At 41.4% G+C, this 144,179-nt stretch overlaps 1 protein-coding gene across 1 annotated transcript; it reads right to left on the bottom strand.

Moving 5' to 3' along the window:
* Positions 1-44,030: 44,030 nt before the first annotated feature.
* Positions 44,031-131,412, bottom strand: LOC124777948 (succinate--CoA ligase [ADP-forming] subunit beta, mitochondrial). Its single transcript, XM_047253498.1, has 9 exons — positions 131,276-131,412; positions 130,773-131,035; positions 130,516-130,678; positions 130,338-130,440; positions 118,211-118,372; positions 90,014-90,157; positions 70,835-70,995; positions 54,319-54,438; positions 44,031-45,242 (listed from the first exon to the last, which is right to left on the bottom strand). The coding sequence occupies exons 1-9, from the start codon at positions 131,339-131,341 to the stop codon at positions 45,078-45,080; spliced, it is 1,347 nt and encodes a 448-aa protein (XP_047109454.1). The 5' UTR covers positions 131,342-131,412; the 3' UTR covers positions 44,031-45,077.
* Positions 131,413-144,179: the final 12,767 nt, after the last annotated feature.

The raw sequence follows: 144,179 nt of genomic DNA, 5'->3' as shown, positions 1-144,179 counted from the left end.
ATGCATATACTTCATGCTCAAGGTCCCAAAAAGCTATTAACACATCAACTGCAGTATTGTCGCTAAAAGCCACACACCTAATGCCATATGCCCGGTGACAAAACATCCATCACCAAGCATGTTGTAACCAACATGTTAAATATAGAAAATTATACCAACAAAGTCAGCAAAATAAATCCTCGGGGACTGTTTTAATATAAAAAATAATAACTGGAACTGAATAAACAATTTTCAGCTTGTCCAAGCAAATTTTGCTTTTTGACTTCATTCAGTTGTCAACTGGAAAATATTTGTACTGGGGAATTCTAGTGAATACCCATACTTTACCTGTGAAAAATAGCAAAACCATTTGAAATTACTATGTACATAGTTCAATTAATGTTATAGTTTAGTAGATATTTCAGTTACATTTTGTTAACTATATGCAATAGGATAAATGATTCAAAAGAAACACACAAACAGTGACATTTTCTTTATTAAGAACACTCGGATTTCCACATCACCATGGGGTACCGAGTATGACGAGTTACTAATTTTTTTACATGGCGAGTTTCCCCAGTAGGCCTATAAACCATGATACACAAACATGCACACTCAACTGTAGGACAGATAAATTTAATTCTTAGAGTATGTGTGATTAAAGCGAACATGTACACTCAACACTTCACTGTCAGGTTGCACCAGAGCACTTGCAACATTTGACTTTTCAGCCAGGGTTGGTTTACCAAAGACACTTTTTGGACTGAAGTTCTGTTTCTTAGATGTGACAAGTGACAGCAATTTCTTCCCACAGCTTCAGAATTTGCTCACTATCTCCCGGTATGTCTAAATTGTTCCTTTTGCTAAGAGAAATCTGTTACACATGAAACTGGATTCCAATCTGGGTTCCATGCCTTGAGCGAACGAAAAAAAAGTTTCTACACAATTTATGGACAGTAAAAATAAAGTTTATTAATTACCCATTGTGGATTACAACGATTGTGACTTTAATGTCTTCTAAGACTAGGCCGTTAATACAAATAATCCTTTCATATGAACTGAAAGAAACTTTGCAGTACAACATTGCATCAGATTACTGAATGCACAAAGAACTAAATTCTATAGTTTTACCAAAAACATTCCTACTATTGAGTAGTAAAAACTAATTATTATACGGTGTTTCTTACCGTCCGTTGACTGGAATACAATCTTTGTATCCACAGTTCGAACCATGTGCTTTTTCTCCACATGTGCTCTCAAATTACCCAATGTATTGAAGGAATAGCTGCAGTCGACTTAATCTTACCTTCTGTATTTGGCCCTACATCACGCATTTTCCTGATGTGCGCGTATAAAGTTTTTCGAAGCTGAAATGCTTTATCGCACACAAAACACATGTTGGAATCTGCCATTATAGACATAGGCCTAGAACACACAACAGTGAAGTGTTGTGGCGTAGCAAGACAGCCACGCCACGGAAGTAGCCGAAAGGCACGCGCTAAGCTCACGCAGATGGGCGTGAGGTCTGAAACAGGATATGTAATGAATGCTATAAAGAAAAGTACGTAGCTTCTGGAATACTTAACTTTAATCCATTCTTGTGGTACATCGCTCTTGACAATACAAGTGAGACTCTGTAGATGCATGCAATGTTACTAATGGCGCCTTGCTAGGTCATAGCCATTGACTTAGCTGAAGGCTATTCTAACTATCTGCTCTGCAAATGAGCGAGGCTTCGACAGTGTGCATGGCTAGCTACGTCGTCCATACAACTGGGTCGAGTGCTATTCCGTATCTCGAGACCTGCCTTGTGGTGGCGCTCAGTCTGCGATCACACAGTGGCGACACGAGGGTCCGACATGTACTAATGGACCGCGGCCGATTTAAAACTACCACCTAGCAAATGTGGTGTCTGGCGGTGACACCACATGAAGTACTATAACGAGTTACCCACACAACGCAGCAACGGTCTGGATTGGCTGGTGTGGGAGACGACGTCATGGCACCATGTGGCCAATCAGCAAACCCAATTCCTTGGCGTCACCTAGACGCAAGTCTCGATACGCGCCGGTGGTGCCATTTCTCGAGCTTTGCACGGACTTTTCAAACGCCTCTCGTATTTCATTAAGACCACTGATGTTATTTTATTTCAATAATGCGAAACACATTTGGTAATAAAAATACACATTTCGTTGGACTCGCAAGGCACATTTAAAATACCTTCACTGATTTCACAAATAACCCCAGATGGCAGAAAGAGTAAGTCTCTTGAAAGAAGTGTATAAAGTGGAGAACAGTTGTGTAAACCAACACTATAGGTAACCACCAATAAAATGTTAGTTCTACTATGTTCGTTATTGTCGATTATTACCCACTGTGTTGCTTTTATTATTTTACAGGTATTACGTTATTTTCCATCCCAGAAATCAGAAATATATAAGTACATAGTGTACACACAACCAGCAACTGCATCAATTTTCCTTTTCTTATCGTCAATACTAATATATAAACTACTTTCAAACTGCCACAATGTATGTTGTTGTTCTTGTCTTCAGTCCTGAGACTGGTTTGATGCAGCTCTCCATGATACTCTATCCTGTGCCAGAAATGTAGGTTTGCCTTTCCTTAATCTAGCTTCTAAGATAAGTCGTTGGGTCAGTTTTGCCTCACGTGTTCCAACATTTCTGTGGAATCCAAACTGATCTCCGCCGAGGTCGGCTTCTACCAGTTTTTCCATTCGTCTGTAAAGAATTCGCGTTAGTATTTTGCAGCTGTGACTTATTAAACTGATAGTTCGGTAAATTTCACATCTGTCAACACCTGCTTTCTTTGGGATTGGAAGTATTATATTCTTCTTGAAGTCTGAGGGTATTTCGCCTGTCTCATAAATCTTGCTGACCAGATGGTAGAGTTTTGTCAGGACTGGGTCTCCCAAGGCCGTCAGTAGTTCTAATGGAATGTTGTCTACTCGCGGGGCCTTGTTTCGACTTAGGTCTTTCAGTGCTCTGTCAAACTCTTCACGCAGTATCATATCTCCCATTTCATCTTCATCTGCATCCTCTTCCATTTCCATAATATTGTCCTCAAGTACATCGCCCTTGTATAGACCCTCTATATACTCCTTCCACCTTTCTGCTTTCCCATCTTTGCTTAGAACTGGGTATCCATCTTAGCTCTTGATATTCATACAAGTGGTTCTCTTTTCTCCAAAGGTCTCTTTAATTTTCCTGTAGGCAGTATCTATCTTACCCATAATGAGATAAGCCTCCACATCCTTACATTTGTCCTCTAGCCATCCCTGTTTAGCCATTTTACACTTCCTGTCAATCTCATTTTTGAGACGTTTGTGTTCCTTTTTGCCTGCTTCATTTACTGCGTTTTTATATTTTCTCCTTTCATCAATTAAATTCAATATTTCTTCTGTTACCCAAGGATTTCTACTAGCCCTCATCTTTTTACCTACTTGATCCTCTGATGCCTTCACTACTTCATCCCTCAAAGCTACCCATTCTTCTTCTACTGTATTTCTTCCCCCTATTCCTGTCAATTGTTCGCTTATGCTCTCCCTGAAACTCTGTACAACCTCTGGTTCTTTCAGTTTATCCAGGTCCCATCTCCTTAAATTCCCACCTTTTTGCAGTTTCTTCAGTTTTAATCTACAGTTCATAACCAATAGATTGTGGTCAAAGTCCACATCTGCCCCTGGAAATGTCTTACAATTTAAAACCTGGTTCCTAAATCTCTGTCTTACCATTACATAATCTATCTGATACCTTCTAGTATCTCCAGGCTTCTTCCATGTATACAACCTTCTTTTATGATTCTTGAACCAAGTGTTAGCTACGATTAAGTTATGCTCTGTGCAAAATTCTACCAGACAGCTTCCTCTTTCATTTCTCTCCCCCAATCCATATTCACCCACTATGTTTCCTTCTCTCCCTTTTCCTACTCTGGAATTCCAGTCACCCATGACTATTAAATTTTCATCTCCCTTCACTATCTGAATAATTTCTTTTATCTCATCATATATTTCATCAGTCTATTCATCATCTGTGGAGCTAGCTGGTGTACAAACTTGTACTACTGTAGTAGTCGTGGGCTTCGTATCTATCTTGGCCACAATAAATGCGTTCACTATGCTGTTTATAGTAGCTTACTTGCCTTCCTATGTTCTATTCATTATTAAACCTACTCCCGCATTACCCCTATTTTATTTTGTGTTTATATCTAACTTTAACCTATCCATTTCCCTTTTAAATTTTCTAACCTACCTGCCTGATTAAGGGATCTGACATTCCATGCTCCGACCCGTGGAACGCCAGTTGTCTTTCTTCTGATAACAGTATCCTCCTGAGTAGTCCCCACCCAGAGATCTGAATGGGGGACTATTTTACCTCCGGAATATTTTACCCAAGAGGACGCCATCATCATTTCACCATACAGTAAAGCTGCATGCCCTCGGGAAAAAGTACGACTGTAGTTTCCCCTTGCTTTCAGCTGTTCGCTGTACCAGCACAGTAAGGCCGTTTTGGTTAGTGTTACAAGGCCAGATCAGTCAATCCTCCAGACTGCTGCCCCTGCAACTACTGAAAAGGCTGCTGCCCCTCTTCAGGAATCACACGTTTGTCTGGCCTCTCAACAGATACCCCTCCGTTGTGGTTGCACCTATGGTACAGCTATCTGCATCGTTGAGTCACGCAAGCCTCCCCAACAACGGCAAGGTCCATGGTTCATGGGGGTAGGAAAATGTAGGCACTACAATAAATAAAATAAGGAAAATGTAGGTACTGGAATAAATAAAACATCTATTACACGCCGCACTGTGCAACGTACTTGCGGTGAGACAGTCACAATTCCTGAATTACCTGGTCAAATGAAAGAGAGAATGTCCAAAACTTTCTCACCCACCTAAATTGCTTACATCCTAAAATCAAGTTAATTATGGAGATCAAGGTAAATGGAAGACTACTATTGCTGGAATTTATGGTCAAGCGAAGAGCAGATAGCACACATCACTACAGTGTTTATCGGAAGGAAACACACACTGCCCTGTATAGCAGAATGGGATGCTCAAAGAGCTCTTATAAATATGCACGCCATATCAAATACAGAGGGTCTCCCTGTGGGAAATGGAACACCTCAGGGCAGTATTCTAGGGGGAAAATGTCGCTGATAGTGGCAGATTAGATGTATTCGTTGCCCCACCACACGGATCAACTTGTAGAGATGGACGAAATTTCAAAGAGGCAGCCATGACCTTTATGCTGCATACCTTTGTGGTAGTAGGAAAAACTTACGATTTTCTCAAAAAATACTAACTAAAAACTCTCTTCTGTCTGTCCCAAAAACCACGAACATTACTGAGGAGTGTCAAGGATGACCTCGGTTTGCAAAAGGCTGGGGTATACCAGATTCTGTGCCAATGTGGCAGGATGTGTATTGAACAAACAGTGCACACTATTGAAGACTAGTTCTGAGAACAGCAGCAGACTTCTCAACTAATGTATTCCAACAGGAGCACTGTTTATCTGAGCTTCATGCAATGGAGCACAAACATCAGGATTTGGATCATAACAGACTTATCAACTGGACCTTTGGCTATAGTCTCATCAAGGGTTTGGTTTCCTTAAGGTTTCTGATATAGAGAAGGCGATTTACACGAACAGTGAGAATGTACTTACTTTATTAGATGACAAATTAGATGCTACTGGCATTTTCTGTGACCTATCAAAAGCCTTTGGCTGTGTGAATCACAGAATTCTCTTAAGTAATTTATTATGTTTTTGTATCACTGGCAGTGCTGCAAAATGGTTCAAGTTTTGACTAACATGTGGTCTTCCTTAGGGTTCTACCTTGGATCTGCAGCTTTTTTTGTGTACGTTAATGACCTCTTGTTTGTTACACTGGCAGATGCTAAGCTTGTTTTATTTGCAGATGACACAAAGATTGCAATAAACAGCAAGCCAAGTTCAGATTTAGAAATGGCTGGTAATCAAATTTTCACTGACATTAATAATTGGTTTAAAGCTAATTCACTGTAATTGAACTTTGAAAAGATCCACTGTATGCAGTTCAGAGCCTGAAAGAGATTTCCTTCCAGCATGTGTATAACATATGAAGACACAGGCAGAAGAGATTGCCAGTGTTAAATTTCTGGGACTACAACTCGATAATAAATTCAGTTGGGAAGGGCATACCATAGATTTTCTGAACCACCTAAACAACTGTGCATCTGCAATGTGAATGAGGTCATATTCAAGAAATATAAATATATAAAAAATGGCATATTTTGCTTACTTTCAGTCTATTACAACACATGGGATCATATTCTGTGGTGACTCATCAAACTGAACAAAAGTTTTTAGAGTGCAAAAGCGTGTAGTAAGACTCATTTATGGAGTAAATTGAACATAATATAGAAACCTTTTCAAGGAACCGGGTAGTCGAATCATTGCTTCTCAGTACATTTATTCCTTAATGAAATTTGTTGCAAGCAATATGTCTCTATTTCCAACCAGTAGCTCAATACTTAGCATTAATACTAGGAATAAGAACAATCTACATAGACCTAAAATCACCTTACTCCAAAAAGGGCCCAATATTCAGGAACATGTATTTTCAATAAACTGCCAGCAACCATTAAAAACTTGGTTTCAGATAATGCACAATTTAAACAGTTTGAAAGACATTCTGGTAGGTATTTCCTTCTGATCTATAGATGAATATGTTAACAGGGATTGTTAGACCAGCTTAAGTAAAGATGTCTGTTAAATTTCAGTTTTGACAGCACTTGATCTCAATAGTTAAGATTAGGTATTTTGTGTATGATAAATTTACAGATGTGTGGCGGCATTGCGTGTGCAAATGACTAGTGTTCCTGCGAAAAACGAAAATGACGACGGTAATAGTGAAGTGTGTGCAAATTATAGGACGGAAACCGTGAAATTAAGTGAGCTTATTTCTAGCCTTCAGTTAATCATTAGTGCACTTATTAGTGATATGTGAATACTACGTATTGTGGTGAAACCACAAGTGCAGGAGCGAAGATGAAGAACACAAGAGAAGAAAAGGCGGTAAAATAACATCGGCCAATGGTGCGCTGATTTGGACCACACCATGATAGGAGCGGCCTCTACAAGAAGAGAATATAAGCGCCATCCCTGCCAGCCTTGGCCACTCAGTATTTACGAGGATTAGGACAGTAGTCGCTCAGTTGTAGACCAGCGCTCGGAGAACAGTTAATAGTGATCCATATCCATTGCTTATTTGGACTTTGTCTGTAGCTAAGAACATTACTGTTTGCATGTTGCTCATCGCTTGCGACACTTGTTCTAAATACAAGTTAACTATTGTCAATCTTCAATATTTTAATAAAAACTATTGTGATTTTGCTTTAATTGTTGTATAGCATTCCGAGAATGCAGCATCCTTTAGGCACACTATACGAGACGAGTGGGCAGAACCCCACACTACGAAAAGAAATGAGTGAGTCTTTACACAAACAAAGGTCCCCCTTCTTTTCTGCCTAAAAAATCAAACGAATGGAGTAAAATATAATACAAAAACAAAATTCTTAACACAAAAAAGCCGTCAGAAGGTGAAAACATAAAACAATTGGTGGTTAAAAACAAATTTCAAGCTCTTTCGTGGGTGAAGACACTAAACCTATGCCGGTAAGTGGAAATGAACACTCAAATCAATCACCTGGATAGAATGGTGAAACAATGTTGAAAATCAGCATTAGCAAAAACAGTAGCAGTGAGAAGCTGTACATACCATCCACTGCACGTAATAATGAAACGAATGTGAAAGAAAGTGGTATCAAAAACGTACATCAGAAATATGACAGTAGTAGGTATATTATTTTTAACGGCTGTCCATGGCTGAAACGTGACAAAAGACTTTTCAAAGAACACAGGAGACGTTGCACAACATTACTGTGAAGCCAGGAGCAACAACGAGAAATATTATTGGTGTCAAACAGCATGAAAAATGTTAACAAAACAAAGATTGTTGTGTATATAGCAGGTGCAAAGGATGTTGCAAAAACGAAGCAGATAACTGCCTAGCAGAAATAAAGAAGTTTCTAGAATATAACAATAATAATAATACAGTCGTTGCAACATTACCACACAGATTTGACTAAATAAATCACTTGTGTGTGAACAAAGAAATACGAAAACTAACATTCATATAAAACAGATGTGTTCTTTGTTTGGAAATTGCAGCCTCATCAACATAAGAGAATAGGACAGGTGCCTGCATGTACTCCAGCTGAATTACAAAGGAAAGAACTTTATATGTAAAATGTCATATTTGTTGTCACCGTTTTTATTCTATAAATGAATACTTAGAACAGTAATCTTGCTATTTATGTTAAATTGAAAACATTGAGCAATGGAGTGAAGTAAACTTAACCAATCTTTGCAATATAATACATTATGATACCGTACTATATGTTAATATATGTAAACAATGTTAACTGATTTTTTCTGACATCTGTAACACACTGTGTACCATCAGATCACATGGAATAAATAAATAATTAAATAAATAAATGATAAATGAAATCATTGCAAGCAGAGAGAAGGGAAACACCGTAATTCCATGGTGTGGGACCGACGCCAACATTGGTAGAAACAGCACAAGAAGCAGCAACAGAATCTAATAAACCAAACAGAACACCTCCTTCATGGACACCTTCCTATGCAGAAGTGGTTTCTGTGCAGAAATCTGGTGACAAAAGAGGCACCATCAAGGGGAGCAACAGAAAGCATGCTGCAAAACAAACCAGGAAGGACAGCAAAAGCCAAATTTCCTACAATTACTGCAACAACAGTAATGACTCCAACAGCACCATCACCAATAAAGGTACCAACAACAGCAATGCCACCCAGAGCGTCTTCCCCAGTAAGTGCTAGCTGAGAGCCTCAGCGTGGCCAACAGCAAAGGAGGAGGATTTTTGCTACATCCCCTAAAAAAAGATCAGACTTAAAAACCTCAGTTGAAGTTCAGACATTGATTTAATAATCCATTTTCATCTACAGTTGCACAATGTGCAACAGATATTTGGTTTTTTATGTTAATGTTAACAATTTTATATTTAATTGTACCATTGTTCATTATAGCACACATTAATATATCAATTAATGATGAATACTTAAATAAATGTTGTTACGCTATATACAGGGAGATAATATGTGAATGTTCTTCTGTATGAGACTACATTGGGTTAACATAGAAAAATTTATTTTTGTAGATATCCATGTAATGTGTAAAAGCAGTGATCAGCCAAGTACAACTTCAATTTAGATTTGAAGTGACCAATGTTCTGTACATGTTTAATAGTATCTGGTAAGGCATTGTATAGTTTGATTCTACAATGGATAAGACTATTTTGAAATAACTTTGAGCATGTACATCCAATTTTTGTCTTGTATCATAGCTGTGTATTGTTTGATTTTTGAATGATGAGTGGTCTTTTTGTGTGCAAATTCGGTTCTAAATAAGAACATTATATTTTTAAGTAAGGAAGAGGCAGGATCATCCTTTTTTGAAACAATGGTCTACGTGATTTGTGATTATCTACCCTTCCAACAAAGATGGCGGCGAATAGTAATGGTTAAGTTATTAGCTTACGTAAAAACTCGTGTTTTGACGCGACAAAGTGTAAAAAATGCGGAAAAGTACTGAAAACCGGAATCACGTGCAAGGAATGTAATAACTCGTATCATTTTCGATGTGCAAAAGTGGACTCATCTGTGAAAGAGAATAATGAATTTATAACATGCTGGAACTGTAGTCAGTGCTGCGTTCAGAACTCAGATAATTATCATAAAGCAAAAATTTGTGACTGTAGGTGTGAATTATCTGTTCTAGTCGGCGATATGGTAAGTGAAATCCAGAGCCTAAAGGCTGAAGTTACTCTCTTAAATAAGAAGGTGAGTGAATTTGAACAACAGCGCCTGATGAACAACTGCAGGCCAAAACTAAAAACCAAGGAAAGCTTTCCTGCCGGCAATACTCAAAACAGGTTTCAAATTCTCGAAGAAATAGTGGAACAAGAACAAGTTCAGTCCGCGCAAACTAGAAGTAATCCTTCAAGCAGCAAAAAAACTGTCAGTGGTAAGTTAAGAAAACACGAAGTCCCAAACTCGTGTGCAAAACGTGAAACTGAACGTAAACAAACCGCCCAAGGAAGTGGAATCTGTGAAATTACATGCAAGAAATCGTCCCTAGAGAAAAACAGAAGAAACGACGACAATCAGAAACACAAGCAGGGCCGGATTCTATTATATGGAGACAGCCATTGACGTGAAATAGCGCAAACATGCAAGACAACTTTGCAGCTGTAGGCCACATCCAGCCTGGAGCCCCTGTTTCTGCTGTGGTGAAGCCGTGCATGCAGGAGTGTGACTCCTTCTCATCCAATGATTGTGTCGTTATTATGGGAGGTTCATTTGATGTAGCAAGAAATCAAGCAAATGATGCAATTAGACATATGAAAATGGTACTGGGTAAGTTAAATCACAATAAAACAGTTGTTGTCAACATTCCACAGAGGTATGATCTTATGAAACAGTCTATTGTGAACTGGGAAGTTCATAAAACAAATGACAGGATTAAAGATGTATGTAGTAAATTTCAGAATGTGTCTCTAGTAGATGTCACCTATCTAGAAAGGGAGCTGCACACATCTCATGGTCTGCACATGAACAAAAGAGGCAAAAAGATCATTAGTAGCAAAATTATTGAGGAAGTCAGGCGACATTGTTCACAAAGTGATGAAAAGAAGTCCATTGCCATGGGGTGGTACAACCCATCTCAACAAAATCTGCCACAACACCAGCCACTGCTGGCAAGCCAGGGAAACTTGTGAAGCCTGCTGGCCTCATTGCTAGTCCAAAATTATCCTCTAAGGTCCAGCAGGTAAAACTCAGCCTTAAAATCATACACCAGAATCTTGGTAGTCTTAGAAATAAGCATAATGATCTAGATGTAATTTCACGGATTGACAAACCTGATGAATTAGTTGTAAGTGAACATTGGTGCAATGAAGCTCTGATTAGCATTAGTTAACCACTGTGTATGAAATTCTGCACAGCCTTCAGTAGAAAAGACAAGACTGGGGGAGGTGTAGCAATTTTCACTGTAAATGAAAGTAATTTTAATGTTATTGATGTGAGTGCCTTCTGCTTGGAAGGAGTCTCAGAATTTGCTGCAATAAACCTGAAATGGGGTAGAGATAACATAACAGTTATCGGTGTTTACAGGCCACCTGCAGCAAATACAGATACCTTTTTTGTAAATCTTTCTGACTTGCTTATATATGTAGACACAACATTTTCTGGGCCAAATGGACATGTAAATATTATAGTTACAGGGGATATAAATATAGATTTATTAACAAATGATGTCAGCACCAAAAAGTTACATTGTCTGTGTGATGAATTTAACCTGACCCCACTCATTCGGGAACCCACTAGAGAAATTGGCAATAGTAAAACATGTCTTGACAACATAATAACAAACATGACCCACCTATCCCACAGTGCATCGGTTTTAAAACTAGCCATCTCAGATCACCATGCAGTACAGTTTAAATTGGAACGCCATGAGGCCCCCACTGTCACCACAAAGCAACAGTTTGTAACTAAAAGACTAGTGTATAATGACAACATAAATAGACTAAACTGGATGCTAGCACAAATAAAATGGTTTGAAAATAATAGCTTCTCATATGATAACTTTGCTGCTGACTTCTATTACTGCTTTGATACCACATGCCCAGTTGTAATCACAAAAATGAAACAAACAAAAAATATAAACAAAAATATTTGGGTAAATAGTAATGTCACTGAAGCGAGGGAAAAATTAAAACTACTCCACAGTGCAATGCTGAATAATAGAGAGATTCCTGAGCTAAAGGAAGCCTTCAAAATATATCAAGCACACTATAAGGACTTACTTACACAGACCAGGAGCAACTATGTTGCAAATAAGCTTCAAAACTCACACAACATAACTACTGACATCTGGGCAGTCATAAACAGTTTTAGAACCGGCAATGACAAATCCTGTATGGACTTTACTATTAACCACAATGGCATGCTCATAAAAGACCAACTGGAAATTGCAAATATTTTTAATGAATATTTTTCTTCCGTAGGGGAAGCCATAAATGACAAACATAAAAACGTGCACTACAGTTTTAAAGGTAATACATGTGACCATAGTATACATCTACCCCCCACAAACTGTGCAGAAGTAATGGGCATCATTAGCTCTCTAAAATCCTCTAATTCAGCTGGGCATTATGGCCTAAATACTAATGTTTTAAAAGCCTGTAGCCAAAATGTCTCTCTACCTCTGTCTGCAGCAGTCAGCAATATAATAGAATCAGGCACCTCTCCAGACAGACTCAAAATAGCACAGGTAACACCCATTTTTAAGAAAGGTGACAACAACAAAATAGAAAACTATAGACCAGTCTCAATCCTTCCTGTCTTTTCCAAAATAGTTGAGAAAGTTATATACAACAGGATTATAAACTTTCTTAACAAACACAACCTGATGTTCGAAAATCAAAATGTGATTCGTAAAAGGTAAATCAACTAGCACTGCAGCTGCTCAACTAATTGAAGGGGTGTTAGGGGGTACCGAAAGCAAGGAACATGTGGCAGGTGTATACCTAGACCTGGAAAAAGCCTTTGATTGTGTGAACGTTGACATCCTATTAGACAAGCTATGGAACATGGGCATTAGAGGTGCTGCTTATGACCTAATAAAAGTGTTATATGAGCAATAGAAAGCAGTTTGTTGTACTTAAAACGGAAAGTGGTGTCTACAAATCAGAGATCACTTGCGTAAAATATGGGGTGCCCCAGGGCTCGGTATTGGGCCCCCTTCTGTTCTTGATCTATGTAAATGATATTAAATACTGTACTATAAATTCCGAAATTGTTCTGTATGCCGATGACACATCCGTTGTATGTAAAAAGGAATCATGTAATGAACTAGAGGCCGAGTGTAATAATGTGACAAAAGAAATTGTTCAGTTTTTTAATGAAAGCCACTTAAATGTAAGCACATGTTTGATGGAGTTTAACAAAAGTAGTTTGAATAATGAAATTAAATTATACATGGGCAACGAATGGGTAAAGAAAGAGTCTAGTGTAAAATTCCTTGGCGTAACAATCTAAAGCAACCTGAAATGGTACACACATATTGACTCTCTAGCAACTAAGTTGCCAAAAAATATATTTGCAATCAGTACTATTAGCAAGTTCTGTAGACACACCGTAGTCCTAAAGACTGCATACCATGCTCTTTTCTCCTCTCACTTGAACTATGGTATTGAAATTTGGGGGGCAACAACCAAAGCTAATCTAGATAAGCTACTCATTCTTCAAAAAAGGGGTGTGAGAATAATCTGTGGAGCAAAATATAGGGAATCTTGTCGCAAGTTGTTTCCAAAAACAGAGGTGTTAACTGTCAGCTAGTAGCATAATGGTAAGTGTCGTGCACCATAGATAAGATGTCGCGAGTTCGAATACATTTACTGCTAAATTTTCGAAGCTGCGTTGGTAAAGTACCGGAACTTCAAGTGCTGATAGAAAGCACCGAAGCAGAAATCGTTATAGGTACAGAAAGCTGGTTGAAGCCAGAGATAAATTCTGCCGAAATTTTTACAAAGGTACAGACGGTGTTTAGAAAGGATAGATTGCATGCAACCGGTGGTGGAGTGTTCGTCGCTGTTAGTAGTAGTTTATCCTGTAGTGAAATAGAAGTGGGTAGTTCCTGTGAATTATTATGGGTGGAGGTTACACTCAACAACCGAGCTAGGTTAATAATTGGCTCCTTTTACTGACCTCCCGACTCAGCAGCATTAGTGGCAGAACAACTGAGAGAAAATTTGGAATACATCTCACATAAATTTTCTCAGCATGTTATAGTCTTAGGTGGAGATTTCAATTTACCAGATATAGACTGGGACACTCAGATGTTTAGGACGGGTGGTAGGGACAGAGCATCGAGTGACATTATACTGAGTGCACTATTCGAAAATTACCTCGAGCAATTAAACAGAGAACCGACTCGTGGAGATAACATCTTGGACCTACTGATAACAAACAGACCCGAACTTTTTGACTCTGTATGTATAGAACAGGGAATCAGTGATCATAAGGCCGTTGCAGCATCCCTGAATATAGAAGTTAATAGGAATATAAAAAAAGGGAGGAAGGTTTATCTGTTTAGCAAGAGTAACAGAAGGCAGATTTCAGACTACCTCACAGATCAAAGCGAAAATTTCTGTTCCGACACTGACAATGTTGAGTGTTTATGGAAAAAGTTCAAGGCAATTGTAAAATGCGTTTTAGACAGGTACGTGCCGAGTAAAACTGTGAGGGACGGGAAAAACCCACCGTGGTACAACAACAAAGTTAGGAAACTACTGCGAAAGCAAAGAGAGCTTCACTCCAAGTTTAAACGCAGCCGAAACCTCTCAGACAAACAGAAGCGAAACGATGTCAAAGTTAGCGTAAGGAGGGCTATGCGTGAAGCGTTCAGTGAATTCGAAAGTAAAATTCTACGCACCGACTTGACAGAAAATCCTAGGAAGTTCTGGTCTTACGTTAAATCAGTAAGTGGCTCGAAACAGCATATCCAGACACTCCGGGATGATGATGGCATTGAAACAGAGGATGACACGCATAAAGCTGAAATACTAAACACCTTTTTCCAAAGCTGTTTCACAGAGGAAGACCGCACTGCAGTTCCTTCTCTAAATCCTCGCACAAACGAAAAAATGGCTGACATCAAAATAAGTGTCCAAGGAATAGAAAAGCAACTGGAATCACTCAACAGAGGAAAGTCCACTGGACCTGATGGGATACCAATTCGATTCTACACAGAGTACGCGAAAGAACTTGCCCCTCTTCTAACAGCCGTGTACCGCAAGTCTCTAGAGGAACGGAAGGTTCCAAATGATTGGAAAAGAGCACAGGTAGTCCCAGTCTTCAAGAAGGGTCGTCGAGCAGATGCGCAAAACTATAGACCTATATCTCTGACGTCGATCTGTTGCAGAATTTTAGAACATGTTTTTTGCTCGAGTATCATGTCGTTTTTGAAAACCCAGAATCTACTATGTAGGAATCAACATGGATTCCGGAAACAGCGATTGTGTGAGACCCAACTCGCTTTATTTGTTCATGAGACCCAGAAAATATCAGATACAGGCTCCCAGGTAGATGCTATTTTTCTTGACTTCCGGAAGGCGTTCGATACAGTTCCGCACTGTCGCCTGATACACAAAGTAAGAGCCTACGGAATATCAGACCAGCTGTGTGGCTGGATTGAAGAGTTTTTAGCAAACAGAACACAGCATGTTGTTATCAATGGAGAGACATCTACAGACGTTAAAGTAACCTCTGGCGTGCCACAGGGGAGTGTTATGGGACCATTGCTTTTCACTATATATATAAATGACCTAGTAGATAGTGTCGGAAGTCCCATGCGGCTTTTCGTGGATGATGCTGTAGTATACAGAGAAGTTGCAGCATTAGAAAATTGTAGCGAAATGCAGGAAGATCTGCAGCGGATAGGCACTTGGTGCAGGGAGTGGCAATTGACCCTTAACATAGACAAATGTAATGTATTGCGAATACATAGAAAGAAGGATCCTTTATTGTATGATTATATGATAGCGGAACAAACACTGGTAGCAGTTACTTCTGTCAAATGCGTACGGAACAATTTGAAGTGGAATGATCATATAAAATTAATTGTTGGTAAGGCGGGTACCAGGTTGAGATTCATTGGGAGAGTCCTTAGAAAATGTAGTCCATCAACAAAGGAGGTGGCTTACAAAACACTCGTTCGACCTATACTTGAGTATTGCTCATCAGTGTGGGATCCGTACCAGATCGGGTTGACGGAGGAGATAGAGAAGATCCAAAGAAGAGCGGCGCGTTTCGTCACAGGGTTATTTGGTAACCGTGATAGCGTTATGGAGATGTTTAACAAACTCGAGTGGCAGACTCTGCAAGAGAGGCGCTCTGCATCGTGGTGTAGCTTGCTCGCCAGGTTTCGAGAGGGTGCGTTTCTGGATGAGGTATCGAATATATTGCCTCCCCCTACTTATACCTCCTGAGGAGATCACGAATGTAAAATTAGAGAGATTAGAGCGCGCACAGAGGCTTTCAGACAGTCGTTCTTCCCGTGAACCATAGGCGACTGAAACAGGAAAGGGAGGTAATGACAGTGGCACATAAAGTGCCCTCCGCCACACACCGTTGGGTGGCTTGCGGAGTATAAATGTAGATGTAGATATAAACACATACGTTCTAAAAGCCATATTGATAATGAAAAGACTGCACCCAAACACTTATTCAGATTTTCACCAGTACAATACTAGAAATAAAGAAAGATTTTACATTGGCAGCCACAGAACAGCACTTTACGAAAAGGGGCCTCAGTATGCAGGTATAAAATTAGCTAATTCACTGCCTAGAGCAGTCATGGCTCGTCCTACAATTAAACTGAAACATCAGCTTAAGAAATTTTTAGTAAAACACCCTTTCTACACATTAGAAGAGTACCATACTTATATGAAGAACAACAAATGCTTTGTGAAATTATGTGAACAGAAATAAGTAAACACCTTATTGTAATTTTGTTGTACATTAATGACGTATTCAGAAGAGTGTGTCTTGTGTATTGTACAAATAACTTTAATCATTACTGTTTCTTTGTACATGTGCAGAGTACCATTCGATGTTGAATAAAGCTATTATTATTATCCATTATTCTTATACAGTAGTGTTATAAATAAATCCAAACATCAGTTCTAATTAATGAAACAGTTCCAGAATTTTCTCATAGAAATGCATTGATTGGTGTGAAACATGACTCAGTTCCAAAAATCCATAATGTACAGGGATTTAAGAGTAAGCTGAATGAGCTAGAACTTTTAATGAGTACCAACAGCGAACTGTCGAATGCCCAAATATGGTGTATGACTGAACACTACCTGAAGTCTCTCGAAATAGAATCAATTGCATTACCACAATTCAAATGAGTGCATCATTTCTCAAGGAAAGTCTTTAGAGGTCAAGGAAGCTGCATATTTGTAAAAGACAGTGTTGCAGCTTCACCACTAGACATATGGAACTCTCACTCTATAGAGAAGGACATAGAATCGTCAGGTGTTGAAATCAAAGATATCAGCATGTGTGTAATATCAGTTTATAGCTCTCCTTAGGGCAGCTTGTGCTCCTTTTATAGGAATTTGACACAAGTATTAGAGAAAGTAGTAAAAAGGAAACTTTTAACGATCATAATCTATGGTGACTTTTAATATCAGTTTCCTTACAGAAGGTGGTGATCAGTGTAATTTTATCATTTCATGGACTATTACAACCTTCATATGAAGTGTACATCCCCACCTAGGGTAAGCAACCAAAGTGTAAGTGCTGTTGACCAAGTAGTTAGTGCATGGATTGTTCCATTAGGTATGTAAATCTAGGATTTTCTGACCATAATGCACTGATTATACAGCCAATCTTTCTGGGAAGTAAACCTCAATCCAGAAAAATTACAATACAAAGCAGAAATCTTTGTCAAAGCAATGTCCGTAATTGTTTGTACCATATGCAGAGAGAAAAAGGAGACTGTATATGACTCTCAAACAGTAGATGAAAAATCTGAAACCTTTTTAAACATTTTCTGTTACTATTTCAATTGACATTTCCCTTTAAAAACAAAAATATATGTAACAATAGAGTCTCCTCCAACTGTAAAACAACAGATATTATAACCTCAGCAAAGAGGAAGAGAGAGCTTCTCTCCTTCAATAAGATTAAGCTTGGCAAAAATGAACAATTTAAGAAGTATTTCACTGCATACAAAAGAACGGAAATGTGGTGAATGCTGAAAAAAATGATACCCTTCTGAAGTCTTCATATAATAAAAGCAAATGCATGTGACAAATAATTAATGCAAAAACAGATAAGATAGTGTTAGTAACATTAAACTTAAAGTAAATGCAATGCAAAAGGAAGTAGCTCAGGAACTTAACCCATACTTTGTTGAAACTGTAGGAAAACTAACAGAACATTTAAAAAGTAATTGCCCCCTCAACCAGTTCTTAATACCTTCATCAACACAATGTTTTTATCACCAAAATTGGGAACAGATATAGAAAAGTTAATTCATAGTAAAATAAAGCAAAAAAAGACCATCAGCAGGAGAAGACATGATCCCTTGCTCCCTTCTCCACCGTTGCAGCAAACTTACTAGTAAGCCACTGTCTCATGTAATAAATGCTTCATTTTCAGATGCAGTATTCCTAGGAAAACTTAAAATAGCAAAAGCCATGCCCATATATAAAAAGGGATCTAAAGAAGATCCTAGCAACTACCATGCAGTTGCAGTGCTGTCTTTATTTAGCAAAATACACTCCTGGAAATTGAAATAAGAACACCGTGAATTCATTATCCCAGGAAGGGGAAACTTTATTGACACATTCCTGGGGTCAGATACATCACATGATCACACTGACAGAACCACAGGCACATAGACACAGGCAACAGAGCATGCACAATGTCGGCACTAGTACAGTGTATATCCACCTTTCGCAGCAATGCAGGCTGCTATTCTCCCATGGAGACAATCGTAGAGATGCTGGATGTAGTCCTGTGGAACGGCTTGCCATGCCATTTCCACCTGGCGCCTCAGTTGGACCAGCGTTCGTGCTGGACGTGCAGACCGCGTGAGACGACGCTTCATCCAGTCCCAAACATGCTCAATGGGGGACAGATCCGGAGATCTTGCTGGCCAGGGTAGTTGACTTACACCTTCTAGAGCATGTTGGGTGGCACGGGATACATGCGGACGTGCATTGTCCTGTTGGAACAGCAAGTTCCCTTGCCGGTCTAGGAATGGTAGAACGATGGGTTCGATGACGGTTTGGATGTACCATGCACTATTCAGTGTCCCCTCGACGATCACCAGTGGGTACGGCCAGTGTAGGAGATCGCTCCCCACACCATGATGCCGGGTGTTGGCCCTGTGTGCCTCGGTCGTATGCAGTCCTGATTGTGGCGCTCACCTGCACAGCGCCAAACACGCATACGACCATCATTGGCACCAAGGCAGAAGCGACTCTCATCGCTGAAGACGACACGTCTCCATTCGTCCCTCCATTCACGCCTGTCGCGACACCACTGGAGGCGGGCTGCACGATGTTGGGGCGTGAGCGGAAGACGGCCTAACGGAGTGCGGGACCGTAGCCCAGCTTCATGGAGACTGTTGCGAATGGTCCTCGCCGATACCCCAGGAGCAACAGTGTCCCTAATTTGCTGGGAAGTGGCGGTGCGGTCCCCTACGGCACTGCGTAGGATCCTACGGTCTTGGCGTGCATCCGTGCGTCGCTGCGGTCCGGTCCCAGGTCGACGGGCACGTGCACCTTCCGCCGACCACTGACGACAACAACGATGTACTGTGGAGACCTCACGCCCCATGTGTTGAGCAATTCGGCGGTACGTCCACCCGGCCTCCCGCATGCCCACTATACGCCCTCGCTCAAAGTCCGTCAACTGCACATACGGTTCACGTCCACGCTGTCGCGGCATGCTACCAGTGTTAAAGACTGCGATGGAGCTCCATATGCCATATGGGATAAGGGGAACTACCCATGGCTGGCTCAGCAGCTATATCAAAGACCAAGCACAGTAAATCGATATAAATAAAGTCAATCAATCAGGGATCCTAAATGGGGTGCACTCATCTGCACAAGTCATAAAACATGGTGTGACACAGGGCTCTGCCCTAGGTCCCGCATTATTTATACTTTATATAAATGACCTCTCTCCCACCCTACCCATTAGCAAGACATTTCTCTTTGCCGATGGTATTAACATCCTTATATCAAATACAGACGAATCTCTTCAGTCAGCAGTTAATAGAAATACAACCCAGCTAGACCCATGGCTTGCATCAAATAGACTACTCCTAAATGCAAAAAAGCCAGTATGCCTAACTTTCCACACCATTCAGAACAGAACTTCCCATATTACAACAGTAACACTAAGTGGTAGCAATGTCGAATTTGTCAATGAATCAAAATTCTTAGATACTTCATCACTGATACATTCACATGGAAAAACCACTTTGACATGATTAGTTCCACACTAAGCAAAGTTTGTTTTATGCTGCACTCAGTGAGGGATGAGCTAAATGCCAGCAATTTGACATGCATGTATTATTCTGCTCTCCATTCAGTACTATGTTATGGAATTATTTTTTTGGGGTCATAGTGCCGAATTAAGGAAATTATTTATACCGCAAAAAAAGTAATTAGAATAATCCCGTACAAAAAGTAAAGAGAAACATGTACCACTCTTTAAAAATTAAACATACTGCCTCCCTCTATCAAATATATATTTAAACTTATCCAATTTAGTTAACCAAATATCAATAGATCACATGGGCAACTGGACAGTAACCATCATGACACAAGGTCAAAAAAAATTTTAAGACTAGCTCACCATTCTACTGAATTGTATAGCAGTAGTGTTAAATACTTTCCTAAAAATCTCCCAATAAACCAAAGTCAACCACTTGCCTTCCCTACCACTGTCCTAACGTGCTCGTTCCATATCCTATTGCTGTGCAACATCACACCTGGATATTTAATCGATGTGACTCTTGAACCAGCACAACACTAAAACTGCTATTCAAACATTACTGGATTGCTTTTCCTACTTATCTGCATTACCTTCCTTTTTCACACTTAGAACAAGCTGCCAATCATCGCACCTACTAGAAATTTTGTCTAAGTCATCTAGTATTCTCCAACAGTCAGTCAATGACGACAACCTCCTTAACATCCCAGCACCATTAGCAAACAATTGCAGATTGCTGCTCAGCTTTTCCACCAAATCATTTATTTATACAGAGAATAAGAGCAGTCCTATCACACTTCCCTGGGGCACTCCTGACAATACCCTTGTCTCTGAAGAACATTCACCATCAAGGACAACATATGGGTTATATTACTGAAGAAGTCTTTGGGACACTCTCATATCTGGGAACCTGTTCCACATGATTGTACTTTTGTTCACAGTCTGCAGTCAGGCACCATGTCAAATGCTTTCCAGAAACTGGGAATATAGAATCTGCCTGTTCACAGGATGTCAAGTGAGAAAAGCAAACTGTGAGTTTTGCACAAGTGCTGCTTTCTATATCCATGCAGATTTATTGACAAAATCTTCCTCATCTCAAGGATGTTTCTTGTATTCAAACTGAAAATATATTCAATAATTCTGCAGTAAACCAATTTTTATCTTGTGGGTCCCTTGTGTTAATCTTACATACTGGAATCACCTGCATTTTTCAAGTCCCTTGGGACTTCGCACTGGGTGAAGAGATTCACAATAAATGCAAGCCAAGGGCCCAGTGCTGCAGAGTACTCTTTGTGAAACCAAACTGGGTTTTCATCTGGACCTGACAACTTCTTTGTTTGCAACTCTTCCATATGCTTCTTCTACTGCAGGAAAGTCTATCACTACTCCCTCCACACGGGAGTCTGTGCAATGGTTGAATGACGGTATCCTGGCAATGAACATGTGCCATAACAAATTCAACCACAGTTAAGTTTTCAAATTATATAGTATTAGCGAGAGAAAAATTTGAAATTCAAACTGTTTCAGAGTTAAGTTTCATTATACTGTTGAATTTATTGGATAACACCAGCTAACTGTTCCTAACAAAGTCACATACATTCATTTTAGAAATCAAAATTCTGTGTTTTTTTGTGGTTAAATCCACTTTCAGTTACATGAGATTGTTAGCTCTCTCAATGGAGGGGTATACAACTAAAAGAAAGGGAAAACTACAGCCATTATTTTTCCCAAGGGCATACAGCTTTACCATATGGTTAACAATGATGGCATCCTCTTGCGTAAAGTATTATGGAGGTAAAATAGTCCTCATTCCAATCCTCAGTGATCAAAAGCATATGTGCTCAGTGATCAAAAGCATATGTGATGTTTTCTCAGGAGAAAATTGATATGCATCATTCAGGCTCCAGTTATGTACCAGGTGATCAAAAAGCCAGCATAAATTTGAAAACTTAATAAACCACAGAATAATGTAGATAGAGAGGTAAAAATTGACACACATGCTTGGAATGACATGGGGTTTTATTAGAACAAAAAAAAAAAAAAAAAAAAACACCCCATATTGCTAGACACGTGAAAGATCTCTTGCGTGCGTCGTTTGGTGATGATCGTGTGCTCAGCCGCCGCTTTCGTCATGCTTGGCCTCCTAGGTCCCCAGAACTCAGTCCGTGCGATTGTTGGCTTTGGGGTTACCTGAAGTCGCAAGTGTATCATGATCGACCGACATCTCTAGGGATGCTGAAAGACAACATCCGACGCCAATGCCTCATCATAACTCCGGACATGCTTGACAGTGCTGTTCACAACATTATTCCACGACTGCAGCTATTGTTGAGGAATGATGGTGGACATATTGAGCATTTCATGTGAAGAACATCATCTTTGCTTAGTCTTACTTTGTTATGCTAATTATTGCTATTCTGATCAGATGAAGTGCCATCTGTCGAACATTTTTTGAACTTCTGTATTTTTTTGATTCTAATAAAACCCCATGTCATTCCAAGCATGTGTGTGAATTTGTACCTCTCTATCTACATTATTCCATGATTTATTCAGTTCTCAAATTTATACTGACTTTTTGATCACCCGGTACTTTCTTTAAAGCACCCTGAAATTGGCACTCAGCCATGCACCACTGTAGAACACAGTAATACAGGCACTGGTCATCCACATATAGTGTGGAGGTGACCGTGGGTCCCACAGCAGTCACAATACTAATGATTGCACTGCCAGAGAGAGTTGCATTGGGAACTGATTCCTGAGGGACCTCAGTTTCCTGAAGATATTTGTTGCTGTAGGTCAGACCTATCAAGACTCAGAATCATTCGAAGGATAGGAAATTCTGTATAAAAATGGGTAAAATAGCCCCTGTAAGTCCCATTAACACAGTATAGGCAGGATGTGATTTTGCAAGGCAGCTGGTAGTGTAGGTATATCTTGTGCAGGTCGAAGAACACAGCAATTAGGTGTTGGAAATGCAGAAAAGCAATGCATACTGTGGAGGGGAATGCCCAAAAGTCACTATAAAACTTCATATGTGCTTTCTAGCTCCCAGGAACCAAGACAGAGACACTTGACCATTCTTTCAAATAAGAGGCACAGCCCATTCATTAGAGAAGTTGTCTGATAACCAGTCAGAATTTTAGGGCCTTTTCCCAGTTTCAGGGGATGAATGATAATATCCTTCCACCACTGGGAGGGGAAACTCACCTTCCCACCAAATATTATTGGAAATCCAAGGATCTGTTTTATGCTGAGTTTGCTAAGGTGTTTAAGCATTTGATTACAGATTTTGTCAGGTCCAGGGGGTGTGTCTAGATAGTTGCTAAAGTATTGTGAAACTACTATTCATTAAATGGAACACTGTATGATTCAAAATGTGAAAGAAAGGATGTGGAGTTCCACTGTGCCAGGTATTTCTTAGTCAAAAAATTAGGATGGTAGTTACAGCACGTGGACACTTCGTCAAAGTGTGCTGCAAAACACTCAACAATGAATATGAGATCTCTAGACATTTTGCCAGAGGGAGATAGCAGGAACTACTGTGGATGCTGGGTGGTTACAAATGAGGTGGAGTTTAGTCCATACTTGAGACGATGGGGTGGCCAGTCTGGAAGTGATTTGTATGGATTTTCCCCACATCCTGCTTGGTGAATACCAGGCTGATACTCAAATCCTACCTGTTATACAGTTCACAAACATTTAGCAAACTTTTGCTCACTTTCACATAAATAACACTGCTCAAGACAGTGGAGGTATGCAAATTCTATCCTGAGGGAAAGGTGGGGGAGTAACGGGGTGGTAGCAGGATGTGCATCCAGGTGGTCCAACAGCTCAGTGAAAGAAATTTTTATTCCATACTGTCAAAAAATTGAAGAATGTAATTTCAAGGAGTTGATTCTGATTAATAGAAAAATAATTTTAAATGAAATCTATAATAGTTCATTGAAAGGTACTGATACTCAGATAATATACCTGGTGGTGATGTGAATTTCCACCCTATTCAAATAAAAATAGAAAAACTCTCCAGCATTAGTGTCAATCAGTGCACTTAAAAGTTGTTAGAAGACAAGCTAGGCAGCAGTTAAAAGAAACAGCTTGTGGAGAGTTAATGAATTATAATCTGACATCAAAACTTTTACTCTTTTTCAGTGAGTGACAAAATTTATTTATCCCCCCCCCCCCCCCCAAATCTCATTAATACATTTATCTCATGTCTGACATTTCCAAAACAACAGAAGCAGACCTGTCACCAAAGTTGTGTGGATATCATATTTGATGTTTCATAATCCTGTGTGCAGCGTTATTTTATTACGAGATGTAAACTATTTTCTTCTACAGAAGTAAAATTACGACATGGCTAGGATGTACTACAGCACCTCAGCAAAACTGTGTTTTGTACATAAAAAAGGCATTGCAGGTGAAGCCAACAAGAGATTTTTGTTGGTCTTTTTACATTTAATTTGCTTTCTGAAGGCATCATCAGAGTTGTTTATCACTTTCTCTACACACTGCTTGCTTGAATTCACTGATTTAACTGCAAATATATTGTAAGCATGGTTCTGTAATGTAAGCACAAAATTACTAAACATCTGTGTAGTGAGGAGAATTACTACTTTCCAAAGATGGCACACAATCAGGAAATCATTTAAAATTATCGCGTTCCCTATACGCAAGGCATTTTAAATCGACAAAAATGATTGCCTTTACTTTTCTAACTAGAACATTTCAAAATGACATCATCATTTCACCAACTGAAAATTGGATATTTTTATTTTCTTCCTGACATCACAAATGTTAAGGCATTCACTGGTCAGGTAGCAGAACCAGTAAACTGAACTGAATTTGAAGATGTTTTCCTCAGAGGTAGGCACGATTCGTGGATAGTGTCTCTTGCAGATTATCAAATAAGATATCTGAATACAGTGTGCCCCAAACCTTTATGGCCAAATTATAGGGACAGTAAAAAAGACGGTAAATGGAATATTTTAAGGTGGGAGCAACAGATGGAAACTAATATTTTGGGTGGTCAAAAGCCTTTAATAAGCAAAACATGTGAGCCACATGTTAATAAACTGTGTATGTTTTGATGCAAATTGCTGCCTGTCACACTGAAATTGGTGGTGCTACTTTGAAAAATTATGCAGAGTCAACTGCACTGTGTCTACTGCCGCATTTACTGCTGTTTGCAGTTCATGACTGGTTGACAAAATTGAAGCATTATTCACTGTAGGAACTAATATACACATTTAATGTATGACACAGCAGCATACAGTGCTCAGAAAGCTGAACAAACATACAGAATAAAGCTTCACAATAGGTGCTATAGTAATTGAGAGAAACTTATGAGAAACTGGGCAATTCGCTTTCTATGAAAGTTGGCTAAGGTTCTTGACAAAGAATTATTCACACAGTGCAACAGTTTTGATTTTGTAGCATAAGAATCAACAGTAAATGCTATTTCCTCTTTTAATGCAAGTTTTGAAGAATATTATGTGGACAGTACTAGTGGAAGAGCAACTGTACCCCTGTTTGTAACAAAATGTGCGCACAATGGGGCCAAATTATTTTGAATCCAGAATTGTGTTGTGTCACTGAATTAAACAGTACAGAAATGTCATGTTGAACTTCTTGTGGTTTGTATTGCTCACAGATGGGGCCCCAAATGAGATGTATTATAATTACCACAACAGCTATCCCTGATGTACAAAAACTCCTAACACTACACTCACCTCAGATCACCAGCAATTATTCCCTATCAACTTGTGTGGTGTAATGATACAAGATCAACTAGTAATACTTTATTTGATGCCCCCTGTTCAGTGAGGTACATTGCCTGGAGTGTTCATTACAGGTGTACAGCAGTTCGTGGAGACTGTATTTCTTCATGTCCACAGAACGCTGTAGTTTCCAAACAATGGTTTTTCATCTCACTTCAATATTAAAAGTGATTACAGGTGAGGAAATTTACTAATACTATAAGTTAAAGTAATTTAAAGTGTAGTTAATAATCTTGAGTGTGTGTAAGATAATTAAAAGTAATTGTGCAACATGGCGAAAAATGTGAGCGGAACATAAGTGTATATGATACATCATATAATCTCTGATATTCATTTATTCTTTGCCTTTCATTAGTATTCTGTTGTTCATATTCAGCCGCTGGGACTTAAAAATGTAAAGTTGCAGTCATGGTGTTTACTGTTGTGCATAAAGAAAATCTGTTTAAGCCCGCAACATTTTTGGCGACCCAACACAACGCCAGACATTAGCTGATGCCTTGTACTGTACCACATCATGCATTAAATATGGAACATCTGCGTCAACCACACTACGCATCTTCCATGTATTTCACCACCATAACTTCGTGAACCAAGACCTGTTGTCAACTGCTGACCTGCCTGCAAGTACAGTTATCAACTGCATCATGGCTAAGCCACCGCCATTCTGGCAACAAAACAAAGTTTCATTGTATGCAAAACTGGAGCATCAGTTTGTGTTTGCTCACTGATGACGAAACACCATACAGCTACACTGTACTGCATTAAATCAGCACATTGTAATACCAACGAGCACCAATCGTTGCGCAAACATCAAGAACGCCTTGATCAGCAGCCTATTGCAGTCTGAGACAAAGTAGCAGGAGAGGTTACTCCATACTGAGGAACTAAGCGATCACTCTCTTCTGCAGTTACTGCGCAGCCTGTGGACTCTAGTAATGTCAGTAACGAGGACATATTGACGAATATCTGGTTGCCACACCTTCCACCCGATGTGCACAAGATACTGGCAATATGCATTGGCAATCTCGATGCACTTGCAGAAACTACAGATCACATTGCAGAAATGTACCCATCCACGTATATCAAAGTGTTTCTTCACAGCCTCGAGCAAATAATACTCTTGCTGCATTGCAAAGCAGACATTACCAAATTTACTGTACAAGTCACTGCCTGGCAAACAGCATTACAGTCACCAGTCACATCACCACCACTCACCAAGGAAGTGCAATCACTCATCTTCCACTGCAAGTTTATTGGTACCACAGATGGTTCAGTTCAGAGCTGCAGAAATGCATTCCCCCATGTGAGGTGGGAAATGAATCCAGAAGTCAGTAATGATGACAGCTTGCTCCCCAGATGGCAGCCATAGTCTGTTCGTCATGGAACATTATACAAAGCTTCAATTCTTAGTGGACTCTGGTGTTGATGTGTCAGAATATCCATCTACCTGGCTACCCCACCACAACAGCAATGGCTGCTTCCTTTTTGCCACTAACACTCCACCCTTCTGATGTATGGTTGTGTCACACTGATACTGAATCTAGGTCCCCATCACAAGTTCAAGCTGACATTTACCAAAGTGAAGACTTCCATTGCAGAATATTCTGTTAGTGCAAGCAGTTCTGCATGAGCCTTTTACTTGAATGGTTGATGCAACTATCACTGGAATTGGTACCTTACTGCACCAATGAATAGACAAACACCGTCAACCCATGGCATTTTTTAGCCACAAGTTATTGCCATCACAACACACCTGGGCAACCTACAATTATGAATTGTATGTAGCGAACGCCGCTATGAAGAAATTCCAGCACGTTTGTTTGTGACGTATGCTTTCTGTAAGTAACAAAAGCGCCACCACACCAACTGTGCCACCTTCATTACATAGGATAGTTCTATACTTGCATTATCCACATTGAGGGAGAACTGAATGTAACAGCAGATGCACTCTCTCTCTCTCTCTCTCTAGAATACAATTAATCACAGACACAATATATTTTGCAGCATTCGCTTTGGCACAGCTATCCAACACCGACCTGCAGCTCCATCCCATCCAAGTACCGTCGTTGAGCACACTGTTATACTGTGATATAGCTACAGCAAAACATGAGTGTTTGTGACTGGTGACTTTTGTCAACAGCTTACCATATGGCAGCAACTAAGTGAGAATAACACAAGCAATGACAATTAAAAGTATCCCTTCAGTATCATGACTAACAATGGTGGACGAAATTGCTATAATTCATACTCCTGGGTCCTCTGTGTGTGTGTGTGTGTGTGTGTGTGTGTGTGTGTCAAGGAAGACAAAAGCCACGACTGCAGAGCTCTTCTATGGCCAACCAATCTGGCTGCCCAGTGAGTTCCTTAGCAACATGCCGATCAACCTCATCAAGGCATCAGACTTCGTCCACAAACTGTTTTTTCAAAAAGGCAGCTATGTCCCGCTGCCCCAAGGGATCAACATGTGCCCGTCCCTTCATTTTTAATGACCTGTGGAAGTTTAATGAAGTCTCTGAATGGCACAATGCAGTAGGCAAGTCACTCTAGCCACCATAAGATAGGCGGTATCCAGTTATCGAGGAGCGTAAGTTTTGTGGGGTTGATATATGGGAACAGCAAACACCCATCTCTGTTGATGGACTCAGACCCACGTAAAGAACCTCGTACATTGGCACAAACACATCACCAGATAGAATTTTCTCACACTGGACTGACTCATCTGCCATCTGGCACAGACCAACCACAATGGGCATCGGATGCACACACTGGTGACTCAACAACAGCTTGCACAGTGCCTGTTGTTACACCATCCCGACACCATGCCCATTTTAACAAAAGATGCTGTTAGCACTAAGGGGGCATTGGTGAAGTGATCATGCAAAATAATGACAAATGTGAGCAAAGCAGAAAGTCTGTACTCTGCATCATACGATCCTGACATACATATATTCTTTGCTTTTCATTAGTATTCTTTTGTTGTTCATATCTGGTTGCTTGGAATGAAAAATGTCAAGTCACTGTTAGGGTGTTTAATTTTGCGAATAAAGTAAATTTATTTAAACCCACAACATACTAAATAACGTTCTTTGTTACCTTTTCGTGTTGAGAGCATCAACCTTGCAAAGATATGACAACAGTATCTTCATACCAGCAGCTGACCCAGTCATCGCAACGTCTTACATGAAGGCCAGCAATCCCAAGATCCTGTTGGTCAGTGTTGCAGCATTTTGACTTTATTGCATTCATGAAAGGCTAATATATGATCATGTTGTATGTTATGTTCAAGTGATTCACTACCCTTTGAATCTTAATTGAGACCAGACACATTGAATTGATTTGAAATTAGTAAATGATGTTGCATTAAGAATATTTGCATATGAATGGCTTTACATCATATTTGAAGATTTATACTGATTTTCATTGAAGAAACAAATTACTAATACTAACCACATTACAGACTGGAGGTAGCGGTACTGAAGTTATCACTGTAATTATTTACTTTCCTTGTATTTGTGTGTTGTACGCTAAATAACTGTAACTAGAAAAAAAAAATTAATGTGGGAAAGACAGTATTAACGAAATTTATGGTAAATAAAATTTTATTTGAAAGTAATGCAAGAACGACAAAATACAGGGTGTACATAAATTCCGGGAACACTTGAAATTATTTATTGCACAAGAACTAAACACTGTACAGATGTCACACATATTGCATTTTGAAGAGAAATGCTGAAAGTTTTTTTTTTTTTTACAAACATTCAATATGCGAACCATGAGTGATGCGGCAGACATCAATACGATAATCGAATTCTTGCCATACCCGTCCCAGCATTGCATCGTCGACTGTGGCAGTCACTTCCCGTATTCTCTCCTCGAGCTCTGTTACGTCACATGGTAGAGGCGGTACATAAACCAGATCTTTAACATGTCTCCACAGAAAAAAGTCACAAGGAGTGAGATCTGGTGATGGGGAGGTCATTTCATGAAACAGCTATCCCCTTCTGTAGCAAGGCCGATCCATCAATGCAGCAGCTCTGTGTTCAGGTACCCACGAGCTTCACAATGAAAATGGGGTGAAGCCCCATCCTGCTGAAAGATGAACGGTGAGTCCTACTGCATTTGAGGGATCAGCCATTGTTGCAACATGTCCAAGTAAGAATATCCAGTGACAGTGCTCTCGGTGAGGAAGAATGGCCTGTACAGTTTTCGACGTGACAAGGCACAAAAAACATTTACCTTTGGGGAATCATGCTCAAATTCAATGCATTCATGTGGATGCTTTGTACCCCAGATTCGACAATTATGCCTGTTCACTTTCCCCATTAGTGCCGCTAAAAATTAAGCGATCAACAATGCCATCCCCATCCTCATTTTGTTGTTGCAACTGCGAACAAAACTCTAAATGCTTGTCTTTGTCGTCGCCATCAAGCTTCTGCACTATCTCCAATTCGAATGGTTTCATAGACAGCTTCTGTTGCACGACTTTCCACCCTGTCATTGGAGGGGATGCCCGACGCACCTATTTCTCTGGACTCCTTATGAACCTCTTCGTATGTGCTCCACATTCACTTGACTCACATTGGGATGTCTGCTTCTCTGTGCAGGGCACAAGCAACCCGTCTTGGCCTTCCTTGCTGGTGGCTTATTACCATTCTTGGTTCTGAAATTCTGTTGCACAGCTGTAGCACACTTGTTTTTGTCGAACTCCAACACACACAAAGCTTGCTCTGCACCTGATGATTGACTGAATAATTGAGAGAGTATGGGACCAAATGGTGAGCTCATCAGTCCTGCAATTCCAAAGTGGGTTACATAAGAAAGAGGGTCTGCTAAAAGTGGACAGATTCAGTCAGAGGAGTCAAATTATAAAAGAATGAACATTAAACACACACAGTAAAAGCATGAAAGGTTAGACCAAATCTAAAAACTGGAAAAAAATGGGGGGGGGGGGGGGGGCTGTCATGGGGTCAGACACCATGAAGACTGCAAAAGGAGTCCCAACCCGCCCCTGCTCCAAGACTAAAGGAGAATCTTATATCTGGAAACAAAAACCACTTTCACGGAGGAAACCAAGGACCAGGTCAACCATCCATGGATCGTCTGCTAACACTAAATTTAAGGAAGCAGGAAGACTATATTTAGCATGAAGGGTCGAAAGAAGAGGACATGCCACCAATATGTGAGATATTGTCAGTCTGGCACCACAATCACATTGTGGGGGCGGGTCATTACATAAGAGAAAACAATGGGTGAGCCGGGTATGGCCAATGCATACACAGCATAAAACAGTGGACTCCTTCCCAGAGGGGCAGAAAGAAGTGCCGCAAACCTGCAGTAGACTCCTTGATTGTGCGGAGTTTATTACTGTGAGCAGTAGTGCTCCAGATGGCATTCCACTGTTGGGCAAAGAGAGATCTGATGTAGATCTGCATATCCACAGGTGGAATATTGAAAGAAAAAGGGGTAAGTATTTGCTTCTCTAGCCAAATGGTTGGCCAATTCATTTCCTGGGATTCCCACATGACTTGGGACTCAGAGAAAGACAAGTGAACAGGCGGCACGCTCAAGAGCAGAGTGAAGGTCATGGATGGCAGAGGCAAAGGGGTGATGAGAGTAGCATTGATCGATAGCCTGCAGGCTGCTCATGAAGTCTGAACAAATTAAAACACTATGGAGGGAGGCCTGAGAAACAAAAAGGAGGGCCCTGTGAATGGCTAGAAACTCTGCTGTAAGTACACTACATGATCCTGGCAACAAACGGTGGTCAAAGCTGGTAGGAGATGTGAAAGCATATCTCACCTCATCAGTAGTCTTCGAACCATCAGTGTAAAAGATGGTGGCACCCTGGAACTCAGCAAGAAAGACACTACAAGATGGCAGTAAACAATAGGAGCAACAGAGACCTTAGGACCCTAGAAGAGATCGGTCCTAATCCGTGGTCTAGGTGCTGTCCAACAGGGGGTATGGGAGGAAAGACACAGGGTGCAGTCCAGTGAGTGCAGATGGAGATCCTGGCAGAGGGTAGTGAGACGCATGCCAACCAAAAATCCCACCTGTGGGCGTATGTTAGGAGGGAGACATCCCTCATTGGTGAAGAGCACAGGGTACACAAGATGGTCATGGAATTGGCGAATGGCGACTGCGTAAGAAACAAGGAGTTGACTCCATCAGATGTGTAGAGGGGGAATTCCTGCTTCTGTGAGGAGACTATCAACCGGACTAGTGCGAAAGGCACCAATAGCCAGACGAACCCCACAATGATTGACAGGGTCAAGGAGTTTCAAAGAGGAAAGAGCTGCTGAGCCATAAACCTAATTACCAAAACTGAGTCTGGACAAGACCAGAGCACGGTAAAGATGGAGAAGAGTGGAATGGTCTGCACCCCAAGATGTGTGGGCCAGGAGGTGGAGAGCATTAAGCTTCTGCATGTATGTAGTCTTTAGGTGACGAATGTGAGGCAACCATGTCAGCTTATTATCAAAAATAATGCCCAAGAAACGGGACTTTGCTACTACATCAAGGAACTAGTTGCCTAAATAAAGTTCTGTATCAGGGTGTACTGTGGCTCGATGACAAAAATGCATAACCCGCATTTTGTAGGAGGAAAACTGGAAGCCATGGGCGGTGGTCCACGCAGAGGCCCGTTGCATGACGCCTTGGAGCTGGCGCTCAGCAGACGTCATCGAACGGGAGCTGCACCAGATGCAAAAAACATCAACGTACAATGCCGGGGTAACCAGAGGCCCAACAGAGGTCACAAGCCCATTTATGGCAATGAGGAAGAGTGTGACACTTAGCACAGAACCCTGTGAGATACCATTCTCCTGAATCTGGGGGATGCTGAGTGAAGTGTCAACTCGAACCCGGAAGAGCTGCTAAGATAAAAACTCGCAGATAAAAATCTGAAGGGGACCACGGAAGCCCAAATCATGGAGGATAACTAAAATGTGATGGCCCCAAGCCATGTCATACGCCTTATGTAGGTCAAAGAAAACTGCAACAAGGTGACGGCGGTGTGTAAAAGCCTGTCGGATGGTGAATTCCAATTGGAGTAAATGGTCAGTTGGAGATCGCCCTGTCCGGAAGCCACACTGATCCGGTGACAAAAGGCCCCGAGATTTGAGTACCCAACCTAATCTGGAGTTGACCATCCTTTCGAGCAGTTTACAAAGCACATTTGTAAGGCTAATGGGGCAGTAGCTGTGTAGTGCCCTTTTTTTTTTTTTTTTTTTTTTTTCAGGCTTAAGGACAAGGATAACTATACCGTCTCACCATTGTAAAGGGAAAGCACCCATGAGGCAGATGTGATTGAAGACCCTGAGAAGCTGTTGCCTCTGGGAATGTCCAAGTGTTGAACCATCTGATTGTGATTGGAGTCTGGCCCTGTGGCTGTGTCTCGTGAAGAGCTAAGAGCCTGCACCAATTCCCATTCAGCGAAAGGTGCATTATAGGGCTCAATGTGGTGCGGGATGAAATGAAGGGGCGGTCTGGTCAAGGGTGGCATTTCTACTGGAGAAAGGTAGGAGGGTAGGATGCGGATGACAATGTCATCACAAAGTGTATCGCAAGGTGCTCCGCAAGGACCAATGGATCAGTGCACAGAGCTCCTTATAGGTTCAGACCCTGGACAGTTGGCTGTTGCTGGTGGCCCAGAACGCTACGGAGCTTTGACCAAACCTGTGAGAAAGAGGCATGCATCCCCTGGGAGGAAGCATAGCACTCCCAGCATTCCTTTTTACTCCGCTTAATAAGGTAATGCGCCTTAGCTCAGAGATGCTTAAAAGTGAGGAGGTTGGTCTGGGAGGGGTGTCACTTAAATCGCTGCAGCGCACGTTGGCAGTCCTGGACAGCGACTGCAACGTCCTTGGTCCACCACGGCAACGGCCAATGACGAGGGCGCCCTGTGGATAGGGGGACAGCAGTGCCAGCAGCATGCAGAAGAGCGGCAGAGATGCCTTGCACAACTGCATCAATGTAATTCGAGAAGGAGGTGTCAAAGCGGACAGCAGACATGGATAATGGCCAACTGGCTCTGTGGAACGCCCAATGTGGGGGCCTGTCTGTCTGGTGGTGGCAGGGGAACGCAAGTGTCATTGGAAAATGGTCACTGTCACAAAGGTCATCATGGGATGGCCAACATAGGGAAGCCACGAGGGCAGGGGAGGAGATCATGAGATCGATAGCAGAGAAGGTGCCATGAGCGGCACTGAAGTGAGTAGGGGAACCATCATTGAGGAGAGACAAATCGAAGTCTGTGATAAGTTGATTGATTAAGATACCCCCACCCGTTGAAATGACACTCCCCCACAGTGGATGGTGGGCACTGAAACCTCGAGGAGAAGCGGGGGCGGGAGTTGCTGTATTAAGGTAGATAGTGCAACGTAAGCAAGTGGCCAACCTGGACGGAGGTAAACATTGCAAAGGGCGATTGCCAGAGTCATTTGCACTAACTGCTATCACTTCCAAAGTGGTACGTAGGGGTACCAATCACTAAGGACATCGGAGCAAACCAAAGTGCAGACCTCACCAGATGCTATCCCAGGGCCAGGACGGTTCCGACAGAATGCCCGATAACAACGGAAAGTTGGAGAGTGGTCATCACGGAAAGGAGTTTGTTGGAGAACAAGACAGATTGCAGAATAAGAGGAGACAAGACATTGCAGTTCCAGTAGGTGACGATAGTATCCGCTGCAGTTACACTGGATGATCGTGTGGTGTGAGTCCAAGGTAGACATGGAGGATGTTAGGTCACTTTGTCAGTAGCTGTCACTGACAAGGATGGAGTGACATCCATGAATAAGATGTCAGACTCAGGCTGCGAGAGGGGAGTTGGCACCTCCGGGGGCGCCTTGTCGTGAGATTTATGTTTCTTCCTCTTCTCTTTCTGAGGTGGAGGAGGGCAGGACACGGGCAGTACAGGCGTCTAAGATCAGGGACCGAGAGTGGACGTCCTTGAGGTGCACAGATGGTGCGCCTCGTGGTGGTGAGAGTCTTCTGGCCTGAGAGACGCCGGGGAGTTGGTTCCTAGGAGGAAGCCCGATGCCTGGCAGATGCCGAAGAAGGAGGAGGGGGGGAGGGAGGGAGGGGGGGGGGGGGGCAACTCCCTGACAGGAGTCTATCGGCAAATTACCAAACCATGGTGTGGCGGTATACATGGAGAGAGAGAGAGAGAGAGAGAGAGAGAGAGAGAGAGAGAGAGAGAGAGAGAGGAGGAGGAGGAGGAGGGGGAAAAGAAAGCCTTTCAGGGTTTCTTTTCAAAATGACAAATATGATGTCTGTACAATGTTTGGTCTTCTTTTGTGTAAAATTATGCCAACACTTATATTTCTATACTTTTGACATGATAAATAAATAAATGTATGTTTGGTTCTTGTGCAATAAATAATTGGAAGTGTCCCCGAACTTCATGTACATCCTGCATCTAAATTATTTTAATAACAAATTATCACACAGTAAAAGTAGACTGTTGGCTCCACATATACGATAGAGAAACAAATCATTATTCCGTATTTTGATCATAAAGTTGGGGCAGGACCAGCAACTTTGATAAATTCTGTATCATTTCATTAAACAGTTTCGAACTATCAAGTTCATTTTCAAGCCAGGCTTATTGAAGCTACACTAACAGTGCTTGGTTAGGCAGCAGCTCACACACAGGTAACATACACAACAAGCAGTCAAATGGAAGCCAGACCAATTTCACAATATAGGCATATTCATGAAGTGCAATTCAACTAGATTGTGACAGGATTACAATAAATAATTCTTCATTATTATTAAGATTTACAACAAACTTGCAAAACAATCTATGAAGTTGTTATTCAAACCAAATATTAAAACACGTTGCTATTGAGAATATAAGTTGAAAAAATATTATAGCTTAGATTCTGAAGGAAGCTAATACTCTGAGTATGGTCATAGCAAAATAAAAATACATCTTCAGAGAACAAGATGACGTGCTGCTTCTGACAATGTAATACCCCTGGATTGAAAAAGACAGTTAAATTAAGGGGGTCTACCTGAGCTCAGCGACAGAGGGTCCTGAGATATATTTTATGCTGGTGTATTTCCTTTGGACATACTTCAGAGCAGGGTTTGTCCAACCATGTCAAAGTAAGTAGCTGGAGATTATGACAAACCCCAGCCAGATGCAACACAACTTTATAGCAGCAGCCCTGGTTGCAGCTGTTGTCTGGTCCTGGTTCTATGCCACATTTTCTGACACAGAGTTAATCATAATGGATAAATGTTACCAGGAAGATGCGTACTTAAGTTTTAAGTTTAAAAAACATGCCTAAAACTTTTGTGCAATCCGTAAAAGACAACAATAAAAATTTACAAAAATCCTTAGGAGACAATAATAAAATTTTACATCAAAAAGTGGAGTGTTCACACTGACACAGTAATAAGAATTTGCAACTGAACAATCCAAATGTGCGGCCCACCAATATGAATTCTCTTTAGAGCTTTATATTTTTTGGAACAGTGACAAAGCCTAAATGAAAAGGGACATACAGACAATTAGAAAGCAGGTAGGAACTCTTAAGATTCATATGCATGATTTTTTTTTGTTTTTTTTTTTTTTGTTTTTTTTTTTGTTTGTGGTTTTAGGGCGCAAAACTTCTATGGTCATTAGCGCCCAGCCCGTGACGTAGGAAACAGGAAAAAAACGAAATTTAAAATCAGCAGCAAGGGGAACAAAGTCATAAAATTTGAGAAACTAAAGGCAGAAGGAATGCTTAAAAATCCACTATAGAAAGGGGTTGGTTGTCCCCCCCAAAAAAAAAAAGACTGACGTCATTTCACTGTCACTAATAAACTGTAGAACGCGGTCAGCTGAGCGCGTGTCATCTGCTAAAATCAACGATAGATCAGGCGATAGCTGTAGACGGGAGCGTAACGGATTAAAATAGGGGCATTCGATTAAAAGGTGTCTGACCGTCCACAGCTGAGAGCAGTGGGGACAGAGTGGGGGAGGATCACCGCTTAAAAGATGTCGATGGCTAAAAAGACAGTGCCCTATCCGGAGTCTAGCTAAAATTACCTCCTCCCGACGACGCGTTCGGGAGGAAGAGGTCCAAGCGCAAGTAAGGGCTTTCACTTCCCGCAATTTATTATGGGGAAGTGTTGACCAATGCGCATGCCATAAATGAGCAACTTGGCGACATAAACCGCTCCGTAGATCGGTAAACGGAAGAGACTGAATAGCTGGCCGAGGAAGAGAGACTGCAGCCTTGGCCGCTGTATCGGCCGCCTCATTCCTACAAATACTAGCGTGTCCCGGGAGCCAGAGGAACGCCACTGAGACGCCCCCCAGGTGGAGCAAGCGCAGACAGTCCTGAATCCGGTGGACCAGAGGGTGCACAGGGTAAAGAGCTTGGAGACTTAGGAGAGAGCTGAGAGAATCTGAGCAGATTACGTACTGTATCCGCTGATGGTGGCGGATGTAGTGGACAGCCTGGAGAACAGCGTAAAGCTCCGCAGTATAAACCGAACACTGGTCGGGAAGCCGAAAGTGATTTGGGGTGTCGCCAACAATATAGGCACTCCCTACACCTAACGATGTTTTCGAGCCGTCGGTGTAAATAAATGTGGCTTCCGTCATTTGTGCACATAGAGCAGCAAATGCCCGACAGTAGACAAGTGTAGGGGTACCATCCTTGGGAAATTGACATAGGTCTCTGAGCAAGTCGATCCGGGGACGGAGCCAAGGCGGTGCTGTACCCCAAGTTGTCAAGAAGGTTTTAGGAAAGCGGAAGGAGAGAGAATGGAGCAGTTGACGGAAGCGGACTCCCGGGGGTAGTAGGGAGGAGGAGCGGCCTGCATACCCGACATCAAAGGAGGTGTCGAAAAAAAGGTCATGGGCTGGATTAGCAGGCATGGAAGACAGATGGCTAGCATAACGACTCAGAAGGACTGCCCGCCGATTGGACAGCGGAGGTTCAGCAGTCTCAGCATAAAGGCTTTCCACAGGGCTGGTGTAAAAAGCTCCAGACACTAAACGTAATCCACGGTGGTGGATAGAGTCGAGACGCCGAAGAATAGACGGCCGAGCAGAGGAGTAGACTATGCTTCCATAATCCAATTTTGAGCGCACTAAGGCGCGATAGAGGCAGAGAAGGACCACTCGGTCCGCTCCCCAGGAGGTACCATTCAGGACACGGAGGGTGTTAAGGGAACGCAGACAGCGAGCCAAAAGATAGGAAACGTGGGAGGACCAGCACAGTTTTCTGTCAAACGTAAGACCCAAGAATTTAGCGACGTCGGAAAACGGAAGGTTGACAGGACCTAGATGTAAGGAGGGCGGAAGAAACTCCTTACGTCGCCAAAAATTAACACAAACGGTCTTACTGGGTGAGAAACGGAAGCCGGTTTCGATGCTCCACGAGTGGAGGCGATCGAGACATCCTTGAAGACGTCTTCCAAGCAGGCTGGTCCGTTGAGAGCTGTAGTAGATCGCAAAATCGTCCACAAAGAGGGAGCCCGAGACATCAGGAAGGAGACAATCCATAATTGGATTAATGGCGATGGCAAACAGTACAACACTCAGCACGGAGCCCTGGGGTACCCCGTTTTCTTGGGAGAAAGTACGGAAGAGAGTAGTGTTCACCCGCACCCTAAATGTGCGCTCTGCCATAAATTCGCGAAGAAAAAGGGGCAGCCGGCCTCGAAAGCCCCAAGAGAACAGTGTGCGGAGGATGCCTGTCCTCCAACAGGTATCGTATGCTCTCTCCAGATCAAAAAATATTGCTACCGTTTGGCGTTTCCAGAGAAAATTGTTCATGATATAAGTGGAGAGAGCAACAAGATGGTCAACGGCAGAACGATGCTTTCGGAATCCGCATTGGGCTGGTGTTAAAAGGCATATGCATGATGAAATTCCTCAGAGTAATTACATAATTCAAAAAGAGATATGACCAAAATGAACTAGTAAACCAGGACTTTATGAAATCAATTTAAAAAAAAAAAGTACTGTCATATGCAATCTGAAAAACAGCAAAATTAATAATCAAAATATTTAATGGTGTACTTTTGGGTGTACAAACAAGTTGTGGATTCCATTATAAGAACATTTTGTCAAGTGACCTAATCACCTCCTTCATGCACAGCAAGCTGAATTTACTTGCTGCCTGCACTTCAACCACATTGTATTAGTGTTGCTCTGTTATTTATAGTACAGAATGACTATCAACACCAACTACACTTTGATGCTCAACTATTTCTCAGAATCCACACTATTATTCTGTGAAATGCACATATTTTCAGTATTTTCCAGCTGTGGAGGATGAGAGGGCAGATGGGATCTTAGTAACTGAATGCTGGATCCAAGCATTGTTTTAAGCTGAATTTCTGTCACGGTTTACTATGTTTTACCGACATCTTTATTTTGACAGATACTTTAATTACACTATTGCAAATACTTTGTATTTGCACCACATTACTGCTCTCATCACATTTTATTTCATGATTATATTCCAAGTCGGGCTTAATAATAGCTAATTTGTTTGGTTGTTTCAATAGGGTGTGTTGATGTTTCTTGCGTATCTACTAAACTGTCGCAATAGTCTGCCCCACACAACATGCCACATTTTGTGTGTAGTGCAGTACACATCCAGCTTTCAAAAACCTAGATCAACAGACAATTACAAAGGAGAAATTTTACCTTTTTTCAATGAGAGCAAAATAGCCAGGATAGTGTCTTTCTGTATGAATCACCTGGTATTTCAGGTGACACGGCCTACATAAAGCGGATAAGTGATTCACTACTTCCTTTTATCTGTCTCTGTCTCAAGATTATCTTCATTAGTTGTCGATTCTGACTAAAAGATCCGCTCAATTTATTAGCCCAAATACTCCCATTCCTTCATAACATTCTCCATAAGTGTAATTCTTCTGTCACATGTCACAGTTTGGTTGTCCCTTGGCAAGCTTAATCTCTGAATCTCACTCTGTGAATTTTCCGGAGGGTGTTCCAAGAAATCAGTGAATGAAAACCTATTAGGGATTGAAAAGGAACTAGTTGTTAGGGTCCCAGTTGCCTTTGTTATTGTTAGAAAAACAATGTATATTTGTGAGACGACAAAAAAATTTTTATGCACTGTGAAGTGTTCCGCAAGTCTGGCTAATGTCACCTTCAATGGTTATCATGAGCTTAAGTTGTTGCTACAGGTTGTGTCAAAATTCTAAATACCCATTTCTGATTGTTAATTCCAAATCTCAAGTATCTAGTTTGCTGTCAACTGCGACCCGTGTAATCTTGTCCGTAAGGATTTGGGACTCCCAATACTGAATTCAACCAAACACACAATTTTCAACAATTTTGGTGTGCCTACTTCTTCTCCTCTTTTTTTTACACGTCATGCTTCTTCCACAGCTACCTAATTTATTAGATACAATATGCTATGTTAGTATTAGAAGTCACACCTGGTATTAATGTAGAGAGAACATTGCTGCATACAAAACGAAATTCAGCTCCTATGATGGATTTCAGTATCATGAGAACAATATGTACCAACTATAGTTAAGTCTCCAAACTGATGAAAGTTAAGGCAAGTCTCCACTCCATCAACTGAACTATGTCAGAAGGAGCAACTAAAGTCTTTCTTTAACATTATACCAACTTTTCCCCAGAGTTTCTTATGAATCACAAAGGAATGTAGCACACACTCGCATGGAGAATGTTTCTTTTGCAATAAATATATGTTAATATTATACAGAATACAGAAGTTATTAACTAACACACACACACACACACACACACACACACACACACACACACACACACAAAGAATCTAAGGATACCACAGCACACTGCACTGTACTGTACTGTACCACTAAAAGGAAAATTGTTTTTCAGTCACCCTGAATGGCAGTTTTAACATTCCTCTGGAAAAGACCCTTTTCTCCACCACAAATTTGCTTGCCCTTAAATTCAGAGACAGATCGTATACACATAAATAGGTAATGCAATCTGTACTATTTATAGCCAAGTGTGGAGTCATCTACTACATCACAATGTTTTAATACCAAAAAAATAACTCTTTTAAACAGTAACAAAATGGTTGTCTTTTATTTAACATTTACATGGGAAAATTTTCATTTTTTAACATATGTTAATGGCATCAAACAATAATATTCATTCACACAACAGTCATAATAATTACACAGATTTAACAAATTATGGTCTTCACAAAGGAAATATTTCAAGGAAGGAAAAAGGATAAAATTGATCACAGTCTCTTTCACAACAATATTGAATGAATGAATTCGTGAATTAAACTGTCTTCTTAACCAATTTTTCATTTGTCACAATACGGTAGCCCATTGCTGCAAGAAGTCAAGAAAATAATGACACAAAACAATTATTAAATTCTTGAAAATAATATTAGTGCTACACAGCTGATACTACTTACAGGGGAATGTCTTACACAATATTATCTGTGTTGTTACTTCCATCAAGTTAACTAAGGGTGGTTCACCACTATATGTTAGCAAACATCAATCATGGTGCAAAATATGAGAAAGGGAAAAATACAAACAAATAATAAAAATGAAATATAACTAAGAAAACTTATAGTTACTAAGCACTGCTCATCATAATCAGATCTATAACGTGGGCACCATGAGAAGAGTTATGTACTGTTATTAGAGCTGTAAGAAATGTTGCTAGACCAGAGATTCCCAAAATTTTCCTCTGACTGGACACTTTGAGAATCCTAGTACTTTGATGGAACATCCAGTTCCTCCCCCCCCCCCCCCCCCCCCCCCAAATGTTGGGAAAAATGTCATATTATTAATAGTTTTCCCATGGCACACTGTTTGGGAAACCCTGTGCTAGACTAAGATGTATTCTTTGCGCGGTTATAGTCTAATAATAAAACATTGCTCTTCTCATGGGAGTCTCAGTAACCAACTACACATTTATGTTATAAAAATGAACAGTCCTTTTGAAGACAAACAACATGATGATAAGAAAACAAAGAACAGCTTACCAAAGTGTAAAACAGAATTGCACATACACCACAAAAACCTGTGACCACTTGTTATCAAAATCCTGAACTACATATAATCATCTGTAAGACAACACTGGCAGTACAGAAAAGATGTTTGGGATGCACAGTATACTATAAAAAATGTGAAAATTTGATTATAAAACTCTCATGCTCCGTTAAGTTCTTTCACAATACAGATGGACTACCTTTTGTGTAGTGAGAGAGAGTCTCCCTCACTCCTGCAGCTTACACAACGGATTTTCAGATAATGCAACTACTGATGTATGGGGTATGAAGACACTAAAAGTAACACTGTATATAAAGCTATTTATACAATATAATGCAAAAAAATTTGAAAGCTTTTTTCTTTGGTATGAGGATCCATAATAACAAGCAACCTGCCACATGGCAATATTTCTGGGGAGGGAGGGAGTGAGGAAGAGAGTAATCTGGGAGCACGAACATCAAAAACCAAGTGTTACAACAGACAACAAACTTTTATGGTGATTTATAATCAGGCTGATTTGGCGAATGAGGTTCATTTTAGCCAGCCATTAATACTGCAGAATCAGTAAGAAACATTGGATTTGGCAGCTAATGACTAAGTCCATATCATGTCACAATCATTGTAGAATACACTTTATCAGGCAAGGAAAGTTTTCTTGAATCAACTCAGTATTCACCTGAAGCAATTAGTAAACAAACACAACTTAAACAAAATATCCTGACAGTGAACTGAGCGCCTCTTCCTGAAGCTGTAGTGCTATACCCACTGTGTCAGTGCCACCCACTTCCATTATGTCAACCTCACATATCTGGAGACATAAGTAAAATACTTCTATCACCAACATAAAGAGAAGCTTGTACACAAACTTGCTTACAACTTTTACAGATATCAAAGGATATATGAGAAATCATTAGCATTTCCAGAATCTACAATATAAACCAATCATGCTTCTGAAATGTAATTAAAAAACATTTCTATTAAGTTTTAAGTTTCCACCCGTGAATACTCTCTCCTTTTTATACAAACTCCTCCCTCTTAAACAAGACAATCAATACATTTCAGAGAAGAAAAAAGGAGAATGAACAAAAATTTTAAACTTGCATGATTATGAATAGCCACTTACAGAAACTTAAAGATTATTTAACTTCAGTGATAGCCTGATGGCAACATCATTTTGCCAAATTTCCATTGTTACAATGGTGAACGAAACTAATCAAAATTATATTTTGGAAATTATTTAAAATGTCTTTTTTTTTATTTTTTTTTTTTTTACCAGTCAGGGCATGTATTATTTATAAAGAAATCATCAAACATTTAATAAACTCAAATCCATTTCATCAAACATGAACATTTAAGGTGTTACCAGAAAATTGTTACATTTATTAAAACACAAGGGTATAAATTTCATACAGTTCATTTTTCAAATTTAATTGGCCTAGTAAAATGTTGCAACTGAAAAAGATATAATATCAAATAACAATCTTTCCGTAAGTTATTTTTGTTAACTGCAGGGAGCTCTCACTTTTGTAGCTGTCATGAAACACATTTAGAAGCATTACTGCTTTCTTAGGAAGTTTAGAATCCTGTCCCTGAAGAGCATGTGATTAACACAGTTTCTAAACTTAAAGCATTCATTCACTGACTTCTCAGTAACTGATCGGATGACTTATAATAAGCATTACCCGAACCATAGGAACTATGTTTGACCATAAAATCTTTCCTGTTATACATCTGTGCCACTAATTCACAAAAACTCCTTGAAAATATGTTCATGTTTCAGGCTCTTCTGAAAGTAAGATTCATCAACTGTTTATGTTAGTAAGTGTATCTGACATCTAGTACACAATACTAAACCACTCAAGAAGTCTTTAGATGTAGTCACTGTAATTCCAGTGAGACGCAGAAAAGTGTATTCTGTGAGTGGATGGTGGTAATTTCTTTTGAAGTGCAAACTTGGCTTATTCGGGACCTAATACATTTGCCACTTATTGCATATATGCCCATTTTCATATTATGCACCAGCTAAAATTTATCTCTGTTCTGTTTTACCATAAATTATTGTTGTAATTAAACAGCTCAAAGTGTCTTGTAAGTCACAATTTTTGAATTGTCACTATCACTGCATATAAATATAGCAAACACTAAACACAGTTTTTTTTTTTTTCAGCCATTTATGCTGCAATGGTCTCTCCACTGAAGAACAAACCAAATAAAAGCACAGCATCTAGCACATTTCTGCTGAAATTATTCTCTGCTAAAAGATTTCAAGCTCAAAACTTTGGTATATAATTGTCATTCAAATAAGTAAAAATTAAGTAAAATTAATTAATCATAAAAACTAAATACCTCTGATACGGCAAAATCAGATATAGCAAACGTGTCAATGAGTGTCTGTAATGTTCAATATCTCAACACTATTTACATTAAATAAATAAATATTTGCAAACAAATAAATTAAAAGCACAACATTATCAAAATAAAGGATACACTAACTTACGAAGCAAACAAAGTTCCGACCAAAAGCATTTCATATACAATTTATTGTGTTAAACCCTCCATGGCAAAAGTGTACTGTCCACGACATCAACTAAGGGAAAATGTGATTTACTAGTAGTTGAATGTTACAATTATCATGTTTTCTCATACTTTTCTGAAAATGGAACCTTAATTCTGAATATCAGAGTTGAGATTCCATTTTGGTGTGCCATCAGTCAAAACAATAGACAAATAAAAATCTCTGCACTAAAAACTGCACCAGCTTCCCTAGTTCTTGCCTGCTGTGAATGACATATTATCCTGGGTACATCAGTTTATAAGCAATTCAAATAGTATTTCAAGACACACAGCTGCTTATTTCTTAAAAGTCCAGTCATAATCTGAAGCGAAGCAAAGCAAAGCTTAAACCAAGCATGCAGAGTATTTACTATGATCTGTAAGCTCAGATAAAATACTTTTAAATAAGTAACAAAGTACAATACATAAAATAACAAATCAATTCTACAAATGTTACTACAGCCTTCTATCAGCTATAAAAGCCACACTGCATATATTAAGAGCTACCTAAATTAAATGTGGTCTACATTTGTTCATAAAGTAAAAACAAAATAAAAAAGAAAAACTTAAGTAGCTAAACTTATTACAGGGGAATCTCAAAATTGACATCTAGTTTTGCCGATCTCGCAAGGCTGACAATGTTGGACAGTTTCACAGCAAGTCTTGCAGCTTCCTCTAAATTATCACAAGCCAAGATCTTCAATCCCGATGCTGCTATCAGAACTTTTGCATCATCCACATTTGTACCCTGAAAAAATTACGCAGCATAAAATACCGATACTGGAATACTAACAAATATAAGAACATATTATTAAGTTAACTGCTACCATTTATGGACTCGGCCAAAATTATCTTCAATGGTTAGAGTACTTTTACTCTTGCAGTGATACTAACAACTTAATCAGAACATTGCTACACAGCAAACAAATATTAAGAAGGCTGTGACGAAAATATTGATATTATTAACTGGATGCTAGTTTTTTTAAAAATTCTTGACAATGCCAAGACACCACACAGATGTATGCATTATTGCACTCCAAACTGGCTTTTATCTTCTCGAGTTGAAAGTGTTCCTGCTATTTTGTTTATGTTTAATGTGTTACAAAATCCACTTTGTCTTGTAATAGAGAAACAGTTTCTTGTTATGTTCCCAGAGGATTCCACCTGCTGAGTATATCTCTCCAATAGTGATTTAGAGCTGCAAAGAGCAAGTCCACTGTAGTTCACATGCAAGCACGTACAAAAATAAGTATGATTTGCAGCGCGTTGGCAAAGTTAAAGATAAATGATAGTTTATATGCAGATGATCAAAAACAGAAGAAAATATGACTGATAAGTGAGGTGTGTGCTGTATTCAGATGTCTGTCAAGCTAGTACACTCATGTTTATAAATTAAGGATAATGCTGATACATGGCGAAACAAGTGAAACAATGCTCTGGTGGGTGGTTTGCGGGTTTAAATCACCTTGGGGTATGACCATGCAGTGCATTTCACCTGCGGTCGTCACACGGTGGCTCTGGCAGCAGTCCACATACACAGAGGTGTGTCGGTGCATGTCAGAGTACGGTGCAGTGAGTAAATGTGCAGACGTTTTCAAACATGCTATTGGTGACTGTTTGTTGAAAATGGCCCAGAGAACACACATGGATAACATTATGAGGCATAGAATACTAGGGCAACTGGAGGCTGGTCAAACATAGCAGGTCATATCACGGGCACTCTGTACCACAATCTCAAGATTATGGCAACGATTCCAGCGCAAAATGTCCAGGCGCTACAGAATGGGACGTCCACAGTGTACAACACCACAAGAAGACCGATATCTCACCATCAGTGCCCACAGACAGCCATGGAGTACTACAGGTAGCCTTGCTCGAGACCTTACCACAGCCTCTGGAACAGTTGTCTCCAGACACACAATCTACAGATGATTGAACAGACATGGTTTATTCGCCTGGAGACCCGCATGGTGCATTCCTCTGACTCCTGGTCACAGGAGAGCGCATAAGGCATGGTGTCAGGAACACAGTACATCGTCATTGGAACAGTAGTCCCAGGTTATGTTCACGGACGAGTCCAGGTATAGTCTGAACAGTGATTTTCACCGGGTTTTCATCTGGCGTGAACCAGGAACCCAGTACTAACCCCTTAATGTCCTTGAAAGGGAACTGTATGGAGGTCTTGATTTGATGCTGTGGGGTGGGATTATGACTGGTGCATGTACACCCCTGCATGTCTGACAGAGGAACTGAAACAGGTCAGATGTACTGGGACATCATTTTGCACCAGTATGTCCACCTTTTCAGGGGTACAGTGAGTCCCACCTTCCTACTGACGGATGATAATGCACGGCCCCACCAAGCTGCCATCGTGGAGGAGTACCTTGAAACAGAAGTCATCAGGCGAATGGAGTGGCCTGCCTGTTCTCCAGACCTAAACCCCATCGAGCACATCTGGGAAGCTCTCGGTCGACATATCGCTACCTGTCTTCAAACCCCTAGGACACTTCACTTCAGGAGCTCCGACAGGCACTGGTGCAAGAATGGGAGGCTATACCGCAGCAGCTGCTCAACCACCTGATCCAGAGTATGCCAACCCGTTGTGCAGCCTGTGTACATGTGCTTGGTGATCGTATGCCATATTGATGTCGGGGCACATGCGCAGAAAACAGTGGCGTTTTGCAGCATATGTGTTTCGGGATGGTTTTCCCAACTTATCACCAATTGCGTCGACTTGCAGATCTGTGTCGTGTGTTCCCAGTTTTGTGTAGTGCCACGTTGTGTGGCACCACGTTCTGCAATTATCCTTAATTTATGAGCATGAGTGTAGTTTAGTGCCACATCGTATATTGTGAACAATGCTCACCACAGTGTATCTGTTTTTGTCTTCCTACTAGTGACACAAGCAAACCTTCTCTATGCAGATGATGGTACAGACCTTTAGTCAGTATCTGCAGCACCTAATAATCCTACTACTTCTAACGGAAGTGTGATAATCAAGAGTAAGATCAGTCACACATGCCAATGTTCCAGGAACAAATGGGCATATTCACAAATTTCCCCAATGGCAGAGAGCAGTTTGTTATTTTACTCATTTCTTTTATGACTGTACAATCCAAGACATTAAAAGTGAAAGTCACTGGTACACTTGTAATACAACTGCATTAACTAAATATTATGACACACTACAATGAGCTCTGTCAAGTAAGTGGTCTGCAGAGAAGTTTAAAAAAAAATGGCTTCTTTTTCAATTTTTTTCATGTATATGTCCTCCAACTGTGAAAACTGTTTATTTATCAAGAGGTCTGTTTTTACATGCAAGGTTTTTGTGTGAATTTTTGAGTCATGACCGATTTTGTGCCACATTGTACATGTTACATTTTGATGACACTGTTACATCTGAACGACTGTTACAAATGTTGTCAAAAAGAAAAGCATGACCTGATCCATAAAATGCACCCATTACCTGACTTCTTTGCCAATAAATGTCAAAGCAGTTTTCATTGAGAGATTAACATTACAACATATAAGCAATGTGTCTGATGTGGTAGGGTTTGGTTTAGTGTGTGTATGAGAAACAAATTTAGTGAATATTACAGCAATTGTTATCCTATCGGCAATTCAGCAACAAGAAGCATGCTAAAAATGTGGAGTGTACACAGTTCTCCAGGGGATGTTGAAATATAGTGTTCAGTACCTTGTACAGAAAAGTTTTGCAAAGCGTTTTATTTATGTAAGTACTAACTTCAACCAAACTCTTTTGGACATTTTGAGGCATTTAAGCTACATGTGAGGTGGGAACAGTAACGAGAAAACAAGAAAGGTTTGCAGTCTCCATTCAAGAAATGTATCTCTGGTAGATTACACAGTTGACAAGAAACTGGCTGAAAAGGGAGAAGGTTTTTTTCTACAACAAGCTTCTTCATCCATACAAATTGACAAGGCATTTCTACATCACTCTCCAGAGAGAGTTCCACCTACTGTAAACAATATCAACACAACCTGCTTTTGCAAAGTTCCTTCAGACAGAGGGGGAAAAATAAATGGTAAGTCCATCAGGAGGGAGAACAGATGATGGTGCAAGGACTGCAATGTTGATCTCTGGTACACAGAGTGTTCTGAGGTTAACTATATCAAAATTAATTAGAATCATATCATAGAAAACATTCTAAATTTCATGTGCCTTCTTTTCATCATTCCCTTACTGTTTCTGTGAATGCAGACGACAAGTAACTATACAACTCAACTGCTAGGACACTTAAAATTCTTTTCTTTACCATTTTCATGTCATTTTATGCAATTATGGTAAATATTTGAACCGTATCTACTTATATGAAGGTATATTCTTTTAATGCATTATTTTTCCCTTTTCAATGGTGCAATTTCTACATTTTGCAATGCCATTTAACAGCAACCCATAATTAAAGGAGTCCAGAGGCAAGTACTTAGTGTAAATAGGGCAGTGTTAATCAAAAAAGATTACTAAAAACGCAAAGCAGAGCTTTCTCTATTCCATTTATTGAAGCAGTTTTCCTGTTACTGGCAGTTAACTTCTCTTGTGGTTTCATTTACAATGATTTTAACAAACAGTTACAGAGCTCTTGGAATAATTAAAAATTCCTGATGTAACAATATCAGAGAATACTAACAGCAAGTGAATTTTGTATTCCATTTCAAAATTAATCACTGATCAAATAATAATAAATTTTCACAATTCACCATGTGGCAATAGCCATCCAAGTACAAAAGGTGATTATCACTGTCTTTCTTCCTGCAAATAAGTGCCACTATGGGAACACTGAGCTACTCAGTGATTTGTCACTCAATATGAAACTTCATGGCAGATCAAAACTGCATACTGGACCAGAACTCAATCCTGGGACCTTTGTGTTTCGCAGGAAAGTGCTCCTCCAACTGAGCTACCTGAGGATGACTCATGACCTGTCCACCAGTACCTCTATCCTATCTTCCAAACTTCACGAGATTTTCACTCTGTAGCAGAGTGTGCACTGACATGAAACTTCCTGGCAGATTAAAACTGTGTGCAAAATTGAGACTCGTGCAAGTGCTCTACGGTCTGAGCTACCCAAGCACGACTCACGCCCCGTCCTTGCAGGAGAGCTTCTGTGAAGTTTGGAAGCTAGGAGACAAGGTACTGGGAGAACTAAAGCTGTGAGGACGGGGCGTGAGTTGTTCTTGGGTATCTCAGATGGTAGAGCACTTGCCCGCAAAAGGCAAAGGTCCCCGAGTTTGAGTCTCAGTCTGGCACACAGTTTTAATCTGCCAGGAAGTTTCATGTCAGCGCACACTCCGCTGCAGAGTGAAAAATCTCATTCTGGAAACATCCCCCAGCTGTGGCTAAGCCATGTTTTCGCAATATCCTTTCTTCCATGAGTGGTAGTTCTGCAAGGTTCGCGGAAGAGCTTCTGTGAAGTTTGGAAGGTAGGAAACGAGGTACTGGCAGGACTAAAGCTGTGAGGACAGGGTGCGAGTCATGCTTGGGTAGCTCAAATGGTAGAACACTTGCCCACAAAACGCGAAGTTCCCGAGTTAGTGTGTGCGTATCTTGTAGATATTAATTTTGAGTTAACAAATGTTCATTAAAATTCACTTTCATATTAAAAAGTGTGTATCATTAAACGAAATGTTGAAGATCAGCAACTTGTCTAAAGTTAACACTGCTAATGTTGAATTGACTATTACAACTGTTGGAGAGTGATATAAAAGAAACCACAAAGGAATTACGCAAACAGGACAGAAATTGGTACATGTGACGAATTTTTTTTTTTTTTTTTTTTACAATTTCTGAAAAACTGGACAGTTTATTTAAGAGAAAGAGCTTCACAGACTAAACAAGTCAATAAAGCACTGGTCCACCTAACACCCTTATGTAAGCTGTTATTCGGTTTAACACTGATAACCTTTGTTGGATGTACTACTGAGGGATATTGTGTTAAATTCTGTCAAACTGACACATTAGATTGTCAAAATCGTGACTTGGTTGGAGGGTCCTGCTCATAATGCTCCAAACGTTCTCATTTGGGGAGAAATCCGGCTTGAATTTTGTGTGTATGTTTGTGTTTGTTTGTGTGTCTATCGACCTGCCAGCGCTTTCGTTCGGTAAGTCACCTCACTTTGTTTTTATATGTAAATTTAGTTTTTTAGACACATCCCTTATGTCAACACAAGAATTCAAAACTGCAACAGGATCCACTGCAAGTACTATGACAGACAGGTGGGAGGTGAGAAAACGGACTTCGTGGTTGAGCGGCTGCTTATAAGCCACACATCACGCCGGTAAATGCCAAATGACGCCTCAGTTCGTGTAAGGAGCACAAACATTGGACGATTGAAAAGTGGGAAAACGTTGTGTGGAGTGATGAATCACGGTACACAATGTGGTGATACGATGGTAGGGTGTGGGTATGGCGAATGCCCAGGAATTTCATCTGTCAGCGCATGTAGTGCCAACAGTAAAATATAGGGGCAGTGATGTTATATTGTGGTCATGTTTTTTGTGGAGGGGGCTTGCACCCATTGCTGTTTTGTGTGGCACTGTCACAGCACAGGCCTACACTTATGTTTGAAACACCTTCTTGCTTCCCACTGCTGAAGAGCAATTTGGGGATGACGACTGTATCTTTCAGCACAATCGAGCACCTGTTCATAATGCACGGCCCGTGGCGGAGTGGTTACATGACAATAACATTTCTGTAATGGACTGGCCTGCACAGAGTCCTGGCTTGAATCTTATAGAACATCTTTGGGATGGTTTGGAACGCTGACTTCATGCCAGCCCTCACCGACCGACATTGATACCTCTCCTCAGTGCAGCACTCCGTGAAGAATGGGCTGCCATTCCCCAAGAAACCTTCCCGCACCTGATTGAACGTATGCCTGTGAGAGTGGAAGCTGTTATCAAGGCTAAGGGTGGGCCAACACCATACTGAATTCCAGCATTACCAATGGAGGGCGCCACAGACTTTTAAGTCATTTTCAGCCAGGTGATGACGACGATCGGTTTGTGGGGCACTCAATTGTGTGGTCTTCAGCGCCTGTACAAAGTCCAGCACCCGTACAAAGTCCCAATTTTTACACAGTCCAATTCTTTACACAGTCCAATAGAGCCACTGTCACGAATGATGATGATGATGAAGTGATATGGACAATACAAACACCAAGTCCCTGGGCAGAGATAATCCCCAACCCAGCCGAGTTCAGCCAGGTGTCTGGATACTTTTGATCACATAGTGTAGCAGTTAATAACCGGGTGAAGAATATGGACAAGTTGCTCCAGTCTGGGTTGATACTCGTTGATAAGAGGGTGCTCCTCTGTAAGTGGTTCATGGGTGTGATCAGACAATTAGGGACGTGTGCCTATGGCATGGGAAATTGTTTGCAGATTATATATACAGTGAAGGAAATTTCTCTTGTTGTTTAATAGAAAAAAAATAAGAAACACTGATGATACTGTAACTTCAGTGAAATGTGTCTGGGTAAAAGAAGACAAAATTCTGTACACTCAAGGTGGATCCCACATGGAAACAAATTTATTGTAAGGAAATAGTTTGTCAGGCTTACAAGGAATGAGAATGTGGTTCTGGAGTCAGCAGGACACTGGGAGAGGTAATATTTGTTAGTGGCAAACCCACAAACCTGGAGAGTATGGTATACAGAGAACTGGCATGAACAGTGATAAGTCAGGATTCAGGTGGTAGCAGGGTGGAGACGAGAGACTGAAAACAAATTATCTGCATATATAATTTGGGAAAATGGGCTGCAGTGAATGGGTGGCAGGTGTCTGTCAAAAAGAGCTGAAATTCTATGTGGGAGTCAAAATGGGTAGCCATCACAGTGGTGGATGCAAAAGGTCAGGAAGCAGGGAACTGGAAGCCCTTGATCTTAACGAGGGGAGTGATTGGGGATAGGATATGTACTGGTGGGCAGTAGTACTCCAAGGCAGGGGCAGGATGTCAGAAAGTTGATGAAATTTTGTGGGGTGTGCATGTAGCGCTCTTCCAAATGATGGAGGGTAAGTGTTTCAATTTGGGAAATAGGGTATAGGCAATATCATGCAGAGGGGTGGTGGTGGTGGTGGTGGTGGTGGTGGTGGTGGTGGAGGAGGAGGAGGAGGAGGAGGAGGAAGAATGGAGATTTGTTTCTCTAGTATTAAGTTACTGAGGGACATGAATTGGTGGAATGCTGGCAATTTAAAGTTCATTGTGAAAGGAATGTTGACATCAACAGATGAGGAATTATTATGGTTCAGGTCTTGGGGGTGGATAGTAGGAGAGGAACTCAATGGGTTATACAGTGTTTAAGGAACAAACAGGATGTGGGACTGGGATTCAACCAGGGATAGAAGAATAATATTTTAGACTGATAAGACAGATGGAACAGGGATCAATTTCGGATGATATATCAATACAGGGGGATAAAGTGGAATGTAAATTACATTGGGGAGAGATAAGTATTGGTATACACTGTAGTGAAATACTGGAGGTAAAAGAAGGTGGTAAACTCTAGAGGGAGCAGTAATATTAAGGGAAAGAAAACATAAGGAAAGATGCAGATGTATAATAAGGGGAATGATGTGCAACACGATGAATGGACATCACCAGGATACAATAGAAAGAAGCCATTTTGGTAAATAAATAAGGCAACAAAAAGCTGGTGGTGCAATATAAATGGAGGAAGATGTAGAAGTAACAATTCATCATACAGTTGAAGTGTTGAGCCATAGATAGCCCATAAACAAGTCTGAAAATGTAGCACTACATTTTCAACACATCCTTTTTCTGAGCTGGAAACTCTCCCTCCCCCCCCCCCCCCCCCCAGTTATAACACTACATATCCATCGACTAAATGCTTCCCTGTATATAGAAACTTAACGATCCTGGACACCCCACTGAAGCTGATTCTTGTATTCCCACAGAAAGCTCTTGGTTCTTGTTGACCAATACCTTCAAGCCCATGGCCTAGCTTTGCATATCAAAGACTTGAACACCACTTCTTTCACTGCCTCACAACCATCCTCATCACATTACTGCATAGAAAAACTTACACCTCACATGCTACATCTTTTTGCACAATTATTTTTCCTTTAGAGGTGAGGATACTCAACACAAACCCATGGTTTGGCCATAGACACACTTATATTACCCATCCAGGTCCACTTGCTTTTGGACCATCTACAAGAAACCATTCTAACCATACAAAATGCCAAACTTTTTTCAGTTCAAGTTCACTGATTATATCTTCATGATACGGAAGCAGAGCCAAGATACCGTATCCTCGTTTCTCCAGAACACAAATACTTGCTCTCTCATCCACTTCAGCTTGTTCTCCTCAGCCTCTTTTATGCACACCTCTGTCCACGTCATGTTCACCAATGATCCACAGTACTTGCATTTGAAGAGCTGCCATCCTCTTTGCCCACCGAAGTCTCTCCCACAGTCTGGCCATCCCATGGGCAATGCACATGCAGCAATGAACAATCACTTGCCTAGTATGCTGAAGGTTTTACTACGGCCTCCTCAGACAGGAATTACAACCCCCCCCCCACACACACACACACACACACACACACACACACAGAGAAAGAGAGAGAGGGAGAGGGAGAGAGAGGGGGAGAGAGAGAGAGAGAGAGAGAGAGAGAGAGAGAGAGAGAGTTAGTTGCAATTCTCTCTCCTTTTCTTAGCATTTCTTTGTTAATTTGTATCTCTATTAGTCTCCTACATTTTGTAACCTTTTTTCCCCTTCTTTGCTCTCTTGTTTCAGTGTAATCTTGACAAATAGTGTGTGTAGATCAACTTGTTCCATACCTGTAGCCTGCAGATGATAGGAAGTCGAAGATTAAGCTCTTTAGCAGCAGCTATAATACCTTCTGCTATGACATCGCACCTCATTATTCCACCGAAGATGTTGACCAAGATGGCATGAACCTAGAATTAAAAATTTAATCCATCACACCTCACATAATTTTGCACTAACAGAATACATAAAAAGTAAAAAGATCTATCATACTTCTCGAGTTAAAGAAAGAGGGGGGGGGGGGGGGGGGGGCATCTTCTTACCAATCGCTGAGACAATGATTGGTTCAATGATGACAAGTGGGAATCAAATTACAATTGTTTGATCTTAAGTTTTCATAAATTTAAATCATTGCAATTTCAAGGGAAAGATAAATATAGGAAACTGCGAGGAACTGCAAACCCACACAATAGACAGGTGATAAACCATGTACAGGAAAGAAACCTCAAGTAGCACTATTTAAAACTTTTTGAAGCTAGAGATGAAATAAGCATTTAAATTTTTGTCACACCTGCAGTTTACTTGAACTTTGTCAATATCAAGGCTTTAAAGGTGGAACACATGCTAAGTTGGAAGATACTGGGTTAAACAAAAGAAACCAACTAGAGAGTTACCAGGAGAGACACATGAAACCAAAGATAACATTAAAACATCTTTGCTAGGTATGGATATGAAATCTATTCTTCCAATAAACAATGCTCTTTTACAGTTTGGTTAGAACAGGCATTGCCTGTAGGGGAACAACAATCTTAAGCATATAGCACATAATTTCCTTTTCTTGCCAGTTTCAATAGTTGGGTGCAAGAATGATCCGAACTGTGGGAAATAACAATATGTTACAGCAACATCAAATGAAATAAAAGCACAGATTCAATTTACAACACAGTAAGTCACACTTTTGGTGGCCACTGGACACATATTACATATGTACAACACCAACATCCAATATAAAATGGAGCAAGTTGGCTGTGTGACAGTTAGTATAACCTCTATGGTCAAGTACATTCAAAGATAAACCAGGAAGACATCATTTCTTATTGGATGAGCATAAGAGCCCTAATAAACACACATATTGGTGGGAAGATACCTCACAGATTGTTGCAATGAAAAACAACCATTTCAGCATAGAAAGGTGGGGAACAAACAGTACTTTTACGAACATTAACACATCTGAAATACCCAACCAGTTATTTAATAAACCAATGAGGAAGAGAGATGTTTATGATACTGTCAGTGCCATTATGACTGTTCTTAGTACTTGCACTCTTGCTTAAATATGAATACTTTGGTGCATTTTTATACCCATAATATGGAAGTCAGCAGATACATTGCAACTAGATGACCCACAAACACAGTACCATACGATGTTGTCACTTGAGGTCATTCCAGTTTTATCCAATTTCTGTTTTAATACAGCCACGAGCACACAATAATACTCTTACATCAAAACAGACATTGTGTAAGTTATTTAAAATCATTTTACAGTATGTTCAAATTTAGAACCTAAGCACAATCATTACCAAATATATGTGTAGCTACCTACATTTGTATATATTATACCCTAATGAGCCATAAAATCAAGAGGAATCAAGTCACTACCTATGATTGGCACGTTTAACTATGCCTAGTGGATTGATTATACATTAAGTCAAATGGTATTAACAATATAAGTCAAATGGGATTAATAATATGTTATTAGCACAACATATGTAAATTAATGTAGCAGGTGAGTAATTTTTTACAACAGGAGCAGGCACGTGGCACGCTTCGTAAACATGTAAAGAATAGCTGTCTATATATTACCAAGGTAAACAGGTACATGCAAAATCACAGTTCAATTTAACTTTAACTAAACAACGATAAAATAAACTTTCATTATATCACTCTGTTGCCACAGACAGGTGTTACTCCACAGCAGTGACCCGGTCAAAGCATTAAACAGTGCAGTTGCATCAGATCCAAGCCAACCAATCATTCAATTACTAATTACCTCTTAGGCAACTGCCTCATTGTGGGACTGTGGTGCTAGCTCGTAATCTAGGTCATTTTCTTGCATGGATCATAAAATTTTTCTCACCTACGTTACTGTTTATTTTATATTACTGCTGCTCACTTGGATGTATGACAACACAATTTATCAATGTTTTGGCTAAAGCAAAGCAATAATGAAGAATAGGTATGGGCTCGCAATTGTGAAACAACAATGGAACAGTACCAAAATTATTTGCATTGCCGCACTTTACACATAGGTGCACCTGCTCAAGGGTTAAACATATTTTAGTACCTAGTTAAGAATTTCAGCCATACAGTATGTGTATTAACACGCATAAAAGTGGCAGTTGTTTCCCACAGTTTAATTACGCAACTTTTTTGTATTGCATCAATCTCAACTCTGTAGTTTCCAAACAATGTGTGCATCAATAATGCTCTTGCCGTCCTGGTTTATCTTTGAATGTACTTGGCCATTGAGTTAACTGTAACTTTTAACACAGTCAGCTTACTCCATTTGATGTGTGACATTGGAGCTGTACAGACACATTTACATTTAATGTGAGGGCAGTGGCTATTACGAGTGAGGGTTAATGTGTTGTAAGTTAAATCTTTATTGTATTTTACGCTGTTTTAACACACTGTAATTTGCCACAGTTCTGAATACATTCTTATCTGATGAGGGTCTCTGGTCATAAATGGAAAGTGTATGCGACCTGTGGCTTCTCCACAATTTTATTTGAACAGCACACTGTCAGCCAATTAGTCATCTCACTCAGCCAGTTGTTTTTATGTCACTAATTTTAAATAGAAGTGACTCTTCAGGTATGCTGCACTATTAATTGTACCAATGTATTCAGAATGGTATCTATGTGCAATGACCTGAGGATGTCTGTAAGGAGAGCTATTGCCATCTCATATGCAGAAAGCTTGGCAAGGAAGCTAGGTTTTGGTTTTGTTTTGCTTCAGGCCACAAAAAACAACTGGGGTCATACACGCCCAAGTCAAAACTAGAGAACACGAAGAGAGAGCGGAGTTAAAAACGACTCTACATTAGTCCCAATTGACATAATAGAAGGCAGCTAAGAACAGGCATGTGGAAAATGGGCTAAAAAAGACACCAAACAGGAACGGAGGTCCAAAACTAAAAATTAAATGGCCTTTGCCATATTGCTTTGGTGGATAAAAAAGTAAAACACAGTCGATGGCTTGCGCGTCATTTGCTAAAACGGCGATAAATAAAGATGGCAAACCCAAGTGGGAACGTAAACGGTTAGAAAATGGGAATTCCATCATGAAGTGGCAGACAGTTAAACCTTGAGTGCAATGTGTAAAAAGTGGTGGGGAAGCACCACTTATCAAAGGTGACAATGGCTAAAAAGGCAGTGCCCAATATGCAGCCTAATCAAAATGACCTCCTGGCGGCAAGGCCGAGAGGAGGTCGTCCAAGCTGCTGGGAGAGGCTTAATAAGCCGGAGCTTATTCCAGTGAAGGGAGGACCATTGACGATGCCAAAGAGACACCATCTCCTGACAGACAGCGACACAGAGATCATTGGAGGGAATATAGGTACTCGTGGGCTCAGGTATGAGGACAGCAGCCTTGACAGTAGTGTCAGCAGTCTTGTTTTCTGGCAGACAGACATGACCAGGAACCCATAGAAGCATCACACTGGCTCCACCAAGAGTGAGCAAGTGACAGTTTTCCTGGACCTGCTGCACTAAGGGATGGGTGGTGTACAGCACACACAGACTTTGAAGGGCGCTGAGTGAGTCTGAGCAGAGGACGCAATTGAAAAGGCTGTGTCACCGGATCTGCTCCCTAGCCTGTTACAAGGCGAAGAGCTCGGCTGTAAATACCGAGTATTGTACCGGAAGCTGACAGCAAACGACATGGGTGCCAATGATGAAGGCACACCCGATCTCATGGTTTGCCCGAGAGCCATCAGTGTATAAGAAGGCAACATCGCGAAGTTCCATGCGAAGGTCGTGAAACTGAAGGCAATAGAGCTGGGCTGGAGGAGTGTCCTTAGGAAGTGAATGAATCAAACATTCCATCACCTTGCAAATTTAGCTGGTACGAGATGGGGCAGTAGCTGGAAGGAAGGCTTTTGTCCTTACCGGGCTTAGGTATGGGGATGACTGTGGCCTATGCCAGCACTCAGGAAATGTGCCCTCTGCCCAGACGTGGTTGTACGTGTTAAGCAGAAAGTGCTTGCCCGCAAGAGAAAGGTGCTGCAACATCTGAATGTGGATGGCGTCTGGCCCTGGGGTGGAGGATCAGGATGAACTGAGAGCATGATCTAGCTCGCTCACAGTAATGGCAGCATTGTAGCACTCACGATTTGGAGAAGAGAAGGGTATCACCCGAGCCTCCTCCGCTCGTTTCCAATGGAGGAATGCAGAGTGATAGTGGGAAGAGCTTGAAACTTCCGTAAAATGGTGGCCCAAGGTGTTGGAGATAGCAATAGGGCCTGCAATGACACCATCTGCTACTGCCAGGACAGAGATTGGGGAATGGATCTTGGTCCTAGAGAGCCATCTGAGGTTGACCCACACAACAGAGGAAGGGGTGTAACTGTTAAAAGGACTAGTGAATGAAATCCAGCTAACACTCTTGCTATTACGAAGAACATGACGACACACTGCACACATCTGTTTATAATGAATGCAGTTCACCACCACCACAGGATGACATTAAAAATGCGGAGAGCACGTCTCTGTGCGCGAATTGCTTTGCAGCATGCCCCAGTCCACCAAGGGACTGGGACATGATGTGGTAAAGAGGTAAATGCAAAGATTGGAACGCTCTGCAGCAGTAAGGATAATGTTTTTTAGATATTCCACCTGGGCATGACAACTGGGGAAATCTTGTTCTTCAAAGGTCACCAGGGAGGAGTAAAGCCGCCAGTCAGCCTTAGTAAGCTGCCATTTTGGCGTTCATGTGGATGGGGTAGGAGTCAGCTAATGGATAAAACACGGGAAATGGTTGCTTGAGTAGGCGTCAGAAAGAATGGACCACTCAAGACAATGGGAAAGCTGGGCAGTGCAGAAGGATAGGTCCAAATGGGAATAGGTGTGCGAGGAGTCAGAAAGGAAAGTGGGTGCTTCAGTGTTGGTTAAGGTCAGCCAAGAGGGCTCCTCTCTGACAGGGAGAACCCCAAAAGGCAATGATGTGCATTAACATCACCGAGTAGCAAAAATGGGGGAGGTAGCAGTCCAATAAGCTGAAGGAAGTCTGCCCTGGTGACACTGAATGACAGAGGGACATAAATCGTACAGAGGAAAAAAGTGAGGTGGGGAAGGAAAAGGCAAACTGCAACAGCGCTGATACAGTAGACAATAAATATAATGCTTTTCTCAAGACTTTTCTCGTGCTCTTTGGAAGTTGCTTTCCGTTAGAACGTTCAAAACAGGGTACTAGCACAAACAGGCAGCCTGGGTGGCTGACTAGAGGGATAAGAATATCTTGTAGAACAAAGTGGCAATTATATCAAAACGTTAGAAACAGTCAGAATCTAAATGCAGCAGCCCATTACAAACAGTATTGTAAGCTGCTTAAAAAAGTTATTAGAAAGGCAAAAAGTATGTGGTATGCAGATAGAATAGCTAAGTCTCAGGATAAAATTAAAACCACAAGGTCAGTCGTAAAGGAAGTGGCTGGTCTGCAGAGACAGGTCGAGGATATAGAATCAGTGCGTAGTGGGAATGTCCGTGTTACTCATAAGTCGCATATATGTACAGTATTTAATATCACTTTCTGAATATAGCAGGTGAACTAAATAGAAACCTAGTCCCAACAGGGAATCATATAGCGCTCTTAGAAAAAAGTGTTCCGAGACTGTTACCTGAAATGCTCCTCCATGATACTGACAAGAGGGAGATTGAGTTAATAATTAAATCACTGAAGACCAAGAACTCTCATGGATATGACGGGGTATCTAGCAGAATACTGAAGTATTGTTCTATGTATGTTAGCCCAGTACTTAGCCATATCTGTAATTTTTCCTTTAGGAGTGGTCGGTTTCCTGACCGATTAAAGTACTCGGTAGTGAAGCCACTTTATAAAAAGGGGGACAGGGATAATATTGACAATTATAGACCTATTTCTATGCCATCGGTGTTTACTAAAGTTATCGAGAAGGTTGTATCTACAAGGTTACTGGAGCACTTAAATTCACATAATTTGCTGTCAAATGTTCAGTTTGGTTTAACAACTGAAAATGCTATATTCTCTTTTCTCTGTGAGGTTTTGGACGGATTAAATAAAAGGTTGCGAACGCTAGGTGTTTTCTTTGATTTAACGAAGGCTTTTGACGTTTTGACCACAAAATATTACTGCAGAAGTTGGACATTATGGAGTAAGGGGAGTAGCTTACAATTGGTTCGCCTCTTACTTTAAGAACAGAAAGCAGAAGGTAATTCTCCGCAATATTGAGAGTGGTAGTGATGTTCAGTCCCAATGGGGCACTGTTAAGTGGGGCGTTCCCCAAGGGTCGGCGCTGGGGCCACTGCTGTTTCTTATTTATATAAATGATATGCCTTCTAGTATTACAGGTGATTCAAAAATATTTCTGTTTGCTGTTGACACCAGCTTGGTAGTGAAGGATCTTGTGTGTAATATTGAAACAGTATCAAATAATGTAGTTCATGAAATAAGTTCGTGGCTTGTGGAAAATAATTTGATGCTAAATCACAGTAAGACTCAGTTTTTACATTTTCTGACACACAATTCAACAAGAACCAATATTTTGATCAGACAGAATGGGCATATTATAAGCGAGACGGAACAGTTCAAGTTCCTAGGCGTTCGGATAGATAGCAAGCAGTTGTGGAAAGCCCATGTCCAGGATCTTGTTCAGAAACTAAATGCTGCTTTATTTACCATTAGAACAGTATCTGAAATAAGTGACACTTCAACACGAAAAGTAGTGTACTTCGCGTATTTTCATACGCTTATGTTGTATGGTATTATTTTTTGGGGTAATTATTCTGATTCAAAAAGGGTATTTTTGGCTCAAAAACGGGCTGTTCGAGCTATATGTGGTGTAAGTTCGAGAACCTCTTGTCGACCCCTATTCAATAGTCTGGGAATTCTGACATTGCCTTCACAGTATATATTTTCTTTAATGTCGTTTGTTGTTAGCAATATTAGCCTATTCCCAAGAGTTAGCAGCTTTCACTCAGTTAATACTAGGCAGAAATCCAATCTGCATGTGGAATGCACTTCCTTGACTCTTGTGCAGAAAGGAGTGCAGTATTCTGCTGCATCCATTTTCAATAAGCTACCACAAGAACTCAAAAATCTTAGCAGTAGCCCAAACGCTTTTAAGTCTAAACTGAAGAGTTTCCTCATGGCTCACTCCTCCTATTCTGTCGAGGAACTCCTGGAAGAGCTAAAAAATTAAGCAAATTCCAGAGTTACATTGTTGATTTTCTTTATTTAAACTTACGACTTGTCACCTGAATATGTTTTTTATATTTCATTTTATCTGTTTCTAATATTGTGTTATAATTTCATGTATTGACTCGTTACATGACCATGGAGACTTCTCCTTAATTTGGTCCCACGGAACAATAAATAAATAAATAAATAAATAAATAAACAGCTCGAAGATGGGTTGACTATGAATGTCATCTCATATGAGCAGCATCACGCCCCCAAGAGATGTAATGCCGACCTCAGGGGAAAGGGGAAGGGGAAGGGGGAAAATCGATAAGTAATGTGGAAGCTCAAAGCAGTTGTGAGGGTGCAATTTCATTTCCTGAAGGCAGAGTAGAAGGGGATGCTGTGATGCTAAAAGCAGCCATAAATCCTCTTTGTGGGACCGAAGGCCGCGAACGTTACATTAGAGGACAGTCATGGTGAAGAAGAGATGTAGGGTTGTTAACTCAGCGGCTGCTGAGTGACAGCCGGTGGAAAGTTGCAACTGCTAGACACAGAAGCAGGAGGATCCTGCTCCATGGGGTCCACAGAAGCATCAGCTTGCTTGTGCAGTCTGTCTGTGGAGTCCAAAGCTCAAAAACAGTGGGTGGTGCACATCAGCTATACAGAGGCCGGATGGGCTGAAGTACCACATGGCGACACTGTCGAAGAGGATCTTTGAGTTGGCGAGGGAAACGACCGTTTGCCTTTGGTGGACTACTCTGAGCCTTTCTGGTTAGAGGAAGACTCTGGTGTTGTTTGGCTGGAAGAACGGAGGAAGTCTGCATGGGAGTACTCCTTCTGTCCCTTCCGGCCCACCGGTAGTGTAGCTGGTGACTTTGCCCCTTGAGGCGAGAGTTTGACAGTCTGTTGCGTAGCTGGACAGGGGGCGGGGGCGGGGTGGGGTGGGGTGGGGTGGGGGTATGGTATGGCGTGCTATCTTGACAGTGGATGATTTCACAACCTCAGAACTTAATTTGAGGTTGTGTGTCTGCGTGGCCGTGTCCTTCATTGAGCGAAGGGTAACAAGAACAGAACTATAGGTGCCAGATGGGAGAACACAGGGTTTGCGACTAGCCATTAACTTGAGAGCTACTGGGTAAAGCACATTTTCCTTTATCCGGATCTCTTTGACAGCCCGCTCATCTCGATACATGGGACAATGTCGAAAGGAGCTGGCATGGCCGCCATTGCAGTTGATACAGCAGGCAGAAGGAGGTAAACAATCACCTTCATGTGCTTCCCTACCACAGGTTACACATTTGGTTGGTTGGCTGATTGAGGTTGAAGGGACCAAACAGCAAGATCATTAGTCCCTTGTTTCAAAGGTGGTCCATTTGGACAGATGTATATCTCAGAAGAGTCATAATGATAAAAGGTAAAAACCCTGAAAGTGCACTCGTGTTGTCAATGGTAAAAACAAAAGGAGGGAAGTCAGTAAGTGGGCAACCCCAAGGTGGGAAATATCCCACCTCTGATGCAGTACAGGCAAGACCACCAGCTATTCAAAAGCGTTCAACCGCTAGAGTGTAAAAAGGCGTATTGTGAAAGGATACTAATCAAATCTAAAAAGCGATAAAAACAGAGTACAAGGGAGAACAAGAGGATCTTGGCCAGGGAGGGGAGTCAGGAATCACCAAACACAGCTTACAGTGTGAGACACCCCAAACCTGCCCCTACTCCAGATGGAGATAAAAAACTTTACAACTGAAAATAAAAACCACTTTCACGGAGGAAACAGAGAACCAGTTTCACCATCCGGGAATCATCCACCAATATTGAAGGTAAAGTGCAGCGAATTCTGCACTTAGAAAGTACAGCCAAAAGAAGGGAGCATTCCACCAAAATTGACTGTGTGAAGTAGGATTTGATACGAAATCATAAATCAGCCGCAGGAAGGTTTACAGGGAAGGAGGGTGGGAGTGTGGGGTAAGTGACTGCTCCCCCAACCAAATGATCAGCATGCTCATTACCTGGGATACCCACATGGCCAGGGACCCAAAGGAAGTCAACAGAACAAGCAGCATGAAGATCAGCGAGATGGTCATGGATGGCCGAGAACAAGGGATAGCGGAAAAAACACCAGTCAAGAGCTTGAAGGCCGCTCACTGAGTCTGTACATGACAAAACACGGTTGAGTTGGGACTGCTAAATAAAGGTAAGGGCCTGGGAAATTGCCACCAATTCCACAGTAAACACCCCACATGCAGTTGGCAGGAGATGATTTTCCATGTCAACAGAGGATGTGAAGGCATACCCCATGCGATCAGCAGATTTAGAGCCTTCGGTGTAAAACACAATAGCATCCCAAAACACCAATAAAATGCGGCGGGAAAAACAACGGAACACCGTCGGGGGGGGGGGGGGACGGAATCTTTCGGACCTCGGCGGAGATCCAGAAAGGAAGCTACAAAATCACTGCGAAGAGACACAAGGCGGAGCCCAGCCGCCCAAGGGCGAGAATAAGGTGGGCAACGTCGTTGGTCTGGGAACAGGATAGAATAGGAAGGATGAGTGGGAGAGGAATGGACAGCGATTGCATAAGAAACCAGAAGCTGGGACCGCTGAACAGAAAGGGGGGTGGGGGGGTTCCCAGCCTCAACCAGGAGACTATCAACAGGGTTAGTAGGGGAGGCACCGGTGGCCAAACAGATACCACGAATGTGGACCCGATCCAGGAGGTGCAGTATAAAAGGAGCAGCCGAACCATAAACTTGACAACCATAGTCCAAGCAAGACAGCACTAAAGCCCGATAAAGGCGGAGGAGGAGGGAATGGTCCGCACTCCAAGAGGAGTGGGCAAGGAAGCGAAGGACATTGAGTTTACGGAAACATCCTACCTTCAGGAGTCTGATATGGGGCAGCCAAGTGAGCTTGTTGTCGAAAAGACCTAGGACATGAAACTGTGGACAACAGGTAAATGTTATGCATTGAGACAGAGCTCCGGATCGGGGTGGACCGTAGTACAGCGACAGAAGTGGACCACCCACGATTTGAAAGGAGAGAACTGAAATCCGTGTGAGAGGGTCCACGCAGAGGAATGTCGTATAGCACCCTGGCGCTCCCGCCATCGAAGAGAGAATAAACCAAATGCAGAAATCATCCACATACAGAGCAGGGTTGACCAAAGGACCGACGGAGGCCACAAGTCCATTTATAGCAATGAGGAAAAGAAGCACACTCAAGACAGAACCCTGTGGGATTCCATTCTCCTGAGTCCATGGGGAACTAAAAAGCGTACCAACCCGAATCCTGAACAACCGATGAAACAAGAACTGGCACATAAAAACTGGGAGTGGGCCCCGAAGACCCCTCTCATTAAGTGTAAGTAAGATATGATGGCACCAAGCTGTGTCTTAGGCCTTGCGAAGGTCGAAAAATACTGCAACCAAATGGCAGCGTTGGGAAAAAGCCTGCCGAACTGCAGATTCCAAGCAAAGTAAGCGATCGATCGGAGACAGACCCTCTCGGAAGCCACACTGGGAAGGGGACAATAGATCACGAGATCCGAGGACCCAACTGAGCCAACAGGCTACCATTCGTTCAAGTAATTTGCTAATGTTTGTCAGACTAATTGGCCGATAGCTTTCAACAAACAGGGGGTTCTTACCAGGCTTAAGGACAGGAACCACAACGCTACCCCTCCATTGAGAAGGGAAGTCACCCTGGAGCTAAATACGGTTAAACAGCCGGAGAAGATGTTGCTGTTGTGGAGCACTGAGATGTTGAAGCAGTTGGTTATGAATGGAGTCTGGGCCAGGGGCCGTATCATGAGAAGAAGATAGTGCGGAAAGAAGTTCCCATTCAGTAAAAGGTTTGTTATAAGATTCTGACTGACAAGGGGTAAAACATAAGGTGGAAGCTTTGGCCCGCTGTTTTTGGTGAAGGAAAGCAGCCGGATAGGAGGGTGATGCTGTTGCAAAATGGGTCGCAAGATGTTCCGCAAGAATCAACGAGTCTTTGCAAAGGCCATCCGGGAGGTGAAGGCCCAGAAGGGTAGACTCCTGATAGCAACCTTGGAGAGAACGAAGTGTAGCCCATACCCGTGACATAGGGACAGTATAACCAAAGCATTCCCAACACATCTGTTTGCTCCAGTTGATTAAGTAAAGGGCTTTAGCGCGAAGGCGTTTAAAGGTAATAAAGTTGGCAACGGATGGGTGCCTCTTAAGGTGTTGCAAAGCTCAACGGCTATCACGGAGGGCAATGGCAATGGCCGTACTCCACCACGGGACTTGCCAGCAGCAAAATGGTCCAGACGATCGTGGGGTAGCAAGGCTAGCAGCGTGAAGAATCGCATAAGACACACCACATAGGTCATCATCAATACAACCCGACAAAAAGGGAGAAAAACCAACCTGTGCAGTATATGGAGGCCAATCAATGCATTTGAAAGACCAACGAGGTAACCTGTCCATCAGGGAGCGAGAGAATCAATGGGAAATGGTAACCATCGCAAAGATCGTTGTGTGGCGACCGGTGTAATGAAGGGAAGGAGAAGAAAGAAAAAGATCAATGGCAGAAAAGGTACCATGACCGGCAATGACATGAATGGGGGAGCCATCATTAAGAAGGCACACGTCATGGTCTGCAAGAAACTAGTCTATGAGAAGATCCGACTAGATCGAAATGCACTGCCCCACAAGGGAAAATGAGCATTAAAATTCCCAAGGAGGAGGAAGGAAGGGGGAAGTTGCTGAAAGAAGGGCAGTTAAGGCAGCAGGTGTAAGAGTCCTGTCAGGAGGGAGATAAATATTGCATATTGTGACCCCAGAGTCCAGGTGGACCCTAACATCAACCGCTTCCAATGTAGTTTGAAGAGGAATCCACGTACTAGCAACATCTGTACGGACCAATGTACAAACTCCACCAGAGGCCCGCAAGGGGCCAATCCGATTTCAACAGAAAGCACGGAACCCACGTAGAGTTGGTGAGTGATCATCAGTAAAATGAGATTCCTGCAGAACCACACAAGCTGCAGCGTAAAACAAAATAAGGGGTGTCAAATCTTGAAGGTGACAGTAATATCCATTACAATTCCATTGGATAACCATAGAACTATGATTCAAATTGGGGGTGAACAGGCTAAAGCCAGTCATGCCGCCGGGTCACCATCTGTCACTGCCAAGGATAGGGCGACATCCATGAACAGCAGGTCAGAGCCAGGTTGCGAAGGTGGGGACGGGACCTATGGTGACACCAGAGGCTCCTTGTCCTGGGACTTACGTTTCTTCTTCTTTTTTGTTTGAGATCGAGGAGGGCCGTGCTGCAATAAGGAGCCAGCTGCAGATCTGGAATGGAAAGAGAGCAGGTGATCTGGGGGCCCACAGACCGTGGTTCTCACGGTCGCCTTGTGGCAGCAGACCTTTGGCCTGAAAGGTGCTGGGAAGGGGGTCCCGGCAGGAGCACCCTTGACAGACAGACACGGAAGAAGAGGGACACTTCTCCAGCTGGGGAGGGGGAGCGGCACCTGGAGGGAAGGGTGTGGGAACTGCAGGGGAGAGAAGAGGGGAGGGGTTCCGGACTGGGGTAAGGAAGGGGTGAAGATGTAACTAAAGCATAGCTAGACATCATTGACACAGGATGAAGATGTGCATACTTCTTACAAGCCTCAGTGTAGGTTAGACGATCGAGGGACTTATACTCCTGTATCATCTTTTCCTTCTTATAAGCCGGGCAATCCGGTGAATGTGGAGAATGATTGCCATGACAATTAACACACACAACAAGGGGAACACAGGAACTCCCCTCATGGAGGGGACGTCCAAAGTCACCACAGAGAGAGGTCTGCGAACAACGGGAAGACATGTATCCAAAACGCAGGCACTTAAACCATCTCATAGGTGGTGGGCTGTACGGCTTCACATCACATCGATAAACCATAATCTTTACCACCTCAGGGAGGGTATCCCCTTCAAAGGCCAGGATAAAGGCAGCAGTATCAATGCGATTGTCCTCTGGGCCCTTCTGAACACGCTGAACAAAGTGAATACCCCGCCGTCCTAGATTGTCCCTTAGTTCCTGATCAGTTTGAAGGATGAGGTCCCTGTGAAAAATTACACCTTGAACCATATTCAAAAATTGGTGGGGGGTAATGGACACAGGAAATGTGCCAAGATGGTCACAGGCATGGAGGGCCGCAGACTGGGCAGCTGAAGCACTTTTCATCAACAACAAATCCGGCCACATCTTGCTCAGAGAGTCCACTTTGCCAAACTTGTCCTCAATGTGTTCCACAAAAAATAAAGGTTTGGTATTGGTGAAAATATCTCCCATCAGTCCTGGTGCAAACCAGATAGCGGGGGAAAGGTTTCGCCCCTAGCCAACGAGCCTGACCCTCCTCCCAAGGGGGTAGCCATGGAAGGGAACACCGAAGGGGCAGAAGCAGCAGCAGCATGAAAAGAATCATTTTCATTCAAAGAGATGGCTGTAGGAGAACAGCCACAGTTCTGGACCCGTGTGCGTTTCATTTGCATAACGTCCGCCCTGATACCACCCCCTCCAATCTGGGGCTCTCCTCACGGATGCCACCCAGCCACAGCAAGGGCCATTTGGCATGACGGCCAGTGCCGAGAGTTCCGATGCTCCTGGATGACAAGCAACCACTCCTAGGCTTACATGAGGTGGTCACAGCTCAGGTATCAGAAGTGTGATCCCTGTGTGTTCAGGGAGCTCAACCAAAAGCGTACATAGCGACCCCACCACATGGGCTGGCTACCGTGCTGGCTATGGACCCTAGCATCAGACAACGACATGAAGGAAAAGATGGAAGGAAAGAGGAGGGCACACGCCGGACACACTACGTAAGGTGCTCTTCCCCAAATGGCTCGCACTATGTAATAGAAATTTAGTAAAGTATGTCAAACCTCAGAGGGGGACCAGAGAATGCTAAAAGGATGAGGTAATTATGCAACAAAACCAAATTGCAAAGCCAACATAACCAGGAGGATAGCAGGGCCAACATAAACAAGGACACCAAGAGAGGGAGAGGAGAGGGTGGAGGGGAAGGAGAAAGGAAAGGAAAGGAAAGGAAAGGAAAGGAAAGGAGGGGAGGGGAAGGGACAGGAAATGCAGCCTGAGAAAGAAGGAAGGCTGCAATAGCTCGGGGCCCCATCCTGACCACGCACGGACTCACAAAAGGACCGTGAGCCCCCCTGAGGGGGGATACACATTTGGGTGGGTGCCGACAAGATGTTCTAGTGTGGTTGAAACAATGACACTGGTAGCAGCGCATCGGGTTCGGAATGTACGGCCGGACGGTGATAATTTCATAGCCTGCTTTGATCTTGGATGGAAGCACCTCTCTATCAAAGGTGAGGAAAAGAGTGTCAGTGGGCACTAAGAAGAAATCTACCTTTTTCATTACACGATGGACGGCAATGACACCCTGTTCAGAGAGGTAAGACTGGATTTCGGCCTCAGTTAGACCATCTAGCAGCCTGGTGTAAATTACGCCACAGGAAGAATTCAAAGTTCTATGGGCCTTGACACGAACAGGGTAGCCATGGAGAAGTGAGACAGGAAGCAGTCTCCAAAAGCAAAGTGCCATTCCATAAACAAGAGCAGGATTTCACAGGGCCGGCAATTGCATCAATACCGTTTTGAATAATAAATGGACTGAGTGCGGCAAAGGACTACCAGTCTTCAGTACATGAGACCATGAGGAACCAGGGTGGAGCGGGAAGGGTCTTTGATCATTAGCCTCATTACGTTTACGGTTCACAGACATGGATTGGGAAGATGAGTGACTCATTGTGAGAAAATCCCACACGATTGCAAGCATCTCTGATGGCACGATCCTTCCAACTGGGGGCTCCCTTCACAAGGAGGCACATCTGCCTTAGGTGATTGTTCACACCTCCCGAACACCTGACGGAGGGACCTATCGGCAATTTGGGAAGGTTACAGCTCACGCAATCACCCCTCCCTAGGCCTGGCCTGTACCAGGGCGTATGTGTGAATCCTACCTGTTGACCTGGAGCTGGGAATTGAGCATTACCCAGTCACCTGTTATGCATCATATGCGTGGATCAGCCTTCAGGAGTGCATAGGGAGAAAGAAGAAAAAGAGGAACCTCAAACACTGAAGCAGAGGAACATGAGGAGACGGGGCTGTTCTTACATCTGCGACAGACAATGCGAACATTCCCAATAACATCCTAGGCATGTTCCCCAAAGGAGGGGGAAAAAAGAGGATAGACATGCAGCATGGGAGCGAAAAAAATGCTGCAAAGGCTGGGGCCCCGTGGTAGCCAAGCACGAACCCGCCAGTGTTGCGTGCCCCGGGGGAGGGGGAGGTAACAGGAGCTAGAATACTGTAAGTTTGTATTCAAACAGAATGGCTAAAATGAGAAATGAATCCATTGTGCCTTGTAGTTTGGACCTTTGCTGAAATAAGAAGAAGATGTGAGAAAATCAGCTGCTTTCCTACCACATGCTGGGAGCCAAATATAGAAAGTATTTTAAAAAGGTAAGATATCATATTTGGAACACATCTAGTTTCACAAGGTGCTTTATGTGAAACCAATATGAAACTGTTTGTTATGAGAGTACTTGCATGCCTTTATAGGATGAGAAACATCAATGGGTGCCTGTGACAGAGAGGTGCCCAATATCTTGGACATCACGAGAAGCTGCTGTGCCCTCTCAGTGAACAGTGGCCACAAGCCATTACTTGCTTATAACCTTAGAAATCTCATGTTTGATATATCTACATCGGCCACAACTTTCAGTTTCCTGTGCTGCTTACCTTCATGCACAACCCAAGAGGCTTGTGTTAACTTATGGAACTTTACAGCTATGATGAGCATAGTCCCCCGAATGCAGACTTTTATTTTACACCATGCTGAATGTTGCTATAAAGTGAGGCTACCTAGAGAATGTAGAATAGCTTATCTCTCAGCAGCAAAATTTGTGTTACACAATAAATCAGTATAAACAAGAAAAGTTAAGAAAAAATTAACTGTGTGTCTGAAATTGTCAATGGATGTAGTTTGACCAGTGAACATAAGATTTTTTGAACTGTGTATAAATTTCCATTAGATATTCTTATGTCTAGAAGAGTTATTGCCATTTGAAGAGGACTTTCATATCCAAACAGAAGAGAACTACCGACCTTTGGATCTGCAGTGATGATTTTGAATGCTTCCATGACTTGCTGTGATGTTGCCCCCCCTCCAACATCTAGAAAATTTGCTGGTTCACCACCATGTAGTTTAATGATATCCATTGTAGCCATAGCTAATCCAGCACCATTGACCAAACAACCAATATCCCCTGTAAAATAAGATTAAAATTATATGTCATACATCGTACAATTTATCAAAATGTTTTTGAACTTACAATACTGCTCTTAAAAAATCAACACCAAATTTTTCTACCTCTGATTCATTGTGAAAGGTTAATTTACAGTATTTTAATACACAGCTTCTTGCAGAGGTGTACTTTAGTTATATGATACAGCTTTACTCACTCTGAAACAATCTAGTATGTAACAAAAAGTGACTAGAAACATAATTTGACAAGTAATTTGCAAAATGAACTACACACTTTATTACTGGTAACTTTCATGGATTTAATTTTATTTACGAGACAACAAGGCTGTCAATAGTATCTGGTCCCTTCAGAGAGCTAGTTGACTGAATATTATGCTTGATGTTAAATTACAAAATGAAGTGATAAAAATAAAATAGTCTTTAATTCAAATCTGCTGGTTAAAAGAACCTAGAGTAATTTGAAGATGCAGATATCACAGAAGAAAACATAATAAATTGTCTAGCCTTTACAATACTACAAACTAAACAGAGATGCACGAGGAAGCCTAAATAGAAAACTGACAAGAGATATTCTAAACCACATATGAAAAAGCAGCAATTTCAAAGAGATTTTGTGAGGATAAGAAGAAAGGTATCATAAAACTTACTACCAAGTTTATCCTCACTCCATAAGTGGGTAAAAAGAAGAAGAAGAAGAAGAAAATAAACCTTGTTATATTGTCAGCAAGTGGAAACTGATGCAAAGAAATGCCAAGAGTCTAGTTTGATAACAAAATCTAAGCAACTCTGGCAGAACAGCGGCATTACATGTCTCCTGTATAATCATTAGCAAAGAGTATCATGATTTGTATCGTCCTTAAACAACTTCAGCACCATATTTTTTCAAGCCTTACTTATTGCAACAACATTTCTTCTCGTTAGTTAATTTGGTATATAACTAATTTTTATTGCTCTTTCCTTCTATTGCTCTGAAATTTCTATTTTTACTGACTGAAAACAAAATTACCTTAGTTGTGTAATGGAAAACAGCATCTTTGACTTTCTCCCTACTTATTTGGAGCCTGTTTAATTTTACTTTTATTTAGATAGCTTATTCTATCATACGTGTATGGCAACAACTCTGTCCCAAACTTTGCCCTTTATTTGAAAGGCTCAACAGAAGAAAGTGCTAACCCAGAAGACCATGTTTTGAGTTACATGGCTAAATTCAAAGAAATAACAAACACAATATGATCTATGCAATAGACAGGATGATCATATTGGTCCTTACTAAATTAAGCATTAACATTTTCTTCCACTTCATATGGAATGTTACTCTGTATGTACTGTACTGCATACAGATTAGACTCCAAACTATCTGGCCTCCTTAATATCATAATACTTCTCTGTGAAAATTCATTTATTGTACGTACCGTACTTTACCAAAGCTTTAGCAACATGGCACTGTCTTCAGTTGCAATGCCAGACATCCAAAGTGGGTACGTTGTTCAATTGTTGTCTTGTGTGATCCTTTGTGCTTTAATTAAATAGTCCAAAATGAATGATAAAAGAAAGAAAAAAATACCTGTTCTGACTATGGATCCAGAAACTATGTGCATCTGGATACAGTGGTAGCAGTCAAAGTACTGTGCTTGATTAATGGGGTAGGAAAAGTACTGTAGGAGACTGGAAGAAAAATCAAGCAGAAATTGAAAAGTGGAGTGCCACCCAAGCTAGTGGAAATGGAATGAAAGGAAGGAAGACGATGCTGAAAGGTAAGCATAAACACGTCGTTGAAGCTTTATATGTATACAATCATGAACATTTTAAGAGAAAAAGGTTTGCCCATTACTAGGCTGATACTGCAGGAAAAGTATTGCAATTTCAGTGGCAAATGGGTAGAGAAAATTAATTATTTACTGGAGTGATTTATGGTGGAAAAAACTATTTGGTATTTGCCAGATTATCAATAGTGGAGAGGCTTCATTTGTTGACAAACAGTCTGTGCTATTGTTTGAACACTACCTTTCAAAGTTAATTGATGAGAACAGAATTTCTGGTGAACAGTTACACAACTGCAATGAGAGTGGTTTAAATTACAACATGCTCCCTATGAAAATGTGTGCTTAAAAAAAGGGGGGGAGGGGGAGCTGCTGCACACAGGTACAAGAAAAGCAAGGAATGAGTTACCATATTGCCTTGCAACAATGCAACTGGCAATCACAAGTTTAGGCCTCCCATACACTACACTCACCAAAAGAAAACACAGAAATTCAGAAATCTTTAATGTGTGGTTCCAAAATGAATTTGTATCAGCTGTAGAGAAATATTTGAAAGACAATTTACTGAGGAAAGCTCAGCCACTTCTTGACAATGTGTCTTCACATCCCGCCAGTGACAACCTCACAGATAAAATCATTATTTTTACCATCAAACTGACTGCTGTGTCAGCTGATAGACCAGTGCATCCTTGAAAAGCTAAAGAAGAAGTATCACTGCCATCTTCTCAGTGTGTTGATATCGCCAATCCATAATAATGGAGACTGTCTAACCATTCCGAAGCATCTAGAGAGATTCTGAACATATAATTTTGAAGGGTTCTCAAAATTCTTTTACACCATGAAGGTGGGCATTTTGACTTTGAAGCTGTGTGTGAAACTGATGTCATAGATGGAAAGGATAATACTGTTTCATTGCTCAAAAATGTACTGGGACATGAGGATGTCAATGCACTGTGCATCACAGAATGGATGGCAAATGATGAAGTTGTTGAACTAACTGACAACAATACTGTGGAAATGGTTTGGCAGGGGGAAGTAACACAAGAGGGAGTGGCAAACTTAGATAGCAGGAGAAATCTCATCCCCCATACGGAATGGTTCAAGATGACCGAGGCAGTACTGTAGTACATTAGTGAGCAGGAGGAAGTAATGCAAGCTGATGCCATTTATTTGCATAAGTGGGGGAATATTGCAGCATGGTAGGGGGCTAAGGGAGGGAAACAGTTATCTATCAGAGACTTTTTAAAAACCTCATAGCTGTATGTTTCATCTTCTTTGCTGAGTCTGGTTTTTCACATGTGTAATCACACATTCATACTTTACACTGCACATCATTTTATATTTCCCGTAATAATTTTATGAAGAATGTAGTATTTACTTAAACACTTATAACTACGATGTATTGTTTAAGAAGTCAGAAAATGTTAGCAAAACTGCATTAGGTATAAAAAAAGGATGTTTTAAATGGTAGAGCAGAGGCCAGAAGAGAATTTATAGAACTCCTGTCTATCTGGCTCTTGCTATCCAATTTCAACTTCCACAACATTAGTCTGGAGTCTACACTTTTACCATACACCTAAATTCTTCAGTGTGCCTTCAAAACTCTAATCATAGCTGAATAACACATTTAAATAGTACCGCGACGGCTGTAAATATGCAGTACTTTTAAGCTGTAGTTGAAGACACTTCATTCTTGATCAATATTGCTAAGGAATATAAAAGCCAGTAAATATTCCTCTTTTTCCCTTTCACCACTGCAGAGTAAATCTAGAACAAGCAGTTCACCAAACCTGCCTGCATTAGTTATCCAAACATGCACACAAACTTTTCCGGAGTATTAGATCAACTGGATGTTGAACTTTTAACACTACGATCACACTGAAATAAACAATCAATATCACTATTATGAAAAGTGCTATAAGCACTGAGTTTCTTGTAAAAAGATGCAGAACAATATCTCCTGAGCCAAGAGCCGTAATTCTTCCAATTAGATCAGCACCTATTCAAGTTCCACTACAACAAAGAAGTCCCTGTGGGAGCCCTTGATTAGCGAAGGTTGTCCTTGTCAAAATCCCTTTGCGGTGGTTTAGCTGAGAGGTCAACGGAAATATTAGACGGTGCGCATCTATCTGGTTCCTCCATGGTGGGTGATATCCTCGACAGTAAAATCACCATCAGCAAAGATTTAACTGCCACTTTCTTTGATTTCAAACAATGTTCGGGTCACATTTTCCTAACTTATGGGAGGAGTTGCTTGCAAAGGTAAAGAGGACAGCTTCGTGGGCTTCTGATGGTGTGCACTGATATGTGACTGGGGTTCCAAGACTTTTGCTGATGGCTTCCAAATGATTTTGGGTTCAAGTATAGCTTTACCCCCCACTGGTACATTGACTAGTGTACATACTCTTGCTTTAATCCGCGGCCTGCAGTTGTGTGGAGACATCACAATTAGTTGACTGGCTTCTTAAGGGCCAACACAAAAGAAGTAGCGAACACTGGAAATTGCCAAAGCTTTTTTAGCTTCATCACAGGGTATGCGTCTTGTGACTTTCAACGCCTTATAGTTTTCTGTCCCATTACAAACCATAGTGGTACGACCAAATCTGACACCTGAAGCATCACATTCTGTGGGGAACAAACAGTCTAACCTTATGATGGATACAGGCTGCAAGAATAGGTTCAGGTAATTCTGGAGTGTTGAACATTATAAATAATGTTGTAATTTTTTCAAATGTGCCACGGATTCTCCTCCCACATTTCTACACTTCCATGACACCCATACTTTTCCATTCTTCAGGCAAATCCTCAGGTTTCACTCACATTATATCGGGGCAGGTAAACATGCCTCTACAGAAGTTAAGGGTATTCTGCAACTCAGCCACAACAGGGTAGTCATCTAAGGTCTAGCATTCCATAAGCTTAGATCCACAATTTGATGAGGGAGGTTCAACTAGAAATGTTGCACTATGAAGTCATTTAAATCTTTTTAAGGACCCAGCAATAAGCTCTAATGCCTTGTGAATATGAAAAGGTAAAACCTTCCCAAAGTTACCATGTATTGTTGTTGTTGTGGTCTTCAGTCCTGAGACTGGTTTGATGCAGCTCTCCATGCTACTCTATCCTGTGCAAGCTTCTTCATCTCCCAGTACCTACTGCAACCTACATCCTTCTGAATCTGCTTAGTGTATTCATCTCTTGGTCTCCCCCTATGATTTTTACCCTCCACGCTGCCCTCCAATACTAAATTGGTGATCCCTTGATGCCTCAGAACATGTCCTACCAACCGATCCCTTCTTCTGGTCAAGTTGTGCCACAAACTTCTCTTCTCCCCAATCCTATTCAATACTTCATCATTAGTTATGTGATCTACCCATCTAATCTTCAGTATTCCTCTGTAGCACCACATTTCAAAAGCTTCTATTCTCTTCTTGTCCAAACTATTTACCGTCCATGTTTCACTTCCATACATGGCTACACTCCATATAAATACTTTCAGAAATAACTTCCCGACACTTAAATCTATACTCGATGTTAACAAATTTCTCTTCTTCAGAAACGCTTTCCTTGCCATTGCCAGTCTACATTTTATATCCTCTCTACTTCGTCCATCATCAGTTATTTTGCTCCCCAAATAGCAAAACTCCTTTACTACTTTAAGTGTCTCATTTCCTAATCTAATACCCTCAGCATCACCCGACTTAATTCGACTACATTCCATTATCCTCGTTTTGCTTTTGTTGATGTTCATCTTATATCCTCCCTTCAAGACACCATCCATTCCGTTCAACTGCTCTTCCAAGTCCTTTGCTGTCTCTGACAGAATTACAATGTCATCGGCGAACCTCAAAGTTTTTATTTCTTCTCCATGGATTTTAATACCTACTCCAAATTTTTCTTTTGTTTCCTTTACTGCTTGCTCAATATAGAGATTGAATAACATCGGGGAGAGGCTACAACCCTGTCTCACTCCCTTCCCAACCACTGCTTCCCTTTCATGCCCCTCGACTCATAACTGCCATCTGGTTTCTGTACAAGTTGTAAATAGCCTTTCGCTCCCTGTATTTTACCCCTGCCACCTTTAGAATTTGAAAGAGAGTATTCCAGTCAACATTGTCAAAAGCTTTCTCTAAGTCTACAAATGCTAGAAACGTAGGTTTGCCTTTCCTTAATCTTTCTTCTAAGATAAGTCGTAAGGTCAGTATTGCCTCACATGTTCCAGTATTTCTACGGAATCCAAACTGATATTCCCCGAGGTCGGCTTCTACTAGTTTTTCCATTCGTCTGTAAAGAATTCGTGTTAGTACTTTGCAGCTGTGGCTTATTAAACTGATGGTTCGGTAATTTTCACATCTGTCAACACCTGCTTTCTTTAGGATTGGAATTATTATATTCTTCTTGAAGTCTGAGGGTATTTCGCCTGTTTCGTACATCTTGCTCACCAGATGGTAGAGTTTTGTCAGGACTGGCTCTCCCAAGGCCGTCAGTAGTTCCAATGGAATTTTGTCTACTCCGGGGGCCTTGTTTCGACTCGGGTCCTTCAGTGCTCTGTCAAACTCTTCACGCAGTATCGTATCTTCCATTTCATCTTCACCTACATCCTCTTCCATTTCCATAATATTGTCCTCAAGTGCATCGCCCTTGTATAGACCCTCTATATACTCCTTCCAGCTTTCTGCTTTCCCATCTTTGCTTAGAACTGGGTTTCCATCTTAGCTCTTGATATTCATACAAGTGGTTCTCTTTTCTCCAAAGGTCTCTTTAATTTTCCTGTAGGCAGTATCTATCTTACCCCTAGTGAGATAAGCCTCTACATCCTTACATTTGTTCTCTAACCATCCCTGCTTAGCCATTTTGCACTTCCTGTCGATCTCATTTTTGAGACGTTTGTATTCCTTTTTGCCTGCTTCATTTACTGCATTTTTATATTTTCTCCTTTCATCAATTACATTCAATATTTCTTCTGTTACCCAAGGATTTCTACTAACCCTCTTCTTTTTACCTACTTGATCGTCTGCTGCCTTCACTACTTCATCCCTCAGAGCTACCCATTTTTCTTCTACTGTATTTCTTTCCCCCATTCCTTTCAATTGTTCCCTTATGCTCTCCCTGAAACTCTGTACAACCTCTGGTTCTTTCAGTTTATCCAGGTCCCATCTCCTTAAATTCCCACCTTTTTGCAGTTTCTTCAGTTTTAATCTACAGGTCATAACCAACAGATTGTGGTCAGAGTCCACATCTGCCCCTGGAAATGTCTTACAATTTAAAACTTGGTTCCTAAATCTCTGTCTTACCATTATATAATCTATCTGATACCTTTTAGTATCTCCAGGGTTCTTCCATGTATACAACCTTCTATCATGATTCTTAAACCAAGTGTTAGCTATGATTAAGTTGTGCTCTGTGCAAAATTCTACCACGCAGCTTCCTCTTTCATTTCTTAGCCCCAATCCATATTCACCTACTACGTTTCCTTCTCTCCCTTTTCCTACACTCGAATTCCAGTCACCCATGACTATTAAATTTTCGTCTCCCTTCACTATCTGAATAATTTCTTTTATTTCATCATACATTTCTTCAATTTCTTCGTCATCTGCAGAGCTAGTTGGCATATAAACTTGTACTACTGTAGTAGGTGTGGGCTTCGTATATCTTGGCCACAATAATGCGTTCACTATGCTGTTTGTAGTAGCTTACCCGCATTCCTATTTTCCTATTCATTATTAAACCTACTCCTGCATTACCCCTATTTGATTTTGTGTTTAAAACCCTGTAGTCACCTGACCAGAAGTCTTGTTCCTCCTGCCACCGAACTTCACTAATTCCCACTATATCTAACTTTAACCTATCCATTTCCCTTTTTAAATTTTCTAACCTACCTGCCCGATTAAGGGATCTGACATTCCACGCTCCGATCCGTAGAACACCAGTTTTCTTTCTCCTGATAACGACATCCTCTTGAGTAGTCCCCGCCCGGAGATCCGAATGGGGGACTATTTTACCTCCGGAATATTTTACCCAAGAGGACGCCATCATCATTTAATCATACAGTAAAGATGCATGCCCTCGGGAAAAATTACGGCCGTAGTTTCCCCTTGCTTTCAGCCGTTCGCAGTACCAGCACAGCAAGGCCGTTTTGGTTATTGTTACAAGGCCAGATCAGTCAATCATCCAGACTGTTGCCCTTGCAACTACTGAAAAGGCTGCTGCCCCTCTTCAGGAACCACACGTTTGTCTGGCCTCTCAACAGATACCCCTCCGTTGGGGTTGTACCTACGGTACGGCTATCTGTATCGCTGAGGCATGCAAGCCTCCCCACCAACGGCAAGGTCCATGGTTCATGGGGGGGTGGGGGGGGGGGGGGAGTTACCATCTACTCTCTTAATTATGAAGGCAGTACTATAATTCTGAGACTACTTCTCAGGCAGACTGGCCAACCGAGCTCGCTCTGTTGGGTGGTTATAAGTACTACCTGACAGTACACCCATCCCATCAGGAGTAGACATGAATTTAAGTAATTCCATAGGGATCCCACAAGCCATTATGGAAACAAATGTCAACCCAGACAAAGCTCTGTGCACCTGAGCAAGCCTTATACAACAGGAGGGCAGCTGGTGCCCCAGAGGTTTCACTTCTAACAACCATTTCCCTCATCAGCACATAGCACATCTCAAAGGTTGAGGAAGCTGCCCCCCCCCCCCCCTTTTTAGGAGTGTACCTTCTTCGCAGTACAGGTTGTGAAATAAAAGGCTCCATCCCCAAAACACAGATAATTCCACTGCCACACCCAACAATGGTCCTTGAAGAATGCCCAGAGTTTACTGTAAAAGAGGTCTTGTGGTACTGGCCAGCCCCAGCAGAGAAACCCAGGTCGCAATATCTGTACGCAACCACTGCTGGCGGAGCTCCCTGCAGATGGGAAGGGGGATGGGGGGGGGGGGGGGGGCAACCACAGATCCTCCTTCCCTGGATACTCTTTGTCACACCCCTCCACTGAGGTCTGTCAGACCTGGTTGACCATGCCAGCAGCTATACTATCACGACCATAGCCCTCAGCATCACTGAGGTAATGCAAACCCTCCTGCCCTGCATTAAAGGTGTCAGTCAAGCTGGGTTGTGTAACATGAAGGGCATCAGTCTGGCACGGATCGCAGGGCCCCAATGTACTCTGGCAAGCCAGCTACGCTCTGCTCCCACCATCCTGGCACAGCTCGCACACTTCAGTGCAGGCTGAACTCGCGAAGCAAGCGGATAAGCTACAGTGCCACTCAACATATCATCCCTAAAATTTACACTGGCTAGCAGTGTCACTGACTCTGAAAACAATGAGAAGGAATACAAATCGTTAATCATTGGAAATCCAGTGTTTTCTGAGGTTTTCTTATAATAAACTGTTGTCATATACTTTTCTGCAGTTCTGTATCAGAAAGAGTTTGTTGTGATCCAAAGAGTAAATCATTTTCTCTCTTAAGTCTAGCATTTGCACCTTGCACAATGTGTGATTATCAGGCACATATGGTTGTTAACAATATGTAATTGTTTGAAAAATAAAGTAATAATTGTTGTTAACATTTTTGCTTGGCAAGTGACCAATTTTGGGTGGCACACAAGACAAGGAGAACACCTTGGGTTTCTGATATGAAACTGCTACATGGTCGAGGATGGCAGTAAAGTCCTTCAATGATCAGCCAGGAAGTTGTGAAAATGGTTTGCTTTGAGGTACAGTACATCCACAGAGGTTTTACCTGTCTCAGATGAAGAATCTAGCTGACAAACAATATGACAACTATCATTACAATTTTATGAAGTGCCACTGAACAAGGGGAACCGATGTCCACTGCATTCTTTTAATTTTTACAATTTAAGCACGTGTGGTTTAATGTGGATGTCATCTGGCAAGAGCTACTGCAATCACCAACTGGTAATGAGCAAACTCTGAAAATGCTTCTATCTCAGAATAACAGAACGCTACTGCATCTATCTTAATAAGTCAACATGTGAACATCTCTAATCTGGAAAGGGAGAAGGACTCTGAGGAAACACACAAAAGAAAAGATTTTTGAATGAAATGTTTGTCCTTTGTTAAATTTGGGCTTCTGAGAATTAAACACTTGAAAATATTTGCGTGTGTTTTGAAGATAAAATGATACTATCTAACAACAGGCCAGAACGACAACAATGACCCAAATAACTTGCCTTACTACTGGAAATTGTGGCATAACTACTTCCAAACTTTTGTATGCTGGCATGTAAAATTTATGCCATTCCTGCTGCTAGTTTATTTTGAGAAATTAGTTAAGTAGCCCACACCAAGTGTAAATGATGACGAAAACATACTATACCTCTTAGTGACAAACAATCCTGAGCAAATGGAGAGCATCTTGATGGATATAGGAATCGGTAACCAAAAGATGCTTGTAGCGAGACTGATATATTCCATCCAAATTCACAAAAAACAAATGGAAAACGTATATTTAAAACAGCAGACAAAAATTGTCTTGGAGCATCCTAAGACAAAGTCTCCAGTCCTTCCATATTAATTATGCAAGTGTCAACTAGTTAATTCAAAGAAGTACTGGTGGTAACAGTGTTTTATATGAAGTAAATACACATACGCATCAAATCCCCACGGTACACAAAATATTCACATAAAAAAAAAAATTTGTTTTGCATCACCCCAGTTCCCAGAACTCCTGAAGATAGACGATGACAGTGGATATTGTATCACAGACACAGTCCCTTTGACTGGTCAGAGATGTCACTAAACCTGCCTAAAGATGTAAACAACCATGCATAAGCAGCACCTATTAGACAAACTGGGTCCGACAGCCGATCAGTTCCAGTCATTCCATCAGGATGGAGATACACAGCTCGTGTTGTCTATATTTCAACCACGCCTAGATGTTCAATACCGCAGTTCGATAGCGTCCGAATTGTTACTTTGTGGCAGGAAGACCTCTCAACAAGAGAAGTGTCCATGCGTCTCTGAGTGAACCAAAGTGATGATGTCCGAATATGCCTCGCTCAGGCTGCCAAAGGGCTGCTACTGCAGTGGATGACCTCTACCTAACGATTATGGCTCTGAGGAACCCTGACAACACCACCACAATGTTGAATAATGCTTTTTGTGTAGCCACAGGACGTCGTGTTACAACTCAAAATGTGCACAATAAGCTGCATGATGCGCAACTTCACTCCCGATGTCCATGGCGAGGTCCATCTCTGCAACCACGACACCATGCAGCGCGGTACAGATGGGCCCACCAACATGCCGAATGGACCGCTCAGGATTGGCATCACGTTCCCTTCACTGATGAGTGTCACATATGCCTTCAACCAGGCAATCGTCGGAGACGTGTTTGGAGGCAACCTGGTCAGGCTGAACGCTGTAGACACACTGTCCAGCGAGTGCAGCAAGGTGGAGGTTCCCTGCCGTTTTTGGGTGGCATTATGTGGGGCCGACGTACGCCACTGGTGATCATGTAAAGTGCCACAACGGCTATACGAAACGTGAATGCCACCCTCTGACTGATAGTGCAACAATATTGGCAGCATTTTGGCAAGGCTTTTGTCTTCATGGATGACAGTTCATGCCCCCATCATGCACATCGTATGAATGACTTCCTTCAGGATAACAACATCGCTCGATTAGAGGGGCTAGCATGTTCTCCAGACATGAACCCTATCGAATATGTCTGGGATGGATTGAAAAGAGCTGCTTACGGACGATGTGACCCACCAACCACTCTGAGGGATCTATGCGCCGAATCGCCATTGAGGAGTGGGACAATCTGGACCAACAGTGCCTTGCTGAACTTGTGAATAGTGTGCCACGATGAATACAGGCATGCATCAATGCAAGAGGACATGCTACTGGGAATTAGAGGTACCGGTGTGTACAGCAATCTGGACCACCACCTCTGAAGGTCTCACTGTATGATGGTACAACATGCAATGTGTGGTTTTCATGAGCAATAAAAAGGGCGGAAATGAAGTTTATGTTTACCTCTTTTCCAATTTTCTGTACAGGTTCCGAAACTCTCGGAACCAAGTTGATGCAAAACTCTTTTTGATGTGTGTACATCAGAACACTGTTGCAGAAGCAGCAAAAAAGCATGTTAGATTTGGAAGAATGTAAAATCTGGAAGATAGGCAACAGTTTCTGGATGCTCTAAACTTTGTGCGGACTTCAGTGGGAGATGTTTTTAATAGGTTCCACAACAAAATTGTCTTGAAATCTGGCAGAAAATCCAGAAAGATTCTGGTCGCACGCAAAGTGTAGCAGTGGCAAGGCACAATCAATGCCTTCACTGTGTGATAGTAGAAGTGCTGTAACTGACATAAGTGCAAGTAAAGCACGGTTACTAAACACAGTTTTCCAAAATGCGATCACAAAAGACGATGCACAAGTACCTCAAAATTCCAACAACAGCTGCCAACATGAGTAATTTATAAGTAGATACCCTTTATGTAATGAAGCAACTTCAGTCACGCAATAAACACAAGTCTCTTGCAACAGATTATGAAGCAGTTAGGTTACGTTCAGAGTCTACAGATGAAATACCTGCATTTTTAGCACTCATACACAACCCGCCACTCGATGAAAAAGCCACATTTAAGGACTGGAATGTTACAGGGATGCTACCAATACGCAAGAAAGGAAATAGAAGTAATCCATTGAATTACAGACCCCTCTCATTGACGCTGATTTGTAGCAGGATTTTGGAACACATGCTCTGTCCAATTTAATGAAACATCTTTCAGAAAATGCAATGCTGGCACACAACCAGCATGTCTCTTCACTCATGCGAAGTAATGATGCTATGGACAAGAGATCTCAAGGTGATTCCACATTTCTAGATTTCCAGAAGGCGTTTCTTCACAAGTGGCTTCAATCAAACTTCGTATCTCAATCATCATCTCAGTAATACATTTGGATTTGTGTTTTCCTGTCACAATAGTCACATTACACAGTAACTGATAGGCTGTAGATTCACTGAACTCTAAGGGATTACAGCCACAAATGCCATAAATTGTAATCATTGCAAAAAAATATCGTGGGGAAAGTGAACCAAAGACTTATTGGCAGAACACTGATAAGGTGTAAGAAAATTACTAGAGAGACCACCAACACTATGCTTGACCATCCTCTTCTGGAGTAATACTGTGCAGTATGGGATCCTTACCCACTCTGATAAGACAGAGGGGATCAAAATGGGGCAGCTCATTTTGTGTGATCATGAAGTAAGGAAGAAACTATCACGGATATGATAAGCGAGGTGAGGTGGCAATCATTAAAACAAAGTCTTTTCTTGTTGTGACTTAATCTTTTCACAAAATTCCAATCCTTCCCTTTTTCTTCAGAATGGCAAAATGTTTTGTTGACTCCCAACCACACAGGAAGAAATGACCACAGCAGTAAGAGATGTCAGAGGTCTCAGAGAAAGATTTAGGTGTTCTGTTTTCCGAAGTGCTGGTCAAGAGTACAGAAGGTCAAGAAATAGTCAGTGTTGTTCTATGAACCTTCTGTGAAACACGCAAGTGGTAACTGCAGAGTAATAGTGTAGGTGCAGATTTAACACCTTGGCAGAATGTAATTTCAGCCACACAGGACTTATCATATCAGGCAAAAGCAGTAAAATAAGTTTTCAAAATGTGAAAGGCATTCTATTTTTCTACAATTACTTGTTGAGGCTATCACCAAAATTTTTACTGTAAAATTGCAATGCCCTTTCATGTAAACACAGGATGGATATTTTTTTTATTTTAACATTTATTTTTATTTTCAAGTTTTATGTGATGCAGAAAGTTTACAAGAAAAAAATGCTGTCTGCTTATTGAGTTGTTGCCTAGATGAAGTTTTTATGGCAGCTAAATTTATAGTGGGCATATTTTTTAATTATATTTAGTTAAATCTCTTGTGTGGGTATATAGAAGTACATGTGACTGCTTATGCTGTGGTGAAACACCTCTAAGCTTTAGCTCATGCTACACACTTTGGTAGATTAACTGAAACTTTATGAGCCTTCAACATATGGATGAGATGCAGCTAATAGAGTGAGTGTTGTACCCTTGGCCTGGCCGGGGCTCTTTATTTGTGGAGTGGACAGTCCACTCTGTTGTGACAGACCAGCCCTCCATAACAGGATAGCAGTCTGCAGTCATCACTCTGGTCACTATCCATCTCCTTATGCAGATAACAGCATTGGGATTTTAAGCCTCACAACTGCTGAGCAGTGTGAAAGGTGCCCTCTGACTATCCATCTGGAGACAATCACACTCCAACTGAATGTTGAATATCTTACATGGGACAAACACAGTGCTCTGTTTGCCTATGTTGCACAGAACATATTGACAATGTAAGGCTAAGACAGAAAAATAAATCTACAGTGGCCGAGCATAGCTTAATGAAAAAGTACGTGCTTGATTTTGAAGAGACAACTGTCATCTCATCAGCTTATGGTTTCTGGGCCAGCATTATGAAGAAATCAACTGAGATAAAAGTGATGATGAACCTCACTAATCGAGATGAAGGCTTTGCCCTCAGTACAGCTCAGCAAGATGATGGAACGGGCTGCAGTTGGCATTATTTAGGGTAACGCTGGATGGTAGACATCACATGCCAACTACATAATCTATTGGGTCATTATTAAAATTCTGTGAAGTCATGTTTGCAAATTTTAAATGCTTGTCATTGGTACCTATTCAATGAGACAGTCTGTGACAGGTCAATACCTCTCCAGAAGATGGAAAAGGGAGAGTAGCCTTTCCAGAAAGTTGCACTCGCACTATGAACTTATTTGGCAAGAAATCCATGATGATTTTTTTGCTTAACAATTTTATTACTCTCTAAAGATGTGAGAATTTGTGTGTTGATGTACTTTTACTCTCTATCATCCATTTACAAACATCTTAAACAACAACGTGGCAAAGTGAACAGCCCTTAACAGTTTGTCCCACATCGCAAAAGCAAATACTAGGATCTGAGCACTATCCACCAAAAATTTAAACAAATTAAAGAACTTTTCAATGCAGAGCTTTTGGATACTTAGCAATGAAACTACATCATTTGCAAAATATAGAGTGAGTCCACTTTTCCTGAACGAAGTTTCCATGGCCAGCCGTAAGAACTTTTATTTTAACTCATTTTGCAATGACTGTCCTCTATCATAAATGTCATTTAAGTATAGAGAGCACATTTGGAAATCAAGATAAGCAGTTCATTCAACATTCTGATCATGTGTATGATATGGTTGACTGGCAGGGGTGATTAACTCTTTCTCTATTAAAATACCAGTTATGGGTCAATCCATACAAAGTAGTCTGAGAAAAAAAAAATTTATTGTTTATTATTTTGAAATGGCGGCCATATCTGTTCCAGGCCACATGCGTTTTTTCGTATTTGCGAGCATCTACATTTTTTACAATTACTCAGTAGTGGATTGTCCTAATCCTTTCAGACAAAATGTATTTAGTTCAACACACACTGGGCTACAAATTAACATCATTATCACTTAGCTGAATGTATTCTTTAATATATTTTTAATAGTTCAAAGTTATCAGCCACAAATTAAAAAACTCAATTTTTGAACAGTAGTTTTCCAAAGAAAGATTAATTCTCAACTTTAATATTTTTTCTGCTATTACACTGTATAGTTTAGTTACTTTTTATAAAATACCAATGGTGAGCAGCTTACACTTAAAAGAATACACTATTTTTAAAAATGGATTTTTTTTAATTTTTCCATTTTGTGGCCAGCAATTATCTTTGTTAGGGGACCAGATAAAACTCTGAAAATTTCACAATTAATAGACCTTTATGATATCAAACTTATGCATAAATTTCAACTTTGTGATTCAATTGGAAGTTATGGGAAAAAAATTACAAACACGAGTCAAAAATACATTTTTTAACATATGCGATATCTAGGCTTATGGAATAAAATATGTCAGTCACAGTATATAATTTAATATCTATGATTACTTACTTTTTTTATTGAAAATAAGGCTACTAATTACATTATATTGATCTCTCTTTATTTGTTTATAGTAAATCGCTCATTGGACATTTGAGAAATTTGTTCACTCAGTTTGGGTGTTAGATTAAAAGTTTGCCCAGTCACAGTTGTAAATTCCATGGGAGGCAGCTTCCTTAGTATATTTTTAAGTGACATCCAAACTTGATCCTTCTCTATTTTTTTAAAAGATGTCCTTGGGTCCTGGAGGGTGATAAAATACAACATGAACATCTTGGTTTTGACAGTCAATATTATCAACTTCGCCAATCCACCACCGATCATTGTAAACCCAAGCCACTATGTCTTCATTTTGAAGAATCAGTTGTACAAGTATTCCACACTGATGAAGTTCACTATCAGGTGAAGTTGATGCGATCTTACACTTCAGTAAGTTGTGTGAATGCAGTACAAAACAATGAAAAGATCGCGTGCCTTTAATCTTCTGACAAGTGTTGTATCTTTCCTTCAAGACACTGTTGCAGACTTGCTTTTGCGACAGCTTGTTTTGTTGTACCCCCAAAAGCATTCTTCCCCTGTCACGAAGTGAAAAAGTGCCATTCTACATCAAACCCAAAAACTTCTTTATGAAATATGTTAATAATTTTTTTTGTTTTATATATACTTGCTGCCCCATACGAAAAGTAAATCAGATTTTTTATGGAAGGGTGGTGCTGTTAAATGTAGTTTGTTAATTTTAGTTGAAAAATGTGCACTGCTGTAGGGTTGTGTTCAAGGTAGTCACTTATGACACAAAAGCTGTGGCTCATTAGTTTATCTTCATCTTCGTAATAGAATACAAATGAATGAACTGTGGCCTGTTTGTTTACCCAGTGGTGCCCTTGTGCTTCATCTTTAACAATAAAGGAATAATTTTCCAAAAAGTCAGCAAGAACTAAGCATTCATCAGCTGCCAAGGTTTGCTTTTTGTCTTTCAAAAATTTACTTTGAGCTATTGCAATAAAATGATGCATTTTAAGATTTTTAAGGTTAGCCACCAACATTTGCATACCATAACTTCCAAAAGGTCTTTATAATCAACTGTAAGATTGGCCCCATCTATCATCAACTTTACGTTCTGATGATACAAACAAAAACATTTTGGGTGCCAGATGCCCCTACAACAATACACCATCTTGGTCTCAACTCACAAAACTTTGATCTTCCAATTTTAATGTCAGGATTTTCTTTTTGAAATTCAGTGAATAGTTCATTTAAATTACACAATATTAACCCTTGTTGTCTTTGAATCTTAGAAACATTTTTTTTTCACAGAAACACAGTCTTTTTTGCAGAGATCAAACGGCTGTTATTATCATCATAATACTTAATAACTTTATTGACTGTGTTTTCATCTACCAAATTAGATGCACTTTTCTTTTGTAATGTTGGTAAAATTACCTGTTCTTTTGCTAATTGCCTTGTTAACTTAACAAGACATTCTGGCACATTAAATTCATCACTAACTTTTGCTCGACTCCAAGAATTTGGCAGTAAACTGATAATTTTATCCTCTTTGTTTGAAGTACTTCATTTAGTTTTTCTATCAAATCATCATACTCGGTTGGTGAAGTTTTAGAACTTCCATTTGTTTTAGCACAAATTGTATTTCGAAATGAAACTTTCAAATTACTTTTGACTGTAGCTGCCACTTTCTCAATTTTTGTATTCAAGGCACTTAGTATTTTATCTTGACTTGGTTTTCTAATTTTACTAGCAGGCGATATACCCAGGATTTCACAAGCTGTATCTACTTTTTTAATGGTTACTGATAAGTCACAAAATCCTGTATCTGAGGTTTCACTATCCTTTCTGTTGTGAATTACAAGTATCTTAGACTAACATGTTGGACACAATGATTTTCCTGGTATGAGATTGACAAAACGGCTTTTATTTTTAGAATCAAATGTTATTTCTCGCAGACCTTTTGTTATAAGTTTCTCAAGTTTCTCAAAAGGGTCCATGCAAGACCAACCAAAAAGGTGATGAAATTTTTTTTAAGTATTTCATTTCATGGTACTTGCATGTTGATTTTGACCTCTGTGCGGACTCTTAAGTAAAACAACACTTTTCCTTCTTCACTGTAATTGTCGATTAAAGTAATATCTTTAGAATACACTCCATACACACTTTTATGACATGCTTCATTAATAATAACACCAATGGAACACAGACACCATTTTTCAACTGACACTTCAAGAACTTCTAACTAAGTGTGAGTAGACAACTGTTGGTGTAAGGGGGAAGACAACAATCAGACTTTTATATGCTTGCAGATGCAATTGTTAGCCTGCTGAAAGAATTACCACAGCATTGTTTCAACAAATAATCATTAGCTAGTGTAATGTGGTGTGTTACATTATGCAATTGGTATACTTTATTTGATTAGCCTACCAGATATCGCATATGTTTAAAAATGTATTTTTGACTCGTGTTTGTAATTTTTTTCCCATAACTTCCAATTGAATCTCAAAGTTGAAATTTATACTTAAGTTTGATATCGTAAAGGTCTATTAACTGTGAAATTTTCAGATTTTTATTTGGTCCCCCAACAAAGATATTGCAGGCCACAAAATGGAAAAATTAAAAAATCCATTTTTTTAAATAGTATATTTTTTAAGTGTAAGCTGCCCACCATTGATACTCTATAAAAAGTAGCTATACTATACAGTGTAATAGCAGAAAAACTATTAAGCTGAGAAATTAATCTTTCTTTGGAAAACTACTGTTCAAAAATTGAGTTTTCTTAATTTTTGGCTGATAACTGAACTATTAAATATATATTAAAGAATACATTCAGCTAAGTGATAATGATGTTAATTTGTAGCCCAGAGTGTGCTGAACTAAATGGCTTAGGACAATCCACTACTGAATAATTGTGAAAAATGAAGATGCTTGCAAATACGAAAAACACAAGAGACCTGGAACAAATATGGCCACCATTTCAAAGTAATAAATAATAATTTAAAAAAAAAATATTTTTGTGAAAACTAAACATTGGGGACTTCACCAAGCAAATATAAAATTTTTCTGAGATTGTCAAGCAACCAGTGCTGGACCACTTGGTATGGATTGACCCTTATGTGATAACAGGAAACTACAATGAATGAGCAAATTGTAACAATGTAGAATGACTACACTAAACAATAAAACTATCAAATCTGTGAATTCAAACAGAAATCACGTGTTTATGACACTGAATACAAAAATTTTGTAAGGTTGAGCTTTAAGGGAAGTCGGTTTTTACCATCAAGTGCTATGTAGTTTAAGGAATGCTTTGCAGCTTCTACTTCCTTTTCATCCTCTTGTGTCCAGTCTCTAAGAGCGAACAATTCTTTCTGCCTGAAATCGGCATTGTCATCAAACCTCATTTTTGCATCCAGGCAATAAACTGAAACAAAGAGGTGTTTCAAGGTGTATCAGTGTCCTGTAGACAATGGTGGAGCAAATAACATTAAGCAACATGAATACCTGAAAATACCACAGAAACACTTTCTTCCAGGTTGTGATGCATTACACAATTTCAATTAGTTTTAAGTAAGAACAACAAAGATAAAATAGAAATCAAAGAGCATGAAAGGTCAACAGTGTCTAACCTTCTTTCTGACTTTAACACACAGTATTAATAGTGTGTTTAGTTTCTGCTAAAGCACATTACTTTCATTAAATAAGTGAGACTTATTTTATTGCAGAGACAAAGCAATTCTTTTTTAAAAAAATAATTTAGTTACTACTGTCATGATGACATCAAATCAATAACACAAATTTCAGCAGTAAAGATATGTAAATGGATTGTGACAAAATATGAAGTTCTTACTGATTAATAAAATGTGGCTAAATTAACCACAAAATAGTGAAATCAATGGTATAGGGAGTCCAGTGTGTAATCTGGTGATTAAGTGGGGAAGACACTTACAACAAATTGTGAAGATTCAATGAATGCTTGTTTACATTTATCATTACTAAGCAAAGTATTTGCACACAGCATAAAATGAGTTAGTCTGATAAGCACAACAGTTGTGGAAATAAAAGTTTACTATATGTAACATGAACTAACTATCATTACAAATTGATTTTCATCTTGCGAGAGCAATTTTGTGCAACAGATCCAACAAGGAAGGAAATCCAGAGCATGTGAAATGAAACTGCTCCTTAGTTCATGATAAGAGCAAACTCTACAATCTTAGGAAAAGGATAGATTACTACTCATTCTAAAGACGACATGTTTAGTTGTGGACAGGCAAAATTAAAACACTGTTCCATATATATATAGCTTTCGGCTAAAGACCTTTTCAGAAAAGGAAACACAGACACATTCACACACACAACCACCATCTCCAGCAGCTACGACTAGAATGCAACTGTCACATGGAATGAAAGCAGCAATCTAGAGTGGGGTAGGGATAGCAGGTTACAGGTGGGCGGGGGGGGGGAAGCACTTACTGGCAGAGTGTGCAGGGACTAGTGGGGCAGGATAGTTTTTTTTTTGTTTTTGTTTCTTTTTGGGGGGGGGGGGGGGGAGAGGGGAATGGGAAGTGGAAAAGGAAAGGACAAGGGAAGGTGAAAGACAGGTGGGTGCATTGGCAGAGAGCGGCACATAATGAGGGTGAGGGGATGTGAATATGGAGGAGGTGATACGACAGAGGGGTGGTTACTGTTAGGTCGATGGTAGGCTGCCATAGGCTGAGGCAGAGACAATTTCACGAGTGGAGAATGTGTTATAAGGATAGCTCCCATCTCTGCAGTTCAGACAAGATGGTGGTGGAGGATCCAGATGGCCTGGGCTGGGGAACAGTGACTGAAATCATGCAGGTTGTGTTCTACTGTAATTCATGCCACAGGACGGTCTGCATCGGTGACAGTTGTGGTCACCATTAATCATGGTTGACAGCTGGTTGGTAGTCGTATCAATATAAAATGCTATGCAGTGGTTGCAGCAAAGCTGGTATATGACAAGGCTGCTTTCACAGGGAGCCTGGCCTGTGATGACTGGAATAAGAAGTGCTGGGTGGACGGACTGGGCATGTCTTGCATCTGGGTCTTCCAGAAGGATATGATCCCTGGGGCACAGGGACAGATTAGGATGTTGCTGAGGTTGGGTGGGCGATGGAACACCACTTTAGGAGGTTTTGTTGCATCTGTTTGCAGACTATGTCTGGGGGATAGTGACTGTCCGTTAAGGCCTTGGTGAGGCGTTCAGCATACTGGGTAAGGGAGTTCTTGTCACTGTAGATACTCGTACACCATCCCCAGGTAGCCAGGCTGAATGGGAAGAATGTTTTAGTATTGAAGAGATGGCAGCTGTCAAAATGCAGGTTCTGTTGGTGATTGGTGGGTTTAATGTAGAGAGAGTCTGTAATGATAACAAGGGGACCTGATTGTAGATTAATGTTGCTCCCTCAGTAGATGCACCACAGATACATTAGCTGAAAATGTTCATGATAGAATTGTACAAAAAAAAAAAAAAAAAAAAAAGGTGGGGGGGGGGGGGGGAGAGAGAGAAAGAGAAAGAGAGAGAGAGAGAGAGAGAGAGAGAGAGAGAGAGAGAGAGAGAGAGAGAGAGAGAGAGAAGTCCAGTAGTTCTCTTTTCAAATGTGCACACAAAATCACTTCACATATATATGTACAAACTCTGATTCACATTACTAAAGACCAGGCCTCATTACAGACCAAAAATGTTTACCCAGGTCTCCTTGTACTCACATTTGATGGATAAATTTAAATTACACTTTGTCAAAAGGATGTGAATAATGAATTAATTGGCATGCAAAGAAATTTTCCTATAGCAGACCAACAAACTGTTTACAAGGTATGTGAAATGATGATAGTTCATTAAGGTATAGTGGCATGTTTATGAATGTTACTTCTTAAGTCTCTCACTGACTGTAATAATCACTGTTCATATTCTCAAATAATCCCGAGGATAGTTCAAACGACGACACGAGTACACACTGTACAGAATACAGAAATTGCAGGGAAAGTTACATATTGACTACAACTTAACTCCAAGAAAAACTGGAAGCTTAATGACAGAATTGAGCGCATTTTGTGATTTTGGTTATTTGATTATTATTAGAAATTTCCCTAGGTCAAATTATACATTTTTAAATAGATGTAGTAATAAAGTCAGACTTCATTTATCAAATTACCAATTTGGGCAATAGCTATTAAAATATACAGAACCAAGTTATGCTTACACTATGGGAATTCTGGACTTTTAGGTATGGCATCCATATTGGTTATCAAAATTTGGTTAAAAATTACACAATTCTTAATTATGGCAATTACATATTTGTTATAGGTGTCACTGGGTTCAGAAAATTTATCCCATCAGTAGTATGTTAACGTATTCTGGAAATTTATGCAGTTTTATCACAATATGAGCTGAAAGTTTGGGCTGGTTGAAATCTTTAATTAATTATATCTCCTGAGTTAATTATGTCTGAGCCAAAATAAAAATGTCTTTGAAACGAGAAAAAATTGGCCTACAGTTTAGAGATAATCTACTTTTCTGAACCTATTTATTAGTCACGAGATTTTTATGACTGTCTTCTAGATCAAAAACTTTGAAATACAACTACTTTTGAAATACATCATTTCCAGGAAAAGTAATTAACACAAAACGTTCAGAATAGTGAATTGTATATGAATAAATAGATTTCAGAGGGTAAATTAATTTATGTTAGTTTGTAAATTCATGTAATGTGTGGTCAGATAACTGATTCTATCATTAAAATTTTTAGGAAAAATAACAGCAAGAAGAGGGAAAAACTAGTATATATCGTAGCTATTGTAATCAGCAGTATAAAGGACAAAATAGGATGGTGGAGGCCAAACCTGCTTCATCACAAGGCGTGTATAGGTCCATAACAGATGAGGTGACATCCAGGAAGGTGCCATGCTGCATTGAGAAGGACCAGTTGAAGCGGATGGGTGAGAAGGTGAAGTTGAGAAGGAATGAGGATAGGGTGTCTTGGCCACGAGTCCAAATTGTGAAGATATCATCAATGAATTTGAACTAGACCAGGGGTTTGAGAAGCTAGGTAGGTTTCCTCCAGATGGCCCGCATACAGGTTGTTGTAGGAGGGTGTCATGCAGGACTCCGTGACTGTGCCAAGGATTTGTTCGAATGCCTTCCCTTCAAAAGAGGAATAGTTTTATGTCAGAATAAAGTTAGTATGGCATATGAGGAATCAGATAGTGGGTTTGGAGTCTGAAGGATGTTGAGAAACGGTGTTCAACGGTGGCAAGACCATAGGCACGAGACATGTTGGTGCAGAGTGAAGTGTCATCAAAAGTGACAAATAGTGATCCAGGAGGTAAACGGTTGGGGATGGTGGAGAGTCAGTGAAGGAAGTGGTTGGTATCTTTGATGCAGGAGAAACAGATTTTGGGCAATTGGTTTGAGGGATTGGTCAATGAGGGCCATAATTCTTTGTGGGAGCACAATAATAATCTACAATGAGGCATTCAGGAGTGTTGGGTTTGTGGATTTTGGGGAGTATGTAGAAGGTCGATGTGCGGGGTGTCAGAGGTGAGGAGGGAAATGGATTTAGGGGATAGGTTTTGGGGAGGGCCTAAGGCTTTAAGCAGGGACTGGTGGTATATATGGCACTTCTGGGCTAGTATCACTCTAGCAGAGTTAACACATGGAGGAGTCAGATAATTTGCAGACACCTTCCGCCAGGTAGTCACAGCAATGCATAACAACAGTGGTGGAGCCCTTGTCTGCAGTTAGGATGATTAAGTCAGGATTTGTTTCAAGGTTGTATATGATTATTCTTTCTTCTACTGAAAGGTTGGTGTTCTGAGGAAGGATGCTGAAGCTAAGTTGGAGCTGAATAATTCCTGGAAGGTAATCAGCGGGTGGTTAGGTGGCATGGGGGGAAAGGGGGGGGGGGAAGGGGGGGGGAGGGAGGATCATAGTGGGATTGTGGTACAAACTGGAACAGGCAGGGAATTCAGATTAGGTTGACTTTGGCTGGAGGGATTGGTAGCAAAGAAGTGTTTCCGTTGAAAGGATCAGAAGAAGAAGAACAATAATATAGGTCTTTGACATGTCTGGCATCGTTAAATGTGGGTGTAGAACTAAAAATGAGACCATTAGGTAGGACTGAAATTTACCTAGGGCTGGGGGTATTGGTGGAAAGGTTAACAACAGTGTTTTGTGTATGCCTCAGTTTGGGATTTTGCTGAGTGTTGTTTGGGAGTTTTGGGGGATGTGGGAAGTTGAAAAGGTTAACTAGGTAGGGTTCAGGTGCTATGAGGGGTTGACAAGCAGGAATCCTGTTGGTAGAATATGGGTTGGATAGTGGTACCCCAAGAGGGCAGTACGACATGAGTGGATTGGATAACTTACGGAGGTGGTGCCTGGAATGCTCCTTTAGGTACTGAAGAGCAAGGATTCAATCTCAGCGATGTGCTGCATGTAATAGGGATTGCACAGTAGCAATAGCTTGCTGAGGGAGCAAACGTGGTTCTGGGATGCCTGTGCCATGAAGTTGTGTTTCTGCAGTACTAGGTTTGTGAGGGCCAGGGACTGGTAGAATATGAAAAATTGAAGGTCATTATGAAAGGAGGGGTGGGATACAGGGAAAAGAATTTTTATGGATAGACTGTTGTGCGGGGGGATTACATGGTTTAAAGCAGCATTTAAGAAACAAGATGTGAGACTGGTTTTTAGGCAGGGGCAGGAATACTTTTCTGAGTTGGTGCAGAAAGATGTAACATGGATACATTGTGTCAGGGATGGTGTTGGGGAAACAGAAATGCATGGAAATGGGCAAATGGAGGTGTTAGGTGGCTGTGAGAGGAGCTGGATAACAGAAAACGCATGTAAAAATACATACAGACACGTCTCCCAATGTTGCACCTAGCAGTCTCATCGTGTCTCCATCTAACCCTGCACACTCCACCACACAGCACTCTTCCCCTTCCCCCCCCCCCCCCCCCCACACACACACACACTGCTCTCTCTTGCCCCTTCCCCACCCTCCTGCAGATGGGCTGCTTTCATTCAACGCGACAGCAGTACTCCGGTCCAAGATGCTGGAGGAGATTGGGGTCATGTGTGTGTGAGGTGTTCTTTTTTGTGTGAATGTGTGTACATTTTCTTTTTTCATGAAGCTCTGGCCAAAAGCTAAATGTGTAACAGTTATTGTTGTGCCTGTCTGCATTTCAACATGTCATCTTTATAGTGAGAAGCAATCTATCCTTTTCTTAACATAGTTGATACTGGTACACATATAACAGGAGTCAGTGAAGTGAAAAGGAAAGAAAAGGATTTCTGATGAGACAAATATAGGATAGTATCAAAAGCATAAAATGGTATGACAGGTGAAGGATTCATTATGAATATGAAGGAAGGGCACAGAATGAGCTACTATGAACAGTTCAGTTTTAGAGTTATTCTCATTAGAATCAACAGCAAAACAACAGTAGCCAACGACAATAGTTCAGGTCCACATGCCAATGACATAGAAAGTACAAGAGCCAGAGAAACTATGAGGGGGCACTGAGTAGGTAACTCAGTGCATGAAGGCAGATGAAAATCTAATAATCATGAGGGTTGGAACTACTATGGACATGGAGAAAGGTGATTGCTTGCTATTTTTACAAACATTTGTACAACATACAAGTGATGAACACTTGAGCATTGTGTTTCAACAGTCCAATCATATAACCATCATTTATAATCTACTGGCTGCCACCATCTGGCACAAATTGTGCACATTCTAAAGAACTTAATGCAGTGAGCCCATTTCATCTCAGATGCCGATAACCTGCAAATGGAAATGGAACACCTACAACCTGTGTTCCTAACAAAGGATATTTGTCTCAGCAAGTACCAGAGAGCACTAGACAGACAAATGACGGAATAAGGAAGAGGATGAGGCCTACAAAACAACTGACTATCTATCTTATATCCAAAATTTTCAGCAAAAATAGGGGGAATATTACAAAGCCATAAAGTTAAAGTAAGCTTTCATTGTCCTTTAAAAATCTCAGAACTGGAATCAGTTAATGACGACAAAGTTGCACAGGGCAAGTGTTACCAGGATTCCATACAACTGTGGCAAATCTTGTATAAGGCATATGATGAACACTACAGAACAGCAGCAGCATAATTGTTTTGTCCAAGCTCGTAAGTCCACTATTGCCAAATACTGGACTTCCAGTGACCAGTTAATGAAATACAACAAACAAAAATTATGGCAAATCAGACTGTCAAACTCCCGTTACTGAGAAGACAGTGTCCAATTAAATTCCGCATGGAATCCTGTCTTAGAAAAATTTCGTACTTTGTGAAGCCAGTGTCATCCTGCAATTTTGCCATATGACGACAATCACTTTGGTATCTATGAGGTGAGCTTTCACTATGGAAGGCACAGCACTCAGGCTTGCAGCAGAAGCATGTGGTCATGGGTTTTAAAGTATGTTAGCTTAGTGCATTTTTGTCAGTATTCACATGTAGATGGCCACAACACTGTGCTGAAATACTGTGGCAGCAAGTTGCAGGCATCCAGGAGTTCGTCCGAAATTTTATGGAACAATACTTCATTTAACTGACAGTGAAAGAAATACAAAAACGTTAAGAAAAATAAAGGAATATAACAAAAGAAGTCACTTGGGAATGAAATCAATAAGAAGTGCAAAGAAGCTAAAGCAAAATGGGTGCACAAAAAATGTCGAGAAATTGAAAAGGAAATGGCTGTCTAAAGGACAGATTCAGAATACAGAAGAAAGTCCAAACAGCTTCAATTAAATTACAAACATGGGCACCAACATTAGAAATGAAAAAGGAGTTCCATTGTTAAATGCACAGGAGAGAGTGGATATGTGAAAATAGTTTAGAAAGTGCATAAGGCAGAGATGCAGTCTTTTTGCCCTACTGTTCAATCTGTACATCAAAGAAACAATGACGGAAACAAAAGGAAGGTTCAAGATTGGAATTAAAATTCAAAGTGAAGTGATATGAATCTACAACACAAATTGCTGCTGACATTGCTATCCTCAGTTAAAGTGAGAAATAATTACATGACCTGTTGCATGGAGTGGACAGCTTAATGAGCACAGAATATGGATCAAGAGCAAGCCAAGAAAAAGTAATGAAGACTATTACAAATGAGGGTAGTGATAAAGTCACCATCATAACTGGGGACCATGAAGCAGGTGAAGCAAAGGAATTTTGATACCTTGGAAACAAAACAATACATGACAGATGGAGCAAAGAGTACATAAAGAGCACACCTGCAAGGCAAAGAGAGCATTCGTCATTGAAAGAAATCTACTACTATGGAACAAAGGCCTTGATTAGGGGAAAAATTTTCTCTAAGAACATACATTTGGAGCACAGTATTGTTTGAAAATAAATAATGGAGTATGGGGAAACCAGAAAAGAAGAGAATCAAATTACTGAGATGTGGTGTTACTGAAGGAAGGATGAAAATTAAGTGAACCAATAAGAAATGAGGTAGTCCCACACGGAATCTGTGAGGAAAGGAATAAATGGAAAACCCCAACTAGAAGGAAGAATAAGATGACAGGAAGTAATCTGCAAGGTATAAGTTGACCACAATATCATTCCACCTAGGAGTGAGGGCACTTGTGGTTAGAATAATGTGAGTCAGCGCATAATTGAAGTTGATAGTATATGCAGGAGAAAGAAAACTGGCATTCTATGGATCGGAGTGTAGAATGTCAGATCCTTTAATCGGGCAGGTAGGTTAGAAAATTTAAAAAGAGAAATGGATAGGTTAAAGTTAGATATAGTGGGAATTAGTGAAGTTCGGTGGCAGGAGGAACAAGACTTTTGGTCAGGAGAATACAGGGTTATAAATACAAAATCAAATAGGGGTAATGAAGGAGTAGGTTTAATAATGAATAAAAAAATAGGAGTGCGGGTAAGCTACTACAAACAGCATAGTGAACGCATTATTGTGGCCAAGATAGATACGAAGCCCACGCCTACTACAGTAGTACAAGTTTATATGCCAACTAGCTCTGCAGATGATGAAGAAATTGATGAAATGTATGCTGAGATAAAAGAAATTATTCAGGTAGTGAAGGGAGATAAAAATTTAATAGTCATAAGTGACTGGAATTCGAGAGTAGGAAAAGGGAGGGAAGGAAACATAGTAGGTGAATATGGATTTGGGGTAAGAAATGAAAGAAGAAGCTGCCTGGTAGAATTTTTCACAGAACATAACTTAATCATAGCTAACACTTGGTTCAAGAATCATGAAAGAAGGTTGCATACATGGAAGAATCCTGGAGATATTAGAAGGTATCAGATAGATTATATAATGGTGAGACAGAGATTTAGGAACCAGGTTTTAAATTGTACGACATTTCCAGGGGCAGATGTGGACTCTGACCACAATCTATTGGTTATGAACTGTAGATTAAAACTGAAGAAATTGCAAAAAGGTGGGAATTTAAGGAGATGGAACCTGGATAAACGGACTAAATCAGAGGTTGTACAGAGTTTCAGGGAGAGCCTAAGGGAACAATTGACAGGAATGGGGGAAAGAAATGCAGTAGAAGAAGAATGGGTAGCTCTGAGGGTTGAAGCAGTGAAGGCAGCAGAGGATCAAATAGGTAAAAAGACAAGGGCTGGTAGAAATCCTTTGGTAACAGAAGAAATATTGAATTTAATTGATGAAAGGAGAAAATACAAAAATGCAGTAAATGAAGCAGGCAAAAACGAATACAAACGACTAAAAAATGAGATTGACAGGAAGTGCAAAATGGCTAAGCAGGAATGGCTAGAGGACAAATGTAAGGATGTAGAGGCTTATCTCACTAGGGGTAAGATAGGTACTGCCTACAGGAAAACCACTTGCATGAATATCACGAGCTTTGATGGAAACCCAGTTCTAAGCAAAGAAGGGAAAGCTGAAAGGTGGAGGGAGTATATAGAGGTTCTATACAGGGCGATGTACTTGAGGACAATATTATGGAAATGGAAGAGGATGTAGATGAAGATGAAATGGGAGATACGATACTGCGTGAAGAATTTGACAGAGCACTGAAAGACCTAAGTTGAAAGAAGGCCCCGGGAGTAGACAACATTCCATTGGAACTACTGATGGCCTTGGGAGAGCCAGTCCTGACAAAACTCTACTATCTGGTGAGCAAGATGTATGAGACAGGCGAAATACCCTCAGATGTCAAGAAGAATATAATAATTCCAATACCAAAGAAAGCAGGTGTTTGGCAGTTGTGAAAATTACCGAACTATCAGTTTAATAAGTCACAGCTGCAAACTACTAACGCGAATTCTTTAGAGACGAATGGAAAAACTGGTAGAAGCCGACCTCGGGGAAGATCAGTTTGGATTCCATAGAAATGTTGGAACACATGAGGCAATACTGACCCTACTACTTATCTTAGAAGCTAGATTAAGGAAAGGCAAACCTACGCTTCTAGCATTTGTGGACTTGGAGAAAGCTTTTGACAATGTTGACTGGAATACTCTCTTTCAAATTCTGAAGGTGGCAGGGGTAAAATACAGGGAGCGAAAAGCTATTTACAATTTGTACAGAAACCAGATGGCAGTTATAAGAGTCAAGGGGCATGAAAGGGAAGCAGTGGTTGGGAAGGGAGTGACACAGGGTTGTAGCCTCTCCCCAATGTTATTCAATCTGTATATTGAGCAAGCAGTAAAGGAAACAAAAGAAAAATTTGGAGTAGGTATTAAAATCCATGGAGAAGAAATAAAAACTTTGAGGTTTGCCGATGACATTGTAATTCTGTCAGAGACAGCAAAGGACTTGGAAGAGCAGTTGAACGGAATGGACAGTGTCTTGAAAGGAGGATATAAGATGAACATCAACAAAAGCAAAACGAGGATAATGGAATGTAGTCGAAGTCAGGTGATGCTGAGGAATTAGATTAGGAAATGAGACACTTAAAGTAGTAAAGGAGTTTTGCTATTTAGGGAGCAAAATAATTGATGAGGGTCGAAGTAGAGAAGATATAAAATGTAGACTGGCAATGGCAAGGAAAGCGTTTCTGAAGAAGAGAAATTTGTTAACATCGAGTATAGATTGAAGTGTCAGGAAGTCGTTTTTGAAAGTATTTGTATGGAGTGTAGCCATGTATGGAAGTGAAACATGGACGATAACTAGTTTGGACAAGAAGAGAATAGAAGCTTTCGAAATGTGGTGCTACAGAAGAATGCTGAAGATTAGATTGGTTATGTCACATAACTAATGATGAAGTACTGAATAGAATTGGGGAGAAGAGGAGTTTGTGGCACAACTTGACAAAAAGAAGGGACCGGTTAGTAGGACATGTTCTGAGGCATCAAGGGATCACAAATTTAGCATTGGAGGGCAGCGTGGAGGGTAAAAATCGTAGAGGGAGACCAAGAGATGAATACACTAAGCAGATTCAGAAGGATTTAGGTTGCAGTAAGTACTGGGAGATGATGAAGCTTGCACAGGATAGAGTAGCATGGAGAGCTGCATCAAGCCAGTCTCAGGACTGAAGACCACAACAACAACAGTATATGCATAACCGATATGAAAGCACTGACAGTGTGATGTGTTTTCCTTAGTCAGACTTGTTTACTGTTGATGTCATTGCTTTTTTTTTTATAACAGCCACGCGCAATAATATAATGACTGATTTTTACTAGGACATGCTGTTCCACTACTGCACCATCAGGGAAGGGCACCCCTCAGGTTGCTTGGTGCAGATGCAACTAGTATAGGCAATGCACCAGTCTGACTTACTGCACGCATTCTACACGTGTGTAAACCACTTGGCTACCCCTGCCCAGAGACACTTGGCCTGGGTGGTACGATCGTAAGACTTTAGCCCTGACATTTGAATTCCCAAAACTTAGCTGTTAGAACACCTTTGTCCATTTGTGCCCGTGGGCACAGCTGCATGCCACCCGGCACTCGAGCTGGGATAATGCGTACTAGGAGCCACCGAGTGCAGAAACTGCAGGGAAAGACAGGTATATACTCAACAAAGAATCAAGGAAACTAGGTGCATGTGCTACTCCGAGACTCAAATGAAGATGTTGGCACAGGAGAGGAAGTCATGGCAGACTGTATCAACCGGCTCAGAAGAATGATGGGAAAAGGGGAGGGGGGAACTGAGGGACGAAACATGGGAGGGGGGCAAAAGGAAAGAAAGGTGAAGATGAAGAGCGAGAAAGGGAAGGGGGAGAGAAGGGCAAGGGGCTGAGAAGGTGGAAGAGGATGAGCGATAGGAGAATGTCTGCATGGGGAGGGGTGGGGGAGGAAGAGTGTTGGGAGAAGACAGTATGATCTAAACTGAGAAGGAATGGTATGGACAGAAGAGAGAAGGGAGAAGACAAGGCGAGGCAGTGGGAACAGGTGACTGGAGGTTATGGCTTGCATAGTGTAGCAGCTATTTCAGTCGATTGTGTTGTGGCGTGGCGTGGCGTGGTGTAGTGTGGTGGTTTAGCAACTTGATGGTCAAGTTTGCGGTCAGCCACAGTTTGGTGGTGGCCATTTGACAAGTGGACAGTTAGCTTACTTGTCACGTCCACACAGAATGCTGCAAAGTAATTGCAGCATAGCTGACATAACATGGCTGCTTTCACACATGGCCCTGCCTTTTATACGGTAGGACACGCAGTAGGAGGTGGTGGATGGGTGGGCGGGTAGGTGGGTGGGACAGTTTTACAACTGGGCCAACCACAAGGAACGACCCATGGAATGGAGGATTGGGTGTAGGATTGAAATAAGGATGGAGTAGGATCTTCTGTAGGTTGAGTGGGCAGCAGAACACTACTATGTGGAAAGTCAGTAGGTTGTCACTGATCTCAGGACATGACAAGAGGTAATTGAAGCCCTGTTGGTGGATATGGTTGAGCTTTTCAAGAGCACGGTGATCCTGGGTGATCAGAGGAGTGCTGGTTGGTGACTGTTTAACAGCTTTACTAGTGTCAGAGGAGCAGATGGCACAAGAGACTTGTCTATGTGGGACTTGGATAGGACATATCTATCAGTAAATTCACTGGTAAAATTATCATTATTTTTCGACAACTCCCACTTTCCACAACAGATACTGCATCCACGAATGGTGAGGCTGTAGGGAAGAGACTTTCTGACATGGGGTGGTTTTTTTCTTTTGTGGTTTTAGGGCACACAACTACAATGGTCATTAGCGCCCAGACTAAATTAGGAATGCACCACGAGGCACAAGGTTAAACAGCAACTAAAAGGGACAATACTATAAAAGACATAGACGGGCATAGGATTAAAAAACAGCATAATCAAATGTCCTTAGACAGGTTTGTCAAGTTAATAAAACGAAGAACGCGAGCAGCTGCTCCTGGGTCATCCGCTAAAATGGCATCCAGAGTATATGGCAGGCCAAGATCAGTGCGCAGTGTATTAAAATTTGGACAGGACGTTAAAATGTGGCATACCGTCAGCAATTGCCCACATGGGCAGAACGGCGCCAGCGCAGCCGTCAGCAGATGGCGATGGCTGCACCGGCAGTGTCCAATTCGTAACCGGGCCAAAACGACCTCCTCCCGCCGAGAAGGGCATGAGGAGGACGTCCAAGCCGCGGGAAGAGGTTTCAAGGCTCAAAGCTTGTTGTCCGTAAGTGCAGCCCAATCGGCATGCCACAGCGATAAAATGCGCTGACAAATGACTCTGCTACAATCTGATGAAGGGACACAACAAGAAGCTGTCCGAGGCTGGAGGACCGCAGCCTTGGCCGCAGCATCTGCAGCTTCGTACCCAGGGATACCGACATGGCCAGGAACTCACATAAAGGTAATCGGAGAACCGTCGTCCACCAGATGCTGAAGAGAGCGTTGGATCCGGTGCACGAAAGGGTGAACCGAATACAGATCACTGAGGCTCTGGATGGCACTCAGGGAATCGGAGCAGATGACATAAGCAGAATGTCGGTGGCAGCAGATGTAAAGAACAGCCTGATAGAGGGCAAATAGCTCAGCTGTGAAGACCGAACAATGGCCATAGAGCCGGTATTTGAAACTGTGTGCCCCGACAGTAAAAGAACACCCAACACCGTCATTGGTCTTAGAGCCATCTGTATAAATGAAGATCATATTAATGAACTCCGAACGAAGTTCGACAAAACGGGAACCGTAACCGAACCAGGGGTAACCTCCTTTGGGAGCGAGCTGAGGTCAAGGTGAACGCGAACCTGAGCCTGGAGCCAAGGTGGCGTTTGGCTCTCACCCACTCGAAAGGTTGCAGGGAGTGAAAAATCAAGGTGCTGAAGGAGGCGACGAAAGCGAACTCCAGGGGGTAGCAGGGCAGAGACATACAACCCGTATTGACGGTCGAGAGAGTCATCAAAAAAGGAACCATAAGACGGGTGGTCGGGCATTGACAATAGCTGACAGGCATACTGACAAAGCAGTATATCGTGCCGGTAGGTTAGTGGCAATTCACCGGCTTCAGCATGAAGACTCTCGACGGGAGTAGTATAGAACGCTCTGATCGCAAGACGTAAACCCCGATGTTTTATGGAGTTGAGGCGGCGTAAGATGGACGGCCGTACAGAGGAGTATACGAAGCTCCCATAATCCAGCTTGGAGCGGACAATCGACCGATATAGGCGAAGTAGGATGGTTTGATCCGCTCCCCACGACATACCACTGAGAACACGGAGGACATTTAGAGAACAGGTACAACGGGCAGCCAAATATGACATGTGGAGAGCAGCTAAGTTTCCTGTCAAATGTAAGACCTAAAAATTTTGTTGTCTCGACGAATGGGAGAGCAACGGGACTGAGTCGTAAGGGCAGTGAAAGAAACTCTTTGTAGCGCCAGAAGTTAATACAGACCGTCTTCTCGGCAGAAAAACGGAAGCCACTGGCGACACTCCAGGAGTAAAGACGGTCAAGACAATGCTGAAGACAGGGCTCCAGGAAACATGTACACTGCGCACTGCAATAGATGGTAAAATCGTCCACGAAAAGGGAGCCTGATACATCAGCTGGGAGGCAATCCATTCTGGGTTTGTTCGCTATGGCGAAGAGAGCAACGCTCAAAACTGAGCCCTGTGGCACCCCATTCTCCTGGCGAAAGGCATCGGACAGGACAGAACCCACACGTACCCTGAACTGTCGATCCATTAAAAAGGCATGAATAAAAAGAGGGAGGCGACCGCGAAGGCCCCATGTATGCATAGTGCGGAGAATGCCCGCCCTCCAACAGGTGTAATAAGCCTTCTCCAAATCAAAGAACACAGCCGCAGTCGGGCGCTTTCGCAAGAAGTTATTCACAATGAATGTCGACAAGGGGTGCCTACGAAATCCACATTGTACATTGGTAAGTAGGCGTCGAGATTCGAGCAGCCAAACCAAACGAGAGTTAACCATTTGCTCCATCACCTTACAGACACAGCTGGTAAGCGAGATGGGTCGATAACTGGAAGGCAAGTGCTTGTCCCTCTCCGGCTTAGGAATCGGGACAACAATAGACTCGCGCCAGCATGTGGGAACATGACCCTCAATCCAGATGCAATTATAAGTACGAAGAAGAAAACCTTTACCTGCAGGAGAAAGGTTCTTCAGCATATGAATAGAATCAGGCCCTGGAGTGGAGGACCGTGACCGGGCAAGTGCCTTTTCGAGTTCCCGCATGGTTAATGGGGCATTATAACTTTCACGATTCGAGGAGTGGAAGTTAGGTGGCCTAGCCTCCTCTGCCTGTTTTCGGGGGAGGAAGGCAGGGTGATAATGAGCGGAGCTCGAAACCTCTGCGAAAAAGCGGCCGAAAGCATTGGAGACATCCTCAGGGGCCACAAGGATGTCATTCGCGACCGTCAAGCCAGAAACTGGTGAGTGGACCTTAGTGCCAGATAGCTGGCGCAGGCTACCCCAGACAACAGAAGAAGGAGTAAAACTGTTTAAGGTGCTTGTGAAAGCAGCCCAGCTGGCTTTCTTGCTTTCGTTAATAACACGACGACACTGCGCACGTAATCGTTTATAATTGATACAATTCGCCACCGTAGGGTGGCGTTTAAAGGTGCGTAAAGCACATCGACGAGCATGTAAAGCGTCTCTACATGCTGCGGTCCACCAGGGGACCGGTACGCGACGTGGAGAAGTAGTGTGAGGGATGGAACATTCAGCAGCAGTGAGAATGACTTCCGTGAGATGTGCGACCTGACTATCGCAGCTTGCGAAGGTTTGATCCTGGAAGGTCGCCCTGGAAGAGAAGAGCCCCCAGTCTGCTTTGGTGACATGGGGTGGGTGACAGCTGTCAACATAGCAAAGTACTGTTGGTGGTGGGTGCACTTGACAAGGATAGACATATTTATGGAGCTATCTATGGAGGTGGACAATGACATCCAGGAATGTAGCTTGATGAGTTGAGGAGGACAAGGTGAAGCTGACTTGGGAACAGTTGTTTAGGTTATGGAGGGAAGAGCAAAGGTTGTCCTTGCTGTGAGTCCAGATCATAAACATGTCATCAATTAATCTGAATGTGACTACAGATTTTTTGCTGTGGACCAAATAGGAAGGATTTCTCCAAATTGCCCATAAATAAGTTGACATAGAATGGTGCCATGTGAGTATTCTCGGCAGTACCACAGATCTGTCTGTAGATTTGCCCTTCAAAAGTGAAATAATTGTGGATCAGAATGTGGCTGGCTAAGGGGATTAGGAAACAGGTTTGGTATCAGGATGATGTTGGGATAGGTACTGGTCCTCAGCTAAAAGGGTATGGGCATGGGGAACACTGTTGCAGAAGGATGTCACATCCACAATGGCCTATACGAAGTCTGGTGGTAACAGGATAGAAACTGTGGAGAGGTGCTGAAATCATTGAGCAGCATCTTGAAATTAGAATAGAAGGTTACCGACAATAGTCTGGATGTGTTGGTCAATAAAGCAGATATTTGTCCTGTGGGAGCATTGCGCCCAGCCACAGTAGGACAACTAGTAGGGAGATCTGTGGGGTTGGGTTTGTGGAGGTTGGGGAAGAAGTAAAAGTGTGTGTGGGGGGATTGCTGGTATGAGGAGTGAGATCGAGTCAAAGATCAGGTTTTTGGATGGACCTAAAGCCTTGAAAAGCTGCCAGAGGTCATGCTGGACTGCCGGGATGGGCTCATGGTCGTAAGGTTTGCACATTCCGGTGTTGCAGGGTTGATGGAGACCCTCAGCCACAGATTCACTACAATTCATAACCACTGTGGCAGAGCCCTTGCCTGCAGGAAGAATGAGAAAATCTGGATTGTTTTTCAGGTTATTGATAGCAGTAAGTTCCATAGAAGTGATGATGTACTCACCAGAGACGGACATATAAACGGGAGGTGAAGGCATGTTAGAAGTGAGAAATTCCTAGAAGATTACCAGGGCATGACCCTGTGGAAGGGGAGGAGGATCACGGTTAGAGGGAAGCTGGAACTGCTGTGAACGAGGTTCTATATGGGGTTTAGGCTGGCTGTTGCCCGTGGAGTGAGTGGCAAAGAAAAGTTTCCATAGCCACGAATGAGTAAAGGAAAGAAGTTCCTTTAAAAGTCCAAAAAGATTGAAATTATGTTTGAGGTTAAAGGTGAGGCCTTCAGAAAGTACTGAGACTTCTGCAGGAGTCGTACTTAGGCAGAAAGATTGATAACAGTGTTATAGGATGGGTCTTCAGGAGAAGTGTGTTTCAAGGATGGTGGAGGAAGTTTTTGGGCATGTGGAAGGCAGAGTAGTCAGCAAGGCATGGTCAGGGATCTATGAGGGTTGCGGGGGAGGGAGGAGACTGGATCAGAGTGGTAGCCTTTTTCTTGGCTGAAGTTAGCCTAATGTGGGCACAAGACAGGAGTAGCTGGGAATGGTGTTCCAAATGCTGAAGGGCAAGGGTTTCTGTTACAGTGATGGCAATCAGGAAACTGGAGTCACAAAATGGCTTTGTGAAAGGAGTAGAGGCTGTCAAGTATGGTAGTATGATTATGAAGGATGAGATTGGCGAGGGTTAGTGCGAGGGACTGATGGAACTGGAAAAGATGAAGGTTCTCCCATAACATAAGTGACAGAGATGCCAACTTTAATGGCAAGGCCATTATGTGGGTACCATGTACCAGGCAAGCTGTTAGAAAGAGAATGTGTGACTGGAATTTTGCAAGGGCAAAAAACATCTTTAAAAAAGGTGGAAAATAAGATTGTGAAAATTCAGTCAGTGTTTTAACAGAAATAAGCGGTAGGTATTATTTACAGAGCTATGGAGGAAGTTCATAAAGTTTGTAAAAAGTGCAGGAAGCAGTTGTGAAAACTGCTAAATAAATAAATTTGACTGCAAATTGATAAACATGACTGTAAAAAATGCCAGATTGTACAATGAGATTATAAATAAAAGCTAAATTCACACAATGTTCTACCAAACAAGTTGGGCAACATTTATTGTTTAAGGAGAATGCATTGAAAACCACACTGAAATTCAATGTTTGAAAATGAGGTGTTCCCTCATGAGCAGGGAGTTGTGGCACAGCTCGATTTAATGTGGAGGGCCATTACAACAGTAGGTGCTCAAATTGCGTGTGGCTGGTGTGTGTTTTGAAGGCAGGTACTGTAAAGGAGAAGGGATTAAAGAAATATTAAGGAACAAAGAATGGATGATAAAGTGTAGCTAAGTACAAGGAGTACAACTTTGCTTCCACCGTTTTCCCCCAACATTTGAGGATTTAATGAAACAAAATTGTTACACATGTATCATTCAAAGTATTTTCCATTGCTGGCCACTACTTTCTCCCTCTTTCGGGCAGTGTACGAATCCCACGCCAAAAAAATTGTTCATCTTTTGAAGCGATCCACAAATCGATCAAATTTGTGACTTCTTCATGAGATCTGAACTGAAGATCAGCCAGGCCATGCGCCAGTGCTCTAAACAGGTGATAGAGGGAGCAATGTCTGGAGAATACGGTGGGTGGTGTAGGATTTCCCATTTTAATGTTTCCAAATACATTTTTTGCTCTTTTGCAACATGGGGCCAAGCGTTGTGCTGCAAAATCACTTTATCGTGCCTCTCACTGTATTGCGGCCACTTGTCTTTTAATGCTCTGCTGAAATGCATTAATTGCGTTCGATAATGAGCACCTGTGATGTGATTGTTTCACTTGGTTTTAACACCTCATACTACATGACGCCGAGCTGGTCCCACCAACTGCAGAGTATGATCTTGGAGCTGTGAATATTGGGTTTGGCTGTCGACGTGGAAGCATGGCCAGGATATCCCCATGATCTTTTGCGTTTAGGATTATAATGAACCCATTTTTCGTTCCCAGTCACAATGCGATGCAGAAATCCCTTCAATTTTTGCCTCTGAAGCAACTGTTCATATACACACACAAACACCGTTCAATGACTCTTGGTTTCAGCTCACATGGGACCCCAAGTTCCTTCTTTCTGAATCATGCCCATAGCCTTAAGACATTTTGAAATGGCTTGCTGTCACACACACACTAATCGTGCCAATTCCTCTTGAGTTCGATGCGAGTCTTTACTCAGCAATGTCTCCAATTCTGCAATGAGAAACATTCTCTATTCCACCACAATGCTGGTCTACGATATTAAAATCACCGTTCTTGAAGTGTTTAAACCACTCGCAACACGTTCTTTCACTATTAGTGCCCTTAACATGCCTACTTGAAAGCATTCGATGAGACTCAGCCACTGGTTTCTTCATACTGAAACAAAACAATAACACCTCCACAAATGACAAGAATTAGGCTCGTAAACTGACATTTTCAATCAAGAACAACTTTATGATGCAGACAAAAATCGACTAACGCTTGAATGAGGTTATATTGACCGAGGTCCAAGCTAACTGCCTGACGTCTGTAATCTGTTTCTTTCGACCGCTACTTACCGTTGTTGCCACCTATCGGTAAACGGCAGAAGCGAAGTTTTACACCTTTTACCAAGACTTTAACAAAGGTCAAGGATACAAAATATAAAAATCACAGAGAGCTACCGTTTATAGGTCTGTCATGTCTCAGAATTATTCGGATGTAAAGAGGCACACAAAAAATGCAAGGGTTGAGATTTCAATCTCCCTTTAGTCCTAGGAGATATTTACTGTGCTATCATTTATTTTTCCTCCCATAATGATTTCTATGTGTGGTACATGTCTAGTTGCAACATGGTTCCAAATACACACAAAACTATAGATCCCTTTGTAAATGACTGGATGGAATAATTCATCTAAGACCTGTGGATTGGCAAGAACATACCACCTCCAATGGAACCAAGCTCAATAAAGTGTTGAGCTGTTAAAAACAACCTTTCGTTTTGAGCATGTCTTTACCTAAGGGAGTCAAGTAGCAAATTCTGAAACAAAAGTTACATAATTATTGGACATGGTCTCTAAATGTATGGTGGTCTGTCTCTCTCACCCTGCTGTCTTTTTATGTTCTCAAAGCACTGAGCCTTCTCCATGACATTGAAATTCACACACCCAACTCTTCACTAACAGAATGTTTTTGATAAATCTCAACTCATTACAGTGTTACGATTTAATGCAAACAAACATTACAAATCATCTAAGTTCAGACACACTGTTTGCTAAATTCGAAAGAGTTATTGGTGACTGTCAAGTTTAGAGTTCCATTCCTCCAGAGGTCATCAAAATCCCACAAAGATTTTAGGGTGGTTGCTTTAACTGTTTTTGAAAACTCAGTTGCTCAATATATAACAAGCTTGATGCTTTCAGCATTTATATGTTCTTGCAAAGGTCAGGTGTCACTGCTTTTTAGGAACATTTACTGAAGAAATAGATGCAGACAGCTTCATATCAAGTGTTCAAAACATCTTTTGTTAATGGACTTAATTAAGCTAATGATAGGTGGGAGAATTATCTCAACTTTTCTTCCTTTTTAACCAAACTTCCATGGGATGAGATGCAGTGTTGTCCAACAACAGAGCTTAACTGAATCAGTATATATGTGAGGTATTTTCTTTGACTTTTAGTACAAATTAATCATGAAACCAATCAAGAGATATTTTCAATGATTTTTGTAAAAGCCAGTTAGGATTCCCAGGGCAATTTTTTCCATGGCATTTGTTGGAAATATTTACCAATGACAATAAGTGCCCATTTACAAGTTCTTTAAAGCACTCAACATAGTCTAACTAAAACAAAAGGGTAAAGTCTGTAATACTAAGACTATACACATAGATATTTTATTTTTTTATAAACTATAGTTGCTTTATTGGCAGTGCATATATACAAGTTGAGAACTCTGTGGTGTCAACTGTTGGCCATATACATAAACATTTGAAATACATAAGTTTAAGTAACAAATTCAGATTTCGTTTAATGTTTATACTCGCAGAGTCATTTGTGTCAGAAATACACTGAAGCACCAAAGAAACTGGAATAGGCATGTGTATTCAAATACAGAGATATGTAAACAGTCAGAATACAGCGCTGTGGTCAGCAACGTCTATATAAGACAACAAGTGTCTGGTTGTTAGATTGGTTACTGCTGCTGTAATGGCAGGTTATCAAGATTGATGGGAGTATGAATGTGGAGTTAAAGTCAATGCACAAGAAATGGTACACAGCATCTCTGAGGCAAGGATGAAGTGGGGATTTTCTCGTACGACCATTTCATGAGCGTACTGTGAATGTCAGAAACACAGTAAAACATCGAATCTCAGACATCGCTGTGGCTAGAAAAAATCCTGCAAGAAAAGGACTGACAATGACTGAAGAAATTCATTCAAGATGACAAAAGTCCAACCCTTCTGCAAATTGCTGCAGATTTGAAAGCTGGGCCATCAACAAGTGACAGCATGTGAACCATTCAATGAACTATCACCAGTATTGCCTTTCAGAGCCGAAGGCCCACTCATGTACCCTTGATGACTGCATGACACAAAACTGTATGTCTTGCCTAACCTTGTCAACACAGACATTGGACTGTTGATGATTGGAAACATGTTGCCTGGTTGGACAAACCTCACTTCAAATTGTATCAAATGGATGGACATGCACAGGTATGGAGCCAACTTCATGAATCCATGGACCCATGTCAGCAAGGGACTGTTCAAACTGTTGGAGGCTCTGTAATGGTGTGGGGGAATGTGCAGTTGGAGTGATATGGGACTCCGGATAAGTCTAGCTATGACTGCCACGTGACACGTACGTAAGTATCCTGTCTGATCACCTGCATCCATTGCACATTCCGACAGACCTGGGCAATTCCAGCAGGACAATGTGACACCCACCACATCCAGAACTGCTACAGAGTGGCTCCAGGAATATTATTCTGAGTTTGAACACTTCTACTGGCCACCAAACTCCCTAGATATGAACATGATTGAGCATATCTGCAATGTGCTGTTCAGAAGAGATCTCCACTCCTTCATATTCTTAGAGATTTATGGACAGCACTGCAGGATTCATGGTGTCAGTTCCCTCCAGCCCTACTTCAAACATTAGTCGAGTCCATACCACTTCGTGTTGCAACACTTCTACATACTCACGGGGGCCCTACACAGTATTAGACAGGTGTATCAGTTTCTTTGTTCTTCAGTGTATAACAATGAAAGCTTTTATATCGGAAATTTTTGTAAATATTTATTTTGTGAATGGCCAATAGGGCATTACAGCACTTGGAAATAACTTTGTTGCATTATGGTCACAAGGCAGTAGGAATGTGGTTAGCAAGGAAGGCAAGCGGACAGACGGAGTGCTGAACATTTGTAAATGGACAAAATCAAGAAGATTACACTTGTGGAGAATAGCCCCATACCATTACTTACGGGAATGCATCACGATTAAGGAAGTATGAAATTGCTCAATGACAAAGTTGGAGGACTTTCTGCGAGTCAACAGCTATGGTAACATGCTGGAAAAATGCTACACTTCCATTAAGCACTGCTCAGTTTTTGTAGACTGACCACTCAGTAACTTCATACAGACTATAATTGAGAACATAGTGTTTCAAATGAATTTTAGAGGTGTTTACATTCATGTGAAATATTTTATCCCAAACTTAAGTCTTTCTCTGTCTTGAATTACAAGCTAGAGTCCTGAGCCATCGGTTTGGCGATCAACAATTTGAAAAATTCATTTACATAATTATTGGCTCAAAATTTCATAAAGAACAATTACACATTGTATTGCATGTGGGAACTTTTACAGCAGAATTATCTTTTTTTCCGTTACAGTTACGTAGATGGCCTTGTTCCAATTATTTATGACCAATGAAGTATGACAGCATATGACTGCAATGTGATTGAGTCACCTTGAATGTAAAAGTCAATAAGATTCTGTTCATTTTGTCTTACAGCTACCTTTCATTTGCTGTGATAGTGCTGCATTGCGAGTAAATCGGCATTATGGATCAGACCTCCAAAAGAACTCTTACTCATTTAAAGTGTTTTACAAGATTTGTTCACTTTGCTGTTCGATGTCTTTAGGTACAATATTTCGAAAAGGATAATTTTATACGATTTTTAGGTTTTGTGTGATTATGTAATGGTGAGTCAGGAGCACAACCAGACCAGATATTAGCTTGTTTGTATTCCATACTATGTTTTGGGGTGAGAAATTATATGTATGTCACTGCGTCACAGTAATCATAATTTTCAACATGCAAGTAGTGACAATAGCTCACTATATTTTATTTTTGGGACAGGTTAGCATTACTTTAGTCTTTATTTGTTAGGAAACTGTACACTGCAACAGAAGTCTCAAAATTAAGCTGTATAATGTTTTATATATCATCTGAGAGATCAGGTGTGGCTAGGTATCAGAAAGCACACATCACACTGCACACATAGGCAGCAAACTATGATGATGTGAAATGCTAAAAAGAAATAAGTAATGTCCACTGCGCGCAGGGGTGTGCGCGCGCGCGCGCGCCTTTGTGTGTATGAATGCGCACGCGCGCGCAGAACAAGATTATCATTGTGGGTGGGGAAAAAAAAACGAATGAGCTGATGTGAGGAGAGAATTAGCTTGATATTCCTTTGAATATAATGCCTCAGAGTTGAACACTAGTTTCCAAATTAAGTTAGGGTGAACAATCATAATCGTTGATTATTAATGTGTGTGAGGCCATGTGCAGTAGAAATTAATTAAGCAAAACACCAAAGAGAAAAGCAGTTACTTTTTTCAAAAAGTTACCAACTACTCTTAAGATTACACACACACACACACACACACACACACACACACACACACACACACACACACACACACACAGACAGTCATTGCCAGCATCAGTTCTTTTCAAGGTCTCAGTGACATATGTTACTCAACAGTACAGCAAACACTGTTTAGATTTCCTCCACTATTGTATGCAGCCTAAACTCTCACCACACAGCATATTTAGCTTCCCACTTATCACATTTATTCTGTTGTGGTCATCCTTATTTCTGGTGTAAAAACACACACAGCTTCAGTTCATATTGCCAATTAAAATGTATGTTCTCTGCATAAAACTGCTACATTTTACGTTCTTTCTCAGTGAAATCACTTTGCCTGTGCACTGCATGAGCTGTGAAGTGACAAGCTGTACATGTTTCGAAGACCAGAAGGCATGTGTGTGAATGAACGCTTCGCGTTTTATCGGCAGCATTGATGTAACATCAGATGTACTTTTCATGCATGGATACAGACTTACCTTTAGTTCCATGCAACAAAGTAGCAGGGTGGGGGGGTTAATGTGTTTAGACACTATGCGTAATTCCATGTACTAGATGTGTGCTAAAAGGAACCTGTAAATTGACTAAGGAGCAAGGAATGGGTTCCTTACCACTAGCCCAAGTCATTATAGTCAATCCCTCATTTATATTTCTAGTGGCTGTGATACTGTCATGTCACAGCGCTAATATTTTTGTGGTTAACGTTATAAACCTAAGTTCATCTCATCAGCACTATGCTAATGTTTAAAGATTTTAGCATTTTTCTTTACTAAATCTTTAAATTCTTCTCAAAACAGAACAGGTGAATTTGTCAATAACTGAAGTACACACACAGTCCACTAGGAAGTGAGCAATAAAAAACAGCATAAATTTTATTTAATTTTGTTTTCTTTTGAGAATTTGTAATACTTAATGAAGCTTGTGCAAACAAAAGCATGTCAAATTAATTCATGTGCAATTAATTTTATGTTAAATTTCAAAATGCTTTTGTTCTTAACAAATGTAGTAGCAACAGTGTTGCAAAACAGTTCAATCAGAAAGAAATTGACATTACAATTTACTTGTTAAGAACCATAAGAACCAATGATGGTGGTTTCTTGGCAAAATTCCTCCAATTATTTTTTTGCAGGATATCAGCTTTGTAAGATAGACACTTTACACTGATGTTTCAGGGACCTAAACAACACTGATATTCAGATGGTCCAGTTACTGGGCCTGCAGCCACTGTAGTCACATGAGGTGGGCCAATGCATGCATTAGGAGGGTGGTGCTCCAGGTGATATGGGATGGAGATGTTTGAGGGTATGTAGTGACATATCAACCACATTGAGTGTACGATGGAGGTTCGAAAAGTTCTCAGTGCAGAATAGAAAAAAGTACTAACAGCGAAACTTTTTATTTTTTAATGTAGTCTCCTTGCAGAGTAATGCTCTTGGTCCAACGATGTTCCAGTGCCTTGATCCCATCTCGAAAATGAGTTTCCTCCAGGCCTGCAAAATAGTTGTAAACTACGACTATAAATTCTTCGTTTGAAGTGACTCTTCGTCCACAAAGAAAAATTTTCAGTTTTGAAGGGATGGAAGTCTGACGGAGCCATATCAGATGAGTAAGGCAGGTGTGGCAACAATTCATACCTTAGTTAGTGTAATTTTGCCATGGCAACAACACGTGTGCGTATGTGCACTGTCTTGATGAAAGATGACACTCTTCCTTGCTAAACCTTGTCTTTTTCCGCATATCTTTTGTTGCAATTTGTCCAGGAGGTTAGCATAGTATTCTCCAGCAATTGCTTGCCCAGTGGGGAGATAATCTACAAACAGAATCCACTTTGCATCCCAGAACGCTAATCACTGGTGCCATGACATTTCCCACCAAAGGAATTGTCTTTGCTTTCCTTGGTGGCAGAGAATCAGCATGTTTCCACTGCTTTGACTGTTTTGTCTCTGGGGTATAGAAGTGCATTGAAGTTTGATCTGTGGGCACCAACCAGCACAAAAAAATCTTGTTCTTTTCTCCTAAAATGGGCCACAAACAGTGTTCCAATATGTCCATTCTCGTGCAGTTTTGATCCAGTGTCGAGTTGCAGCACCCATCTCGCAGATAATTTTTTTTCATTTCTAATGCTTCAGTTAAAATGTGGTATACCCTTCCAGATGACATCTGACAAGTGCGAACAATTTCACGCACTTTCAATCGGCAATCCTCCATGATCATTTTGTGCACTTTTGCAATGATTTCTGGAGTAGCACTACATCTTGGCCGACCACAGTGCGGATCATTAAGCTCTTCCGACCAAATTTAAATTAATTTGTCCACTTGGCAACAGTTGAATCTAAAGCAGTAGAGTCCCACAGTGTATTCTGGAAATCTGCATATATGTCCTTTGCTTTCATACCTTTCTTTACGAAATCTCTATTTTTTCCATCTTCACAAATCACTACACGGAAACAACAGAGCCACATCACTGCCACAGCTCTCTTCCAAGAGCACTGGCGTGGCACATGTCTACATGCACCAGTACAATGAATATCACATGAACAACTCGTTGTGCTAGCACTGACCTCCCGACGTGATTCTGAGAACTTTTCACACCACTCTCGTACATCATTGTGAATTTGAACAAAATAGCATAGACCCAACAGAACTCTGCACAACAACGCATGGAGTACTCAATGCAAGCGTGTGTTTGCAATATATCGACAAGTTGAGGTGGCAGATCACAGTATCAATGGCCATACATCTGCCTTTCAAGACAAAATGGAGATATCACACCAAAGGATTCTGGGACTATCATCAAGGACACTACGGAAATAAGATTGCACACAGGAGTATTAAATCAGGATGGCGGCTTCTGACTAAGACCCATCTCGAATCACAGAATGTCACAGGCAGGTCACAATGCTCCTTGACTGATCAAAGAAAGGGTGGAAGGAAGGAAGGAAGATTAGGATTCAACATTGCATTAATGATGAAATCATTAAAGATTGAACACAAGCTCTAGTTTGGGAAGGACATCATCTGTGCTTTTTCAATGCAACCATCCTGGCATCTGCTATAGGCAGTCACAATAATGCAAAAAATCTAAATCTGAATAGCAGACAAGGAACTGAACAGCTACCCCATAGCTTACAAGTCCAGTGACTTACCACTACAGCACACCAGTTGGTCTATGCTTCTTGAGTCACCCAAATATGTATTATTTTTCACTGTTATGGATGCGAAGTTTCTTGCTCTGGTGACAGGTTTACTTAATCCTCAGTTACTAAACCCTCATAAAATTTATATTTGCAGCTGGTAACAATTCGTGGTTCCTGCCAATCTCATATTATCAGTATATGGTGTGAAACGTGGCATTTTGTACTTGTTTTGTATTTGACATACCATCGTCGACCTTTTAATTTTGATTAACGAGTGCATAAACTATAAATTATGACTTTCTTTGAATAAAATGAGGTTTTAGTAACATGTAACATTCTCCTCATTAAGTGTGTTGGGGTTAATAGTACTTATTGCTTCATTTAATTCAGTTTATTTTATTTTCAAATTTCAACTCCTCACTTTTACTGATGAAAAGATGGCAATGTCTTGTTTGTATTGCTAATTTTAATCAACACAAATATAATATAGAGGTGGCATACCAGAACTGCTCAATATTTGGAAAACAATACAAATGATATAAAACTATTCTCCACAGAGTTGATTTTCTTGCACACAAAGCTTGTGATAAAAGCAAGTAACCTACAGAACAATGCAGTTGGGTAATTTCACCAAGATGTTTAGTGATTCTCTGAACATGCCTCATTTTCCAGTGGGATGAAACTGACAATGGAGATCTGTGAAGGTATTTAATCAGTTGTTAATAATAGTTAATTCAATAGTCTAATGACTTCATTCTCAACTGTCCATTTATTGTAATTTCCACATTAACTCCTTAATGCCTGAATAACTTTCTAGATGAAAGATAAAAATAAAAAATTGTGGTGCTTCAGAGGTACTTTAAACACTCAGAAAAATGCAGCACCTGTCTGAAATGTTTGCAGTTTCATGAAGAAGCAGCATCTATCAGCACTGGCATTAACAAACAGTTAACTTTCTCATCAGCACAGCATTGGTATGATGCAAATTTGCTACTTTCACAATTAAAGGATTAATAGTGAAAGAAATGTAATAACATAAAATACTCTGAAGCAACTGCAGCATCTGATTATAGTAAAGTAAGAACTGGAAGAACACCTATCCAAACTTACAAGATCAATGAACGATTTCAGTTGGTGGAATAGGCTGGAGACACTTGCCATTGAGTGTAATAACTAAAATACTTACAATTACCACTGGCATCCTCAGCATAAGGATTTACTTCAATCAGTACGGCATCTTTGCTTATAAATAGCTTGTAGAGGCGCAGCAAAATCTCAGCTGTTTCTTCTTTCTTATCCCCCAAACCAACACTCTCTGCTATTCTTTCAGCTTGTTCCTTCGATAATCCTGAAAAAGAATGAAACCATGAAGAATGCTTATCACAATCATTTATTCTTAAGCCCAGTACACACTAAACTTGCAATGCACCTCCAATACAGTTTCAGCACCTACTTATTGGTCACTGTCTCACAAAATGTTGCAAACGTGTATCTAAAAATTTCAGTTGTGCTATCTGTGGCACAGGCAGTACAGATCAAGGGAAAAAATTGAATGTTCCTGGCTAGATACTGCACATCACTGCTGCATGGCACTGTTTTATGTTTATACTTCGAATTGTGATACTGTCTGCAAATATTATGCTTGTTTCATAAACAGTCTGATAATGGAGTGGACAATGTGGGAGATTGTAAAGTTGACTGTGTTATATAAAGCAGAGAATTGCCAATGGATAGTATGAAGAAAGGACTAAGAATAACAAAAAACATGACACTTTGTAGAAAACTGTTGTCGAGTCCAGCACCAACAGCAAAAGAATAAAGAAGATTCAGTCACTTAGTGCAATGCTAACGGAGAAGAGGAAGTTGCGGAGGAGCAAGAGCACAGGCAATGGCATGGTCGCTATACAAGCTTACAAGGTTTGGTTTTCAGTGCTCCTGGTTTCTGGGTAACCTAATGAAGCAAAAGACACTGGTCAAAGTAGTACACAAACTCATATTTGTTTGCATTTATTTTTATTTTATATTTCACAGAAACATTCATCCACAATTATTTTGCTATAGTGCACTTCCTTGCAAGCTCAAAAAGTAATTTGCAAACTATTCTGGAATTTGTCTTTCATGCATCTTCTGGGGCACAGTAAAAAACAGATGCCTTGTCATCTTGTCTCCATGTGCCTCAGATCATCTCACATTTAAGCAGCTCATATAAATCAAAGCTTCCTTCTGGTGTACATTGGCTGCTTGCTTCTGCACTTCTAAGAAATTAGGAAGAGACCATTGTACAGGCAATTGTTCTTGCCAACTCACGTTTAAATAACGGCTTTTTGGAAGACACCGAAAACCAAAGCCATAACACTAAATGTATTTCCTGCACCCATTCGAGCCCTAGACAATTATGGTTTTGTTGTTGTCTTCATCCAAAAACTACGTTGATGCAGCTCTCCATGCTTATCTATCAAGTGGAACTGAACCTTCTTACTGTATTCAAGCCTTCTGTCCCCCCTCCCCCCCCCCCCCCTACACACACACACACACACACACACACACACACACACACACACACACACACACACACACACAGACAGACAGACACTTTCCTCAATTATCAAATTGATTTCTTCATGTTTCAGGATGTGCCCTATCAACCAATTCCTTCTTTTAGTCAAGCTGAGCCAAAAATGACTTATACCAAATTAGTGTCAATAGCTCCTCACTACTTATTCGATCTACCAATCAGCAAATCTCTGTGCAACATCCCCTCTCAAAAGCTTTTATTCTTTTCTTGTCTGATTTGTTCACCATTCATATTTCAATTTCGTGTAACACTGCACTCCTGACACCTTCACAAAAAACTTCCTAATACTTAAACTGATACACAATATTAACAAATTCCTCTTTTCCAGAAACACTTTTCTTGTTATTGTCAGTCTGCATTCCATATTCTCTAATTCAGCCATCACAATTATTTTGCTGCTCAAATAGCAAAACTAGTCTACTACCTCTAATGTAATTTCCTATCCTAATTCACTTAGCATTACTTGCTACAATTCTATTATATTCCATTATACTTGTTTTAATTTTGTCGCTGTTCCTCTTCTTATCTCTTTCCAAGACAACATCCATTCCAGTCATTCGCTCTTCCAAATTGTTTGACGGAATTACAATGTTACTGGCAAACCTTTAAGTTTTTATATCTTCTTCTGAACTTCAGTTCCCTTTCAACATTTCTCCTTGGTTCCATCACAGCTTGCTTAATGTACTGACTGAGTAATTTCCGGGATACGCTACAAGCCCACGTCACTCCCTCCTCAACTACAGCTTTCACTTTGATATCCTTCGCTCTTAACTGCTGTATGGTTTCTACACAGTTTGTAAACAACCTTTCGCTCCCTGCTACCTTCAAGATTTTGAAGACTGAAGTCCTGGGAACACCATCAAAATCTCTCTGTAAATTTACAAAAGCTATGTTTTGCTGTCATCAACTAATGTTGTCTGAGAGTTTGTATTGGCTCAAATGTTCCTAAACTCACCTGGAACCCAAACTGATTTCCCCTGAGGTCACCTATCAGTTTTTCCATTCTTCAGCACAAAAAAACCTTGTTAATATTCTGCAACCATTACTTATTACACTGAGATTCGGCAGTATTCACATCTCACATTAAATAAATTTTTTGACATTCAGTTACTGTTACATCATCCTTCAGGACTCCCATAACTAATCCATAAACTTCAGGTACTATACAAGACACTGCTTTCTTCAAAATGCGAAAAATATCTAAGGCTGTGTAATGAATTTCCCATTGCCCAAAACAAAGGAGACAGACAGCAAGTCTCGGAATGACGAACTTCTTTCCTAAAATTTGTTTATTTTCTTTTAAACAAATTATGCTCCATTTTGTCAGAATTTCACAATTTAAGGATGACTTTTTGCAAAGTTACAAAAATCAATGCCGCCTTTCATATTTACTTCTTGTAACAGGTTATTCCGCTACTTCTACAGTATGTTTCCATCCACAAAAGCTGTCACTGTTCTCTTCAGCTGCTTGAACCTTTGAGCATTAATAGTTTTGTATCACATATGAACACACTGTCATTGCCACTAGACATAATGTGGCAGACAATGTGAATACACTATGAGAAAGCTTATTGCCAGTAAGCATAAACACCTAAACAAGAAACAAAACTGGAAACATGTTCACAACAAAAACATCTTTAAGTGGCAGTGTGTATACAGCTTTACATTAGCTAACAACTTACAGAATTTGTGTCACCAATTTACAGTAACACACAACAGAAGGACGATAAAGGAAAATTAGGATGTAATGTTCTTTCAACAGAGCAATAACAGAGCATAAGCTTGGATTAAGAAATACTTGCATCCTTGTTAAAGAAATTTTCCAGTATTTTCTTTATGTAATTTAGATAAACTACGGAATCCCCAAATAGGGAATTTGAACTCAGATCCTCCTAAACGTTAGTGTTCAGTGAACAGTGATCTGCCTACAAACACTCAAAAGAACAGAACCACAACTCACTGTCAGCTAAGGTCTGTTCCTGGTACAATTACGCAAGGTTGGTTGAGTGCCATCAAACACTACCATGTAAAACAGTGTTTCAAGAAGGTAATATGTACCATTTTCATCAGATGTTGGGAGGTGACACTGTAGCTTTCATACTATCCAGCCATCTGTTAACATGTTTTATGTAGAGACAGTGTAGCAGAAGGGCCAGTAACCTCATCTGCTCTCTGGGCACAATACAGCAATGGGATTATATTAAAATAAATCATGTTACTTTTATGTTAGTACATGTTGCATAATAATTTGCACAGTACGAGCCATGTCAGACTAACGCAATACAACTCAAAATCCAAGGTATAAAAAATTTTGAATTCATTTACCAAGAATAGGATTCACCACTTGATACATTGAATGGAACGAGTTTTCAAATTCTTCATGGCATAGAGAAATTATCTTTTTGAATTATCTTGCATTTCTTGATCACAGCCTTCTGGATATTCTCAACCAAGATAAATATCAAATCCTATAGGCCCATTCTAAGTTTCTATAACAGGCGAAGTTATCTGGTGAACAAGTTTCATGCTGCAACACAAGAGATATTAAGGAACTGACAACTGATTGCTGCCAAATCTCCCCCCCCCCCCCCCCCCCCGTGTGTGTGTGTGTGTGTGTGTGTGTGTGTGTGTGTGTGTGTGTGTGTGTGTGTGTGTGTGTGTGTGTGTGTGTGTGTGTGAAAAGAACTTAAAATGATTGTCAAAAATTATGTAAAACTGGAAATACTGCAAACTCCGTAAATTTTTTCTAAAAACATTTTTACTCTTAAAATACAAACTGTGAGCCAGGTTGAGATTTTCACTCTGCAGCGGAGTGTGCGCTGATATGAAACTTCCTGGCAGATTAAAACTGTGTGCCCGACCGAGACTCGAACTCGGGACCTTTGCAAAGGTCCCGAGTTCGAGTCTCGGTCGGGCACACAGTTTTAATCTGCCAGGAAGTTTCTGTAAGCCAGGTGTTTTTGAAGAATTGCAACTAATGAGCGAAGTACGCAGAAAAATGTAAAGCAAACAATTGTATGTTAATCTTACATTATGCATACTAATTTGTTGTTTAGGCTAGCCTGTGTGTGTCAAAAGTACATAATAGTGTCGTACTATGTCAATAAACTGCCAAATCTCTACTGACCTATATAATTTGTTTCATATGAGCAGCACACCTACCTGTAGCAGGGAAAAGAAGGGATTAGGGGCATTTCTACTATTAGACAAGACAGGCAGCTGCACAAGGCAGCAAAATTTTAGGGGCTGCAAAAATTAATTTCAACAAACAGCAAAAATCTGAGCAAATGAGGAGAAAAAATGAAATATAGGAACAATTAAAACAGCAAATTGTTTTCAAAAGTATACAGAACAGTTACTTAATAAGTCTTTACTTAATCTGCAGAAAGTAAATATATTGCCTCTACCTACCTCAAAACTAAAACAGCCATTATGAGTAAGAAACAGAAACAAACATGACCTTGATTCATCTCTGTCGAGTGCTGGAGCAGAGCACGTGCACTGGCTTGTGATGATGTTGCGATTTTATACAATACCTCCCTCAGTACCTCTTTACGTTTTTGTCTCTGTAGATCATACGTGAAGCGTTAGTTTTACTGAGTCATTCTGTTTATGTTTTTTGTTCTACTATTATTGCCTGTGAATAATCAATCACGTATTCACAAATTAGGTTTTGTACTTCTCTTTCAAGATATCTAAAAGGAGTAAAAAGTGAGTGCAGTTCATCATATCCACATATAAAAATGACTTGGTGTCTTTCTGTAAGTGTATCTGAATGTCAGACTCTCAGGACGAAAAAAGAACTGCACTGGCTTTTCTCGAACAAATTAACTGCTGTTTTCTTAAAATCTGACTTACACATAAATAATAACCGGGAAGAGAGTAATAACTTGTTTATTGATGAGCCTATGGTAGAAATTGTGTGTCTTGTGCTTGCAAGCTGCACTTCACTGACGGTTGCATTTACACAAGTAACATACTAAATTATTTTTTTCTGGTTTAGAGCTTTCGCTTTGTATCCAGTCAGACCTTGACTGTTTCCACTAATGTTACTGGCTTCTTACATTGTTCTGTAATAATGTTAATAATGTGCTTAACAAAAGTTTTTTCTTCTTTCTTTTTACTTCGTGTTCAAAAACTGTCCTGAACAACTGAATAGCGCATAAGCAGTCACCCATTGTAGGATTCCACCCAACAAGGGGTAAAACATACGCCTGCTGTTTCTGGAGGGTGAAGGCAGCCCAATAGGAGGCTGATACTGATTCAGACACAAAAAGGGTCGCGTGGTATTCCGCGAGAACTGATGATTCTGTACAAAGGCCACCTGAAAGGGCACTACTCGAAAGGGAAGACTGCTTCTGACAACCTTGTAGAGTGTGGAGTGTAGCTCTCGCCCGTCATAAAGGGACAGAACAACCTAGAGTGGAGAAAGAGTTCACATCACACCCATTTGCTCCATTCGATTAAGTAACGGGCTTTCGCATAAATACGTTTAAAGGTAATAAGACTGTCAGAGGATGTGTGCCGCTTAAGATGCTGCGAGGTGCTCCACCACAGATCTGACCAACTGTGAATGGGGCCAGTCAAGGTAACAGAAATGACAACAGTGCAGATTATCTTATAGGACTGATCACACATGATTTCACCATTACAACCTGACAAAGAAGGTGGAAAAATAACGCGGGAGGTATATAGTGGCCAATCAGAATAATGGAAAGCCCAGTGGGGAAATCTGGCCATTGGGAGGTGGGAAGGGAAAGAAAATCAATAAGAAGTGGTCACTATCACAGAGGTGATCATGTGGCAACCAGTGTAAGGAAGGAAAAAGGGGAGGGGAAGAGAGTGAAAGATCAATGGCAGAGAAACTGGCCACACTGAAATGTGTGGGGGCACCTATTTAAGAGACAGAGGTCAAGTTTGAACAGTAAATTTTCGACATATCTGCCTCAGCCTCTGCCTCACGATGCCACCCCACAAGGGGTTATGAGTGTTAAAATCTCCCACAAGTAGGAAAGGTTTAGGGAGTTGACCAATCAGTGCATCCAATGCGATCAGAGCATACTGCACCATCTGGAGGAAGATACATGTTGCAGACAGTTATTTTCTGCGTCGTCCTTATCCTGACAGCCACAGCTTTAAGAGCGGTTTGAAGGGGCACTGGTTCACTGCATATTGAGTTCAAGACAGAGACAAACTTCATCTGACACATTATTATAGTCACTGCGGTTCTTGTAATATTCCCTATAGCCACGGAGGGCAGGGGTCCATATTTCCGGGAACCATGTTTCCTGAAGGGCAATGCAGAAAGCAGGTGTAAAGCTTAAGAGTTGCCGTAGCTCACTCAGATGGTGGAAAAAACTGCCACAATTCCACTGGAGGATGTCGTTATCGTGAGGCTGGGAGGGCATGAAGCACACAAGGAGGCAGGTTATGCCTCGGGGTCACCTGGCGCCACCGATTGTGTATTTGTAGCCGTTTCTACGGTGAATGAGGCATCAAAGAGATCCAGGTCCGCATGGGACGTCAAGATCTCCACCACATCCCCAGATGCAGAATTGATAGGGAATGATGGTGTTGGGGCCACCAGAGGGTCCTGTTTCTTAGCAGACTACTACTTAGTTTGCTTGCTTCAAGCAATGGGGAAGACTGAAGCTCTTCATCCAGCAGCTTTTAGCTCCGCCGTGGCATTAGTGGAGACCTTGGGAGAGAGGGCCCCAAGGGACCCCTTCTGCACGAGAGGAGCTGGAGGAAGCTGTTGCTTCTCCGGCAGGGGGGAGGGGACCGATGTCCCCTACGTTTGGGGGGGGGGGGGGGCCCTTGCTCCCAAAGTAGGTGCTTTGGGAGCAGTGGAGGAAGATTGCCCCTTGCCACAAAGAGGGCAGATTTATTCTGGTGGCCCTGAGCACCCACAGAGTGAGGAACCACTGGTACTTGGGACGGCGATGGTGAAGAAGCTGCAGCATATGTCAATGTCAACCGAATGGGGTGTAATCTTTCACATTTACGTGTAGCCCCTGTGCAAGTCAACTGGTCTAGGGTCTTGTACTTCATGATTTTCTGCCTGTTTTGGAGTACTGGGCAGTCTGGAGAGAAGGGGAGTGGTGCTCTCCACAGTTGATTCAAGTGGAAGGAGGTGTACATGGAGTATCTGGACGTCTGCCATCTTGACATATGATGCTGGAAGTGCAGCGGGAAGACATGTGCTGGAACTTCCAGCACTTAAAGCATCGCACAGGGGGAGGGACGTATGGTTTAACGTCACAGTGGTAAACCATCACCTTGAACTTTTCAGGCAATGGAAGATGCAGGCACCGGTAGCAACACTGTTGTCTTTGGGTCTCCTGTAAATGCACCATATGAAACGAACACCCCGCCATTCTAAATTGGTGTGCAGCTGGTCGTCAGACTGCAACAGGAGATCGCAATGCAAAATGATCCCCTGGACCATGTTGAGACTTATGGGGAGTGACGGAAACAGGAATATCACCCAGCTTGTCACAGGCGAGTAATGCTCAGGATTGAGCTGGGGATGTTGTCTCAATCAAGACTGTGCCGTTTCATATCTTGGACAGCACTGTCACTTCCCCAAACTTCTTCTCAAGGTGTTCAACAAAAAACTTAGGCTTCGTAGGTAGAAAGGAGTCCCAATCACTTCTGCTACAGACTAAAAACCAAGGTGAATATGGCTCTCTCCATTCTGTAGTCCTACATCCCTCCCATGGTGCAGTGAGGGAGGGAAACTATTTAGGATCATACCTGTCAGCATTGTATTCAATCTTGCCCTTCTTAGAGACCGCTGGTGCCATATGGTCACAAGCAAGAGGTGACTTAGTCCGCTTCAATGCGGGTCATCCAGCCTGATGCCACCCACTCTGATCACGGGCTCTCTCCACAGGTGCCAGCCAGCCACAGCAAAGGCCAACTGGCATGATGGCTGTTGCCAGGAGTCCTGATACCCCAGGAAGACAGGCATCTACTCCTTGGCATACCTGGAGAATTTATAGCTCAGGCATCAGCAGTGCGATCCCTGTGTTGTCTGGGGGCTACCACCACAATGGACTGGCTACCATGATGGATATTGGGTGCAGAGAAATCCAATATTGTCATGTGGGCAAAAAGAGGACAGGAGACAACGGAAGAAGATAACATACCCCGGAAAGTGTCTTCACCCAAATAATTGAATCGCAGGTGGAGATGCAAAGCCATGACAAGAGATTTAGGAGATCGAATGTAAGGGCATTACGGATAACTCGCTCAACACGTAAGGCGTCCTTCCCTGTGTGGCCCGCACTTCTGTAGAATTTAGAAAGTGGCAGGTCAAACCATAGTATCGGACCTGAGCTCATAGGGCAAAAAAGTTTAAGACTCCTTTTAGTCACCTGTTGCAACAGGCAGGAATACCTTGGGCCTATTCTAACCCATGGACATGCAGGGGGGGGGGGGGGGGGGGGGCACCCTTAGGACAGACCAGGTAACTTGGAAAGTGTTTCACTTCCAGCCAGCAAGCCTGGCAACGGCCAGAGAATTGGAGCACGATACGCTTCATGCCCGGAGCATCCACCCTGATACCACCCACTCTGATCAGTGACTTTCCCCATGGGTTCCACCCAGTTACAGCAAGGGCCGCCTGGCATGGCAGCTGTTGCTGGGAGTTACAATGCTCCAGAATGAGAAGCAACCACTCCTAGGCATACACAGTGAGGCAACAGTTCAGGTATCAGAAGTGTGATCCCTGTGTTGTCAAGGGGCTCAGCCACATATGTGCATAACAGTCTTCTTACACAGACTGGCTACATGTGCTGGTGACCTTGTGGGGCAGAGGGGGTCTAGTGGCAGGGAAAGAAGAGCAGAAGGAAGGGAGGAGATGAATCCACACCGTAGACACTAGGGAGCGAGATCACCCCCAAACGGTTCACATGATAGAAAATTTAGAAGTGGGGAACCAAAAGTGCCAAAAATGATGCAAGAGAAGAGCCATGGGAAACAAAACCACATGGAATACAGGAAACTAGGAGGTGGATAGCCAGGTTGACATAGTAAGAATACCAACAGGGGAGGGAGGGGGGGGGGGCGGCAGGAAGGAGTGAGGATGGGGAGGAGGGAGCAGGCAGGAAGGAGCAAGAATGGGGAGGGAGGGGCACGGGCAAGGAAACGCAGCTCAGAAGGAAGAATGGGCTGCATTAGCTGGGGGCCCCACAGTGGGTGCCACACACATACAAAAAAACCCATGAGCCCTGAGGGGGGGGGGGGGGGAGGCGTGAAGGCAGATAATTGCTCATTGTTATCCCAAGCATCAAATGCACAAAAAATAAAAATCTCGTTTAAGCTAGTATTCCAAAGACGTATACCATAGCTGTAAAAGTCTTCATAAGTGCACTCAATAAAATGGTAAATGTGCACTTCCAGTGTGTGCAGATTCTGCATAGCATGCGGCAGATGATCGCTATTTGTGTCATGAAAGATGGGAAGTGAAGATGACGAAAGATGACTGATTATACAAGATGGCAGACACAATGAGAAAACTGTGTTCAATAAACTTAATTACGACGTGGAGTGTGTGAAATTATATGGCAGCTTAATCGAATATACTGTGCAGAATGTTGTTGCTGTTGCGGCAGTCAGTCTGAGGGCTGGTTTGATGCAGCTCTCCACACTGCTCTTTCTTGTGTTAGTCCCTTCATAGAGTTGCATGCCCTCAGAAAAACTAACAGCTCTGGTTTCCCCCCCACTTTCAGCTGTCCACAGTACCAGCACAGTTAGGCCATGTTTGTTACATTACAGAGCCAAATCAACCATCCAGACTACTGCAACTACTAAAAAAGCTGCAGCCCCTAATCAAGAACCACATTTGTCTAGCCTCTCAACAGAAACACACTTCTGTGGTTGCACCTACGATTTGGCTGTCTTTATTATTGAGGCACGAAAGCCTTCCCACCATGGCACGGGGGCAGGGATAGTGTTGTCATAAAACAGAATATTCCATATTCCGTACTCTTAGGTTGCTGCATAATCACAACCTTTGAAATCTGAACATTTCAAAAATATACCACAAAGTTTTCAAAACTGTAACTGAGCTACGCTACACAAACATCTGCCACCAGAGCCAGTTTCCCTCCAGCACATCTGTTGGCTTTGCCAACTCAAAACCAAATTATAACATTGGAACACGGAAAAAATGTCTGAAGAAATCCTGTTATACTCTGAGAAACATAGAATACAACAAATACATACTAAAACCAGTAACCAACTTTATAATACATAATATCCAGGTCTGTGATCAATATCGCACTTCCCATGTAGAACACAAAAGCAACTGATTCACGTGTTCAGCTGTACAGCAAGTTATTAGATTTAGCAATTCTTATTGGATGCTGAATATCACTCGACTGGCTATGACCAACAGAAGTGAATTGCCAAAGTTAGCACACAGCAAACGACGTGCTAACTTCATAAGTGCACTGTAATCCAATAAAAGTGCATCACAAATGAATGAAGGATCAGTTCTAGTCCAAGTAACTGGAAAACCTGTAATAAGATATCTACTCTATGTGATAAGTACACTGGAAGCATCAAGTTCATGAAGTAGCACACTTGACATGTCTGACTTGCAGCAAATGATTATAGTTCGTGTGCATATTCATTCAACTGAATAAACAGGAGTAACCTGCAGCCTCTTTTTTTTCCTTCTTCTTCAATTTGTTGCTAATTGAAACTCAATGATCGTAGAGGTTTATAAGGAATACCAGTTAAAATTGTTAACAAGCGATGTCTAACTAAATGTTGCTGTACTAATGACAAAAATTTTATATGTGAAGAATGTCCCAAGAATATAATCACAACTTTAGCTATTGAGAATGCATTCAATGTAGTATTAAATGAGTCCCAAATGGAAGTGTGGAAAGCAGCTGGAGACAAGTGCAGCAGCGAAAACAACAAATTAAATGCGAAAATGCTGGGTAAACAGCATGTGCTATGTATGCTGAATGATGATCAAAAGCTACATGACAAATGAATGGCTAGTTGGCTGGATGGATAGCACCTATAACCACAGTGCAGCAGGAGCCTTGGGTATCACACTATGGAGAGGAGTACATGTGTGAACTTTACTTAAAGAAAAGACAGACAATCTATCCCAATCTTGAAGCAATTAAATGAAGCAGAAGTTCAGATCTGACAAGGACAGGCAAAGAAATTGTGTAGTGTATCATAACTGTGGTTGTTGTTGTTGTTGGAGGAGGAGGGGGGAGACAGTGTTTCTGGCGTACAGCCAGCCACACAAACAAGGCTCTGCATGCATTGCCAATACAGACAGCACAGCAAGCATGTGGTGCTTGAGTAAGAACAAATATCAAGGTTATTTACTAGTATCAGTGTTACTGAAGCAAACTTAACTACTAAACACACTCAACTCTTGTCTCTTAAAATAAAGGACAATGAACTGTGCTTTTCAAACAGAAACCAACCTACCGTTAGCAAGGAAACATTCCCACAAATCAATATTATCATTTATAAAGTGGACTGAAGAAAGAATTATGGTAATTTATGTATAATTTTTGATAAAAATTTTCTGGTAGTGCTGACACATACAAGTACTTTACAAAGTATAGAACATCAAATTTCAATGTACTGTCATTCATACTGCATTACAAAGATACAAATGTAGATTACTTTTCAGAACAATCTTACTTTCCACAGACATTAGGCCTATACAACAAAGTCTTTGAATAAAGCATTTTACCTTTCACAATGCTTATTGGCTCATATAAAATAGCTTCGGGATTTTCTGCTGCTACCTCTTCAATGTTGACTCCACCCTGGGATGAAGCTATTAAAACTGGGCCCTGCAATAATTTAAAAGTACCCATATCATCTCTAGAAATGTATCACAATTCACTTTAGGTAAAAGTTACACTCACAGAAAATGCTCGCTCCATCATAATGGCAAAATAATATTCTTTTCTTGGAAATTTACGTTCGGTAACCATTACTGAATTACATATTCGTCCCTTTTCTCCAGTCTGTTTCGTTACCAGGTAATCGCCTATCATCTTCCCAGCAATATCTTCTGCTTCCTCCGGTCTGTAACAATTTTGGACACACGTTAACGACCTGTGATAGTTGTAAGGCGATTTTAGATGCAAAAGAATGTGAAACTTAAAATTTCAGTCCTCACGTGTACACCATTCTGACACCTCCTTTAAGGCCGCCTTTGAATGACCCTTTACCTCTGCCACCTGCCAGAACTTGGGCTTTCAAAACAATATCCTTCACGTTTAGCCGTTTCGCTATCTCAGCCGCTTCTTTCTTATTCTTTGCCAACCCGAAATTTGGGACAGGTATCCCTGCATCTTTGAGGAGAGTGTAGCTGATATGTTCATGTACATTCAAATTCCTTTTTTGCTGCTTCTGAAGAACTGGTGTAGCGCCACCCAAGAACTGTAAAATATAAATATATAATCATAATACAACTATGAAGTTGCTCGTAGAGGCATATTAAACATTCATAACGAATGACATATTAATAATCAACGAAAATTAAGAAATCACTTTCTGGGACAGTCACAGGAAAAAATAACACTCATTAATTAAAACCATCGACTTCCTGTTCGTTTTCATACTAGGTGAGAGCGAAATACTCTGTATCCCGTACTGTAGTGTTTACGATGCATAACGAACCTTAGGGGCAGTTTTACGAGAAATTGCTTCGAAGACAGCACAACCCTGTCGTAACATAGTCGCCATCTCTCACTATAATAAAGCCCGTAGCCCGATAGTCACCTTTCAGCCAAAGGTCGAGCAAGAAAATATAATCGGCCAATGGTCAGAGAGATAACGCATTAGATGTGAGACCAATCCATAGACCTTAGATAACGAAGGTCTCTGAACCGATTCCTGACGAGTGAACAATGAAACAAAGTTCTAAAGGTCAATAACATAGTTTCGTTTTGCAGAAACAGCGTCGAAAGTATCCTTGTCCTGTGAAGCGAGCTTATTAGTTACCATAATTATTTCCATCTTCTGTGGATCATAAATGCGACATAGCGTTATGATACGGAAGGAGTCAATTTTGCAATTAACCAATCTTCTCAGTGAAAAATAAGGCAACATGATGACCATTTACATGCTTCCGTAAGTTTATTTTTTTCATGCATAGACATTCAGTCTTTTGTACTTAACTATTTCTCTCTCTCTCACACACACACACACAGAAATTCTATGGAGTATGAGTTGTCAAGCAGACATAATTTCAGACTGTGTTTAAATTTGTTATCCATTAAATTCTTTACAGCGTCTGGTAGGCGATCAAAACTTTTGTAGCTGAATACTTCATTCCTCTCTGTGCAACACTAAGGCTGAGTGATAAGTAGTGTAGCTAAATTATTTTTTTCTTATAGTTTTATATTTATGAACTTTATTGTTCTTTTCAAACTGTTAGTGATTGTTGATCAGGAACTTCATGTAAATGTTCTGTGAGGCTGTTGTCAGTTAAGTCCATCCGTTTAAGGATTAAGGTGTGACGACAGCACCTATTATCTTAATTACGCGTTTCTGTGCTAGAAACACTTTTTCTCCTTATTCTAATTCAGTTTGAACTTGTAAATTATAGATTGGACCATATGAGCAACAGAGTGTCTACACCTGCGTCTTATAGCACATTATATTTTTTTATTATATCTGTAGTACCAACACCAGCTGGAAGCATGTAGGTGGCGCTGATAGTACTCGGTTTTTAACTGGGACGTATTTCCTTACTGGTGCATCAAAATTCAAAGTTACTACCTTGTGAGAGAATGAAGGAAACGTTTTTTATATATAATCAGCGAAACAAGTTGGTCATTACTATATTTATAATACTGATATTTTCATTCTTCAAGTTAGTGTTCAATTACGGATTATACGCGACGTGAATCGGCATAAAATATCGACTGAAGTAATAAAAAAGATCGGTAAATGTTGACAATATAACGTCGATTCATACCTGACGGAACGAAACGTCCAAATATTCCATAAAAATGCACTAACTGGCAGTATTCACAAAGGCCGTTAACGGTAACGGGACGTTAACGTTTCTTGGGAACAGAGTTTTGACGCTGGTGGCGAGACTGTGGCACAGTATACTAACGTGGGAAGTTAACATCTATCATCGTGATTGTATGTCTTCTTAGTCGTTACTTTATCGTTTGAGTTGTTTTCTGCAAATATTTCATGACTACCGGCACTTGAATAGTTTTTCCACGAGCGATCTTCCGTGGGGCACGTGATCTCGATGACACCGTAGCCTAAAGCCTAGTTTACATGGCGCCACTGGTCTGCACACAACTCCACTACCAGCCACTGGGCATGTGCGGCGCGCGTTTACGCGACTCGTTGGTAAAACTGAACATTCTAAGCTTGTTCCAACTTCGGTGACACTTGTTTCACGAGTCTGGAGATTAGGTTTGTCGACAGTTGTAAACAAACTGAAGTATGAAGTGGGAAATGGAGAAAATTGTTTGCTTATTGGATATCTGTGCTAGGTATAGGTATTTGCGGGATTTAAATGCTGTTGACTATAATAACAAGCAGCTGCGTTGCTGTCCATGAGACCGTCATACATGATTTGAGCATGATGGGTTGAAATTGTCTGAGCTGTAGCGCAAAATTCTTTCAATTAGGAGTACATATAAAAATGAATTAAGGAAAATACCGGCATGCAAAATACTAGGCTATGGAATAGTTTGCTTCTACAAAACTAAAACCCCTTGGTTTGAGTTGACCAATTCTCTTTTAACGAAAATTTTTAACAGGAGGAAAAGCTATTGAATCTGGAAATTTGAATTCTTTATTCAATATTTATTTATTTAAAAGTCACAATAGTGCTTTCTTATTCAGAAACTGATGTGACTGAACTTCGACATGTTACTGCAGCACAGATTCATCTTCAAGAAAGTAGTTTGCAAACCATTCTCTCCTTGATGTGGCCTGCTTCGAATAATATTGCAGCTTTGTATTTATGCTCCTCCTCGTTCCTGACTGGTAAACCCCACTACAGGCATTCTCCTGGTTTTTAGCTGTGGTTGTACATACTGTTGGGGAGCTATTTTTCTCTAACGAACTCGCCCAGGTAGCACTGACAACATTGTCAACTATTTCTAGTCCTAGTAGTGTTGGCTTATCGTGCAAGCAAAATTAGGAAACCATAATTCCAAATGCATTTTTCACAACACAGCGAGCTACATCCTTTCTTTGAAACTCAGTGGACCTTATGTTAAAATGGAAAAATACTTCGTTCATGTATCTCGAACACTCCCACGTGAACATATGTTTTTCAGATACTGAACACATAACAGGTTAGACCATAACGTTTCGCCACCTTTTGAGACTTGTTCTTGTTGAGAGGCTCAGATTTCACACTGGTGACATTTTTGGTGACAAGTTTCATAGCTCTGGTATTATCATGAAATATCACAGTTAGTTTTTGTAAAAGATTGTATTTCGCCCATCAGTGTCCTGATCCACCGAGCTTCTTGGATAGTGGAGGATAAGGTCATATATTTAGCTTCCATGGTGCTCAAAGCAACTGTCCTCTGTCACTTACCTGACCATGATATCATTCTGCCCATTAGTTTAAAGCGACTTCCAATGATGGAATGTCTGCTTTCCAGCTCCCTTTCCCAGGCTGCATCACTGTACTTTTCTAAATTTACATTTCACGTTTTAGAATACTTGAGCTTATAACCAGTAGTTTCCTTTATATATCTGAATATTCTCTTGGATGCCGTCCAATATTTTTCTCTTAGATCACTTCAAAACTTGCTTCAGCTTTTGAGCAAGTGTAATGTCTGGTCTGGAAGTCTGTACTAAGTATAGCAGACATCCTGCAGTTTCCAAGCAGGCCATACTTTCCTTACATTTTTGTCCCCATTCATTATTAACAGTTTTGAGTTATTTTCCATTGGGGTAGAAATAGGCCTTCAATTTTCCATACTGAACTTTTCTAAGATTTTTCTTATGTACAGAGATTGATCAATCCATAATTCTTCTCTGTTGGTACTTCTTCGAATCTTCATGCCTAAGTATTGATTAACTTCCTCTAAGTGATGCATATTAAAGTCTGACCATAACTTTTTTAAAAAGGTCTATTTTATTTTCAGTATTGGTCAAAATAAAATAAAAAATCATCTACTCATATGGCCATGATCGTAATTTCTTCCTTAATTCTTTCACACGTAGGCGGTGGGTGCGACGACTTCTGACACCAAATCTGTAGGTGCTCCGGTGGTCCCGGCCGCCTATGGTGGACAGGAGGCCGAGTGGTGACCTCTCCAGTTGTCAGGATGCTAGGAAATGACTGTGGACGCGTCAGAAACGCCAAAAAAACATTATTAATTCATGACACCTTTATTCCTGCCGAGTACAATGTGGCCCACGTAACACAGGCTGGCTGAGCTTGGTGATATCAATGACCTTCCCCGACTCCTCGCAGACTCAGAGCGATGACACCAGCTCCGTGACGCACCAGTCTTGCTAGTGCAGCACCACGTGCTGTGACATAGCGGAGGAATGCCCTTACTTTGGCCGTGCCTGGCTGGCGGCGACCGGCTGGTCGGCCGGCTCGGCGGCAGACAGCAAGCCGCTGCGCGTAGGAGGCTCCAGGTTGGAGTCTTGGCGCAGTCGACACGAGAAACGTTCTCGTAGTGCAGAGTGTACTCTATCCCACCCCGTCTTCTTCCCTGCTCCTCCTGGTGGCTCGTCTGCGGTGGACGGGTGGAATGGGCTGCAATCCCCCAGCATCGTTGGCTCACCTGGTTGTGACGGCGGATGCACAGGGCCTAGGCCCCACACGATCTCGATGACGGCTCACTGATGTGGTCAGCATTGGCGGCGAGCGAGTCTGCTGTGATGTCTGCTAATCCTGGGTTGATGATTGACAGTGGCAGCACAGAGGGACAGAGCTGGTACTGTCCCCTCAGGTCTGCTGTTGGATGGGCCGCCCTTACTGCAACGTCTCCTTAATAAAGATTAACATGTCGATCACCGAGCTGAGCACTACACAACGACCCAGTACACATCTAACTGCAAGTCTAACTCCGAGTGCCTTGTTGCTATCAAAGCTGGCGCATTTAAAGGAAGCACGAGTTTGCCCCTGCGTGACGACACATTCCGTTACATGTGCAATTCTCTTACCTCTTGGCTAACCTACTGCAACGAAACTTTGACAATATTCCACGTTTCCAACTCTTTACTATTCCACAACACTACACATCCCCCTCCTTTAAGAAAATTCGTCCGTTGTGCACTCCCGATATTGCTGCACATGCTGCAGTAGTTGATTAACTGAGATCTGCTCTTTTTCTGAGATAATCAGGCTATCTGAGGATTGTAGCAATGTGGGATCCAAGGACTCGTTAATAAACGTTGGAATCTGGCGAGGCAATATGTATGGTGGTTCCTCTGGATAACACAAGATAGGCTGTGTCACGTTAATCATTGTTGTACCCGTGAAAGTAGCTGGTATGTGAAAATGCTTCCCCACTATTTCACATCCAGTGCCATTAATCAATAACCCACTGCCCAGGAATTAAAGATTCGATATATCTGTCAATCTACCATTTCTGTAACAAGTGGCAACTACGGTCTCTAGTTCGAACACAGAGTAAATCCAATGTTCCCCAACTTCTGAAATTTCGGTCCCAGAAGTAACACCTTCTTTTCGCATTCTAAGGTTCCCATATTCCCCAAGAACAACTGTATCTCACACGAATGATTGTGGGTTACCACCTCCTTTGCTGGACAAATAAAAACACTTCCCCTGAAACAGTCTGTCAAATCTTCCGTAGACATTACCACATGAGTACTCCTCTGTCTTGACACTAACAACACTTCCCGAGTTTGCACTTGCACCCACTTCCCAAGTGCACCCTCATCTAATTGGATACAGGTGTACTGTATAACACTGGTACCGCGAATTGATACCCATCACTGGTGTTTGCACTTCTACGTGTATACTCGCCTGATCCGTAATTACTCTCACTTTAGACATGCGATAGAATAACGGTAAATTCCGCTTCGCCAGAGGCATGACATGACGCACTCCTTCCGAAAATTCTTTCTGCGCTTTCAGCAACGCCTTCAGCATCTGATCTGGACCTAACAAAGTGGCACTCACTTGTCCATGCACTGCGTGATGCATAGCTTCATATAACGCTTCCAATTCGACATGCGCATCATCCACCCTGTCTGCTAATGCCCTCAATAAAGCTGCTACTTGTATTTTCCCGTCTATTCGGTTCAATCTCGCCTGTATAGCCTCTATATCCCCATTCAACACTTTTCTGGTATTTGCTGCATACCGTTCCAGGTCTGACGTCAACTCCCACACTGTTCTAGTGACATTCAATATCCCCTGCTCCATGTTACCTATACGTGTCGTGTGCCAATCCACTTTCGACTTTGTCTCCTCCGCCAACTCCTGCACCTCCCCCACCGTACTATTTAAGCTCCTTATCTCTTCCTCACCCGCGGTTCCAAACACTGTTTTCACCAATTTTCCTCTTGCATCCAACCACTCTCATTTCCTGCGAACGAGCGTTTGCGGGACCACTTCCGTTACTTGTTGCAGCTGCCTTCTCAGCTTTTCGTATGAGAGCTTCAATTCCTGATACTCGTTCTGTATGTCTTGAAAGAACCCCTCCTTCTCCGTGGCCACCTGTAGCGCCGTAAACCTATCCTGTAGTGTCCGTACATCATTCCTCACTCCCCATATATTATATGTGAACACAATTGTCCACCTGCGGCTTGAAAATAACACATCTAATTGTCTTGCAAACAAAATTCCCTTATCTAGTGATTGCACCTGCACCACCTCTCCTCTGCAACAGTGTAGCAGTACCAGCCTGACGAAAAGTTTCCCGGCCCACATCCTGGCAAGGCACCTGAAGGAAAAGGAAGCCATGTCAATCGCTCCCTTCCTTGCCATATCTAAAACACACAAATGACAAGTAAAAACTACACATACCCTATTACCTAACAACAATAAATACGACATGTTCCTCCCCGAGGACACTTAATCTACTTATCCCTAGACCTAAGTGCGTAAGGAACGTTCCTCTGCTGTTCGTTTAGCTTCAGTACCCTCACACCGTTTGTTACTGCTGGAGGAATCTGCGATAACGCATCCACTGCGCCCTTAAACGGCTAAATCCAACTCACATGACCTACTGACGACTCGGTTGGCAACTGCAACTTTACGTTCACTGGAGACACTATTTCATTTACCTGGTACGGTCCAGAATATTTCGTCAAAAATTTCTTCGTTTTACCCTTCAGAACATAAGGATTAGCCAACAATACCCATTGACCAATTCTGTATTGCGGCAGTTTACCTGTTCTTTGCCCAATACTCTCCTGTTTCTCCAAAGCTTTAGTATTAGCACGCCGTACTCTGCCAAATCTCTCTCAATTTCTTGGCGAAATTCTTCACTGACTCATCCTGTGAACCTACCTGAGATTTGAGCACATCAAATGGTGATGGCATTTTCCGACCATAAATTACCTCATACGGAGAGAGCCCCGTTCCTGTATGAACTTTCGCGTTGTATCTGCTTGTCAACAGATTTAAATACACGTCCCAATCGGTGTGTTCTGAATTTACGTAATGACTAATCATCTTAACTAACGTCCTATGAACCCGTTCTGTTCATCCATTCGACTGAGGATGAAATGGGCTTGTCCGCAATTTCTTAACTTTCAATAAACGGCATTACTGCTTCATCAGCTACGACATAAAGTTCCTACCCTGATCTGTAATTATAGTATCAGGCACACCACACTTCAGAAACCGGTTATTTACTAAGGCTTGCGCAACAGTGCTTGCCTTCTGATCTGGAATACCTACCATTACCAGGTATCAGGAAAAATGATCTAATATTGTTAATACGTATCGATTACCCGCTTGGGTCTTGTTAAATGCTCCGATTAAGTCTAATCCGATGAATGCGAATGGACGATCCGCTTCAGGTAGTCTCTGTAACTGAATTTTCTAATGACTTAAATCTGCTCTCTGCGCACACGGTATACAATTTTGCACATACTGCTCTACATCATTGCGACGTGTCTTCCACCAAAACTTTTCAGCTACCCGTCTATCAGTCGTTCTTTTACCACCATGACCCGACAATACATGGTTGTGCGCTTGTTTCAACATTTCTTCCCTCAGCGACTCCGGTCCTACGACGCGTAGTCCGCACTTCGTCTTCTTGCAAAGCAACTCATCCTGCATTTGAAACTGCGGTTGCGTTTGGAACAATTGACACTCTCTGTCAGTGGCTTGCGCCTTTATCCACTCCTTCTCACTTATGCCCACAACTTGTACTGCTGCGATTTTTCTACTAAGCGCATCTGCATTTGTATGTTTTACCCCTGGTTTGTGAATTACCTCGTAGTCAAATTCACTTAGTTTCAGTGCCCATATCGTTAAACGACTCGAAGGATCTTTCAACCCCAACAACCACTTCAATGCTGTGTGATCTGTAATCACCTTGAACTTACGCCCATATAAATAACAGCGAAAATACGAGATACCGTAAATCACTGCTAACATTTCTTTCTCTGTAGTTGAATAATTCTTCTCTGCCTTATTCAGTTGCCTTGACGCATAAGCCACTGGATGTTCCTGTCCATTAACTCTGCTAGACGCTGATGAGATGCATTGGTGTTGAGGTGGAACAGTCGCTAGTGGTCAACCTTTGGGGAACCTGTTGCACCTTAGTAGTATAAAGTTTACTCAGGCACACAGGGCTCTGTCTGAATGGACCCTTATTTCCCTAGTTGCTCGTGGGACTGAGATGGAACCCTCGAAACTATCTCCTTTTCCTCCTTTCAGCAGGTTAGTAACAGAACACAAACTGACAGTCAGAATGTATTTTACAGAGCAAAGGGGAAAGAGGGCAGTTTTGAGAAAGTTTCATCTTTCTGTATGCAAAAAGGGTTAGAAAGCATTGCTGGCACTTGGTTAAGAAATTGCATAGTGGGACCCTGTTGGAGGAAACATCTAGTTACCAACAAGTTAAGACCCATTCCAATGCATTGTTTCAAATGCCAGCGCTTTGGGCATACTACTCTTGTGTGTCATGGAGAAGTTATTCTGGCAAATGTGGCAAGGCCGCCCACAAAGGAGTCCTTTGTTCATCTCCACTGAAGTGTGTGAATTTTTCTGGAGCTCACCTTGTCCAGCGTGTATCTGGAAAAACGGAAGATACAAGAGCTTAAGGCTATGAAGTGTGTCCCATATAATGAAAACAAAAAGATGTACAAAGCTGTGCTGCCCCCAAAGTTCGCTACCTCCTTTGCTTTGTTTGTTAAACACCCAGTGCATAAAGTTGATCTGCTACACAAACGGAAGTCACTAGTGTCAACACTAGTACCTGCCTTTCTCCATGCACTTGCGCTGCATCAGTCATTTCGAAGCCTGTCCCTCCCCTCAGAACTTCAGAAGAAGTAGTGGCTGCCAACACTGTCAAGGTCCCTGCCCCTCCGAAGTTCCAGACCGGTATGACATTCAGTCCTACACAACCACAGCTGCAGTTGTGGCTCCGAAGCCTGCCCAGGGCAAAACATAAAAGGCAAAACGTCCACCACAGATGAAATAGGGAAGTGAAGAATCTCATGATGTCGATGTCATCCTTTCTGGTGTCTCCCTCGATTCTTCTTTAGAGGCAATGGACTTTGATGTCAGACTGGTGCAATCATCTCGCCCCTATACTGAGCATCCACCCATTGCGGGCTCCCATCCATGGCAGAAAGTATGGATGAAAGTGCTACCCCTGTGACAGATGGCTCTCATTATACAATTGAACAATAATGGGTTCACGACACATTTGGTGGAACTGAAACCGCTGGCACAGGAACGACCTCTGTGCTTGTGTTTGCAGGAAACGCATTTTAAATCGTCAAATGCCTCTGTCCAAAGTAGCTATTCACTCTATTGCAAGGATGACCTACCTGGAGAAAGGGCCAAGGGAGGGGTCACTGTGTTTGTAAGCAATGCACACCGCTCTTCTGTTCTCCCCCTAACTACCGACCTGCAAGTGGTTGCAGTTGCAGTTCATGCCTGTCAGAGGATCACATTTGTTCACTATATCTATCTCCACACGAAGTGACTGCCTCTGAGGTGACAACAGGTCTTACCAAAGAACTCCCCTAACCATTTCTCCTACAGGGAAACTTCAATGCTCGTCACATGTTGTGGTGTTCGACCTCTAATTGCCCTCAGGGTTGGGTTTAGGAGAGCCTCATGTGTATCATGAGCTGTGCGTTCTCAACATAGGCACTCCCATTCATTTCTGTACTGCTACAGCGTCATTCTCAGCCATCAACCTCACTCTCTGCTCTCCATCTCTCGCAGACTCTCTTCAGTGGGAAGTCATGGACGACCTTCATTCCAGTGATCACTCCCCAACCCACATTCATGTCACGGTAGGAGCATTATCTATACAGAAGCAACCAAAATATATAATCAGCAGGCTAACAGGATGCCGTTGAGTCAGCATCGTGACAGCATCCATGAATGGGTGGACCACATCAAACGAGTGATCCATCATGCTGCTGACTTATCGAACCCAAAGTCGTCAGGTCATCTTAGGAGGCAACCTGTTCCTTGGAGGACCAGTGAGTGCCGCTCAGCAATCCAAGACAGACATGCAGCTCTTTGACGACTAAGTATCGCTCAAAAGCGGATAACTTCACCGCCTTTCGAGTCGCGAGAGCAAAGGCTCGACGCGTAATTAAGGAGAGTAAGAAAGGATGGTGGCAAGCGTTTCTGTACTCTGCCGCTCGTTCCATTTGTTCCACAAAAGTATGGGAAACCATCACGAGGACTTCTGGCAAACACAGTCGTTTACCCACGATAGCAGTGCTTAAACAGAGGTGTCTCCAAACAACACCCAGAGACATCGCTCAGACGGTGGCAGAGCATTTTTCAAAGACTACTTCCAATTCTGGCCTAGACCCAGCGTTTCGCCGCTACTGTGCGACTGTGCGAGAGGGTTAAGATGGACTTGAGATCCACCAATTCTGAGTTTTAAAACTGCCCCTTCTCCATATGGGAGCTGGAATTGTCACTGTGTGACGCTTGTGATACTGCACCTGGTCAAGACTAAATCAATTGCTGCATGCTTCGATATTTACCAGCAGAGTCAAAGGAAATCCTCGTCAAATGTTTTTGTCTTATATGGCAGACAGGCAACTTCCGCCACTCATGGAGAGAGGCAATTCTGATACCAGGAAAGGACCGCACATGTCCCAGTAGCTACTGGAGCGTCGCCTTAACGGGCTGTGTAGGAAAGACCATGGAGCACATGGTTAACTGTCACCTGGTCTTGATGTTAGAGACCAGACAACTCCTCAGCCAATCCCAGTGTGGATTGTAGAGATCGTGGTCCATGTTTGACAACGTGATGATACTAGAAGCAGCTATTCAGCAGGCTTTCCTATGTTAACATCACTGTCTTGGTATATCCTTCGATACGAGTAAGGTGTACGACACTACTTGGAGACACAAGACTCTTCTGCAAATCCATCAATGGGGCTTTCGTGGCCAGATCCCCATTTTCATATGGTCCTTCTTGTTTAAGCTCTTTGTTCGGTCTCAAGTTGGTGATGTGCTGTAGCATCATTTTGAGCGGTAGAATGGTGAAGTCCTCCCAGCCACAGCCATAAACAGTATCACATTTGCAGTGCAGAGTCATGTACAGTGCTCTTTACTTGTGGACGATTTTTTTGTTTTCTGTTCCTCCTCCAGCGATGCAGCAGCAACTTTTCAATTGCAACTTACAGTGTGGAGGTTAGAGAAGCGGGTTACAAAACAGGTGTTCAGTTTTCTGCAGATAAGCATGTGTGTGTTTACTTTAATCGTTCTTGTTGTGTTTTTAAGTTACCTGACTTGAATCTGAGGGACACCATTCTACATTTTCAGTACTCAGTGATGTTTCTGGTTCTCATTTCTGACTCCAAATCTTTGCGGATGATCCCAGGTGGCAAAAGGTAAGGCTAAAACTGATGCTGAACAATGATGACAGGTAGAAAAAATTTATGGTTTACCAAGGTGTATTGTTTCACCCACGGAAGAAGCCTGGAGATACTGACAGGTTTCAGATAGATTATATAATGGTAAGACAGATATTTAGGAACCAGGTTTTAAATTGTAAGACATTTCCAGGGGAAGATGTGGACTCTGGCCACAATCTATTGGTTATGAACTGTAGCTTAAAACTGAAGAAACTGCGAAAAGGTGGAAATATAAGGAGGTGGGACCTGGATAAACTGACTAAACCAGAGGTTGTACAGATTTTCAGGGAGAGCATAAGGGAACAATTGACAGGAATGGGGGAAAGAAATACAGTAGAAGAAGAATGGGTAGCTCTGAGGGATGAAGCAGTGAAGGCAGCAGAGTATCAAGTAGGTAAAAAGACGAGGGTTAGTAGAAATCTTGGGTAACAGAAGAAATATTGAATTTAATTGATGAAAGGAGAAAATATAAAAGTGCAGTAAATGAAGTAGGCAAAAAGGAATACAAATGTCTCAAAAATGAGATCGACAGGAAGTGCAAAATGGCTAAGCAGGAATGGCTAGAGGACAAATGTAAGGATGTAGAGGCTTATCTCACTAGGGGTAAGATAGATACTGCCTACAGGAAAATTAAAGAGATCTTTGGAGAAAAGAGAACCACTTGTATGAATATCAAGAGCTCAGATGGAAACCCAGTTCTAAGCAAAGAAGGGAAAGCAGAAAGGTGGAGGGAGTATATAGAGGGTCTAATCAGGGCGACGTACTTGAGGACAATATTATGGGAACGGAAGAGGATGTAGATGAAGATGAAATGGGAGATACGATACTGCGTGAAGAGTTTGACAGAGCACTGAAGGACCCGAGTCGAAACAAGGCCCCCGGAGTAGACAAAATTCCATTGGAACTACTGACGGCCTTGGGAGAGCCAGTCCTGACAAAACTCTACCATCTGGTGAGCAAGATGTATGAGACAGGCGAAATAGCCTCAGATTTCAAGAAGAATATAATAATTCCAATCCCAAAGAAAGCAGGCGTTGACAGATGTGAAAATTACCGAACTATCAGTTTAATAATTCACAGCTGCGAACTACTAACGCGCATTCTTTACAGACGAATGGAAAAACTGGTAGAAGCCGACCTCGGGGAAGATCAGTTTGGATTCCGTAGAAATGTTGGAACACGAGAGGCAATACTGACCTGACGACTTATCTTAGAAGAAAGATTATGGGAAGGCAAACCTACGTTTCTAGCATTTGTAGACCTAGAGAAAGCTTTTGACAATGGTTACTGGAATACTTTCTTTCAAATTCTGAAGGTGGCAGGGGTAAAATACAGGGATCAAAAGGCTATTTACAATTTGTACAGAAACCAGATGGCAGTTATGAGAGTCGAGGGACATGAAAGGGAAGCAGTGGTTGGGAAGGGACTGAGACAGGGTTGAAGCCTCTCCCAATGTTATTCAATCTGTATATTGAGCAAGCAGTAAAAGAAACAAAAGAAAAATTCGGATTAGGTATTAAAATCCATGGAGAAG

The sequence above is a fragment of the Schistocerca piceifrons genome, chromosome 2 (genome assembly GCF_021461385.2).
Source record: "Schistocerca piceifrons isolate TAMUIC-IGC-003096 chromosome 2, iqSchPice1.1, whole genome shotgun sequence".
Lineage (NCBI taxonomy): Eukaryota > Metazoa > Arthropoda > Insecta > Orthoptera > Acrididae > Schistocerca > Schistocerca piceifrons.
This window is presented reverse-complemented; position numbering and strand designations above follow the sequence as displayed.

Coding starts and splice junctions, on each gene's coding strand:
- LOC124777948 (XM_047253498.1), bottom strand. CDS start 131,341: ATGGCGACTATGTTACGACAGGGTTGTGCTGTCTTCGAAGCAATTTCT. Junction 118,373..130,337: donor GCCAATAAGCATTGTGAAAG/GTAAAATGCTTT, acceptor ATTCTTTTTCAG/GATTATCGAAGGAACAAGCT. Junction 70,996..90,013: donor AAACTACATAGCACTTGATG/GTAAAAACCGAC, acceptor CTTATTTTACAG/GGGATATTGGTTGTTTGGTC.